Source organism: Eptatretus burgeri, chromosome 1 (assembly GCF_056783735.1).
Source record: "Eptatretus burgeri isolate ZD-2024b chromosome 1, Ebu_testis_v1, whole genome shotgun sequence".
Taxonomy (NCBI): domain Eukaryota; kingdom Metazoa; phylum Chordata; class Myxini; order Myxiniformes; family Myxinidae; genus Eptatretus; species Eptatretus burgeri.
In genome coordinates, this window is record NC_140961.1 from 98,204,700 (window position 1) to 98,326,217 (window position 121,518).

A 121,518-nucleotide genomic window follows, 5' to 3' on the forward strand; every position below is an offset into this window, starting at 1 on the left:
CCCAACCTTATAAAAATCCCAAAATCCAGTCTCGCTGCTCACCTCCAATCCTTTTTGTTCATGTTTTTCCTCCACTTGTTGAACTTCCTCCCCAAGTCTGTTCAATTCCAATTGTGCTCCCCAGGCTTTAAAGTTAGCAGTACACCATCACCTTGGATTTTCTCCAATTCCACCTATGATCTTCTCTCTCCTTATTAACCATCCCCGAACTCACCCAGCTTCTTTCCAGGTTGATACCTTTCCTTCCCTCTTCTCTCTCTCTCTCCTACTCCTATTCATCTCCTTGTTGCATCCCTTGTTATCTCACTGCCCTCCTGTCAGTGCATTGCCTTCCACCCTCTTATCACCTCTCCTTACACAAAAGAGTCATGCTTTGTAATCTTTACTGTCCTTGAACCCAAGCATATGTCTGCCTTCTAGCATATGCTTTTTAGGGATTTTTTTTGATGGTTCTTTTTCTTCTTCTTGTATTTTTCTGGAGCTTCAACTCGGTACCACACTCATTATTCGACTGACTTCAGTCAAAAGAATGCTAGTTATCAGTAATGTTTGAGACGTGTTTTGGTTTACTCAAAGTTGAACAAATATACGTTTCATATATTCTTCAATGATTTAGAACATTAGGAAGGGGAAAAAAGGGACATGGCTGCAAGACCGGTGTCACGTTAAATGCTGAATTACAGGTCTACACGTTTCAGAAAACAAGGATCGCAACGATTAACAGCATTAAACTTAAAGCAAAACTAGAAACCTTGGCACCAATTAGCATGTTATTTTGATGAGATGATAAACACCAGCAGCTTCACTGTATCAGCGCAAGCAGCTGGGGACAAGCTGATGCCGGATATTATTTTTCGAAGCAGATATGCCATGAGCTTAGGAAATGCTTGAAAATTGCTTCTCATTTGTTCTTCACACCAGCAGTCCATCAGACTTGCATTTTTACTTCTGACAATGAAACAACAGGTACCCACAGGTGGTATGACCTCTCTATTTATTGCGCTGCTGCCATGACATTGTGATACTGACAATATCGAAGCCTCTACGGTCGACACAGACAAGCGAGGCGATGTTTACGCCATTCTGCCATCTGTAATGTTGGTGCACCTCGGTGAGAAGTAATGGAATGCATTGAACGGCTGAATATTTTCCTTCATCTTTCAATTAGATATCCTATTATATGGAAACATTTGCTACTTTGGCAACATTGAAAGAAATGGCATGCTTTACATTTCCTTCAGAAGAACTTTGTCCTCTTCCTATTGCTATTCTTATCACCCTCTGACTTGTGGAGTTTGGCACACACCACCACCATTCTCATTATGCCGCAGGACTAATTGCACCGATGCCATCGATGTGGTATGTTTCATCAATAAATGGCTCAATTGTCACATTTCACTTTGCTGAGGTGCAGATCCATGGTGAATGGTGATTTATTAAAAGCGGTGCAGTTGGTTTTTTTGTGGGCCCAGCAACGTGCTGCGACAATGCTGTACAGCGTCATTGAGAATGGGTGATAAAAGTAAAATCAGCTCTTGTATGTAAATGCAAAAATATTCTTCTATTTTTTTAAAAAAAAAAAAGTTTTTAATACAGACGTACTTGCCCAAGAAAGATGTGGATGACAGAGGATGAGGGGGCATTGCAGTGAAATGGAACACATGGGGGGATATGCAGAATTGGAAAGCAAATACAAATTTAGTTTGAGCAGAAAGTGGTGCAAAATACATTAAAGTGGTGTTCAACAAGAATGTAAAAGAGCATTGGGATCAATATTAGTTGCTCTGGACCACTACTGAGGTTGGACATCGTTGTGAGAACAAGTCCAGCGATACACTCTCTTTGATAGTAACACGATGCATACATACATACATCATAAAAAGTATTTCAAGAAACATATTGAGAATGCCACAAAACATAAAGACAACGTTAGTGGTAGAGCACAACTTGGCGCAGATAAGAAGTGTTCATTGGGTGGAGGAAAAGCAACATATACATTTTGGAAAAGGGACCAAACAGAGGAGACTCCTGGAGTAGTTATTGTTTGGAATTTGCCGTTTCCTCTTGTGAGATGTGATTGAACTGTTGAAGGATGGGATGGAAGATGGAGCGAGGCCCAAAACTCATCTGAGTTAAACACAACTTTCATCGTTTGCAATAGCCAGTAATGAAATCGCGTTCCAGCAATCTGAATTCAAGTGGTGAAGACCAAAGTCCTACTGCCTGAAATATTAAATAAATAAATAACGAACGCATTTACATTTTTCAAGTTGATGGTTGTCGGTTCTTTAACTCTCTTCAAAATGCAGTACTATGCAAAAATTTGGGTTATTCCAATGGGATCCCTACTTTAGGGTAAATTAATCAAATTAGCAGTGACAGACAAGTCGTATGTGTTTATTATTGTAAATTAACAGCCTTTATAAATGCACGTCAAACAAACTACTAAAGTTAACTCGAAGGGCACTCCGTAGAGTGCATACCTCCAACAGGCTGATTGGTTTACGTTTTGTATCCCACTGACGGGCCGGATCTGGATTCAGACCTGAACGAAAATTTAATGGGCTTGTTCTTGTCACCTAACTAACTCATCCACCAACTTTCATCCGAAATTGTCCAAAACTTTTTGAGTTATTGTGCTATATATCGTTTTAGCCTTATCACTCAATGGTGAAGAATCACTTTTAAATAATTCTTGGATCCGGATTCAGATCTTCACCAAAATCGAATCTATTCTTCCACGTTGCATAAAAAAGCAGCCCACCAAGTTTTGTCCAAATCCACCTAAACTTTTTGAGATATCGTGCTATATATCGATTTAGCCTCATCACTCAATGGTGAAGAATCACTTTTTAAAAATTCTCTGATCTGGATTCAGATCTTCACCAGAATCGAATCAATTATTACTCATTGTATACCCAACCTGCTCACCAAGTTTTGTCTGAACCCATCCACAACTTTTTTTGAGAAATCCTAAGTGTCGTTTTTGGCCCTATCTCTCAATTGGGTGAAGAATCACTTAGAAAATTCTCAGATCCAGATCTTCACCAAAATCGAATCAATTCTTCCATGTTACAAAAAGCAGCCCACCAAGTTTTGTCCAAATCCGCTACAACTTTTTGAGATATTTTGCTATATGTCATTTTTGACATGATCTGTCAATGGTGAAAAATCACTTTAAAAATTCTGGGATCCAAATCCAGATCTTCACCAAAATCGAATCATTTCGTCCTGTCACATACCCAAGCCCAACAAAATTCCGTCTGAATCCGTCCACAACTTTTTTTAGATATCCTGTTCACCAACAAACAGATGGGTGAAAACAACCACAATCCACCTTTGGTAGTGGAGATGTTTCATTACTTGGCAAAAAATATATAATTTTTGACAAGTATGTTGATCACCTCCGTTCGTTTGTGTGTTTGTAACTTGGCAAAATAAAAAATTTTGACAAGTATGTTTATCGCCTGTGTTTTAGTTAGGGAATTTTAGCAAATTGTATTGACCATCTGTGAAAAAATTGCTTACCAAAAAATTTCTTCACTAACGTATTCATCTAGGTGTCTACTAACACCTATCAATTAGTGCAAACCCAAATCCTTGTGGAAAATTCTGGGGAGGCAATCAAAGTTCGGGTGCTCAGAAGGCCTGCGCGAAAAAAATCGGAAAATTAACTTTTGCCAATATTGACTTGTGGGATGTCTAACTGGAGGTTTTTTGGGAAGGCTGTATTGATTCCAACCATTATTTTTGAGAAAAAAAACACTCCTTGATCATATAAAATGTTTTTAATTGACATTTTTGACAGAACTGTGCTCAATGGAAATGTTGCTTCATCAGCTTTTACAACCTTATTCATCAAACTCCCCAGTATCTTCCTCACTCCTCTTGTCATCTAGCTGATTTATGTTCAGGCAAGAGTTACCATGACAGATACTGCAAGCAGAAATACACTTGACTCCTTGCTTTTTACAGCAGCACCTGAGTGAGCTGCAGTCCCCCACACAGTTGCAGCTGGCAAACGTCAGGAGGTAGTCTGGTGCAATGGGGTCTGTAGAAGGGACTGGTGCATATCCTTGCTCAATGAGTTGCCATCCATAGTCCCAGGCATCCAACGATGGGCTTTGCATCATCAGCCAGTCTCTAGTCTGGAGGTAAGCTCGGAGAGAGTGCTGTGCTGCAGCTCCTTTTGTCGGGGGGAGTTTCTCAGGTTTTATGCTCCCAGTAGCAGCTTACTTGCTGAAGATGTCGAATCTCAAGTCTTCCAAGTCTTTGGAGGATTTCCCATGGAACATGAGCATGAAAAGATCACAGCCTGCTTTAATGATATCACCTTTCTCAGCTCGGATGTCCATAAACACGTCCATTGGCCTCTCTGCTTCATCAGTCTTGCAGAGCTTGCTTAGCAAAGTTGGTTTGCTAAACCCAAAAATTGCAGACACTGTATCGCAGCCAGAGAAGCTGTGCAAGAAGATGAGATATCTCTGGGAGGGCCTCCCGGATCTTTCCGACATCGTAAGATGTTTCTTTGACTGTCGTGAGGAAGATCGGATGGTCTGCAACATGATGAATCAGCATAAGCAGGACATCTGTGTCCTCAGCCCTCACTTCGACAGGGGACTCTCTTGCCTCATCTCAAGCTGCGTGGACGATGGAGGTGTCGGCATCATCAGAGCATTGCTGTACACTGATTCCATCCCTACTAAATGTCTCAGCAAGGAGCAGAACGAGCTGGGCTTTGTTGTTCTTGTTATCGAGGAACTTTTCTTTTGCAATGATGATTTTGAGATTCAGACGAATCTGAATGTCACAGCATGCATTCTTTGTTCGTCTCAAGTGGTCATGGTCCTTGGTGGAGCTGCCATATCCGTCAAAGACCACCGTTATCCGGAGGCGATGGCTCCCCATGGACTTCACAAACCGGAGGTAGCTCTCGGCAACATCCTTCCAAGTAATGTTAGCCTCCCACTTGACATTGTGCAGGAGCCACCCACCATCAACCACAAGGCTTGTGCAGGGGGGTTGTTCGACAGGTGCCACACATGCCTTCAGGGACCTTGCTGGGGCAGCCTTGTCTGGCTTTCGCAACTTTTGATTTTTGTCAAACAGAGACATCGGTTTTGGCATCAACTCAAAGCGCAGAGCTTCTTTGGTCTTGACTTCACGCTCACTGATGACAATGAGGCGGTTGAATAGCTTCAGTGAAGGCCTTGTCACACCTTGACGATTTAGCCAGCAGATGCCGACGTATGAAAAATTTGTCAAACGCTGGCACACATCGAATACGTTATGGGTAAGTTTTGTATACGTTAAGAGCACGCTGGCATACGTCGTAGTACGCTGAGCTCCTCGACAAAATTTTAACATGCTTGAAATTTTTAACGTATGACTCACACGTTCCGCATACGCTTGGCCATAAGTTGTCGGCACGTTAAGCGATCGTTGACACACGTCGACACACGTTACTCATAAGTCGAAACACATCGAGGTAATGTTTAGCGTCAGTGTTCCAGGCTCCATGGTTTTTTTTATTTATTTTTTTTCTTCGGTATGACGATGATGTTGACACTTCGATTTATAGTGCGGTTATAATATAATATAATTAATAGGCTGCCGCTCAACGATTTAAATCATAACCACACGAGAAATCGAAGTGTCAACATCACCGTCATACCGAAAAAAAACAAAAAAAAACATGGAGTCTGGAACACTGACGGGTTCCTCCTGTGTGAACCCCATTTTTATATACCAATTCCCCTATGGCCTAAACGCTGCCAATACGCCATTATACGGTAGCTGTAAGTTAGTAACACGTTCAGTAAGTTCTGTGGTCGTCCGGAAGACGTCAAATACATTGACAAACGTCAATATGCGTTGCAAATAAGTTTCGGGTGCACTAAACATTACCTCGACGTGTTTCGACTTATGAGTAACTTACAAGTAGTGTGTTTCAACAATCGCATAACATGCCTACAACTTATGGCCAGCCTATGCGGAACGTGTGAGTCATACGCTGACATACGTCGAAAAAGTTTGACCATGCTTAAAATTTGTCGACGTACTTGGCGTACTACGACGTATGCCAGCGTGCTCTTAACGTATACAAAACTTACTCATAACGTATTCGACGTGTGCCAGCGTATTCGGCAAATTTTTCATACGTCGGCATACGCTGGCTAAAACGTCAAGGTGTGACAGCGGCTTGACACTTCGATGTCTAGTGCGGTTATGATTTGAATCGTCGAGCCGCAGCCTATTAATAGGCTACGCCACGTGATCGTCGGCGATACGCTGCCATGCGCTATGCATAAGTTAGACTATCGTTGGGCATAGGTTGTGAATGCCGACAACACGCTCAGCATTCGTTAGTATAAGTTATCTACATGTTCTCGAAATGTTCTGTGTACGTTGCTAATACGTTATGCACACGTCCAACTCGTTATGAATACGTCCAAAACTGAAAAAAAACATCAATAGTTCAGCGTACACCAGCGTTTTACATACATTTTGATACCTTGCCATACGCTGGCTAAAACGTCAAGGTGTGACAGGGCCTTGAGTCAATGACCAGATTCTCGCCATTGACTTTGGGTCCAGATCTGAGGCTTGCAAGTGATTTGACCTTGTGTTTGGTTACCATTGCATCCACAACAGTTTTCCCATCCATCTTAGCCTTAGTCCACTCTACGTTGAATATATTCAACTTCTATTGAGTCCGGTACACAACAATTTTATAGCTAAAAGCTCTTAGCTAACGTCAGATAACACAGAGAATTCTACTGTGCATGAGCACAAGTATAACCAACAACATAGCAGTGGTTTCAAAAATGTTGTGTGCTGGTTTCAGCACAATTTGAACAATCTGAATCAATTGAGCCAAATTACCGCAAAACACAGTCTGAGATATCTAAAAATGTATCATATCAATATTTTATGGCCAGGGATTCATTTTTCTTCAAATCTAATGGTTGGAATCAATTCAGCACCCCAAAAAACCCCTAGTTAGACATCCCACAAGTCAATATTGGCAAAAGTTAATTTTTCCGATTTTTTTCGCGCAGGCCCTCTGAGCACCCGAACTTTGATTGGCTCCCCAGAATTTTCCACAAGGATTTGGGTTTGCACTAATTGATAGGTGTTAGTAGACACCGAGATGAATACGTTAGTGAAGAAATTTTTTGGTAAGAAATTTTTCACAGATGATCAATACAATTTGCTAAAATTCCCTAAGTATTTGTGTTTGTGTGTTTGTATGTTTATCTGTCCGCTTGCCTCCAGCCGAAACCGCTCAACTAATCGTCCCGAAATCTCCAGAGATTGTCACCAACCCCGCGACGGTCCCGCATTGAAGTTTCGTAAAATTCAGTCGACAGAAAAGGTCTATATAGGCCAATTTGAGCCAAATTTTCTAAAGTCCTCAAATTTCATTCGATTGACTTGAAATTTGAACAGGATTTGCAAATCAGGTCATTTAATTCAACCACCTATTACTTTTGAGGTTATCATAGGTCAAAAGGTCAGCATATGCCATAAGGTCAACCCAAATTAGGCCAAATTTTAAAATTGTTACTAAAATTGTCAATTTTCATCCGATTGTCTTGAAATTTGAAGACCATTTGCATATCAGGTGGCTGAATTCAACTTCCAATTAATTTTGAGATCAACTTAGGTCAGAGAGATCTCTCTCTCTCTCTCTCTCTCTCTCTCTCTCTCTCTCTCTCTCTCTCTCTCTCTCTCTCTCTCTCTCTCTCTCTCTCTCTCTCTCTCTCTCTCTCCCTCTCTCTCTCTCTCTCTCTCTCTCTCTCCCAATTTGTGCCAAATTTTCATCCGATTCACTTGAAATTTGAAGACATTTGCATATGAGGTCGCTGAACTCGACCACATTAATTTTGAGAAAAGAGACCAAAAGGTCAACATAGGCCGAATTTCTGAAATTCCCAATTTTCATCCGATTGACTTCAAATATTGACTTCAAAATGCAAAGAGCATTTGCACATCAGGTCACTGAATTCAACCACCTACTAATTTTGAGGTAAACATAGGCCAAAAGGTCAACGTAAGCAAAATTTCTAAAATCCTCAATTTTAATCCAATTAACTTGAAATTTGAAGAGCATTTGCATTTCAGGTCACTGAATTCAACCACCAACTAATTTTGAGGTAAACGTAGACTAAAAGGTCTACATAGGCCAATTTGTGCCAAATTTTCAAAACTCCCTAATTTTCATCGGATTCACTTGAAATTTGAAGACTATTTGCATATGAGGTCACTGAACTCAACCACATTAATTTTGAGAATGGAGACCAAAAGGTCAACATAGGCGAAATTTCTGAAATCCCCAATTTTCATCCAATTGACTTTAAATTTGAAGAGAATTTGCACATCAGGTCACTGAATTCAACCACCTACTAATTTTGAGGTAAACATAGGCCAAAAAGTCAACATAGACCAAAAGGTCAACGTAAGCAAAATTTCTAAAATCCTCAATTTTAATCCAATTAACTTGAAATTTGAAGACTTTGCATATGAGATCACTGAACTCAACCACATGTTCATTTTGAGAACAGAGACCAAAAGGTCAACATAGACCAAAAGGTCCCCCCTGGCCAAATTTCTAAAATCTGCAATTTTAATCTGATTAACTTGAAATTTGAAGAGCATTGGCATATCAGGTCACTGAATTCAACCAGTCAATTATTTTTGAGGTCAACATGGACCAAAAGGTCAACATAGGCCAAAGGTCAACTACGAAGGTGGTATTTCTAAAATCCTTAATTTTCATCCGATTGACTTGAAATTTGAAAAGGATTTACATTTCAGGTCACTGAATTCAACCAGCCAATTATTTTTGTGGTCAACATCAACTTAAAGGTTAACATAGGCCAAATGCCAAAATCCTCAATTTTAATCCAATGAACTTGAAAGTTAAAGACCATTTGCACATCAGGTCACTGAATTCAACCCCCTATTAATTTTGAGGTGAACATAGGCCAAAAGGCTCATTTGGGCCAAATTTTCTAATCCTCAATTTTCAACCACCTATTAATTTTGAGGTGAACATAGGCCAAAAGTTCAAAATAGGCCAAAAGATTTTGTTTCAGATCCAGCCTATCAGTGGGATATAAAACTTGAACTGTTCCACCTGGCAGAAGTAAGCGCTCTTCCGAGAGCCATTCTACTTTGTGCTGTTTTGCCAAGTGTCGCTCTATGAGTGATTTTTCATTTGTTTGTTTATCTCTCCGCTCGCCTCCAGCCCAAACCGCTCAACCGATCGTTCTGAAATTTTTGGTGATTAATGTCACTGACCCTACGACAGTCACACATTGAAGTTTCATAAAATTCGGTTGACCAAAAAGGTCCACTTAGTCAAATCGGCCAGTTTGAGCCAAATTTTCTAAAATCCTCAAATTTCATCCAATTTATTTGAAATTTGAACAGGTTTTGAATATCAGGTCAATGAATTCAACCACCTATTACTTTTGATATTAACCGAGCTCAAAAGGTCAACATAGGCCGTCAGGTCAGCCCAACAGGCCAAATTTTTCAATTGTTTCTAAAATTGTAAATTTTCATCCAATTGATTTGAAATTTAAAGACCATCTGCATATCACGTTGCTAAATTCAACTACCGATTAATTTTGAGATCAACATTGGCCAAAAGGCCAATTTGGACTAAATTTTCTAAAATCCTTAATTTTCATCTGATTGACTTGAAATTTGAAGACCCTTTGCCTATCAGGTTGCTGAACAAGACCACTGATTAATTTTGAGGTCAACATCGGCCGAATTTCTAAAATCCTCAATTTTAATCCAATTAACTTGAAATTTGAAGAGCATTTGCATATCAGGTCACTGAATTCAACCACCCATTCGTTTTTAATTCGTACACTTAGGTAAAAAAAAAAGGCCAATTTTGGCCAAATTTTCTAATACCCTCAATTTTCATCCGGTTGACTTGAAATTTGAAAAGGATTTACATATTAGGTCACTGAATTCAACCACCTATTATTTTTGAGGTCAACTTAGGCCAAAACTTCAAATTAGGCTGAATTTCTAAAATCCTCAATTTTAATCCGATTATCTTGAAATTTGAAGACAATTTGCATGTCAGGTCACTGAATTCAACCACCAAATATTTTTGAGGTCAATATTGGCCAAAAGGTCAACATAAGCCAAAATGTCATGGGTCACATTTGTAAAAGTCAATTTTCCCTCCGTGCTTTGCCACAATGTAATGTTTATTAGCCTCCGCCATCAAAGATGGACGGAGGTTACTGTTTTCACCCCTGTCTGTTTGTTTGTTTGTGAACAGTGTTACGGAAAAACTCCTCGACGGATTTCGACGAAACTTGGTGGGGGGATTAGGTATGGTCCAAGGATCATGCCATTAGATTTTGGACTTGGTCCAAAATCCAATATGGCCGCTATGGCGGCCATTTTGAAAAAATATTTGAATTTTTGTTTTTGCATTTCTACATGTTTTAAGTGATTTCCAACCCCCCCAAAAAAAATTTGTGAGAGAAAAAAAAAAATTTTGCACCTTTTTTTTTTCAAAAGAATTTTTGATTTTTTTGGGGGGGGCATTTCTACATGCGTGTCGATCTAGTTGAGTTTATTCAATCGTGGTTCAGTGGAGTCTGATCCGTTTTGACCTACAATGAATAGGACATCAGGTTCGCTTAAGTGACCCAGCAGTATTGGCGGCGGAGGTTTTGCACTCTACCGAGTGCTCCCCCTCTAGTTTCCGAATGTGAAGATATTTTGTTCTCTCTCTTTTTTCTGTCTTTCTTTTTCTCTTTTCTTTCTTTTTTTTTTTTTTTTTTTTTTTTTTTCTCTCTCTCTCTCTCTCTCTCTCTCTCTCTCTCTCTCTCTCTCTCTCTCTCTCTCTCTCTCTCTCTCTCTCTCTCTCTCTCTCTCTCTCTCTCTCTCTCTCTCTCTTGTTCTCTCTCAACGCATAATCCTTCAAAACATACCAGACATGTGCAATTGTTGCTTTGATGTTTTCAACTTTTTCTCATGATTCGATGCATTATCAGTGAATAATTAATCTATTTCTCTGCTCTTTGTAAATAATCTTGAAATTTGTATCTTTCCACATGCTGAGCATGCCACCATCTGTGGCTTCTCCATCATTGAGGTTTTGCCATCAGCTTAAGGAAAACGGACGCTTGCCCGTTCTGCAAACAGAGGAGGAGGAGGACATTGGGACCATACACCGTGCAGAGCGTTGGTGCTGCTTAAGCAGTCTCCTTGGCTATTGGGCACAATCCTGGACACAGGATAGCAGCAAGCTGGCATTCATTTTGCCGACCTCGGAAGGATGACAGGCCGAGTTAACCCCACCTGGTATTAATTCAACAGCCGAGTGGGATTTGAACTCAGGACCCGAGGATCCAAGGCCCACCATCCTGCAAACAGAGGAAGCAGAAAACTATGATTTTAGTGATACAGTATCCTTTTCCACAATTCTTCTCAGTGACGGTTTCTTTTTTATCCTCATGGCGTTATAAAGTGAGACATGCAACTCAAGTTACTCTTCGATGTATTTTTTTTTGGGGGGGGGGAGGTGGGGGGAGTTCTGGTGTACGTCCCTATTTTGTGTGCTTGAGCACTTGTAAAAAAATGCACGAAATGACATCTCTACAATAAAATCACGGAATCGTGCTATTAGTCTGGTGGAGCAATAGATTAATTAGATGATGCCTTGGACCATTGTGCACTCTTTTCGACAAAATAAAAAAAAAATCAGCAACAACTTCACTGCAATAGATAATGGATTTGCAGTTCAGAAAAGTTTTATTCATTTCTGAATGTTTAACCATGGGTCATGCATATGCGACCCATGGTTATTGAGGAAGGAAACCCAATCAGGAGATCTGCTGTGCAGCATGTAATGTGCCATTTCTCACCTGAAGTGAGCGACCATGGAAATTCACATTCACATCTTGTCTCTCACTGAATCTGCATGCACATGACATTGACCATTCTTGTCCAAGTCAGTTGGAAATGAGTCGATATCATTTCATGTCAAATGAGTGAAAGGAGGGATGACTTGAACTACTGTTGTTTCCCAGTATGATGCTCATTGTTGTGTCATTTCTAACACACTATCCCATAAACTCCCAGGAACTATGTTCCAAGAACCCTCTGAAGGATGTTGGAACGAAATTCCCAGGAGCTTATGGGATACTGCATCATCAGTCTGTCTGTATTTTTTCATTTGTATTAAGGTGTATATAACTAAATATGTGGTCTCGGAATGTGGGATCACCCGATATTCCTCAGACCACAGCTGATGATGGGAGGAAAAGCATGAGCTAAACTTCCTGGGTCAGATTGCGGTGGCGTAGTGGTGCTGAGGTGTCTTCCACCAGACGGTGGTCAACTTGGGTTAAACTGAGGCAGTCCCTTTGGGTGGGTGCCTGGAATGTCCCATCCTTCAGAGAGGATGAGCACCTGTCCCTGTTAGCATCTGAGCTCAAGCGTTTGAACATTAGTATTGCAGCACTGAAGTTCAGAGACTGGATAGGGGCGAGTTCATGGCGGGTGGTTACACCTACTATTGGTCTGGTCGCTCTGATTGTTACCATGCACAAGGAGTTGCTGTAGCTGTGTCCAAGAAGCTGACGCCAATGATAATTGAAGTAACACCGGTCATATATGCTCCGGCTGAGACAAGTGATCTCACTGTGAGGGACACATCCTATGCCGCGTAAGGGCTCCAATTAAATGGTTGAGGAACGGCTCGCTTCACACACGATTAGCAATTACCGAACCGTCATACTAAACATACACCTCCTGGAGATGCCGAAAATGTCAAATGTGTCCAAATTGGACAAATTAACACTTCTTTAGCAGTTGGAACTGCTGCGAAGTTCAATTCTGGAGCTTAAATTTTGTAGCTTGGTTTAGTTTAAGAGATCCTCGAGGTTATGGCATGTGCGGAAATGAACTAAGGCCACGAACGCTGGTGTCTCCGGGCATTTATAAGCATTGCAATGTATCCAGCAATTCAAAAGTATTGATAATGAGTGAGGAGAGTGGGAAAAAAACTTTATTGTTAAGAAATCGTTACAGTCTGTTTCAAGTCAAGGCATGGTTGAGCAGGCCAAAAAAACATGGTGGCTTCAGACCCCAGTGAGGTAACCCAGGAAATTCCTTAAGATCCGAGAGAGTGAGGTGGCTGAGGATGCACCTGATAAAGGATACAATTAAATAAGACCATTAATTATCTTCAAAAGGGGTGTTTTAATAAACCCCCTACACTCAATTTTCACTCCTGTACTTCTTTGGAGTTTCCTTAGAATTGTTGCGGGGTCAGGTGAGAAGACCACTAGGTGAGGAAAGCGACGTCGATTACCACCAGACTCCCCGGAATTGTAGGCCGTCGCTCACGGATAATTTCGTGACTCGGCGGGTCGCTTAACCGACCGTGGATGCCAATAACTCAACCGCATGACAGGGTCCTCCTGCCTATGGAATCGGGTTACCTAATTAACCACCGGGGAACCACGCCCTCGGTACACCTTGGCGGACCCAGATCACTCTACCGGATCGGATCACCTTGCTGGATTGAATGCAGCCGAGCGACACTGCCAAGGACGTACCGGCTAGAAGGAATGGACCATTGGGAATAAAGACCCGGCTAAACCTGGATTCGAACCATGCTGGACCAATGAGGGAAAAGACAAAGGCGAGCTGGGAACATTTCTACAACAATTATTTATTTACAATAAGCGAGGCAAAGCATGTGGCACAACAAAGGTTTATTGGGTGTGTAACGCAGGGAAAGAGGAGAGAGGTGTGTGGTGCAGCAATTCTACAAGCAACTTCCAAAGCAGACACTGCAGACTTGACGCGAGATTAATAAAGCAACAATCACAACAATAAAAGATCTTGTACAGGCTTACTTAACAGACAGGCACCAACACTCTCAGACACACACTCAGACAAAGTAAACCCAATTGTGAAAGCGACTTTTGCAGCCAGGGAGGGAGGGAGTTGAGGTTACAGTTTCTCAGTACCTGAGCGTTTCGGGGGAGGGATGCTCCGTGGTGCGGCACCCGACAATGGTTGAGTTGTTCGGCCACAACCGTACATGTGGAGATCGTGTCTGCAGGAGGGGCTCGAGTGGAGAAGAGCGGAGTTCAAAGGGGGAGGGGGGGTTTCAGTTTCAGTTTTCAGCCAGACTCCGGTATGGTCCGCCCACGCCGCGCATGCCTGGCTTTTGGCAGGTAGATGTGGTGCGGCTACAGCGTTTGTCCAGCCGAACGTCAGGATTTTGCCTCTGAAAACGAGAGTCCGGGTAGATGGTGGTACGCTGTGGCCAGCGAAACGAGGGTAGCAAGCGAGATGAAGGCACCATGGATCGTAAAAGGAGGGAATAAAATAAAAGGGGAAAATGATTTAATAACCTAACTAATATGCCATCGCAACACACTCCCTCGTCTTCCCACGAGACAAAAGGAAGGGACCTAACTACACGTATATTAATGGAATAACTGACTCAGGACAACTGTATGTTGTATGCATACGGTTCCGAGAACCGTAACAGTTTGCATGCAAAGTTTGAATAGAAGCCACTAGGTCTCATGGTTTTGGAATTATGGAGGACACACAGACACTGACACACTCCTTCTTCTTGCAAATGGCAGCCTGGCTGCTGGGTAGTTATCATTTTGTTGGTGTACAACTATGCCACTGATGCTGTGCCCCTATACCAATATATTGATAATCATTTTGCCAACCTTGGCAGGATGACAGGCTGAGTCAACCCCTGCTGGTGTGAATTCAGTGACCAACAGGGCTCAAACTCAGAACCCTAAGATCCCAAGCCCAGCCACCCTAACCATAAAGCCAATACCAGGCTTACTGACCCACACTGACATTTATTGGTATAGATATCTAATGATGAACACAAAGTAAGGTGTGTGTGTGTGTGTGTGTGTGTGTGTGTGTGTGTGTGTGTGTGTGTGTGTGTGTGTGTGTGTGTGTGTGTGTGTGTGTGTGTGTGTGTGTGTGTGTGTGTGTGTGTGTGTGTGTGTGTGTGTAGCAGTAAAGAAACTTCGAGAATGAGACTGTTGGGATGACAGTGGTAAGGACACCAATGTGTGAAGTGTGATGAAAAAGAACATGTAAAATGTTGGTGAACGTTGCGATATGAACAAGAAAAATTACCCCCATGTGGGGGTGACGGTCATCTCAATAATACCACAAGTTCTCAATGTTCAGTTATGACCAAAGACTACTGCACAGCTCGAACTGCACAGTTTGGTTAAAGATGACTCGGCATTTTGGCGTGCACGCACGGAATTATGTTTTGAAAATAAATGCCGACGTTTACATTTCGGGTTTTGAAACTTTTGCACCTTCGGTGGAAAATGTATAAATATACAAGGTCAGTTGCTATGCAATGACACCATTCACTAACTTTTACCATGCCCAGTAGAGAATATATAGCCTCCTGAAGGTAGGGCAGTTTTTGCAAACTTTGAAGTCATGTGACGCGAAAACGAAATTCGAAAATCCGGCCCGACCAAATTTAGACATTGTCCCATACATTCATATGCTACAATCAAATTCAAGATCGCTTGAGAAATGGCGGAGGAGATAGAATTTGAAAATCGTCATTTTCGCAACTTCAAAGGCCTCGTGACCTTGACCTTGACCTTCGGTGACCTTGAAAGTCATACCATCGTGTACGTCTCATCGACCTCTATCAGGATCACTAATGACCAGATCTCCCGCTTCAACCTCATTGTGAATGGACGGACGGACGGATCGAAGGACATCGACACCCATATTATTAGGTCATGCTCGAAGAGTTGACCTAAAAAGAGCAATCAGAGATTGCAAACCCTCACCAGCACTTCTTTTGAGTGGTGTATTTTTATAGGTTTTCAGGTAAATCCAATATGGTTGCCAAACCATATGACCTATGATGTCATATGTGTGACTTTTGTTCCTCATGGGTAGGTGGTCATATGTGCAAAGTTTCGCCTCGATCTTTTCAGCCATTTCAGAGATTTTTGAAGGTTAAAAAAAAATGGCTGCCAAATCATGTGGTCAATGATGTCACAAAATTTTTTGTGTACCATTTTATCCCTAAGTGACCCTCAAAAATTTTTATGCTGATTGGATGTCGCATTCTGCATATGCAATTATGACATCACGAAGGCAAGCACCTATGTGTCATAAAAAATACCACACTCATTCCCCATGAGGAGTGCTTGCTATGTGCCACTTGTACAACCATGGCTTGAGGAACACTTGTGTGAAGTTTCCCCTCGATTTGTTCAGCCATTCTGGAGAAAAGTTTTGTAGTTTTTTTGGGTAAATCCAATATGGCTGCCAAAGCATGTGACCAATGACATCATATGTGTGAACCTTTTGTTCCTCATGGACAGGCGGTCATATGTGTAAAGTTTCACCTCGATCTGCTCGGCACTTCAGAGAAGATTTTTGAAGGTTTAAAAAAAAAAAAAAAAAATTGGGCTGCCGAATCACGTGACTGATGTTGTCATGATGATGTCATGATTTTTCTGTGGACCATTTTATCCCTCGATGACCCTCAACTTTTCATACTGATCGGATGAGGCGTTCTACATATGCAATTATGTCACGATGAGGGCACCTATGATGAGATAAAAATCACTCAATCTCCATGAGGAGTACTTGCGGTCTGCCAAGTTTCAAATTTTCCCTAGGTGCGGTTTCAGTTTGAGATCCAAAGTTTTTCTGTTTTTCCAATATGTCTGCCACACCACATCACCTATGATGTCATAATTATCATTCAAACATTCTACATGAGTCGTTGAACCAATGGTGAAAATTTTGTCTCCATCTGACAAGCGGTTGCGAAGTAAAACATGAAAGTTCTGTGCGGACAAACAAACAGACAGACAGACAAATGAAAAGTCACTCGTAGAGTGACAACTTGGCAAAACAGCACAAAGTAGAACAGCACTCGGTTGAGCGCATACCTCTGCCAGGTGGAATAATTCACGTTTTGTATCCCACTGATGAGCTGGATCTGAACCAAAATCCAATCCGCTTGTTCTTGTCACCTATGCAACTCATCCACCTTGTTTTGTCACAACTCGTCCACAACTTTTTGATAGTGATATATTTAGTTTTTGGCCTGATCCAACAGCCTGTGATGACCTTTTGACCTCAAAACTAATTGGTAGTTGAATTCAGTCACGTGACATGAAAATACTCTTCAAATTTCAAGCCAATCAGATGAAAATTGAGGATTTTAGAAGGACCACCTTAGTTGTTGACCTTTGGCCTGTTTTTTGGTCTATGTTGACCTTAAAAAATAATTGGCTGGTTGAATTCAGTGACCTGAAATATAAATCGTCAAATTTCAAGTCAATCAGATGAAAATTGAGGAATTTTGAAATCTCACCGAAGTTGTTGAACTTTTGACCTCAAAAACAATAGGCTTCTTCCTTATGACAAACTCTCCCACCTGGTGAAGTTTCATGAAGATTGGTTTAAAATTGTGACCTGTAGGCGACAAACAGACAGGCAGACAGAATAACAAAATTGAGTTACCAATCTATCTATATGTTGTTGTGGGCCGGGGTTCGGTGGCGATAAACGACCACCAGGTGGAGCAGTGGAGTCGTCTCCCACCGAACACCCGGAATTTAGGTCGTGACTCTCGAACAACTCCGGAAGGTCACGGGTCACTTAGGGGACCGTGGTCGCCAATATTTTGATGGCGTGGGGAAGGGTTAATTGCCTAATTTCAATATACCGAAATAGCCACGTCGTCCAACTACCGGGGAAACCACACCCTCGGCCGACTTTGTCTGAATCGAGTTGCAATTACCGACTCGGATCCGGCGTAACCGAGCGAAAGTTACCAAAGCCGCACCGGACCAAATGGACAATTTACCGGCCCAAACGGCCTCACTAATTCTCAAATCCGAACCATGCTGGGTCAATCAAAGAAAGGACAGAAACGAACTGAAACATTTAACAGGGGGGTTTATTTATAATGGGGTAGAGGAGCACACGAAGAGCAGAGTTATCAGGAATAAAAGGCAGGCAATGTACAATGAGCAAAGAAAAAGCACTTAACAATTCTACTTCCAGGACGGTGCCGCACGCACACATGCACGCACGCTCGCGCGCACGCACGCACACACACACGCACGCACGCACGCACACACACACACACGCACGCACGCACGCACACACACACACGTAAACACACACACGTAAACACACACACACACACGCACGCATGCACGCACACACACACACACACACACACACACACGTAAACACACACACGCGCGCACGAAATGGACCTCGTGGGACTATTTTCGGCCTTTCAGCACAGAGGGAAGGCGAGCTGAGGGCAGGGGCCTAGCCGGGTACCTGTCCCGCCTCATGCGGTCACACCGACCTGAGCCACTGGTGGGACTCGAACCCACGACCCGAAGTCCACGGCCCACGAACGAAACCACTCAACCACGACCACCACTGTCTCAGACTGCTCCAACCACCACACACGACCGTCTGCCACGATGACAGACTTCTCAGAATCGCCACGATCCTCCAATCTGCCATAGCCACGATCACCCGGTCGGCCCAAAAACTGATCCTCACAACCATTCTACTCCTCTTTAGGTGGGAGGGGCCTCTTCTCCTCGCCACTCCCCTCCTGATTGGCTGGGGGGTTGTCGGACAACGCGTGGCCGCCGTTGATTGGACGAGCTCACGGTGAGCAGAGGGAACCTCACCCCCTGTACGTGACACGATGCACGTGGGCGATGGCGTTGTTGTTGTAGTTGGTGAGGTAGAGGATGTAGTTGTTGAAGATGTGAAAAAAACTAACTGGAAAACAACTCATAGCACACACACGAAATTTCCATTCGACAGAAGGAAGGATTCTAACTATTAACACATATTTGTCGAAATAACTGAACTACGGGGACTCTGGCTGCTTGTGTGCACAAGGTTTCCAAATCCATAACAATATTACTAAAACTCTCATCTTGTATGTATGTATGTATGTTCCTGAAATACAGCCAAAACGGAACACGATAGCGCAAACATTTTCAGCCCTCCTTATTCACCATTCTCCTGCGATGTGCAGTATCAAATTTTGTTCAAATCGGGCAACGAAAAGTTATCAAAAAATAAATTCCCCATTCAGTCAAGTACTCTTCGGGAGTATTCGATCAATGCAAACAACCTCAGCGGTATAGTTTGCAGCAGCTACCATTTTATTAATTTTTCTGAAATGATTTTTTTTATCAACTGCTGTCACAACTGGTTCACGGGTTATTTAGTATGTATGTATATATATATATATATATATATATATATATATATATATATATATATATATATATATAAAAATAATTAGTGGTTGAATTCAGTGACCTGCTATGCAAATCGTCTTCAAATTTCAAGTCAACGGGATGAAAATTGAGGATTTTAGAAATCCAACCTTTGTTGTTGACCTTGGGCCTATGTTGACCTTTTGGTCGATGTTGACCTCAAAAATACTTGGCTAGTTGAATTCAGTGACCTGATATATAAATCCTCTTCAAATTTCAAGTCAATCGGATAAAAATTGAGGATTTTAGAAATACAACCTCAGATGTTGACCTTTGGCCTATGTTGACCTTTTGGTCCACGTTGACCTCAAAAATACTTGGTAGTTGAAAATGAGCAATAGCAAGGTGGGGAATGTTCCACCCTGACTCAGCCAGATGAGTCTGTTACGGCCATTAGGCAGCCAACAAAACCATGAGTGTGTTCACTCCATGATAGGGAGGGAATGCGAGCTTTGTCAATCATTTCATGGATGAAGGAATGGTGACCTGATCTTGCCCTGGAGAAGAAAGCTAATGTGAACCTATTTTGGGGGAAACCCCCCAGTAGACCCCTGAGACCTCGATTTTATTCAACGGCATGAACAAACTTTGGTTCTTCACGGGTGATGAAGGTTGTGGTCAAGTTTCATCGGAATCACGTGTGTTGTTCCTGAGAAGAAAGGGAATACCGATTTTGGGGGGCAACCCCCTACAGACGCTCTTTGGTCCAGACACGGTGATTTTGAAACCCAAATCTCTTTGGCCCGTCAGAAATTTTAATCCAATTCGTGTCCAGATTGAGAAAAACAAAATGGCAGTTTCAGTGTGGGACCTCCACCAAGGGGGTGACTCTGCTCGAAGATGGACATTTAGATTGAAGTTTCAGTGTGGGACCTCCACCAAGGGGGTGACCCTACTTGAAGGTGGACATTTCGATTGAATCCGCCGTCTCGTTTCCTTGACTTTCCTGAAGAGACCAGGTAATCCTCTGCAGGCTCAGACATTGTGGTCGAATCTCTCATCGATATGGGATCGGGTGTCACTGTCCCGACTCCTTCGAGCGATGTTCGCCCTGAGGTGAAGATTGCAACACCCGTTCAAACAATAGCCGTGTGAATGAGGTTCCCACATCACGCCTTTTCCCTCAGGGATCGCGATCGGTTAATTAATGGACGGCCGATCGGATATATTATTCCCTCGAACCATAAACACCCTCAACTCTGCAAAACGGTGTTAAAATGCGGTAAATAAACGGGTCGAACTACATCAGGTCTGCCGGAAGCCGATGGCTTCCTTTTCTGCCGACATGTTTGGGAAAGTGGCGTATGTAGAGCCGGCCCAAATTTTAACGAAGAAGAAGAAGAAGAACAAGAAGAAGAAGAAGAAGAAGAAGAAGAAGAAGAAGAAGAAGAAGAAGAAGAAGAAGAAGAAGAAGAAGAAGAAGAAGAAGAAGAAGAAGAAGAAGAAGAAGAAGAAGAAGAAGAAGAGAAGAAGAAGAAGAAGAAGAAGAAGAAGAAGAAAAAAAAGAATCGATCAGTGTTTATTTTCTCTGTGCCGTGTCGAGGTGCAGTATTCCTCTCACTGTGGGTAATTTCTGGTCGTCCGTTTCCTGATTGTTTTCATCACTTGTGCATAAACATAATTATATCTGTTCGATTTCACAGACTTTCCACAATTATAACCAATCTGGAGTCGATTTGTGCGTGCGGCGTTTTATAATTTTTAAGCGTTTCTGCTTCCGGGTGGTGTATTGTGTTTGGGGTTGGTGTGTTTTGTTCCGGGTTGTTGGTGTATTATGTTCCGGGTTGTTGGTGTATTGTGTTCCGGGTGGTGTATTGTGTTCCGGGTGGTGTATTGTGTTCCGGGTGGTGTATTGTGTTCGGGGTTGGTGTGTTTTGTTCCGGGTTGTGTATTGTGTTGTGTTCCGGGTGGTGTATTGTGTTTCGGGTTGTTGGTGTATTGTGTTCCGGGTGGTGTATTGTGTTCCGGGTGGTGTATTGGGTTCGGGGTTGGTGTGTTTTGTTCCGGGTTGTGTATTGTGTTGTGTTCCGGGTTGTTGGTGTATTGTGTTCCGGGTGGTGTATTATGTTCCGGGTTGTTGGTGTATTGTGTTCCGGGTGGTGTATTTTAACCCCGTGGTGGAGGTGTTGTTATGTTCGTGTACCGTGTGAAGATTTTGTGAAGCATTTCAAAGCTGCTGTCCCGGAATCCCGCGCGCTCCTGTGGCGCCATGTCTCTGCGGCCTTCTAGTCCGAGCTTGGTGGAGAACGTTGTGGACCAACTGAAATCTCAGGGAATGTTTGATCAGTTCCGCCGAGACTGTCTCGCCGATGTGGACACTCGGGTAAGCCATGTTACCATTCTGATGATTATTCTGCTGTCGATTCAACCCTCCGTGCCTCGAGAACACTCTCCGTGACAACCCTCTGGGATTCTGAGCGGGACTTTGTCCGTTTCAGTCCAAGGATGTCTCCTCTAACCAGACGTGTTGATATTCGTATCAGTTTATCATCGACAAAAGATTTATTTAATTTGAACTTGAATCAAAAGACAAACCTGTCGTCACTTTTCTCTGTCAGGTCAGGTGAGGTCAGGTCAGGTGAGGTCAGCTCTATATAGGCCACGTACCTACTAACTGTCAGGACAGGTGAGATGAGATCTGTGACTTGCCGCAGGTACCATGTTAACCTGTACTAACCTGTTCCACGGTCGGGTTGTCGGCGACTAAACCGTTTCCCCCACCAGGTTTCTTGGTGAGGAGGGTGTTTGGATGTGGACACCCAGCAACGGGATTGGAGCAAACACTTCAGGACCCCCAATCTCTGATGACGGGAGGGGAACCACGGGGTAACATCCCTGGGTCAGATTGCGGGAGAGTGTGTCGGAGTGGTGCTGAGGTGTCGTCCACCAGACGGCGGTCTCCTTGGGTTAACCTGAGGCGGTCCCTTCGGGTGGGTGCCTGGAATGTCCTATCCCTAAGAGAGGATGATCACCTGTCTCTGTTATCATCTGAGCTCAAGCGTTTGGACATCGGGATTGCAGCACTCTGAGGTTCGGAGACCGGATTGCGGTGAGATAATGGTGGGTGGTTACACCTACTATTGGTCTGGTCGCTCTGATGGTTACCATACCCAAGGAGCTGCTGTGGCTGTGTCAAATAAGCTGACACCAATGATAATTGAGGAAACACCAATCAACAAGTGTTTTTATGAGACTAAGGATTCGTCACTCCTTGGGTGTCATTACCCTGCTGTCTGAATATGCTCTGACTGAGGCGAGTGACCTCACCATGAAGGACACATTCTACGCCACACTCGAGTCTGTGGTTGATCAGTGCCCCAGACGAGATACACTTCTAGTCTTGGGGGATTTCAATGCATCGACTGGAACTGATAGGGATGGTTATGAGGTGTGTGTTGGTCCCCATGGGTCAGGAACTATGAACCAGAATAGCACTAAGTTCCTTGACTTTGCAAGAAGTCATGGACTTAGGGTGGCTGGTTCATGGTTTCAGCGCCCACAAGCTCATCGCTGTACTTAGTATTCCAACGCTGGCAGTGTGGCAAAGGAGGTTGACCAAGTCCTCGTTGATGGTCACTGGAGGATGATCCAGAACTGCTGGGTCTACCAGAGTACTCAGTTCCTCAATACTGACCACAGGCTTGTTGTAACAACTCTGAAGTTGCACCTTAAATCCAGGAGAATGGCACCATCCCAGCCTTGGCTGGATGTCGGCAAGCTCAAGGATGAGAGAGTAGCTGAGGAGTTTGCGAACGGACTGAGTAGAGATTTGGGGGGTCCTGAACAGTTGTGAAGTGCCTTCAAGACCACCGTCCTCGATGTTGCCGTTGGCCAGAGTCGCAGGGCCAGGCTGAATGGCAGAGCTGAGCTATTCAGGTAGTTGAGGCGTAAAACTGTACGTGCATTCAGGGTGGACAAGGAGGCCAATGTGCGAGGAATCTGTGAGGGTGTAGAGCATCACCTGTGGTCAAGTGATTCTTGTCCTGGTTTACAGGGGAATTCACACATTGCATTCCTCCAAGCCCATCCCTTGGTGTGCTGCAGTTAGAGCAGAGGGTGGTAGGCTTTTGACAGAGGAGTCGAAGATGAAGGCCCGCTGGGCCAGTTACTTTGAGCGGCTTTACCAGGCTGATCCACCAGCTGTCAAGTTGTATGTCATGGGTGTTACTATCCCTATTGCTAACCCTCCAATCAACTGTGGTCCACCTTCTTTTGTGGAAACACAGACTGTGGTGAAGAGAGATGCAGATGTGAGTTTCAGCAGGGGCTGCTTGCAGCCTATGTTGATCTCTGTAAAGTGTTTGATTCAGTGAATCGGGATGTCCTCTGGAGGATTCTTGGTTTTCGTGGGGTGCCACCAAAACTGATCGCGCAGAGAGGAGTGACATAATATTTTTTACTGTCTGCCTGTATGGTAATCCGAACTCTACTCTGGTGCTGAGAGTGCTGTGAAGTGTGGTGGTACCATCTCTGACTTATTTCCAGTTGTTACTGGAGTTCGTCAGGGGTGTGTACTGGCCCCCACACTTTTCAGCACTTGTATGGATTCGATTCTGGGGAGTATGTCAGAGAGATCAAGTTGCGGTGCATTGTTTGGGAATGTCAAGATCTCTGACCTTGATTTCGCAGATGATGCAGTCATCTTTGTGGAGACTCTAGATATCCTTTTGGGGGTCCTTGAGGTGCTGAATGAGGAGTCGGAGCCGCTAGGATTACGGGTTTCCTGGGGAAAAAAAAATCCAGGCTTTTGATGACATCTTGGATGCTGCTATCCCATCTGTACCTGTTTGTGGTGAGGATGTTGAGGTCACGGAGAGATTCACTTACCTTGGCAGTGATATTCATGTCTCTGCTGGCTGTGAACCAGAGGTCACTCGACGTCTGGGTCGGGCCTGGGGAGTCATGGATTCACTGGATCATGGGGTGTGGCCCTGCCGGTACCTGTGCGGGAGGACGAAAGTCCGAGTCTTCAGGTCCTTGGTGCTTCAAGTCTTGCTCTATGGATGTGAGACTTGGACTCTGACCATGGGTTTCAGACGGAGACTTAATTCCTTCGGTACCAGGTCTCAATTCTCAATTCAGAGAATCTTTGGCTATCGCTGGTCGGACTTTGTGTCCAATAAGCGGTTGCTGAGAGAGACTCGGATGAGATTTGTTACCTGCATAGTCCATGAGCGTCAGCTGTGGCTATATGGATATGTGGCTCGTTTTCCTGACGCTGATCCTGCTCACCAGATTCTCTCAGGGAGGGAGCCTCGTGAGTGGAGTAGGACAATGGGCCGACCACTTGCCTCGTGGTTGCAGCAGGTTTTTCGGCATCTGAAGGAGATGGGGATGGGCCAGACATCTGCCCAGGGGATGGCCAGACGGAGGCCCCTCCAGTTCCGGCGGAAAGTGGATGCAGCAACGCGCTGCTCCGCCGCATGCTCCCATACCTGGCCTGACCTGACCTCACCTGACTTTTCTCTCAATTTGTACTGATGATGCATACGCAGAGAGGAGTGACATAATATTTTTTTACTGTCTGCCTGTGTGGTAATCAAACAAAATAAAATGTCGTTCCAAACAGGAAACGTACCGTTTTTGAGGACGTTATAAAGGACACAAACGGGCACGAATAACTGGTATAACGTGTTGGGGTGGTGTCGTAGTAGACACTAGGTAAACATGATAAACTCTGGAATTAAATTTATTTGTTTGACTTATACAATATTAATTTTATTTAAATTGATTTATATAATTGAACACTGTGGAACACAAATCACCTTCTTTTCACTTTCAAACCCTTTACGTTTGGCAATGTTTGGACGCGTTAAATTGGGTGGTGTATAAGTCTGCTTCATTCGTGCTAAACTTCTGGAAGTTTTTTTTTTTTAATCTATCTTTAAAATCTATATTTTAATTTATTTAAATTAAAGTAAATACTTGAACACTGCGTGGGGTAACGTGTTCTTTGAACCTGACGTGGATTTTTTTAAACCCACCTTGTTGTGATCGTTGTCCTCCTGAAGGATTCTAACTGGCCGATTGTGGAATCCTATTTGACTTCAGACAGAGTTTAACGTTTGTCCGATTTGATTATAAAATCCTACAAAAAAAAAACCCTATCGACACTGATAAAACTGATGTCCACACAAGTCCTTCCTTGTGAAACAATTTATTTCCTAATTATACACCATACACTTCTCACCCTTGTACAATGAACTTAAAAATCCCCATTTGATTGCAATATTATTTGGTTCTATTTCATTTATTCTTACTTTAGTTAACAGTTAGACCAACCCGATTCAATTCACTTCTGCATTACATCAGAGAGTTTTATTCTAACTTGGTACTTGGTCAGTTCCAAGGAGTACAAGCCACTGAGAAACTATACTTCCTCACGTGCTCGTACTCCAAACTTTTAGATTTCAAAGCATTTTATACTTCCATGAGAGAGAGGTTGGGGGATATTCACCCAGACTGTAGACGTGTCCTTTAGACAAAAAGCCACTTCGTACATTTTCTAAGCTAAGGTTCATTTATCAGCTTGGTCACTCTGCTCCAGAACAACACATTTCTTATCATTTAGGGCAAAAGTCTTTTGGCCAGAAATGACAGCCAATTCAATTTGCAGCATAGAAGTTACATTTCTGAAACTCCATTTGTTGCAATTTAAAATACATTAATATAAATTTTTCCCCCACAAACCCTTTAGTTGTTTTTTTTTTTTTTAACCTCCACCACCGAAGGTGAAGGAGGTTATGTTTTCACCCTTTTCTGTCTGTCTGTGTTTGTTTGTTTTTGTGCAGGATATCTCAAAAAGTTGTGGACGGATTCAGATGAAACTTGGTGGACAGGTTGGGTGTGTGAGACAAGGACGAATTGATTTGATTTTGGTGCAGATCTGGATACGAGGATTATTTAATTGTGAAAGTGATTTTTCACCATTGAGCGATACGGCCAAAAACGATATAGTACTGTATTGTATGATATTTCAAAAATGTGTTTGGCCTGATATGGCCTCGGGATCAGGCATTATGTGACGGAGGTATGTGCTCTACCGTGTATCCTTCTAGTCTAGAATGTATTGTGCCCGAAGGAGTATGTTTGGAGTGAGATTCTCTGATGGACAATGGCCCGAATTGGTCAACAGGTTTCTCAAACTTGTGTCTGGGAAGATTTTTCGACACGAATGATAGGGTGCTTCCACGACCAACACCGACTTAAAAACTTGTTAAGTGGGAAGCTGAAGGTTTCGGCAGCTTCGACGACATCATCTTTAACTGCCATTAAGTAAACATCTCTCTGATATATTATTGTCAGTATCCCTAAACATTCAAATAGTATTTAAGAATTACAAGAATTAATTGCTTCAGTCAACTGCAGGTTTGTTTGGTTTTGTCGTGTTTTTTTCTGATTGTGCAGATGAGGAAATATGTTGCGGGATACCACTGAATCATGAAGGCTTTGCAGATATCCGCCGTGATCGTAATTTGATATTTGATATTCCATACTCTTTACAGAGCATTGGTTCTGCCGAAACAGTTTGTTGGCTGGGGTTATCCTGGCTAGTTTTCCATTGTCTTCCCAGTGCTGTTTGTCTATTCTTTATCCTTTAAATGCTGAGTATCAAGCAAGGACGCAGCACGTACCATTCATTTAAAAAATGATTTTTTTTTTTTTTTTTTTTAAAGTCTAGTCCGCCTTCAGACGGGATTTGAACCACCGACCTCCCAGACTCACAGCGGGTATTCCAACCATGATCATAAAGTGGTTTACAAACAAATACTTTTGCCCGTATTGTCCAACAAGACTCATGGCCAACCGCTTTTGTTTGGTTTAACCCGCTGTCTCGTTTCCTTGGTTTTCCCCGAAGACACCAGGAAATCCTCTACAGTATGGTTCATACTCATGAAATCTGGTTCATACTCGGACATTGTGATCTAAACTTTCTATATAAGATAGCTTGTCATCCTACCGAGTCCTACGAGCGGTGTAATGTACCTGAGTATTTGAACACCTGTTTATACAATGCCTTCTGAGTGAGGGACCTCGATCATGCCTTTTCCTTATCGGCTGATTTGAGGGGGCGGGGGGGGGGGGAAGAAAAATACATGAAATGTGTTTAGCGTAGGGTTCTCCATCAAAGACTGCAGTCCATGTACACCTGCTGAAGAATGTAATCTCAGGATCTCTATTTTAACGGGCCCTATTATTCCCACCTTGCATGGTTGACTGGCGAATATTTTTAGTAAGATCAGGAGCTACAGCCAGATGTTATGTGAAGGAGCAACACTGACAGGAGTGAGGAATGAGGAGGAAGTACAACCACTCCTTCGTTTACTGCGCGGAGAAATCCTGTATGCTATGCGTGTGAGTATGAGGGTTGATTTATTTTTCAGTGATTATAATCGGATAAAATGAAAAGCTAAAACACAAAGCTGAAGGATGATGCACACTCTATTTTTTAAAAAAATATTTATTTATTTATTTATTGTCCCCCACACCTCCAACGAGTTCGGAAATGGGGGACATTAAAATGAGCTTCATTTGACCGACCGACCAATCGTCTGTCCATGTACTTTTGTGTACGCAATACATTGTTTCACTCTATAATGTTGAAATATTTTAATGGGCTTGATGTGTGATTCATTGGCATTCGATTTAAAATGCAACTTGCATATATGTAACTGATATTAACAAATTATCCATCAAATGAATGTATACATGTCCCCTTTCTATGAATAACTTGTTGATGCAAGCAAATGTTTATCGTTTTGTTTTATCAGCCGGCATACCAGAATCTGCGTCAACGAGTCGAGAACTTTGTATCCAATCACCTGGCTAGCATCACCTGGAGCCCAAACCTCAGCAAGAACCAGCTGCGCAACCAGCTACGGCAAACAATCATCCAGTTCGTCTGATGTTTTTATCTTTTGTTTCTTTAAAACTCTTGTTTTGCTAACTGGGAATGTACAGGTTATGGACAAAAAAAAGTTGGGAACACCTGGGTAAACAAGGGACACCAGGCACCGGCTTCCACACAGTTGTGGCCCATGTGGTAATGAAGCATATAACATCCTAGCATGCGAAGGGTCATGTATAAAAATGCTGCACAGGCCTGGTTGCCTGTAATTATGGCGAGCATGGCTGCAAGAAGAGATTCCACCCCCCTACCCCATCCACAGAGCACATATGGTCGCCCATTGGTTTGTTGAGCATGACACTGATGGTATGCCTATGTCATGACCTTCTCAGTCACCAGACCTTTACGGGATATTCTGATTTACGGGTGCGGCTTATTACCATACTAGATGGGACTATCCTTACAATGCACATGCACATGTAGTGAGTGATGCACAACAGGTTAATTAACACTGATTAAACATTACTGTATAACTGTCGGGGCAACAAGGTGTGACTTACCCTCAGTTTCTGACACTTCAGTCCTTTTTCGTTTTTTTTTTTCCATTGAATTACAAAAATCTCGAATCTTGAGGGGATTGCGTCAGCTTTCAATGGCTTCAATTTTGGTTTTTTTGTGAAAGTCAATTATTCGATAACGGTGTATCTACGTATAAAGCGTATGTAGGCCACATGTAAACACAAGTCCGGAAGCAAAAGTGTTCTGAAGAAGACGTAGCCGGTCACGTGACGTGTGACGTAATCCCATCGCCATTTTTGGGGAGCAGGGGCAATAGAAGGTAAAAAGATCCCCAAAAACACAAATCTTCATTTCAAGATATTTATTCATGAAACCAAACATTAATTTCTGATTCTGTGCACCTTTTAAAATGCCACTGAACATTTATTGATCATGAGTGGATAGCCTGCCATGTGAGATAAAACGTTGCTTGGCTTATGAGGGTCATCCCAAAAATTATTTGCAAATCAAATTGAGCATGCATGTTATTTGTGATGTGTGTATGCAAATGTAAAGAAGAAAAGATAAGGTAGGAAAAGTGTGTGTATATATATATATATATATATATATATATATATATATATATATATATATATATATATATATATATATATATCTATATATACAGTCAAAGCTCGTTACTATGCCACCCGTCGGGACCGAGCAAAAGTGGCATAGTAACGAGATTTTGTAAAAACGGCCTTATTTTCTCAAGTTACCCATCTGTAGTTAATCTTTAGACAAAATTGATTCCAGCAAGTAAAAGGCACGACTGTTGTATAAGCTAAGCGAACGGAGAACATACACACATTAACAGAGTTCACACACTAACATATGGCATGGCGAGAAATTCACGACACACAAAGCTTTCAAGAATCGTCGGCTGGCGCATCTTCTTTCGGCGGATCTCGTGCATCTCGTTGTCTAGCCGATCGCACGCCTGCATCACACCGGGCTTCCCGCTTCTCTGCTGCATGAACTTCCGGACGGTGCTACAAGCACGCTGGGCTTCCTCGAACGGAACGATTTCCTCCTCGACAGTTACCTCGTCATCTTCGCTTTCCACCGGCTCCTCACTGCACAGAATCTCCTCCGCAATCTCCTCCAGCATGAAATACCCGCCAGTCGCGAGGCGCTCGTCGGCTTCGAGAAAGTCAGACAGCTCGATCTCCTCGTTCTCGTGCATCTTTTCCTCGGCAGGCAGAGCTTCCCAGATGTCGGGCAGCTCCGCATCCTGTGGCTCAGTTTGGATCTCCTCTTCGATGAATTTGGCCTTCGCGAAACAGTTCCTGATCGTCGACTTGCCGACCTGCTCCCAAGCACGCCGGGCGACGTGTAGAGCGTCGAGCAACGTGAACTTGAACTCCTTTCCCTCGTCTATGGCCTCAAGCCGGCGGCATAGCAGGAGCTTCTTGTAGTGGCGCTTGAGGTTCTCTATGATTCCCTGATCCATTGGTTGCCAATTGGCTGTCGTGTTCGGTGGGAAGAAGACCAGTTGGATGTTGTTCAGCTCGAGCTCGGGAGGGTGGCCAGAGAAGTTATCGAGACAGACCAGCACTCTGCGTCCCTGCTGGCCGAGTCGTCCGTACCACGCACGCAACATCTCCTCGAAAAGCTCCGCCGTCATCCACGCCTTCGAGTTCGCCTTGTACTTGACCGGGATCTCTTTGTTCTTGAAGGCACGGGGTTTCTTGGAATTGCCAATCACCAGAAGAGGGAACTTCTCGCTGCCGCTCATGTTTGCCCCAACCAGAAGAGTGATCCTTTGCTTGCTTTTCTTTCCTCCAGTACATCGCTCTCCCCTGAAAGCCATGGTCTTGTTCGGAAGCAGCTGCCAGAAGAGTCCAGTCTCGTCCAGGTTGAAGACGTCGTCTGCAGAGAACTGCCCGAGTAAGGGCCGGAGAACCTGTTGTTGCCACTCAAGAAGGGATTGCGAATCCACCGCTCCAGCTTCGCCCTGCACTGTCTTGAACGTGATTCCGTGGCGCTTCTTGAAATTGCCCAACCAACCGTCGCTCGCCATGAAGTCTGGGATGTGCATCAGCTCGGCCAGTTTCATCGCCTTCTCCTTGATCAGATCGCCGCTGACAGGCACATTCTGTCCTCTTGATTGCTTCAGCCACATGAGCACTCCCTCATCAAGCTTCGGGTCGTGAGCCTGCGTCAACTTCATGCGCTTCGATGGAAATCCAGCTTTGATTGCAGCCTCGATTGCATTCTTCTTGCTGAGAATGCCCTTCACGGTGGTTCTCTTAACTTCGATGCCCCATTTCTTGCTAATCTCCCTGGCCAACTTGGACTGATTCGGCTCCTTCTTCGCGGCATCGATGATCTCCTTCTCCTTCAGCGTAAAGTCGGTTCGCTTGCGTTTGAGCTGACATTATGGGCTGAATTTGAAAAAAAATGTCACTGTTGTACGTGTGCCTGCGTGTCTGTGTGTGTGCTCACGCTTTTTTGTGTCTCGTTGTGCGTGTTGTGATTGGCTTGTTGTGGCTGGCATCGGGGAGAAGAATCGCGTGTTTTGACACAGTCTGACTATGCGCGTACGTATTGAGTTATGTTGTGCGCAGCTGGACTGTAGTTCGTCGCTTCGCCTTTGGACGTGAGTGTGATAATCGAGCACTGTGCAATACAGACTTTTTCACGACTCGTGCCTTTTAACAGTCACACAGTAGTGGCATGGTAGCGAGAGTAGGGGGTGGCATAGTAAATTTATTTTGTATTGAATTTTGTCAGGACCGAGCAAAAGTGGTATAATAGCGAGAGTGGCATAGAAGCGAGGTGGCATAGTAACGAGCTTTGACTGTGTGTATGTATATATATATATATATATATATATATATATATATATATATATATATATATATATATATATATATATATATATATATATATATATATATATATATATATATATATATATATATATATAGTTACGAATTCGTGCCCGCCGGCGTGCGAACTGCCGTTTTCCACTAATCGTAGCAGCTCGCCCACCGGACGGACAATTCAGTCGTGACCTTTCGGTGCAACGCCGGAACCCTGTCACGGGTGGGTCTTCAACCCCACCACGGCCTAGCCAATTTTCTACCCGCGCGGATAGCTAACTGGGAGACCGTACCTCTGCGCAGGTCGGCTTGGGACACGAACTGCTTAAGCGGTCCATTCCGTTCTGCAGTGATAACCGAGCGGGTATTATCGCCGGATCCGATTCTATTTAACAGGTGTTTAAAACCCAGCTATTTATTCCACGATGCAAGATGGCATTTCCAATAGGGTGAAAGGAGGACGCGACAAATGGGGTACATTCACACAAAGCACATTTATTATAATGAAACGCATATACAATGATGCAATGGAACAATCATGCATGTATACAGAAGAGCATACACGGGACGGGGATAGAGACACGAGCAAGGCAAACAAAAGCAAGGGAAAGCACTACGACTGAATATTCTTATTATTTCACAGCCACTTAACAGGTTTACTTATCGACACAGCGCCACATCATTCACACAAAAGAAGAGAAAAGACCACCACCACAGACAGGGGGGTCAGACTGGGCCCGTGGGCCTTTATGGCGTGGGACTTGGCTGACCGAATGGGTCCCACGAGACCGATGCTGGTTACCTGCACCCTCGTGGTGCGACGGTCGGCGAGCTCTCTCCGGCACTCTCCTCTCGTGCGCGCCTCGACCCTGGACCACCGCACACAACCCTCACGACTTGGCACCCAGAGGGAAGGCACCCGGATCTCGAACACCACGGAGCAGCAGTGATCCCCAATGCCACGAAGAGACGAAGCTCCCCCGAAGAGACAATACGACTCGACGACCAACAACCAACCCCCGAACCTGGCGTCTCTTGCGCCCTTTTATTCCCCAGGTTCCAACGCCTGACTCCTCCCCGTTTTCGGCCCCGCCCCCTTCCAGCTCCTGCGGGAAGCGTTTAGAAAAGGAGCGTGCCCTCTCGTCCCCCTCCCCGCGCGCCACCCGGGTGGGGGGGGCGAGAGAAATCATTCTTGGCTCGGGTCCAAGGAAATCATTCCCCCAAAAAGAGGCCCCTCCTTTACATGACCTATGACCTTTGACCCACATCGCACTTTCCCTACACCAAAGAGCGGGAAAACAGGCGGGAAAATCCGCGCACCATCGGAACTCCTCTGGTTTCCTTCGCGTTGCGCTGGCTTTCGCAGATGCTATTCGTTGGTGCGTGGGATTGTGGTGTGGTTGCTTGTAGTTGTGGTGTGGCTGGTGGTTGGCGTTGTGGTTGCGAAGGTGGTTAGGTGATTGATGGGGTGGAGAAGGTGTGGGATGATGTTGGTGGTTGGGGGTAAAATGGTGAGGATGGCGTGGTTTGTTGAGAGGCGCGTGTGGTTGTGGTGGAGGGGTTGTGGTGGAGGTTGCTGTGAAGTGGTTGTTGAGAGCGACGTTGGTGGTGGTGGTTCGGTTGTGGTTGATGGTTGAGGTGATCGTGGTTGTTGTGATGGTGGCGTGGTTGGTGTTGTGGTTAAGGTGGTTGTTGAGATGTGGTTGGTCCAAAATAACGATAGAAAAAGAAAAACACTCCCTCAAAGGATCACAGCCCTGTGACACGAATAATACCCATTAAACAACTGTGGGGAAATCTAACTGAACACAGACTTATCGATCTAACTGAACTACGGACCTTTATGGTGTTCTGCGAATTTCCACAGCCGTAACAATATATATATATATATATATATATATATATATATATATATATATATATATATATATATATATATATATATATATATATATATATATATATATATATATAATTTTTTTTCAACATTTAAAACTTCCATTTTTGTTTCATACATGACTGTAGCTGTGACAAATAATTATCTTACCATAGTTGTCACCACATGTCTTTGCAAATGGGGATGTGAATCTTTTTTTTTTTAAATTCTCTCCCCCCCCCCCCCCCTCTATCGCCCCCATCCCCAACTGACCATGTAGCAATGAATTAAACACTTCATTCATGGTCAAAGGAAAAAGTCTGCGAACCTTAGTTATGGAGACAGGATTGTTTTCCTAAAGTACTGGAAAAATGAGCTGCAGCTCATGTTTGAGCACAAATTCCTTTCACTTATGATGTTTAAGTACGAATCATTTTTTTTTTCTTTCTTTTAGGCCTTCTCGATGGTAGATTGATTATTCCATGCAAGAAGAGCATAATTTTTTTGTTGTTGTTTTTTTTGTTGAATGCTTTCATCGGTGAAATATTGGATGCTACTTTTGTAGTTTCAGCAACCTGGTTTTGTTTCATTCTGACAATTGTTTTGATGTTTTTATTTATTTATGGTCATGAAAGAGCCTGCAGCAAGCAGCATGTACATATAAAAACCCGTAATTGACAATGGGGTCATCAGGATATTTCCTCCCCCTCCGTTTCATTTCAGTTTAACCTCTTTTCTATCTCTATTATCCAACTCCCCCACACCCCACCCCCTCCTTTTTTTCCCCTTCCATCCCTCTTCCCCACATCCTACTCCTTCAAAGTGTTCTTGTAATAAACTTATAAATAGGGCTTGAAATAGTTGGTTTGTCTGAAGGTGTTCCAGGAGAACATTTTTGGAAAGTTTGGACTTTAAATTTGTTTTTGTTCTACAAAATTGATTGTCATGGAATAATGAGGTTACAGAGGGTAAAAAGGCAACATGGTAACAGGACTACAGTTAAATCTAACAAGTGAGGGAATGAACACGGGAAAAAGGAGAAGAGAAGAGAAAAGGAAAGGAAATGCAAGTAAGAGGGTTAAGTTTTGAAGGGTTGATGGGATGAGAGACTAATGTGGTTTGGGATGGGGGATGAAATGAGATGATGCACTTCGCCATGAAGGGAAGAGTGTCATTGAATCTTCTCCCGAAGGCAATTCTAGAAAAGGATGGAAGTGGGCATAAAGTCTCGATTTTTACAGTCAAACAATGAGAGGGTTACTGAAGTTACACAAAAGTCCTGCATCTAGAAGGTGCTGGAGAGGGTCGGAGGTCAGACACTAAAGGGAGCGAGACTGATAGAGGCAGTTTGAAAAGAAAAAAAGAAAAAGAGTTGTTAATGGGGCCTAAGGGTTGTTGCACAAATCCTGCACAGGTTCGGACAGCACAGTACTTGACTACATACAAATATAGCTGGTGGCCTTGTAAAAAGGACCATGACTTCCCAGGGCACTCTGGGTATCAGTGATGTTGCTTTTCTCCTGCAGTTTTTTTTGTATGCAAATCTCGGAGTGTGGAAGAGCTAGAAAACAGAACTGAACAGTGAGAAATGGGGAAACGGCAGGGTAGAGGACCACTAAGGATGAATGAGGGAGTTGGGGGGGAGCAGGATAAGAGTGTGAGGATGACTTTAAGGCTGCAATGCCATGCCTGGTTATTGTAGAGCTAACACCCATGCAATGCCATGGTTACAGTTGAAGTTCCCAAATATGGGGAACATAGTTTGGATGTACAATGGATTTTGAATTTTTTTTGTTGTTGTTCTCTCTATCTTCGGTGTGACTTTTCTCTTGTTTTGTTTTTTTATTCTGCACACTTGTTTTTTTTTGTTCCCTCACTCCTAGGTCGGGAGTTCTGGATGTTGGTGTCGACCGAATCGTCCAGCAGGTGGTGATTCCAAAGATAAACTGCATTTTTCGGCCTCAAGTTGAAAAAGTTGTGCAAGATTTTCTCGGATTGACTCAACCAACTAGACGCAGTGACTTCCCTCCTGAATGGAAAGGCAATGGAATGGAACAGCAGCTCGACGTTTCCATGACTGTGGCATCTAATTTAGGAGCTGAGTGTGATGAGCTGCAAGGAGCAGACAATGGGGTCGCGTCATTACGCACGGAGATCCATGGTGCGTGCAGTTTGTGAATGTTTTTGCGCAGGATTGCCAATTTTCATAGCTGTCTCTCCAGTTACTGTGGATCAGTTTGCTTATCGCAAGAGCTAATTGCTCATTGTTTTGACCACGTTTCTTTTTTTTTGTGTGTGTAGTGCATGCTATTGTCATGTGATTATGGATCTTCAAACTTGATTTGTTCGTTTTCATTTTATTTTATCAGCAAAACTACCACACAGTAATCATCAGTTTTGTTTGGTCATTCCATGGCTTGCACTTTATCTTGATGATGTATAATGTAGTTTTGTCATAAATTATGTTGATGAAAATGGCTTGAAATGAGTGAAGTGAAATTTTTTTTTATGCATCAAATAAACCATACTATGCAATTGTGTAAGCTTTTAAAAAAAAAAAAATTTTTTAATTTCTTTATTTTTCCCCTTCTGTAACATGCTCATAATTTTTGAGGGCTTTGCTTCTACCATAATTTATATTAACAAACTATTTTTGCTTCAAATACACTCCAGTTTGCCAAATGATGCAGCTCTGCTACTTGACGCCATTTCTTCTTTTTTAGTTGTAGCTTTTTGAAGTTATATCAAGACGAGTACATTACATATGAAAACTAGGAAATTACATTTTAAAAAATAATAATAATCATTCCAGCAAATGACTGGCTTTATCGTAGAGGAGCTGGGTGAGTAACTTGTTTTACTTTATTACACAACTCAACTGGACAGTTATTGTATTAATATGCCAGAATATTTGTCCTAAATAAGGTATTTAGTGATTATAGCTTTCATTACAAACAATAATAAATACCTTTTTTGTTATTTTTTTCAGGAAATACAAGTACAATGGATGATACAACTTCTATAACGGAGTATACCACTGGTGAAGTGCAGGGTAATCCACTGGCTGATAATTTAAGCCATGAAACTCTACTTCAAGCAGATGAAGGAAAAGTAATTGAGATTGGGAAGGAGAGGCGTGGTGGAACTTCTGGTTTTTTAGCACTGACACCTTTGAGGCTCGGTAGTGAATCGAGCAGAGAGGTGTCTGCTATCGCAGCAGTGGTTACTGAAGATGAAGAGAGTAGACAGAATAATGCATTGGAGAAGATGACTAGGATGAGTCCCAGTTCTGTTTTGGCTTCTGGAACATTAGTCGCTGATGATGGTATGAACACAGTGCTGACTGTTCCCCTCGAAGGTGAGAAGGTAGGGAGTGGCAAATGGAGAGTACCTGGATCTGGTACTTGCTCCACGGCTCCAGTGGAAGTTCGTAAAAGTGACATAGCCAAAGGGCATGCAATTGAGGAACATCACCAATATAGCAAAAATGCAGCAGAGAGTGGTCAAGTCAACATTTCAGCTCTCAGTTCGAAGGCTTCGTTTGGAGGAAAGCGGGACCGATCATCTAGCTTTCAACTTTCTTGCCCTCAACTTGCAGGAAAAAAATCTGAATGTAGTCGGACAGGGTCCCATGAGAGAGGTGTGGAGCAAATGCTTGCAACAACTTCTATGAAAAGTTTCATGGAGCCTGGGTATGGAAATGGCTCAACAGAAAAGGGAATAATTAGCTCAGATGGTGCAGAAGCTAACGAACGTTTTGTTGAAGAGCTTCCTGTAAAGAATGCTGATTTGCGAGAAGTGAGAGACAATGAAAAGGGTTCCTCAACATGTGATACAGCATTTACTGGCACGACAAGTAGGAGTGGAGATTTGAAACACGTCTCCAGTTTGCCGAAAGTTAAATCGTTTGCTGGAAGTGCAAGCCAAAGAAGGAAGGATAAAAAAGCAAAGGACAAAGTGAAGGAGAGAGAACGAAAAGGCATGGATAGAAAGCATCTAACATGGATCGAGGAAAGGAAATTGAGAGAGACATTAGGATCAAGCAAAGAAAATGTTGATAAGGATGGAACTGAGGACAAAATACAGCATATAGAAACGAATTCAAGGTGTGATGAAGAAAGCAATCAAGCACTGATAAAGATTAAGGAGATGGCAAAGGAAAATCTCAAAATGGGTAGGTATTTCAGCATGCATTGTACTATTTTAGTCTTGCTCCAAATACCAATGATCACATGACCAAAATTTATTTGCACTTCCTCACACTCCATCACTTTCTATAATACCAATTTTGGTAAAATATACATTATGAAAGTTTATCCCACTCACCGACTCATTGCAGAAGTCATATACCATAGGTTGATCTCACATAATACTGGTGTGTGTGTGTGTGTCTGTGTGTGTGTCCTAATAAAAGTTATAACTAATATCTGATCCAATGTACAGTCGACTTGTCAGTCCACAGAGACAGAGGTACGACAAGCTTCGATGTGAGTTGTCATGGTGGGTGTGCAATAAAAGCTGACGGGATGTTGGCATTATTGGACAAATTGTGAAAGACTTGGCTCATTGAATTCCATCACAGCAATAGTTTGGCAATTTGATATACTTTGGCCCACTTTACCTGTTAGCTCCATGTCTGTGTTTTAACACATCAAACAGTTTATTGAATTGCTTTAAAATGACACCATGTTTCAAACCAAGTCACTTTTCATTGACTGCGGCTTGCATAAGTTATATCAGTATTTGTTTTTGGAGGTTTTTTATTTTATTTCTTGATAGGCATGCCATAAATTGAACTTCAAGAGCAGATGATTTTTAAATCAGTAACCAACTCTCCAGCAGTTGATAGCATTAGATGTTTATATGTACAGTATAATGATTGGACCGACAACATTTTTGGCATTTTCATGAGAAGCAACAATATGAGTTGGCCAGGCAGAGTGGTGCAGAGGAAACACATTTACCGTCGAGTTATGTGTTTGTCTCGAGCTGTCTAGTTGTGGGTTTGGTCCCCAGCCCAACTATGAACTGTCTGATTGGTGCTTTGCAAGCAGGTAGGTGTGCCTTCTCTCAAATGTCTGTTAAGCTGGGTAGGTGTCACTTCTGCTCGCATTAACTGCTGGAAGTTAAAGATCCCACGGTGTTTTTTTTTTGATGAAGAGGAAGTGAGATATTGCTGACAGGCAAAATTCTGTCCTAACTTCCAGAGGGCACTGCATCAGCTTCACGCCAAAGTAATGCAAAATCGCAGCCATGTATTGCACGTGAGAGAAGGAGAGGTAAATTGACAAGATAAATTACACAGCAATAACAACCTCAAGGTGTTTAACAATAAAATAGGAGAACATGTGGCAAGGATAAGAATCTGGATTATGAAAGTAAGAAAGGATATAGCTTGTTCCTCTTTCTTCTTATTTTCTTTTGCTTTATGACTGATTCAAAATCTTACTTTTATTGTGTCATCATTGTAATGGGTTTTCTTTCCATAAATTGTGAAAAATGCTGTCCAACACCACAAAGTCTTATCAAACAAAAGTACAATTTCTTTTTTTCTTATCAAATCTCCTTTCATATTGTCCCTTCTCTTGTTCTGCCGGTGTTTGTAGCCTATGTGCTGCAAGACTCAGATTTTGATGGTTTGAGTGACATCGCTGTGAGTTCTGTGCACACAAGTGATCTCTCATCCTTTGAAGACATGACCAGTACAAGTGAAGATGAATCTACCATTCGGTCTGCATCAAGCAAAGGAAGTGATGGTAATCTTGTCATTGTAAATGCTATTCATATAGTACATTTGAGATTGATTGACATCTTCCTATTGTATTTGATGAGTTGGGTCAGTCGGTGACAGCATTTGGAGACATTTTTTGTGATTGTGATGTGATTCATAGCATATTGTGCATTGGAATGCCTTTTATTTTATTTCATTTATATTTTTAAACTCAAGTTTTAACACCATAAGAATGTTTTTAAACCTCAATGAAAAACATTGGGGAAAAAAGAATAATTTGGTATTATTTTGGCAAAACCACATACCAATGCTATGCAATGAGTCAGATATCACGTTATTATCTTGCCAAAACGAAGATTTTGCAAGATATGTTAGTCAGCTTGTATGTTTTTTTTTTTTTGTTTGTTTGTTTGTTTGTCTGTAATCACGTATAAAGAATTCTGCAGAGCACAGTTATCATTGGAAATTTTTGTAACTTCGCATTTCAGAGGCCTATAGAGGTCACTTTCAGTGCACAAAATTTTGAAGGTCAAAGGTCAAGGTCACTTTGTCGCAAATCAGGGGAGTCGACGAAACCCTTATTTTTTGATCGGATAGTCTTCAAACTTCATGGGAATATAGTTCATGGTCTGGCGCTCAGCTGATTAATTTTTGGTGGCGATTGGCCTTGACCTTCATGGTTAGTGCCTCAGGTCAAACATATTTGACCCCAAGGTCAAATTTTCAAGTTTTAGGAACCATATCGTGTAGTACCTCAAATTGAACACCTCGATGAGTGCTTTCTAGATATGTCAAGCTTGAGACATTATGATGTCATTTGGTGACGTTATGAGGCAAAAGCATATTTTTCATGGTTACTCTGCAGAACGATTCTCATCGGAATCTCTCGTAGGCAGATATTCCTCAAGGAGTCGCTCCTGGTGGATAGCAACTCTGTTCACCTCAGTGTGACCTTAAAGAAGTCACACGTGGTCACCTTTTGGCAAGATACGGGTCACCCTGCGGGTGACATTGGTTTATATTAACTGTTGTGTAGTTTACTGAATCTAAGGAGATCCTGGCTGAATTGGTATAAATATACTGTATTATTGGTAACCTACTGATAGTTACATTTAGCAGATGTGCCAGACTACTGAACAGATATATATATATATATATATATATATATATATATATATATATATATACATACACATATATATATATATACATATATATATATAATATGCCTGGTGTTGGCGCAGTGGTTAGGGCAGCGGCTTGGGATCCAAAAGGTCCTGAGTTCAAGCCCCGTTGGGCCACTGAATGAATACACCAGGGGGGTTGACTCAGCCTGTCATCCTTCCGAGGTCGGCGAAATGAGTACCAGTATACTGGGCCGGTGTATACCCCGGTTAAAATAGGTGTACCATATCCCTGTGTCGTAAGAGGCGACCAGGGTTGCTTCAGGAAGGGCATCCGGCGTAAAACATTTGCCAAATCACAATGCGGATCATACGGACGATCCGCTGTGGCGACCCCTAACGGGAGCAGCCGAAAGAAGAAGATGTGTGTATATATATATATGTATATATATATATATATATATATATATATATATATATATATATATATATATATATATATATATATATATATATATATATTGGCCTCAAAATTGGTCTTATGTTAAACTAGGAAGTTGTCCGTGTCCGCACAGGTTTCTAAATGTGGTCAGGATGGAGACAGCAAAAAGGCAAATGGCATCTTCTGTCATCGAGCCGGCAAGCTGGGAAATTTCTAAAATCGTCATTTTCATCCGATTGACTTGAAATTTGAACAGGATTTGAATATTGCATCACTGAATTGGGAAACTAACTGTTTTTGAGGTCAAAGGTCAAGTCAAGGTCAAAGTTCTAAAATCATCAATTTTTATCTGAAAAATTGTCAATTTACATCCTATTAACTTGAGAGTTGAACAGGATTTGCACAGTCCATCACAGAATTGGGAAAGCAACTTTTTTTTGAGGTATATGTATGTAATATATATATATATATATATATATATATATATATATATATATATATATATATATATATATATATATATATATATATATATATATATATATATATCTTCTTCTTATTCTTCTTCTTTCGGCTGCTCCCGTTAGGGGTCGCCACAGCGGATCATCCGTATGATCCGCATAGTGATTTGGCACATGTTTTACACCGGATGCCCATCCTGACGCAACCCTAGTCGCCTCTTACGACACAGGGATATGGTACACCTGTTTTAACCGGGGCATACACCAGCCCAGTACACTGGTACTCATTTCGCCGACCGCGGAAGAATGACAGGCTGAGTCGACCCCCTGGTGTATTAATTCAGTGGCCCAACGGGGCTTGAACTCAGGACCTTTTGGATCCAAAGCCGCTGCCCTAACCACTGTGCCAACACCAGATATATATATATATATATATATATATATATATATATATATATATATATATATATATATATATATATATATATATATATATATATATATATATATATATATATATATATATATATATATATATATATATATATATATATATATATATATATATGTGTTCACTATTGATGCCTTTATATTTCAGTCTTGCAGTCATGTTTTTTTTATGTGTTAAGACTAGACAACAAGCAGATTGTTCCAAAATGGCTTTTTATTTTTTCCTGCACATTTTTGTAGTGGTAAGTTTTCATCCTTTGGTCTGATATATCAACATGTTGAAGGAGTATATTGGTCTTTTAATAACCTATTCCAAACATTCTGTACCATGTATATTTCGTTCACCTTCCTATTTGTTGTGTAGGATTTGACAATCTGTTGTCACTTTACATTTGGTCATTTTTCCTTTTACTTTTCCTTTCTGTTATCCCTACTTTTTTTTTTCCTTTTGCCTCGTCCACAAAAGACAGAGGAGACTCGAAGGCAGATACTAGCAAGATGGTGAGAGCGCCCTATGTACACAAGCCTTTCCTTTATTCCAAGTACTACAGTGACTCTGACGATGAGGAAACCGTAGAGAAACGGAGGCAGAGAATTGCAAGTGCCATTTTTATACACTTTTGTTGTGTTCATTGTCACTATTGATAACACAGCACATGGATTGTATAGTTTTCTGATGAAGGCACAGTGTTGCTGAAACGATGAGCCTGAACCTTGTCTTTGTGATAAATGTTGCCTCTTCAAAAAAACAAACAAACAACCATTTACTCATATTCTAAGTTGATGTTTATGAAATGCTCAGATGCCTAATAATTAATTGTTTTAAATGTTTGAATTTAATTTTTCCTGAAAATAGTTTAGTTTTCGTCTCTCATATGCAGCTTCTGGTTGCGAATTTGCATCATTGCTCATTAGTACAGCTGTTGCAGTGCCCCCTGTAAGTAAGAACAGGAATTTCTGGAATATAGCTAGGTTGATGACAATACCTCACTCGCTCTTCATTGAAAGACACCCTGGGATCTTTAACGTCTATCAGCTACCCAGTAGCTGGGTCACCAGTTTAACGTCCAACCGAGGGATGGCACACTTTGTGACGCAATGCCCTGCATGTAAAGGATCAATCCGATTGTTTATAGTCAGCCCAAGGATCAAACCCCTCCTGACAGCTCAAAAGTAAATGCACTTCCCCAATGGCATCTTGTCAAGACATTGTTATTCGATAACTCTTTTTTAGAAAAAAATTCTGCTCCGTAGTGTCTAAGGATCTTTGGGGAGGTTTTCCATATTATTTATATCAGAAAATAACTTTAGGAGGCATCATTGTACTTTTACATGAATTGTAAGGAAGTTTGTTGACAATGGACAAGTCCATACAGCATGATGCACTGTACTTGTATTGGAATGCCTTACAGGTCAACTCATCATTTTACTGCTTTAAGGGTTTCTAGGATATAAATTATAACAGACATATGGATCTTCATCAACAGTATTTCTTCTATGTTTTTTTTCCTTTTTAAAATTTATTTGTTTCATGTGCTACAGGCTAAAGAGAAGGAAGAGCGTCTCCTGAAAAGGCAGCGCAATAGGGAAAAGCTGGATGATAAGTTGAAACACAGCACCACACAAGAAAGGATTGAAAAATCCACCAACATTGAAATGGGTATGTACATACAGAAACTGTGGAACTGTGACATAATTTTCAAGCATTTCTTCTACTGTCTCTGAATTGCAATTTTATCATAATTAATTTTTCAAAATTTTTATAATGTGCCCAAGCCACTATGTGTGGAATACCGTATCAATGGTCCCACTGCCTTGTTTAATACCTTAAACGATGTCACCTCGTCCCGGAACGTTTCACCATCTTAGCATGGAACTTCGTAACTCAGCTTGACTGACGATACTGTGACGACGTGTGTGTGTGTGTGTGTGTGTGTGTGTGCGTGCGTGCGCACAAACAGTTTCTTATCTTGTGGTACAGGTGCATCTGTAGATGAGCTTCAGATCGGTGTGATGCAGGCACCCAGTGTAAAGGAAACCCTGAAGGAACAGAAAGCCTTGGAGAAAAAAATGGCCTACAGACAGAAATACAAAGAGAAGAGGAGGTACCTTTCATCAGACAACCAAATGTTTTTGAGTTGTTTTTTTTTTTTTTGTTTTATTAAGAAAAATCCACCACCTAATTGTTCCCCGTTTTGTTGCAAAGAATTGTAGAAGAGTCGACTTCACAGTCAGAGGGTCAGAGAAGGAAAAGTGAACATTTGGAAAGTGCTGATCATGTCAAAACAGAAGTAAGAACATTTATTGTACTTTTTTTTGTTTTCCTTGATGTACTTTACTTGTACCAACTATATCTGTGCATTGCATCATGAGTGTATCGAATTCAAAGCATCATTCTGGTGTAAAGTTGTTTGCTTGTTTTTATAAAATTTTATTTTTGTTGTGAAGTTCACGGTTTTTTTTGGGGGGGGGTGGTTGGAGGCATGATCTTTGATACCCATGAATCAGGGTGGCCCTCAAAATAATCATCCTTTGCCAACCAGCAAAAAAAATGATAAACTCATTATTTTCTGTGCTACCTTGAACCTTCATCATGTATTACAGAGACAAAAATGGATAAATTTTTGATACCCTAGCTTCATTGTCCTTTTCTCTCAGCTCCCCTCTCCTCTCCTTTTATTGTGTTTCACAATTTTCTTTCTCAATTTACACCCACCTAAATGGCTATACTTTTTATTTTTTTATTTTCCTTGAAGTGTGAGTCAATAATATTGTGACCGTTATGAAACCAGCCCCTGGGTGAACGAGCATCCATGATATGTAGGAGTTCCCTCGTCAGTTATATCGCCCAGACAGGCCCCCACCCATTATCTAGAAGGGAGTGTGACAAATGGGTTGTGCAGGCTATAGTAGGTCGGCTTTCTTTTCAACTATATCCCTTCTGTCCTTCCTTTATTTCTGCTTTATATCCTCTTTTATACATGTCTCACATATGATGGTTGCCATTTCATGCACACACAGCACAATTCAGCTTTCTCTCTCTTTCCCAAATTATCACATTAACACTCTTCACGTATATATCGGGTGCAACCCACTCTTCATAAGTTTCTTTTCTTTATTTTATTAGCCTTCTCATACGGCACCACACAAAACCCACATTATAAGATACTGCACCACAAACAACCTCAAATCCAGACGACAAGGGGAAGAACAACGTCTCCGTTTGTTTTCAAACCATTTGAGTGGGAAAGACCGCTGTGTAGAAAAACCCGTTGGACAAGAAGTAGCATTGAATCGGGGGAGGACCTTAACTCGAGGATGATTGACGGCCTAAAGAGGCATTACCTGGCGAACGCACCAATGGGAACGTGTTGTCGTGGGACAAAGAGCAAGCCCCGACCTTTGCTCCTGTGAACTCTGACTCCAACCCCCCCAGTCTCTGCCCAATTCAAGCTGCTTAAAGGTGAAATGCCAGACCGTTCGCTGCTGTTGGATCGTGCTGGGAACGCCGGAACAACCTGCCTGCCTGTTAGTGCTGTTGGAACGTGATGGGGACCTGAGTAAGAAGATACCTGCCTGTTCATGCTGATGAGAAGTTGTCTCCCAGAAGTAATCGCATTGGAGCTGCTCCAAGACTGAGCCAAGTAGCGCTGTGCAGGCGGCGCTGTGACCAGGCGAGCATGAGGCAGAGGCGCAAGAGTGGACAAGCTGTGAGGTCCCCAGTGTTGGCCGAGGAAGATAGCGGCATGCTGACATGCACTATTGGTCTCTTGCTGTCCCCAAAAGAACCCCTATTCGTGTACCCAAACTCAAGAGAATCACGATTCTAAAAGAGCTATCAATGATTTGCCTCTTGCCCCTTCCGGGCGAGGCTTTACATGCACACCTCACATTTTTCCTCTTTAAGCATACATCGCACATATCGCATCTACACCTTTTTGCTTTTCCTCGTTCCTTACTTGTTTCAGGATTGGCACACATCCGTTGACGTGCGCCATGGTGAGTCAAAGGCTGAACCTACGTCTTGCTCTGCCTCTTTCTTCTGTTATTCCTCTCTAAGTTTCCACAGTGCGATCCTGCTGGCACCATGTGTATAAAACCGGTTAAGATAAGATTGTATAAATAATACAGTCCCTGGCCATTAGACCTGTTGGAATATTGAGGTGGATGAGCTTTCTCACCGGATCCTGTTAGGGCATGCTTAAAGGAAGGGAAACATCTTGGGTAGACTTCTGGCATCCTGGGCCTAAAGGCACTGTCACACGTTGACGATTTAGCCAACAATGGCATCGTATAAAAATGTATGTAAAACATTGGTGTACGCTGAAATTTTGATGTTTTTTTTTTTTAAGTTTAGGTCGTATTCATAACGTGTTGGTCGTATGCATAACATATTAGTAACGGGCACAGAACGTTTCGTTGTCTTATAGATAACTTATACCAACGAATGCTGAGCGTGTTGTCGGCGTTCACAACTTATGCCCAACGATAGTTTAACTTAGGCATAGCGCGCTGCACGTATCGCCGACGATCACGTGGCGTAGCCTGTTAAAAACCTGCCGCACGCCGATTTAAATCATAACTGCCTGAGAATTGGAAGTGTCAACATTGCAGTCACACCTTGACGATTTAGCCAGCGTATGCCGACCTATGAAAAATGTGTCTAAAACGCTGGCACACGTCGAATACGGTATGGGTAAGTTGTGTATACGTTAAGAGCACGCTGAAAAATGATGAAGTACGCTGTCATATTTCGTGGTACGTTTAGTACGTCGTGAAATTTCAAGCATGCTGAAAATTTTACGACGTACTCGCCGTATGGCTCAAACTTTCCCACTACGCTGGGAATAAGTTGTAGGCACGATATGCGATCGTTGACACAAGTTCCTTGTAAGTTACTCTTAAGTCGAAACACGTCGAGGTAATGTTTAGCATACCCGAAACTTATTTTCTCCGTCAAGGCACATTTTCTTTTTTTCTCCTTGGCTCCGTGAAGGCACGTGACGAAATATCTGAAGTTGTTGTTGTTTTTTTATTATTATTATTTTTTAGTCTATCACGAATTTTAAAATATATTCGGACATTTGCTTTTAAGTTTCGACGTCGACATGACAATATCCTCAAACAGAAAATATTCACAGAGGAGGATCTAAGAATAAGACATGAGCAATCAGACGTGACGTAACGGCACGTGACGAAATATCGGAAGTTATTGTTTTTTTTTTGTTTTTTTTTAAACGCTGCCAATACGCCATTATGCGGTAGCTGTAAATTAGAAACACGTTCTGTGGTCGTGCTGAAGACGTCAATCAAATACGTCTACATAAGTAGGGTGAGTATACTGATTCTGGCTCACTTTTCCCCATGTAAGTGAATGGGGGATTTTCAGTGATTCATATTTTTTTCCCTAAAAAATAAACCCCCTTTTTAGCCCAAGGTATATTTATTTGTCTCCCCATTTAACCTAGCGGCAATCTATTCAAATAACCAATGCAACAAGATAAAGATTTGTTCAAGTAGTAAAGTAGTAATGTGATTTGTTAAAGGTGATTCTGAAGAAATATCTGAAACATGTAAGCCTTGGGACACTCTTTTTCAAATAACCAATGCATATTGTTTAGCTCACTCATTGAACCTATAAAGATTTGTTCATTCTCAAATTCCTTCAATAGTTTAATTTTCTTTGCACAATAATCCCCATCTAAAATATTTAAAAACAAAAGATTTGAATCTTTATGAAACTTTATGAAACTTCTCTTAATGATCTCATCTGACCACCTCCTGAGTTGCATATCATTTTGAGATTGTAGTAAATTATTTTTCCATTGTTCAGTTGATAACCATCAAATTTTTCAGTCCATTCAAGGATATTTATGATTTTCTTGACATCCTCGAACTTACTAGTTTTTAAATTGATTCGCTAATTTGTTTTATTTACCTTTTAGTTATTTTTTCAATAAGACTTATTTGATATTTTTCACATTCATTATGTTTTCCATTTATACACCAAGACTGAGATTTTCTCCACTCTTTAGTTTCATTAATACTTGGTTCGATCATTTATATATTGTGAAAAACGCGGCGGTAGCCCTTAAAAACCCAAACCCATCTTCTCATCGTTAAAACTTGTATCCATATGGAACAAAATCTATTCTATTCACTCTATCATACAATATCCATATGGAACACAATCTATTCCATTATCTAAAATAAATCTCTTATCATCAAAGGCTCCTAATGCCTTTTTGTTTACTTCTTCACTATATATTCTTATGTTTATAACTTCTTATTGTATTCATTTTCCTATATTCTTCTTTCTTATTCATCAAACAAATATAATAATTTCTAAAAGATATTGATTTCTTTATTACATATTTCTTTATTCCCTTTAACCTTTTATCAATCTGATCACCATACTTATAAGCATATGCCTTTGCTCTCAATCCAATAAACTCACGCATTACTTTTCCACACAACTCATCCTTAAACTTACCAATAACCTTTTCATTCTTTTTTGAAAAAAATTCGCTCTTCTTACTAAAATTACTTGTATCATATACTCCAATATTTTTCTTCATATCTTTATAAACATCATCAGTTTTTACATCATCTCAAACAAACATCATCTAGAATAAAACTATCAGTGTCCATATACAACAATGAAACATTTTCACCATACTCTTTCTTTAAGTCGTTATACAAATAATCATACATCAATGTCTTTAATAAATCAAGAACTGCTGTTCCAATATAAATTGGTTTATCCATTACAATACTTTCCTTTTTCAAATTAATAGCAGAAAAGTTCTCTGAAAAAACCTCTTCTCTCTCAAAACTTGGTTTATTTATCAATCTCGAAGCTTCTTTCCAAGATGTTGCGAATCTAATGTTTTGCCTGTTTCTAACATTTTCCATAGTCTTTCCAAATACAGCATTATTCATTAATTTATAAAAGTTCCCTTCAAATTTTACTTTTGTATTTGTATTGAATTTAATATACTTTTCCATCCAAGGACTTTGTTTAAATTTTAAAACTCTATGAATTTACCGACTCTCAACCCAGCAGATAAATATTGTCTCAAGTTCCTTTGATGCAAAACATATCCCTCTTTATCATAGAATGTTGCTAATAACTTTTCTGTTGATTTTCCTTTAATATTAAAACTTTTATGATTATCACTTAACCATTCTTTCTTTGGGGTTTCTTTCTCGCATGCAAAAGGAAGGTCTTTATGCTTATTACGAAGATCACTCGGGTACCTCAAATCAACTTCAAAATAATAACCTTATTCTTCCTCATTCAATTCCTCTTGAGAAGAAATAACAATATTCATCAAAGCCTTTTCATAATCCTTTTCTTCCACCCACTCTAATTTACCATAAGGCAGAGATTGAGACATTGCCCATCCATTCAAATTATTAGCATCAAAATACATCAAATAATTACTACTTTTTCACTCTCATAATTTGGAATATATTTATTATTTGCTTTAGCATATCTTTTTGAACATACCTGTGATATTCCACCTCTCTTAGACTTCTCAATCATCAAAAGCATATCCACATCACTGATTAAATCTATATCTTATTTTGTCATTTTCAACATTGCACTCCAAGCTAAACCAGGAGCTGTGAAATAGTGGGCAGGATCTAATCCATAACAATTTTTATTATAACAGAGTGATCTAAAAGCTTCAATCACATCAGCTTACAAGAAAACATCTGTTTTTAGATACAAATCATGATATTGTCCAAGGTTCTTTTTCTTAAATATCTTCCAAATTTCTTGTGCGTGTTTATATTCCTTATCACTTATCTCTTCTTCATAAAGGTTATTATAGAAACTTTATTTTGAAGGAAGTTGTGTTTCTTTAAAACTCATAAATGAATCCATATAATCATAAGGATAAATTCCCTTACTTGAAAGAATTTTCTCTTTACTTTGAATTTCATTCCTTGTTTGAATTTCCTCTCGAGTTAGAATTCCCTCTTTAATCAGAATTTCATCTATAATCATAATTTCCTCTTTAGTTAGAATTTCATTCATTGTTCGAATTTTCTTTATAATTAGAATTTCATCTTCAGTTAGAATTTCTTCATTAATTAGAATTTCCTCTTTTGGAAAGAATGAATTAAGATTTGGAAAAGACCCCGTGGTGTTCTTATAAACTTGTAAGAATCTAGAAACCTAATACGAGTTATAGGTTTTGTGAATATCATTTTTGTAAATGAAATATACTTTTGACTTGTGTTTGTTATGGCAGAAATATTCCCTGGTGTTTTTGAATGTTCATTTATAAATAGATGTGTATAATAGTTGGCGCTATTGTGAAGAAAGACTGGAATAAAAGAAGGTAATTTATAATTAAGATTACAACAGGAATGAGCGGGACCTCTATATTTACCAGAAAGATGACAATGATCACTAACTTTAGACTCCTCAATTTCCTCCTCACAAATATGACAGATATTGTTCTTTCTAAATTCTAATTTTTCTTCTTTGATTAATTTCATCGGTTCATTTGTTTCTTTCATTAATTTAGTTCGTCTTATACAATCCTTTTCTAATCGTTTTACAAACTCTTTTGAAGCTTTTTTTCCAGTATAATGTTCAAGTTTATTATATTTTTCTCCGACAGATGATTTGATATAATAACAGAAACCACAAGGAATATCTTTTTGATATTTATTTGTATATGATTCTTTTGGATTAGGAGAAGCAGGATTTATCTTTTTAAGGATACACTCAAAATCAGCGTATATCACAAATGGGTGCATGATAGATTTATTATAATCTTCAAAAGAAATCTTTTCACCAGGTTTAGGCATTGTAATTACAGCTGATTTATGATTACTGCAATATTTTGAATGTTGTTCTAATCATTCTTTTGTATGAAATGAATTAAGACATTGCTTACAAGGATATATTTTGTTTGCTGTTCTGAATACCTGAGAAGAGATTAATCTTGATAAATTATTGATATATGTGTAATGTGAATTCTTTCCAACACTAAAATATAAGAGATCAATGTGTGTTTCTTCATTTTTATAGTTGTTTGAAATTTTTAATATTTGAACTTTGTTTGTGTCCGTTAATCCATACACAGTAATTGAAAGATTATTCTTTTTCTCAAATTTAGGAATATCTGTTCGTGGCATTGGGAATTTAAAATCTTTTATGTCCAAGGTATTCTCATATTTCATATATTGTTTTACTCTTTCTGAATTGCATTTTGGTGGATGTAAGTGAGCAAGAACAGACCAGAGAAAACATTTATTATCATTGTTCTTTATATTAACAACTGCCTTCTTTAGTTTTATTTCTTTTGGTCATTCAATATAAGAAGAAGCTTAAAGAGGGTTTGATTTTAGAATGTGTATATCTAAAAAGATGATTTTTTTAAATATTGAATCCACTTCCTACCACTGTATTATCAACATCCTCCTCTTGTCTTCATAGTTCTTCATAAACCCCACTATTCAAAAAATCTTGAAATTATGTTATAAAATGAAGATCTATTCTCATAGAAGGAGTTTGTTCTTCATCTTGTCTTTTCATATTGATTTTCACTCCCATATAAAACTTTAAAGTTTTCATTTCTTTTAATGTCTTTTTAATAACTTTTTCAACATCAGGTTTCACTATTTCAATTGATTCAGCTATTGATGATGGACCGGGTTCTCCAAATTGAAAAATCCTTATTTTTATATGCCCTTTAAATGCCCTATCAGTGTTTTCAATATAATAGTCTCCCTTTACTTAAAACTCATTTTTTTTGTGATTGAAGATGTCTATTGTAACTACTCTTCAAAACATCCTTTGAGCAGATATCACAATGTTTTCTTTCCAACTCAAGAGGAGATATTTGATGAAATAGATTAAATGTGTTTGTTGGTTCGGAGGTGTTTTCTATAATGTTTATATTCGTGATTACAAACATCGCAGTACGTTGTCTTCACCATATTTTTATAATAAAACTTTGCTTAAACTAAAATTTTCCTGATGAAAATTTCGTTTATTTTACAGGTGAATCTGTGCTTAAAACCATTTTATCCTCCAACTTTTTCACTTAATAAATACAATGTTTCAAGACACAAAAGACAAGTTTCAATCAATCTTCATTTGTTAAAGATACTGAGAAATATGTCAAGGATGTAAAATTGAACAAAGATAAATATAACAACTATTGGATAAAAACAATTATGGCGAATAATATGAGTTCTTCAATTTCCTTCAGTGGAAGGGCTTTTGGTATACCTGGAAGAACATCAATTAAGGTATCTCTAACAAAAGTTTCTCCTCTCCTTCTGGCAATATATTCAAAACTAGAAAAAGCAATGAAACAACAAAAAGTATCAAAAAATAAAAACTTTATCGATAGAAGCATTAGAAAGAAAAGATAAGACCATCTGTAATATGCAAGGAGAAATTTGTATTTTTTTCAACAACCCGAAAGATGTAAATCCTGATGAAATAAAGGATGTTAATATATCAGGTGAAATGACATTTCGTTCAATTGTAGTTAAGGATCATTTTAAAATTACCTTTAAGAAAAAAATGTTGTCGTTGAATCTGGTAATGAAAAAAAGTATATAGATATCGATGGTAATGTTATTAAATACGAGTCAATATGCAACTGAAAGTATAGATGAATTTCAGTTTAAGTAAAGTTTTACTTTATAAATATGCTAGACTTCCCTGATTCTCCATATGACAAATTTGAGAATTGTCCTGCGTGTGAAAGACGGGGATTAAACACAAAGTCAAAAGCCTATAAACAATGTATATTCTGTGATTATCTTCTTATTAATGACAATAAAAAATATAAAAAGGAAAATAATTCTTTTAGATTAACACCGTAAATGAATTACTTTACAAGATTGATTAGAGAAATGAATGTAAAGTATGAAGGTGATAACACACCTTTCCTTACAAGGGAAGAAACTGAACGTATTAGAGAAATGTTCAAAGGATTGTTGTTATATATTATTCATGGATGTGATTTTCAGGGAAATGTCAACACTAGATATTGCATAAATAAAATAAAGGATTATCTTGAAATTAAATCTGAACTTCGGATAAAATATAGAGTTTCTAAAAAAGCCAATAATAAATTAAATAACCTGTTTTCCAAATATATAAATGAATGATTTTTTACCCATTTGGGAAAAGAAGATAAAATTTAACAACCATAAAAATCTCCCAAATTCATCAAGATGCCTCATAGTTGGTTCAAGTGGATGTGGAAAAACCTGCTTACTTTTAAAGATGCTCCTGACTGCCAACTTTTTAGATTATGATAATTTAATAATTTTCACAAAGTCGAGTTTTCAACCAGAGTATCAACGACTCTCACAAGGTTTTAATGCTGGTCTTCAAAAAGAAGATATCATCGGTTTATTTAAACTTCAAAAAAACCTAAATGATTATAACATTGAAGATGTAATACAACTATTTTGTGATACACAGAGATGTAAAAAGAAATCAAAACCGATAACTTGTATTCTTAGTGATAATACGGATGATATACCATCTCCCCAAGATTTGGATAAATCTAAAAAGAACCTCGTTATCTTTGATGATTGTGTTAATGAGAGAAACAAAACGGTAATGGACAGCTACTACACAAGAGGGAGACATTCTTCTTGTAATTGTATTTATCTTAGTCAATCGTACTTTCAACTTCCTCGTCGTTCCATCAGAAGCAATGCTAATACTTTTATTTTATTCAAGTTAAATTCAATAGATATAAACAATTTTTGGAGAGACAATTGTTCTACATTATGTAGTAAAAAGGAATTTGGGGATTACATGAAACACACGACTGAAAAAATATAAATATATTGTTGTGAAACGAGATGAGATATTAAATGATATTTTTCAATAAATAAATGGATGCGAAAGAAAGAGCAAGAAGATTTAGGGAACATCAAGAGTTGGTTTCAAAAGTTGTAAAACAACAGGAAGACATAAAGAAGAAACGCAGACAAAAACTAACGGGTGAAGAAGCATTTGAAAGAAAACAAGAGAAATTTTTGAAACCACTTTTAAAAACTTCACAAGAAAAAATTATAGATGTTTCCACAGTTCCCACAATAAAATATACTCCGAGAAAGCTACAAATGCTAAAAGATTTCAGTCAAATGACGGAGGAAGAATTAGAGCATATAGGAGAATTAGAATATGAAGAATTATTTCAACAACTGGAAGAGATGAATCGACCCCTGATTATATTGTGAATGCTCTTCAAAACAATGAATATTCAGCGGATTCAAAAACCAAAGCAGGACTCATTCCAACAGAACAACCACCAATATTTCATCTTGTTCAAGAAAAGGTATTGATATTTAATGATGAATTAAGGTTCTTGAGTTCTGCTCAACCTCCTGTCAAACTAACTCGAGATTAATGTTTCTTCTCACAAAAGATGGAAGACAAGGTTCAACTGTGAGGGATGAATTAAAGTATATTGATAAACCATTGGATATGAAAAATAATGATGATAAAGTATATATTGATCTGCTGAACTCTGTTGATTATAGGGTTATTCTTTCTGGTAAAAGTAGGAAGAATGAGAAGGAGAAACACATTATTCAGTCTTTAAGTATCCTTGGTTCAGGTGTTAGTTTTCTTCAAAATGACCCATCACAATTAGTTAATAGACTTATTGTTGTTAGGCAGTAAGAAGGCTGCAAATAACAATTGTTTTAATGAAGCATCAGCCATTTTAGACCAGTTGATGAACATGAAAATAATTAATAAATATCAATATGAAGACATTTTATCTCATTAAATAAGATGAGAAGCACAATCCTTCATTTCAATTTCACAACAAGCGACCACACATCTTCATTCCCATACCCACTACAACTTGACACAACAAAAGAATATGAGGCATCTTTATTGTCCATGGAAACTTATAATACCTTATTTAATATAAGTGATAAAAATGACAAGTTTAGTTATAATCCGAGAAGTGGATACAAAATGATAACAGTCTCACCCGGAGCATATGACATTTCTCAAATATCTTCCGAAATTGCTCGTCTTTTGAAAGAACAGGGTGATGAACCAAAAAATATTGTTATAGATATTCAAAAACGTACTTCAAAATCATACCCAACACGAGTTGGGAAAATATAAAATAATTACAGCGTTGGGATGTTCCTTTCCCCATACTACAAGAGCGAAGGTATGTATCTTGGTGGAGGATACTATAAACCTAAGAGACAAAGGGGTGTCAGACATCAATTTAGAGGAGATGGGATAATTGATATTCTAATGGGTATCGGTTCAACTATTCTTAAACAAAAAGACCTAATTGGTTCAACTGCTTCTGCTGTGGGAAATGGAGCAGGTGCTATGAAGAGTATAAAAGATGCCCAAAAGGAATCTCATAAATTACAAGCAATAAAATAAATTAAAAAAGGCAAAACTCAGTTGTCTCCCCAACAACGACAGAAAATAATTTGAATACTTGGATCAGGGTTTCAAAAGTTTCAACATCTTTTTTCCAAAATAAATACAAGTATGGAAGCAATTGATAGTATCTATGATTTGGATGATACTATTATCATCTCAAACTTCACGAAAAAAGAAGATTGCTTCAAGGTAAATGCAATAACTGGAAAAGACTGGAATGCAAATGGTCCAAAAAGTTTTGAAATAAATAATCAACAAACCTATTTGAATCTATCCAAAAGTTTCTTGTTGTGTAAATTTAAATTCACTAAGGCTTGGAATAACACAAACGCTACACTCATAAATGGTTTCTTCTGAAAAATGTTTGATAGTGTTCGTTTGTACATTGGAACACAAGAAGTTGAAGCGGTTGATTATGTCTCTGCTGTATCTGAAATGATGAAATTTACACTGTATACATTCACTGATAGAATGGGAAAGGGGGCTGTCGAAGGTTTTATTCCTGATATGTCAACGGGAACAACCACAGACCCTGGATATACTCAAAGGAAAGGAACGTATACTGATGATACAAAAGCAGTTAATAGTTTTACTGTGGCAGTTCCTCTTAAAGGTATATTTGGATTTTGTGATCATGATAAAGTTCTGTATGGTCTTAAAATTAGATTTCAACTACAAAGGAATGTTAATGAAAATAGATTACTTTTTGGTGAGCAGAATAAATTTGTAATTGATGAAATGAGTTGGTATATTCGTGAATATACTCCTAATCTTAAAACAGAAGAGATGTTGAACAGAAGACTTAACTCAAAGAAACCACTCAGTGTATCATATCTCAAAAGAAGATGTCAACACGTTAAACTAAACCAAACCACTTACACGTGGAATGTGGGTGTTCTGGAAGGAAAGCCACGATATCTGTGGATCATTTTTAAAAAGCCAGATGGTGATACTGTGACTGGTAAGAATAATGCATTGAGTGATGATGCTAAGGTGAAACAACTTCGCGTTTCTCGAGATGGAACATTTTACCCACGAGATGGATTGGAAATTAATTGGGAAAAAAATGATTTTGCTGAAGCATACAAGTCTTACCAAAAGGTGTGCGAAAGTAATGGAAATAAAGAACCTATTTTGAATAGGACAGCATTTAAAAGTTTGTATACAATCTATGCGTTTGATCTGAGTGCTCAAAAGGAAACTATAAAGTCTAATCGAGTGGATACTTCCCTATACATTGAAAGAGAAGAGAGTGAAGAAGTTGATGCATATTGTTTGCTTTTGGAAGAAACATAATTACAGATTAATACAGATAATGGTGTTATGATTAGTCTCACATAATTTTTTTCTTAAATAAATGAGTAGCTAAGTACCAACTGGGGTATATGTTAATCAAATCAATCTTCATAAACTATCATCTTGTGTTCAAAATCAAAAGCTTTGTACGATTTACGTTAATACAATTTAGAGAAAAGGAGCAGAAAGAATTGATGTTTTGCTCACAAGAGAACAGGTTAAAATCTTGAATGATACTGGCTCACTTAAAATTAAAATGACAAAACCAATGTTGAAAAAATATTCAATAAGAGAGACGAGTGGAGGATTTCTCACATTTCTAATTCCTTTATTTGCTGGTTTAAGTATGGTTGGAGCAGTGAGGGGTGGTATTTCAACAGCGGTGAAAACTGCCAACGAAAGGAAGGCTCAACTCCGGGATCAAAAAGAATTGGAAAGACATAACAAAGAGTTGGAGAAACAAATTAGTGGAAGTGGTGTAATTGTAGATTTTGCTGAAAAACTTGAAGGTCTGCCGGATAAAGTGAGATTGTTCGTTGGAGATATGCTTTCTTCCATCACACAAGCAGGTGTAAAATTAACTAAAAGGTGTAATGGATTATATCTTTCTAATAAATAAATGAGCATTGATGTGTGGTTTAAAGAATTTGGAAAGAATACAAAATCAAATTTACAACTTGTCAAATATTGAAAGAAATTAAAAATTCATAATGTGGTTATTTGTATGAGAGATGAATTAACAAACGTGCCTAAACATACACTTAAGGACCGTGCTCGCCAATTCTCTGACGGCGTGGGGTAGGGTTAAAGCGAAATTTCAACATACCTCAGTACCCACGTCGTCGAATTACCGGGGAGGTCACACCCTCGACGGACCTCGGGCGGAACGGGCCATTTACCAAGCCCGAACCGGGTGTAAACCGAGCAGAGATTACCAAGGTCCGTCGGTCCAAATGAACAATTACGGCACGACGGCCTCCTTACTTCCCAATATGCACCGTGCTAAACCAATGAAAGAAAGTGACAGACAATGAACTGGTACATTGAACAATTGGGGTTTATTTATAATGGGGCAGGGGAGCACAAAAAGAGCAGAGTTAAACGTACTATCAAGAAAGAATGCAAGTAATGTACAATGCACTTAAACAATTGCTACTTATAGACTAGGCCCACAGACACACACACACACACACACACACACCCAAAAGAAAGGGTGGCCGCGGCCTTTATTTGGCCCTTCAGCTCGGGAGGGAAGGCGTGCTGAGGGCAAGAGTCTGCACTTGCACCTGTCCGCCTCGTGCGGTCTGGTCGAACTGGCTCGGCGGGACTCGAACCCACCGCCTCAATGCAGCACCAAGCACCAGGGACGAGGGATAGAGCGACGGACGCCAGCCAGCAAGAAGGCGGACGAGGCTAGAGACAACGAGGCGACAGGTGATCAAGGCCGAAAAAGCTTCCAGACAGATCAGACGACACCAGGCAAGGTAGACCCAGACGGAATCATCGCCCCGACCGTTATTAGTTCCTCTCGTGAGGTGGGATGGACTTCTTCCCTGGCCACTCGCCTCCTGATTGGATGGTTGTGTCGTGCGATTCGCTGGCTGTCCCTCATTGGACAGGCCCATGGTAGGCGGGGAAACAGCTCCGCCTACCTCCTCACCTAAGGCCACTTGCATAATGGTGACGGTGGAGCGAGGCGATCGTGCCACTGTTGTTGTGAAAAAAAAAACCCTGAATAAAAAATAACTCGCAGCGCACACACGAAATTCCCATTCGACACAAGGGAGGGATTCTAACTATAACCACATACTTATCAAAATAACTGAACTTCGGGACTGCTGTCTGTTTGTGTGCAAATGGCTGCCAGATCCGTAACAATATTACATTAGCAAAATGATATGCAGGAGACAATGTTTTTACGGCACCGGCATCATTTTGTGCTGCACTTCTTGCAAAGACAGATAAAAGTCACATCTTCACGTAGTTCACTAATGCAAGGATCTGGCATGGGATAAGGATGCAGTCGTCAGCACTCACTGATGATCCATCCAAAATCTGTTGGAGCTAGTGGTGACTCCATATTTATCACTGAAACACACGTGTACACCATGTTTAATGATCGATGTGAGTGACCTCGTAGTGAAGAACTTGTACAAGGTAGGTTTGGCAAGTTTGGTTCGCTAGCTTGTGTGATAATTTCAACATGAAGTTTATCAAGTGTCTTGCGCTTTGTACCTGGTTTGAGAACTTTGGCCAAGTATTTGGCGCGCGATTTGCTGGCCGTCCCTCATTGGACAGGCCCATGGTAGGCGGGGCAACTCCTTCCCTTCTGGGTAGAGTCCTGACCTGAGGCGATTGTAGCTCCGCCTACCTCCTCACCTAAGGCCACGTGAGTAATGGTGACGGTGGAGCGAGGCGATGGTGCCACTGTTGAAGAAGTAATCTCCTTGCATGGCACTCCTCTGCAAGCTCAAAGGATTGTGCACTGGGTCAAAGATGTCGACCGAAGTTCTGTAGATATTTTTCTGGGTGTGCTTTAAGTGATGACCCATTGGTTCCTATTTTACTTGTCACGTCAGACACAGTAAGAAAATGAGTGGCAAGAATGACTTCACTGACATGACCAATGTCTTTGGCCAGAGTATGAATAGGGATGATGTCTTTTGCTGACTTTCTCATCCAGAATTCAGTAAGACCATTTTCATGAAGAAACTTGTAGAAATGAATAAGCAGCACAAACACATCTGTGTCATTAAAAAGTATGATTTGCGCCTCATTCTTCACATTTTCCACTCAGTTAAACAAGGATCACAGCGTGCAGTCGGCTTCTTCAATAGGTGTCTGAAGTATGTCCTCGACTGTGCTCATACTACTGCCTTTTACAGCAACTACAGGGATCGGTCCACTTCAACTCTTGAATCATGAGTTGTGCATCTTCTGTCTTCCTGTTTTGCATTGTATCGACTAAATCACTTACTTGTGTCGTTAATGCAGCCTCATCTTCCATGGCGCTTAAAAATGCTTTCCATTTCAGTCTCTCTACAACTTCTGCTCGCATGAACATTCCTTACACTGACTTTACATAGTTGCTACCTTTCAGGACACTTTGTGTCACTTTCGGACCAAACACATGGTTTTCAATTTGGATATTTTCTAACCCACAACCGACAATATACTTTCCAATGCATGCAAGGACTATTTTAGTTAAATGGAAGGATCCCATAACAAGCACAATGTTGGGAAATTCATTGGAGGCTATTTGAATTTCAGCTGCAATATGGTAAACGCCTTCATCACATGTGACTGGTAGATGCACAAGTAGGCTTTGAAAATTTTTCATAAATGAATACACACTGTCATAAGCCGTAACTGGGTATGGCAGTATTGGCAGAAAGCCAACATGTTGTCGAGGAGCATTAGCTTTTGAGATTATGGCATGAATGCCAGACCATATCATTCATTGTACTTTGGTTGTTTAAACCACTCACAGATTGTTCCATACTTGTCACTATCTCCTCCTTAATCTCCTTGCATGATAAACTGAAAGCCTTTTCGGTGACTATGAAGTCTGGTGGGATGGTCACAGGCGTCGATGGTTTGTGATAATCTCTGAGCTGTTGACAAGGAAGAAGGGCAGTATATTATATCTTAGTCATAAAATATATATTAGTCATATTAAATATATATTAGTCATAAAAAAGTACCAATGCAGACCCTGGCCAGAAGACATGTAGGAATTTTGAGGTGGGCGAGTTTTTAGCACATGCATATGATACCTTATCTTGGTTTTCATCATTTTTCTCCACGGTTACAGCTCTGCCAAATGCCGATTTTTTTTTTTAATTATTATTTATTTATTTATTTTTGGTGGGGGGGTAAAACTCAAAGGGCCGAAGAGGAGGGTAAAACTCGTCTCATTTTACAGGAAATTTCATAATCAATCCAAAGAACATGTCACATTTGGCACAGCTGAAACCAAAAGTAGAGAAAGATGATGAAACCCGAAAGTGGGTACTTTACGCATATGACCAAAACAATATGGCGTCATGAAAAAACTTTGGCCCAGGATACCAGATGTCTACCCAAGATTTTTCCCTTCCTTTAAGCATGCCCTAACAGGATCCAGGGAGAAACCTCATCCACCTCAGAATTCCTACAGGTCATATGGCCTGTTGGCGTGAGTAGTTGCTTTGCAACCCAACGGGCTGTGGACTTATCCGTGGCGTGGTGGCCTGCAAGGCCAGAGGTCGATAAGAGTCTGAGAAGTCCCCCTCATGTTGAATCCCGAACACTAACCCCTGGCTTCTCCTTTGACGCCTGTGCCATTGATTGCTTTGCTTACCGTATGCACTTCTTGCATTGTTTACATCATATTCAAGTTAGTTTGCTGTGAAGGTTGATATTGGGCTGCGTTGAGTTGCCCATGTGCCTTCAGAACGAGGTTTTTCTTGGAGGCCACCCGATAACTTCAACCTTCAACAGAAAAACGTCACTCACCAGGTTGCTCCTTCTGCGTGTTTTGGATGAAGCCAGCACTGGTGTCTGGGAAGTGGGAGTGGTGGAAAGCCTCGTAGATTTTTGCCACCATTTATTTCCCTTCAAGAGTATGTGGTGGTGGCCATTTCAAGGAAGGTCAGAGTGAGAGGAGTTCTGAGGTGAGATCACTGTTGGCCCGACAAGGCGAGTCAGCTGAGTACCTATTGGACCTCATCATCGATTACCATAACATAGCAGTACAACAGCTTTACATTGCTGCACTTGCCTATTTCTTTGTCTATTTCTTGCATGTTTTTTCTCCTTTCTTTCTTTCTTTTCTTACAGGAGCGAGGCTCGTGGAAGAGCAAGGTCGAACTGACAGTGGGACAAACAATAAGGGAATTAATGAACAGGAAAAGAAGAGAGGAAAGAGAGGCATAAACTAGCAAGTAAAATGCTTGAGTTGGGAAAGGTCAATAGGGGTAATAAAGATCGCGAGTCAAAATTGTGGTGAGCACATAAAATTGGCGATGACAAGACATGGTGGTAAACGACTTGCTTGCAGCCCTGGAGGGAAGAGTGAGACAGAACAGCTTCTGGAAGCTCATTCCGTTGATGGGAGAAGTGCGGAATAAAAGAGTTGAGTGCAGTCGGCCTGGGTGTTGGAAGTTTAACCAGGAGGGGTTACTGGAAGAAGGCATGCATCCTGAAGGTGCTGGGGAGGGTCGGAGGACTGAGAAAGAAGAGGGAGCAATATTGAAACTTGACGGAAGAAAATAGGGAGACCACTGACCTACCTGTGATTTGAGAGCAACAGACATTGTGCTTGGATCTCAACATGGTAGATTTCAATAGTTTTGAGAACTTTAGATTCCACAGAATTCAGGAGAGACCGATGTGATGCTTGGGTGCCAGCCCATAAGGGAAAGCAGTACTCTATGGAGCTCCTGTGAGGAGCTATGATTTTCCAAGAAGACTTGGATCGACGGAGGATGCCAGTGCGTCTGTGGCTGGCTTTGGAGGCGAGCTTTGCTATATGCTCAGCCCAGGAAAGGTCATGGCTGATGGTGATGCCTGGAAGTTCAAGAGACTGAACCTCATACAGTGGATTAACAAGGCTTCTGAACATGCGTATTGCATGCCTTTTTAATGTTTTTTTTTCCATTGTAGATTATGTATTTGTTTTTGCATTCTTGCAAATTGTGTTTTTGTCTTTTGATTAATTTTTATTTAAAGTGCATTTAGACATTTTATGAAATTCTTAAATGCTATACAAGATTAAAATTATTACTATGAATATTATTAATCTGGATTTTTTTTGGTGTTTATTATCAAACATAGGGATGTATCTCAAAGCACTGTGTTTATCCTCAATGTTTTATTTCAGAAAAACACCAAAAGAAGCCGTTTGGAGGAACCGCCAACATCATCTGACACCAAGAAGGAAGCTCAACCCGAGCCAATAAAGCACAAAGAGAGAAATATCAAGAAGTCAAAGTGCTTTTCTTATCCACCTTACACATCCTGCTCATCATCAACTGAAGAAAAATCTGACATAACAGTGAAAAAAGGAGGACATGCTCAAGTTAAGAACAGGCAAAAGTCTTCTCTAGAACCTTGTACGACATCATCTCTAGTTGGTAAACATGAGGAGACAAGGGTGAAGGTGGAGAAAGTTGTAAAGAAAAGGAGTGATAAGGAGAGGAAAATGCAATCCTCCAAGTCTGAAAGTAGTGCATCAGTGAGTTCTGATCAGAAGTATAAAAGTCGCAAAAGATCTATAAACCAAAAGGAAGGCAATTATGAAACAAAGGGTCTTGTATCCTGCTCAAGCCAGAAGGAGTGCCACACAGAATCCAAAAAGGAAACGAGCAGGGATAATGATAAGAAAGATATCACCAAAGGAAGGAAAATCGAAGAACACCTGAAGAAAGAAACTCCAGAAAGAGATATAATAAGGGATTCTGGTAAAAGAGATGAAGGAGAAGATAAGAGAACATTCAAGAAAAATGAAAGCAGTCGTGATATACCTGCTGCATGTGCTGGCCAGCTCTCTTTGAAAGACGAAAAGGTTATCACCAAATTTGCTAAGAAACAATCAGAAACCATGCGAAAATCAGATTCATCATATGATGCTGAAGAAGTGGTTTCCACCAAATTGGGAGAGTTAAAGCAGATAGCGACTGACTTTACCAGATACCCAAAGGAGATTTCTAAGAAACACAACTCAGGACATCTTCAGCAAGAAAGCAAAGAGCAGAGACATAAAGATAGTGGGAATGGCACTCAAAATGAGACTAAAACAGACAGTGAGGATGACATAGATGCTGCAGATGTCCTGAGCATCACCAAAGGAGAAGAAACAGCATGTAGAAAGATATGTGAAAAAATGGCCGTCGATGAGTCTCATCCCGTTGCACCTGATGATCTTTCAAATATTTATCGTGTGCTGCCTAACTCATGTAGCATTACTGAGAGTACTGAAGAAAGTAATATTTTCCTCACCAGGGAAAGTGATAATGCATTTTCTGTTTTTGAGAAATGCCAAGAAGAGCCCAGCTCTCAAGCTTCTGAAAACAAATGTGATTTTAAATTCACCGAGACAGATAGCTGCCATTCTTGTGTTGGTGCTCATGTTGAAAAAATCAAACATGCTTCATTGTCCTCGAAAAATATTGAATATCCAAGTACCGATGGTGAGAAACAAGTTGATACTAAACGTATTGAGGTGGGAGATGAAAGGAGAGACTTTGTTAATCCAAAGGAAATGAGTCACCATTTGGAAGAACCAAATCCCAGGACATGTCAGCTGAAGACCGCTAATGATGAGAATGTGAAACCAGAAGGTAAAGAATGTCAGGTTTTATATGAAACCAGCTCCTTTAGTGATAAGCAAGAGAGAACTCAGTTGTGTAAGCTTGATTCTTCAAAATCAAATGTCACTGTAAAATCAACAGGTGAAAATGATGGTGTCTCTCTTCTCACAAGTAAACCCTGTAATGACATTGATAAAGTGGAAAATGAAATAGATTCAGTTGTTTTAACAAAGTTGGATAAAGAATTTTCTCATCATGTAAATCCACAACAACAAGAAATTCCACTATCTTCTTCTCAAGCTAGAATGAAAACCATTGAAGAATCTCCAGATACAGAAGGAAGTGATTCTTCACTGAATCCGGATACAAGTGTAGCGACTACTGCTTTATCAGAAAGTTATCGAGGTATTTCAGATGATGAAAAGCAGTTGCTTTCTTTGCAAATGCCTGGCATAGCAGACGCTACTTCCAAAAAACCTTGCCTAAAAAGAGAGGTCGTTAAAGAAGCTAAGCAGTTTGTGTCAGGTGCTTTGGATTCAATCGAAAAGAAGGTGGATAAATCATTTTTAAAAGACCATAATGTTTCAGAAGTAATGTCAACTGCTTTTTCTGCAGTAACTGAGATCAAAGAGGAATATTTTGTTCCCAATGAAAAAAGAAGTACACAAGAATTTTTGAATGACACCAAATGCATTCCTGCTGTTTCCAAAGAAATTGGTCAAAAAAGTGCATCCAAAGGGAGCATTGTTTCACCTATGGATGTACCTGCTGAGGAACCTGGATGTCCACATATCCAGGCTCAGAAAGATGTTGATGAACCTGATGGACCAGCTGCAGGTAAAAATATATGTACACTCGCGGAGTATGCTTACACATTGTAAGCTTACACAAATGGATTGAACTGTATTTCCCCATTGTCTCGGGTCGCTCACCGACATTTGATTTTTCATTTATTTATATTTTCATATATGGATGCTGTCCAACAGTTTTGTTATATATATATATATATATATATATATATATATATATATATATATATATATATATATATATATATATGTGTAAATATTTTCCTGGTGTATCAGCTTTAATGTCCGTCAGCACACAAAATTACCGTGCTTCCCCACTGTCTCGGGTCGTTCACCTGTGGTTTGTTTTTTTTGTCATTTATATTTTCGTTTACAGATGTTTTCCGACGGTTCTGTGATTTTTTTTTTCCTGGTGTATCAGCTTCGATGTCCATCGGCACGCAAAATTTCAACACGCTACATCACACGGAAGGTTCCGATCTTTTATATCAGTCAGTGAGCCAGTGGTTAGAATGAGCTTTATATATTCAATATATCTACCTGTATGTATATATGTATGTATGTGTAAATATATGTATGTGTATGTGTAACAATATATGTATGTGTAAATTTATATACATACATACATACATACATACATACATACATACATACAGGTAGTGGACAAAAAAAATGTGACCGCCAATGTAAAGTCACTTTGGGCTACCATGTATGGCCCATATGCGCCGTGGCATAGAGTTCACCAGCGTCAGGAATTCTGCCAGAGGGATGCGGCACCATTCTTCCACGAGAAAGTCAATCAACTCACACCTGTTTGATGGAGTTTGAAAATGCTGTTTCAGGCATCATTCCAGAATATCCCATAAATGCTCGTTTGGGTTCAGATATGGTGACTGAGAAGGCCACGGCATTTGGATAACATCAGTGTCATGCCAATCAAACCAATGGGTGGCCACTCGTGCTCTTTGGATGGGGGCATTGTCATCCTGGAAGACACCTCTCCCAGCAGGAAAGAAATGCTGTAACATGGGGTGAAGATGATCACTCAGTACCATTAAGTAGTGATTGGCATTGACCTTGCCTTCTTAGGGAGTGACTACACCCAAACCATGCCAGGAAAATGTGCCCACAACATTACAGAATCATCAGAATCATTGATGTTGGAACCAAACACTCAGGGTTGTTTAGTTCTTTAAGTTGGTGCCACACGTGTACTCATCCATTTGTCGAGAACATGGTGAAGAATGAATCATCTGACCATATTGTATTTCTCCACTGCTCGTAGTTCATTGCATGTGCTCTTTGCACCACTGGACTCGCAAATGTGCATTGCCAGGTGTGATGAGCGGTTTGTGCACTGCAACCATACTTTAACTATGGTATCCCGCTCTGTGGATTTCTTGGTGAACCGTTTTTGATGAAACTGGCTGCTCGTGCCCCAGGTTGAAATTTACAGTCTTTTGATCTGCAGTTGCTCGCCTGCTTTGCCTTGCACTTCAAATTAAAACATTGGCTATTACAATCCTGGAGTATGTGTTTCTGTCCACTATTGCCTCTTGCTGATGATGTCTTTCCCGCTGATTATTAAATGCATTCAATATGATTGCCACCTTCATTTTTGTGTTTAATGTATTATTTTGTTAAAAAAAAATTGTGATATGCATTTAATACGATTGCCACTTTCAACTTGCAGTCATGCATTTGTCATTGAAAATATTGTTGAATGCTTTTAATCTCTTTGTCCCATTGCAATTTTCATTTTCACTCCAGCCACAAATTCAGAAGCAGATGCCAGTGATGTGGAAAACAATGGTCAATGGATGAGTACTCAAGAAAGAAATGAGGTACACTTTGTCAAGTTGTCAAACTCCATTTTATCTGTTCATCAATTTCGCAGCTGGGTTAAGGTAACTATCACTGACTCCAAGACTTTGGCAAATATTACTGATATTCACAGTCGAGCTCACATATTTGTACTGGACATAATGACTAACATTTATGGTGCCATTATGTCCAGAAGAATTTGAATTGTTTTTTGACTATTGAGGAAAAAGGGCATGTTAAACTCGACAAAGGATTCAATATTTATTACCTCTGCCACCGAAGGTGGACGTAGGTTATGTTTTCACCCCATCTGTCTGTCTGTGAGCAGGATATCTCAAAACGTTGTGGACATATTCGGAGGAAACTTGGTGGATAGGTTGGGTGTGCGACAAGGATGGGTTGGGGATGTGGCAAGGACCAATTGATTCGATTTTGGTGAATATCCAGATCCGAGAATTTCTTCCGTGAATATTCACCATTATTGATAGTTAAGGCCAAAAACAATATATAGTAGGACATCTCAAAAAGTTGTGGACGAATTTAGACAAAACTTGGTGGACAGGTTGGGTGTGTGACAAGGACAAATTCCTTAAAGTTTGGTGAAGATCTGGATCCGAATACGAGAATTCTTTTTAATTTTCAGTCATTCATCATAAATGGGAGGTAAGGTCAAAATCGATTTTCTGTTTAGCACAATATTTCAAAACGTTTTTGATGGGTTATGACAAAACTAGGATGATGAGTTGGGTAGGTAACGAGAACAAGCTGATTAGATTTTCGTTCAGGTACGGATGCAGTTCAGGTACCTCAAACCCACTATGCTAATTTTGGAGAAATTTGCATCAACGCCAGCCAACCTTGAAAGTGGTTCCATAGATTGAGAAGTGAGGAACAAATGAGTTGAGGTCTGCAGTCAGCCTGGATTACAGCACTTGTTGCTAAGGCCTAAGTCACATTTGGCACGGCGGCCGTAGGGTCTACAAAATCTATGGCCACCAGCAATTATAGGGTGGCTGCAGTATTTCCATGGTGACACAATGTAGCAGTCACATATGTTTTTATTTTTCGGGGAGCCGCACGGCGTATTTATAAATTGTGGAGACCGAAAATGTGGGGGTGCCGTACGGTCTTTGATTTGATGTCGCACAGTGACTTAGGGCGTCCCTGCGGCGGCCATAGAATTTTCAAGGCAGACGCAATGTAGCCTCAAGGTGCCCACAAGGCGACCGCAGGGGGGCCCTAAGGCGAACGTGCGGCCAGACGGACGGTAACGAGTGGGTATATATACCAGTTCTTTTTTTACTGAAATAAAAATATAACAGTTTGGAATATACCAGTATATATAACTGAATATACTATAACTATTATATATATATATATATATATATATATATATATATATATATATATATATATATATATATAAATATATATATATATATATATATAACTGAATATACCAGTTCGGAGTATAGGCAAACACCTATACTTCGATCTCCAGCGGTAGCGCACGGTCGACGCAGACTGCCACGGAGGCCATACGTAGGACGCACGGCGGGCGTAGAGGAACCGTGCGTCGACCCTGCGTTGCCCGCAGGTAGTCACACAGACCGCAAGGCCACCGTACGTTGAACACAGGGACGCCTTAGGACTACCCTACGGCGACCGTGGAAATAGTGCGGCCGCCGTAATTTTTTGGGGGTTGGCAAAATTCATTTTTCATTGATAAGAGCCTCCGGCAGTCGCACAAATAGCGCAAGCCCACCGTACGCCCTACGTACAGTCGACGTGGAACACATCTACGTCAGAGCTTGGCTTGTCGAATTGCTACGGCCAACGTAGAAATGAAAAAAGTTATAACTCCGCGCTATAATTCCACGGCGACCCCTACGGCCTGTAAAAGATAGCCATATGGCGTAGGGCCACCCTGAGGCCACCTCAGAAACTCTGCGGCCGCCGCACGTTTCTGTAAATTCAGGGGGGGGTACGGCCACCGTATCCTAACCGTAGAGCAAATGTGACTTAGGCTTAAGGTAGTAGGATGGGACAGAGAGTGTTGAGAGTTTTAGAAGAACAGCTGATCTTGTGCCAGCATGAGCTGAAAAAATAATTCCAGCAAATGATGAACTGATCTTCAGTAGGATGCTTGTTTGTAATTTGTATTTCTAATTTGGTTTACTATTTGTATTTCAGCAAACTTTTAGTGAGGAGGCAAAGACTACAGGAGTCAAACTCCAGGAGGGGCTAACACAGCATGGAGTGAACCAGCAAAAGAAATACTCTGAGTCTGGTATGCAAGAGGCTTAAAGAGCCATTCAGAGTCATATCTGTTGTGCAATCTTTTACAATGGCAAATGTGATGCATCTCATTTTCTAAAGTGGTCAGATTCAGTTTAACCTCCAACCTTGTATATAGGCAGCCAATTTTGTGAGAAAATGTAAATAGTGTCAAATATCACAAGTCCTGTCAAACATGCTTTGTATTGTTATGCTGGTGTAAAGTGTTGTCATGTTTTATTACCCTTGCCAATGGAGATGGTATTGCATTTGGGTCCATTTGACTGTCTTTGTTTGTTTGTTTATCCGCACAGAACTTTAGTGTTTTTCACCACAACCGCTTGGCGGATTGAGGTGAAATTTTCCCCATAGGAGCAACTACTCATGCAGAATGTTTAAATGATAATTATGATGTCATAGGTCTTGTGGTGTGGCAGCCATGTTGGAAAAACCAAAAAGCTTTGGACCTCGACAAAAACTCTGTAACCGCACAAAGGAAATAATTGAAACTTGGCACATGGCAAGTACTCCTCATGGGGAAGAAGTGTGATTGTTTTTTTTTTTTAATGATGTCATAGGTGCTGTCATTATGATGTCATAATTGCATATGTAGAACGCTACATCCGATCAGTATGAAAATTCTTGAGGGTCATCTAGGGATAAAATGGTCCACAGAAAAAAAATTCAATTTATTTTAATCCCATTCTAAATTCACTTAAATAATAATAAAAAACAGTCATGGGTCAGGGTCAGGTGTCCAATCAAAGCGGGGTTGCATCAAAGCAGGATGTCTTGGTACCCGGTCATCACTGCCCGCAATTATAAAGTGGCAGTTCTAATTATGTCTATTATTAATTACGTAACACACCAGTACACAAACGCCACACAAACTACACGAACACCACACAAAACAAGTCCTGGCGAGGGTCTGTCATCTCTGATTGCTCTTTATCTTGTTTCAGATTATGGATTTGATACTCCAGAGTTAAACATTTCGACTGACGTCCCTACCAGCCAGGATGAATATCAGATAAGGTTTGATCATCTATAATAATTTCTTTCTTTTTCTGAATGTTTTGGAGAATTATGTTTGAATCCTCTTGTATACTTGCTACGTGGAAAAAAAGACTATGGTGAGAAAATACACTTAAATGTGCACTATAAAGTACCAATAATCTCATTTTACCTCCTACATGCTGTTATGTTAATTTTGCCAAAATGATGCTTTCATTATTGCTGATGTGATTAATAGATGGTGATTGTGGATTAGACAAAATACAGTTAATTTATAAACCTTTCATTTCTCTTGGCCAGACCGAGTGCAAGGCAATCCATGAGAAAGGGGGCTGTAGACGCGAAAGATGTGCCGGTGAAAGCAGGCCAGGTGCTCGATTCCTCCCACACAGCTGTGCCTACTGACTGCTGCATGCACCAGATTGCTTCTTTTCAATTTGCAACAAGTAAAAACAGTCGTCTTACTTTTGGACTTCATCATGGTTCATTGTCAACACAAAGTGGAAAAGGACAGGTGGCAATAGATTCAGCACAACAACTGCCAGTGTCCACAGCCAGTCATCTTGACAAGCAATTAATTTCTCTTCAATCAGTCACCCAGTATTGCACGAGGAAACGATCATGCTTGAGTAAAGTTGATGAAACGGAGCCGGTTTGTAAATCGAATTGTTCATCTGCTGAATCCCAAGATGCATTGGAGTTGAAAGAAAATTACAGTAGCTCTGAGATGGTGGCATCATCTGCCGGGCCTGATTGCTCTGAACAGCTGAAGTTACAGGCAAGGAGTGACATTCAGAGTGAGGTCACCTGTAGTATTGATGTGATTAATGATGAGTCACTTGACAATGGGGTCCAAAAGTACCCCAGCTTGAATAAACCAGTGGATGAAGAGAAAAGGAAAACGTTGTCCATTGTACCAGACGATCACGAAATGCTTCCATTCACAGTATCAGCAACTGTTGAAAAAACTGAGGGCCATTCTGAGGATAAAAGTGAGTTTGGATCTGGAACCTTGTTAAAACCATTTGATGAGTCCCAGGAACAAGCTTTGGCACCTGTGGGTGATATTAATCTCACAGAAATCACCAATTTGGCACACGTTGCTGATACAGACAAATATGACGTTCCTGAGAATGAACATAAATTTCAACCAGTTGCATCATCAACTGGTGAACAATCCAAAAAAGTAATTTCTTCTCAAACAGAGGTTGCCAATGGTGAACTAGAGTGCAGAGCAAGAATGGGTTTCCCGAACCAGTCTTCGGATGTTGCCCAGGTTGAACATGAATTGTCAGATTCCAGGCGGATAACAAACCCAGAGTCTCGCAACACCAAAGAAGTTGACGATGATGGGGTGACACATTTGGATAAAGATCTCGCCTCAGTCTCTCCAATGCCATATACACACACAGAGTCTGGGCAGAAAATTGCTGATGACGTGAGCTTTCCTCTTGAGGTTATGCCAGTGAAGAGACACACCAGGTCTTCACAGGAAACAACACCTGTGATTCCCTGCACTCTGAGAAGCAAGCAAAGGCGAATGTCATGTCCTGCTCCCTCCGATGCTGCTGCTTCAGGACGACAGACACGCTCTGCATCCATTAAAGCCAATGAATTGGCAAAGACAGCGAGAGAAACACGTTCTACCACAGCCAGCAGCCTTGACAGGTTTGATGATGATGATGATGATGGTTGATGTTTGGCTTCCAAGCCAGTATGACTGGAAGCCTATTGTTTCTTGCTGGTGTTATTACTATTATTGTTGTTGTTGTTATTGAAATTTCCTTTTTGAATTGAAAAGTCCTATCGTTAATCTTCTGATTTTTATCATTATTATGGTTGTCATTATGATGATTCCAACCAATTTTGTATTGTCTGTAGTGTGAAAACAGCTAATGGTACAGTTACACAACATAGTGCATAGATAATGGTGTGAAGTTCACCATAATGTCTTAATTTTTGTCTCTGACTTTTAGTGGCTAACCTTGACCTTTTATGGAATTTTGTGTCCATATAATGAATACGATATGTGTGCTACATCAATAGATGTTCACCTGATGATCCCAACAGTGTTCACTTTCAACATGTCCTTTTATGTTTCATCTGTATTCCAGGATTTGGTGAATTTATTGTCATCTGTCGAGTAGAAATGATAGCTACAGTTTTGATATTTGTTGGGTCGTTTATGATGATCTAAACTCTAAAGCTTATACTGACCGTCTTCATTTTTGATCTTGACCTTGAGTTACCTTTATTTCAACTACCTTTATAATTGTAACAATTTTATCCCAAACCTTTGGCGTCAGCACCAAACCTCTTAACCCATCATAAAGATACTTGGTTTATGCGCACCTTTGGACATCTGACGTGAGAAGCTCGTTTGAGGTTTAGCTCTGTAGCTTACATTCAAAAATACTTCACGATGGTCAATTTGTCATTAATACAATAATCTTGTTGTCATTACTATTATTCCACCATATTTTGTGATTCGTTTTTCTCAAGAGACCACGCTACACTGTCACTGATAAGCCAAATAGTCCTGCAGCACCGGCACTCGGGCCAGAATAATAACATTTGTCATCATAGTATTCAGCTATGGCCCCGGGGTTGTGGAGTTCATGAAAACGTCTGATGACAAGCTGAAAGGTAATGACCATTTGCATATGCTGCCACTTTCCAAAATGGCCACCATTCATTAATGCAAATGCCTTAACTCACAAAGTCAAGCACATAGGACAACAATTTTGTTGTTTAACCCTGTGTGTTATGGGTCAAGGAGTTCAATAGAAATGTGAAAAAAATGTCAAATAAATAGTTATTCATGTTCCATCATGGTATATGGCAATGTGGTGGCCAAATATAACACACCAACTGCCCTTACCATGCTGAAGAACTACAGTTTGATTATACAAGTTACTTCAACAGGAACTATTCTTGTTTTTTTTCAGATATGTAAAGAATAGAGAATCCAGAACTATTGTTTGAGATGGTTGTAGAATTTTATGTATTGGCATCTAAAATATTTCGATTGTTAATATTTGGCAGTGGAAATGTGTATTTTGTTTGAAATCATTCAATGAAAAGTCTCCTGGTTTTTCTCCTGATCTGACAAGAATCCAGTCTCTGTTCACCACCAGAAACGAGCAGCAATTTTGAACGCCGAAGTTTCGTTCCAGTATCACAGAAATTGTCGAAATAACATGCACCAGTTCATCAGATCTCAAAATTATTGAGTAAACGTCAGCAAATTGAAGAAACCCCACACAAGTGGTGACAGAACTGGTGCCCGCCTTATAAGATCTCAAATTTTCAGTTCCATTTTTGACTGGAAAAAGAACTGCTTTTTGTGTGGTTCAGTCTGTAACCACAAGCATAGGTCTATGTCGTCAATGATCCAGTCTGCCATCAGTAGTAAAATCTATAGCAGTGACATGCACACAAAGGTCCTGGAAGCAGCTGAAAAATTTAGTGACCAGGAGATGCTGGCTCGGCTTAGTGGCATTCACAATGATGACCTTGTTGCCATTGAAGCCTGATGTCACCTATCCAAAAACTGCCATCTTAAGTATACCAGGTGAGAATATCAGTCAGATAGATGGATATGATGTCATAATTTTGATGAACATGCAGTCATACAGATGCTAGCACTTCCTCCCTAAGTCGTCCAAGATCACATTTCAGGAAATGGCTGAACAATTTTGCCGCCATACAATTATAGATACTTCCACACGGGCCCGCAGGTCATATCCCGATTCACGTGATCTTTGACAGGTATATATATATATATATATATATATATATATATATATATATATATATATATATATATATATATATATATATATATATATATATATGCACTCCCAGTCAAGTTTTAGAACACCCACATTTTTCCAGTTTTTACTGAAATTTAAGCAGTTTAATGTTTCAATGTACTCTGAAATGAAAGCAGACAACAAATAAGCAATTGCACATAAAAAAATAAATAATGGAATCGTTTTGTTGAACAAAATTTAATCTAAATTTTTGACTCATCAAAGTAACCACCTTTTGCAGATATAACAGCCGAACATACTCGTGGCATTCTTTCTGCAATGGAAATCTAATATTGTTCGGAAAGTTCTTCCCAACACTGTTGCAGAGGTTCCCACAAATGTGTTGCACTTGTAGGTTACTTTGCTTTCACCCTTCTGTCCAGTTCATCCCAAACCAGCTTGATGGGGTTTAAGTCTGGAGACTGTGCTGGCCATTCCATTATTTGAAGCCTACCGTCTTGTTCTTTTCTTCTAAGGTAGTTCTGACATAGCCTGGAGGTATGTTTTGGGTCGTTATCTTGCTGTAGGATGAACCGCTGACCAACTAGGCATAGACCAGTGGGTATTGCATGGAGCTGAAAAATGCTGTGGTAGCCCTTTTGGTTCAGGATGCCAGTCACTCTGTGCAAGTCACCGACTCTGGATCCAGCAAAAGAGCCCCAGATCATCACGCTTCCTCCTCCATGTCTGACAGTTGGTGTCACACACTGAGGAACCATCATTTTGCCTACTCGACGGCGTACAAAAACCCTGCGTGATGAACCGAAGATTTCAAATTTTGATTCATCGGTCCATAAGACCTCCTTCCAGTTTTCAGTGGTCCACTGACGGTGCTTCATGGCCCAGGCAAGCCTCTTTTTCTTATTTTGCAATCTTAGCAATGGCTTTCTTACTGCCACTCGACCTGTCAAACCTGCAGCTCGAAGTCTTCTCTTCACAGTTTAAACTGAGACTTCCTTACTTCGACCAGTGTTAAGCTGTGCTTGAAGCTGCTGTCCTGTGAGCCGCCTATCCTGCAAGCTGTTGACTCTCAGAAACTTGTTCTCTGATTGTGTTGTGGCTTTGGGTCTGCCAGACCTCTTCCTGTCAGAGTTTCCTCCAGTTTCCAAGTGCCTTTTGATGGTGTATGAAACTGTACTCACTGACACCTTGGCTTCTTTGCAATTTCTCCAAAGGAAAGACCTCCACTTTTAAGGGTTATAATGGTCTGTCTGTCTTCCTTTGTTAATTGTCTTTTTCTCACCATTATGATTGCAATATACTACTTCCTGCAGTGCAATATTATCCAAGTAATGCTTCAGAGGGTGCAGCAACACAGTCTGTTCCAACACTGCTTTTATACAGACAGGGGGTTTGTAACTAATCAACAAACGTTGGGGACACCTGTAAGAATTGTTTGCATCAACTTTCATGGCTTAATTTACTTCCATTGTTGCAGAACAGCTGCAGTTGCTAACCCCTGAAAAGGGCCTTTTTTAATAACTCTGAAATTTACATTATTTTTCAGTTTTTGGTAACCAAAACTTTTATTTTTAACCTCTGGCAGTTTACCACTTTGCTTTGTTCCATTTCAGGTTATTCACTGGACTTGAACTGCTTAAATTTCAATAAAAACTGGAAAATGGGGGTGTTCTTAAACTTTTGACCGGTAGTGTATGCACGTATAAAGAATCAAACCAGAGTAAAACGGGGAGGAAGTGATGGTGGCATTGTTTACCACATTCAGCCAGAAATTTTCATACTTCCAAACTGGAAACATTTCCTTTTAAAATAAAAGTAGAGAACAAGACAAATGTAGCTCGATTCTACACAACGTACATGGTAGGAAATGCAGGCTCATTATTGAGTGACAAGCAGACACTGTAGGTCAGTAGTGGGCAGGGGAACAAGGCTATGAAGATCATGAATGGGGATCAGTATGGAAATTGAGGGATTAGCATCAAATCACGAAGAGGCAAACACCATGATCGTTGTACATACCAAAGCTGCTGCAGAAAAGGGAGCAGAGCAATATTGTGGTAGGCAGTCCTGACACTGATGTCCTTGTGCTGCTTTTACATCACCACACTACTGTTGGCTCGAGGGAGATATTTATTCTCACCGGTAGAGAGGGGAAGCATGCCAATCTCATGAGGTATATCCCAATCCACAAAATATATGAGAAGTTGGAAAAGAAACAGCACGACATCATGTTACCCGTTTACTGTCTAATCTGTTGACACTGAGCTCCCTACATGGGCAGGGGAAGCGAATGGTGTACCGTATGATGATGTAGAAAGATGAAATATTCCATGCTTCATACAATTTGGGGAAAAGTTTGACATTGCAAAAGAAGAAAAGGTTGTGGTTGTTATCTTTGGAATTCACATGTTTGGAATTCATGTGAGGAAGACAGCAGTGACATCATCGGGAATGGTGGAATGGGAGTGACTGTTGGTTTTGTCGGTTGTGAGAGGTGGTCAGAGAGACAGAGTCAGGTGTAAAGGCCATGCTGTGATTACTTGTTACCTGTGCCACCGAAGGTGAAGGAGGTTATGTTTTCACCCCTCTCTGTCTGTTTGTCTGTCTGTCTGTGCAGGACATCTCAAAAAGTTGTGGACGGATCTGGATGAAATTTCGTGGACAGGTTCGGTGTGTGACAAGGACGAACTGATTAGATTTTGGTAAAGATCTGGATCCGGATCCGACTACTATAATTTTTTTATGTGATTCTTCACCATTGAGAGATAGGGCCAAAAACGATATATCGCACGATATTTCAAAAATGTATTGGGCCCGATATATTCTCGTGGATCAGGCATTGTGTGGCGGAGATATGCGCTAAACCGAGTGCCCTTCTAGTCAAAGCTGTTAATTAACCATTGGCATTTACAAGCAGTGTCTTGTGTCATTCATGCGCATAACAGTGGCTACAAAATTTGTTGGGGCTTTGTGTGGCAAAGCAGATTGCGAGTCATTGAATTCTCTCAGGTGTAAGAAAGCAAGTCAGAAAGTACCTCCAAAGAAGCTACCTCCAACAGAAGAGAACTTCATTTTGCACCTTCAACAGTGTATCGATCAGCTTCCAACATCGCAAGAAGTTGTCATTAGCATGCAAGAGTTATTGGATCATATTGAGTTTGGTTACGAGAAGACCCCAGATGGGACATTGATCATGCCAAAGTTGATGAACCAGCCTGCTGTTGCCCAGAGCTGTTCAATGATGTCATGTGCTGTTGTCGAACAAACTCCTGTGATACCCAGTGCACTTGTCTCAAGACCGAACAACCCTGCAAGGTCGTTTATCCAATTGATGCATTAGATAGATTGCTCTGCTGCATGTGAAAATCCTCCGACAAATACAGTGCTCCATGACAGTGATTACCACAGTGAATCGGCCGATTAGTAGTTTGAGTGTTCTAAATGAACTGCAGTGTGTGTTAAACAGTGTGTGAATAATCATATTGTGAATAGTTCGATATGTTCTCGCTCTCCCACAATTCTTGACTTTGTGGAATTTATTTTATTTTATAAAAGCTGAACGAATCGTTATGAAACTTCAGATATATCATTGATGAACCAGGGCACTCAAGTTTGTGAGGATGTCTCTCTGTAATATAATGGCCAGCACAGGCCAATCAAAATTGGCCCATTTTTCGAAATTCAGAAGACTATAGATTTTGATGGGGAATAAAAACTGGTATATAATTGGTTGCAGGCAATAGAGGTTATGATTTAAACACTTGTGAACATATCCTGTGAATCCTTCCTTTGCAACCAATATAGGTCCAGAGTGACTGAGGTGCTAATGGAAATTTTGACAAGCAAATTGTATTTTTACAACATTGTAGTTATGGCATTTTCAAAAATGCCAAATTTGGATATGGCTTTTGGTTCCAAATCGAGGTGTTATTGCTTGGAAGCCTTGATAGTTGCCAGCACCTCTGGTTGTTGTTACCTAACATGTTGCAGGTCTACAAGGGCTCCGCATTTCTGATGTTGTTGGGGTCAGTTTTTGAAATGTGCACCCATTGGTCAGACAGCTGCCAGACCCAACCCATATTTGTCGCTTGACTGCACCCACTATGACACCCAGCCAAAATTATATGGCCACCATCTTGGTTTTCTGGTGTGGGCCTAAGATACCAGGCCTGTAGGCCTCTGCTGATTATATACTGCTGGGGTTTGTTGCATCAGATTTCCATTGGCTTTGTTTGTGTCGAGTGTAAATCGTGATTAGGGACCCCGAAAAATGTAATCGTATGTCGAATAATAGTAAGGTTTAATCAAGCCCGTGAGAACGCGCGGAACATCAGAATGTGCGGAACATCAAAACGCACGGTACATAAGAAAGCACGGGAGTCGGGCGTTACGTTGCATCAGATTTCCATAGGCTTTGTTTGTGTCGAGTGTAAATCACGATGAGGGACCCCAAAAAGTCTCATCATATGTCGAATCGTATTGATGTTTAATCAAGCCCGTCAGAGCGCATGGCAGTCTTGATTACTAAAAAAATAGCATTACATAATTTTTGAACAGCCTCATGTTGGGGTTAAGCAATCCGTGACCGTGTCATCAATCGGCTCATTCTGATATCACCGTGGCAGAGGCTGACATGGATAAGAGGTGTCGAGTTAATTTTTTAATAGTGCTTTAAATGTGTTTCCCAATTGCGCGAATCATCTTTTAATTGTGTTTTTAAATGCGCGTTTCTCAATTGGCCCATTACCGGATTGTGTCACTGGTTGTGACCAGAGTGCATTCTTGTTATTTCCTGGAAAGCAAAGAAACACTTGACCCTCTTGTTTGAAGCATTTGAATAAAGAGAAGTAAATCCAACAGTCTCGTAATTAGTCCATGAGCCAGACATCAAAAATGAAGTGTTGACTACCAACCAAATTGAGGGACGAAAAGCCACTATGCTTTTGAGTTACCTTGATGTCTGTAGAGTATGGAATCATGTGATGGAAGCTTCTCATGCCCAGCTGAATGTTATTTTGGCGGCCATCTTTAAAAATGGCCACCACTTTTCAATGACCTTGATATATGTCAGTAAATTGGCCATATCTCCGCAATGGCTTAACATAAACACATGATGTCACATTCATATGATTCAGTATAAAATTCTGCATCTTTTGGTTTGTATTTTGTTCAGTAATGTTAATTACTTTTTTATTTATGAACACAAATGTTGTGAAAAAGTCACGTTTTTTATCATTTTTTCCACATTTTTTCACCTATAATCACTATATATATATATATATATATATATATATATATATATATATATATATATATATATATATATATATATATATATATATATATATATATATATATATATCAAAGTTGACTTATTTCAGGGTATTTATGCATGACTTGGTTATTAAACATTAATATTAGTGATATAGAGTCCTAATTATACCATTGTTTCACTTTATATAACTAAGAATTGAATCAAATATAATGGCCAATTGCAGTGTTAGTCATTACATTTGTCCAATAATATCAGTGTAATTTCTGTTCAAGATGTAACTTATATAGGTAAGCATTTCTTACACCTTTTTGGATATGTTCACAGGGTCAATGATGATACCTTTACATTTTCCCCTGCTAAACAGGTCTATATAAAAATATGAACAAGCTACTACTTTTGCAGTATCAGCTGTTTTATATTTTGATTATGTTTCACCACATATTGTACATCTGAATAACATGACATAGACTGTATCATCGTTCATAGAAAGTAAGAATAATTCTCATTGATTTTTATCAGTTATTAACCTCCGCCATCGAAGATGGATGGAGGTTACTGTTTTCACCCCTTTCTGTTTGTTTAACCTCCGCCATCGAAGATGGATGGAGGTTACTGTTTTCACCCCTTTCTGTTTGTTTAACCTCCGCCATCGAAGATGGATGGAGGTTACTGTTTTCACCCCTTTCTGTTTGTTTAACCTCCGCCATCGAAGATGGATGGAGGTTACTGTTTTCACCCCTTTCTGTTTGTTTAACCTCCGCCATCGAAGATGGATGGAGGTTACTGTTTTCACCCCTTTCTGTTTGTTTAACCTCCGCCATCGAAGATGGATGGAGGTTACTGTTTTCACCCCTTTCTGTTTGTTTGTTTGTTTATTTGCTTGTGAACAGTATTACGGAAAAACTCGACCGATTTTGATGAAACTTGGTGGGGGGGGGGTTAGGTATGGTCCAATGATCATGCCATTAAATTTTGGACTTGGTCCCCCCCCCAAAAAAAAATTTAGAGAATTTTTTTTTTTTTGCATTTCCTCATGTTTTAAGTGATTTCCAACCCATCCCCCAAAAAATTACCCCCCCCAAAAAAGGGGGAATTTTTTTTTTTGCATTTCCACATGTTTTAAGTGATTTCCAACCCCCCCCCAAAAAAAATTGTTACCCCCTCCCCCAAAAAGAGAAATTTTTTTGCATTTCTACATGTTTTAAATGATTTCCAACCCCCCCCCCCAAAAAAAAATTTAGAGAAAAAAATTGAGATTTTTTTTTTTTGCATTTCTACATGTTTTAAGTGATTTCCCACCCACCCCCAAAAAATCCCCCCCCCCCCAAAAAAAGGGGGATTTTTTTTTTGCATTTCTATATGTTTTAAGTGATTTCCAACCCCCACAAAAAATTGTTACCCCCCCAAAATTAGAGAATTTTTTTTGCATTTCTACATGTTTTAAGTGATTTCCAACCCCCAAAAAAATTTACCCCCCAAAAAAAATGAGAGAAATTTTTTTTTGCATTTCTACATGTTTTAAGTGATTTCCAACCCCCCCAAAAAAATTGTTACCCCCCCCCCCAAAAAAGGAAAAAAAAATTTTTTTTTTTGCATTTCTACATGTTTTAAGTGATTTCCAACCCCCCCCCCCAAAAAAAAATTTAGAGAAAAAAAATTTAGAAAAAAAAATTTTTTTTTTTTGCATTTCTACATGTTTTAAGTGATTTCCAACCCCCTCCCCCAAAAAATAGTTAGAGAAAAAAATGTTTGTTTTTTTTGCATTTCTACATCTTTTAAGTGATTTCCAACCCCCCCCCCCAAAAAAAATTGTTAGAGAAAAAAAATTTTTGCAACTTTTTTTTCAACAAAATTTCGATTTCTTTTATTTGCATTTCTACATGTTTTAAGTGATTTCCAACCCCCCCCCCCCCCAAAAAAAAAAGTTGGACAAAAGAACTATAACTGTCAGCACTGTTGACATTATATTTAATGAATAAGATATAAGGTTCACTTGAGTGACCCAGCAGTATTGGCGGCGGAGGTTTTGCACTCTCCCGAGTGCAAAACCCCTCTAGTTTTTTTGCTCCCCCTCTAGTTAACCTCCGCCATCGAAGATAGATGGAGGTTACTGTTTTCACCCCTTTCTGTTTGTTTGTTTGTTTTTGAACAGTATTACGGAAAAACTCCTCGACGGATTTTGACGAAACTTGGTGGGGTGGGGGGTTAGGTCTGGTCCAATGATCATGCCATTAGATTTTGGAATTGGTCCAAAATCCAATATGGCCGCTATGACGGCCAATTTGAAAAAATATTTGAATTTTTTTTTTTTTTGCATTTCCACATGTTTTAAGTGGTTTCCAACCCCCCCCACCCCCAAAAAAAAATTGTTAGAGAAAAAAAATTTGCGACTTTTTTTCAACAAAATTTCGATTTCTTTTTTTTTGCATTTCTCCATGTTTTAAGTGATTTCCAACCCCCCCCCCAAAAAAAAAATTGTTAGAGAAAATAATTTTGCAAACTTTTTTCAACAAAATTTCGATTTATTTTTTTTTTTTGCATTTCTACATGTTATCAGTGATTTCCAACAAAAAAACATGCCAAAATTATAATTGCGGCTGATTTTAGGACTTCAGGTGCATATACCCACGTAAAATTAATTTCTGTCTCAAGGAATCTAGTTATGAAGAATGAATTGAGTATGTAAAAGTTAAAAGCAAAAGGGAAAGTTGCAAACTATAACTCTGTGAGCACTGTTGACGTCAAATTGAATGAATAGGATATCAGGTTCACTTCAGTGACCTAGCAGTATTGGCGGCGGAGGTTTTGCACTCTTCCGAGTGCTCCCCCTCTAGTTTTCTTGCATGAAATTAGTTTATTATAGGAATGCTAAACAGCATATTGCCAGAATAGAAAGTACATGTATATGAGATTGCTATTAATCATTGTCTTCACTGTCACACATATCTGCTGCATCCTGGTAGTGGTCATCACTGTCTTCATCAACCATGTGAGGACATTCCATAAGCTTACATGCTGCTGTACACTTTATTCCATTCAACATGCATGTGCATTCTGATGGTCGGCATGCTCGAGTGCATCTGCATGAAATTAGGTCTATGACCATTTCAAGTGCTGGTGAAGTGGTCATCCAGTTACTTACTACTTATCATGTCCACAAAACAGCAGTTACAGTACACATGGCTAGATGTGGTTCAGCCAAAGCTGAGCACATTGCTGACCCTTATAATTAAACTCTGCCAAATCCGATGCTGTGCAGGGCTGTTACAGCAGGGGGCATGTCAGGAGATGCTGTATGGTTTGTGGTTCAGTGCCACAGTTACACACAGCATCCCTGTCATTTAAGTATCCCCATTTGGAGAGAGTGACTTTTGTTCGTCCAACACCAGATCTTAGTCTGTTCAGGCATTTCCACATTGCATAGCTTGAATCTGCTCCAGGGGGGAGTGCCTCACTCACATTTAGCTCCATTGTTGTTGTTAATGGAAGGTTGCTCAGTCTTTCTTCCCATTGAATAACTCTTTCCCTGCTTGTGCTTGATGTTTCAAGGGGGGTGACATACCTTAGGAAGCTCTTTCTAGACTTCAGACGGCTTTGGGCTGGCATATGGCCAAAGATAGGATGTCTTTCATCTGTAGCCTGTTGTTGACGCTCTTTCTTACTTGCTGCACTTCGTCATATCTCTGGTGGGGCTATGCCTGCCAGGATATACAGACGGTCCGCAGGTGTTGGTTTAAGGCAGCCTGTAATGAGGCGGCAGCGAACATTGAGAACGGGATCTAGCTTATTTGCATGTGTAGCTCGTTCCCATACAGGGCAGGCATATTCAGCCGTTGAGTAGCAAAGAGCTAGTGCAGTTGACTTCAATGTCTGTGGGCTAGCACCCCAAGTTGAGCCAGTGAGCTTACTGATGATGTTGTTCCTCACACTCACTTTGCACTTGGTCTTCTCAATGTCAGTCTTAAAAGAGAGACATCTATCTTGGGTTACCCCTAGGTAGATTGGGTATTCACAGTGTTCAAGAGGGATTCCTGACCAGTCGACCTGCAGTTGGCGCTTAGCTTCGCGATTCCGCAGGTGGAAGGCACACACCTGTGTCTTGGATGGATTTGCACGGAGGTGGTTCTCTTCATAGTAGGATGTTAACTCTGCAAGAGCATTGGAAAGTCTCTCTTCAACAACTTTGAAATCGGCATCTTGTGCACCTATGCCAAGGTCGTCTGCATAGATGAAACGGCGGGTGTCTACACTGTTTGGTTGGTCATTGGTGTAGATGCTAAAGAGGAGTGGTGCGAGCACACTCCCCTGTGGGAGGCCATTCTTGAGTCCTCGCCATCTGCTTTTCTTACCTCCTAGTTCAACAAAGAAGTGTCTGTTCTCGAGCATGCTTTCAATCAACTCTGTCAGGCGAGTGTCTTTTCTGGTCTGCAGGATCTTGCTAAGAAGACGTCTGTGGTTGACTGTGGCATAGGCAGCTGAGAGGTCAACAAACACTACACCAGTTACCATCCCTTCCTCATAACCATCTTCGATGTACTGGGTAAGGTTGAGTACTTGGCTAGTTGTGGACTTGCTTGTTCAGGGATGAGGTGTCCATCGACAGCAGGACCAATTTTGTTAAGGATCAGGCATTCGAAAAGCTTAAAGGTGTGACTCAGGAGTGAGATTGGTCGGAAATTCTTATGAGCGGATGGGTCTTTCCCAGGTTTCAGCAGTGCTATAATGTGGGCTTTCTTCCAGATCTTAGGGAGCTTGTGTGTTACTATGCATTCGTTAAAGAGCTGTAGAAGCCACTTCTTTGCCTCATGACCAAAGTGCTTAATCTGCTCAGTTGCAATCTTATCCAGCCCTGTTGCCTTTCCCGGTTTGGGGGTAGAGATTCCTGCTTCCAGCTCTCCCATAGTAAGTGGTCTTGTGAAACCAGGGTCTTCACCGTATTTCTTACGGTTTAGCTTGGTCTTCTCTCTCTTTCCACTCTTTACATTCTTTAGCAATTGGTTGGCCACTTGATTTGCAGTGGTTTTTGGGTGCTGATAAACTGCTTTAGGATTGCCACGTAGCTTGTGAATTAGTGACCATGCTGTCTTGCTGTTTTTGACATGTCGGTAGACTCAATAAGAGCATTCCAGGTCTTACGTCACTCTTGGGCAATGTTTTCCATCACCTTTTCACCTTGGGCTGTTGTATCTTCGGAGAAAGGGTCTACTTCAAACATGCTGATATATAGTCATCATAGAGTCCTGCACATTCCATTGAAAGTCCAGGTATATATTCAACTCTACAGCCTTGTGGGATATGTTTCCGGGTAGTTTTCAGTACCAGATTAGCAAACAGGTCGTAGTTCTTGCTTATTGGTCTTATATATTTGATCTTATCTTCCAGCTCGTTGATAAACTTTTTCCAGTCTGCTTTCTTGTAGTTAAAGCGCCTTTTAAAGGGGATGGTGGTTGGGACTACAGCTGCATTGACTTGGATCCCAATGGGACGGTGTTGACTTGATGGGATGGGGTCGAGCACAATCTTCTTACACAGTCCAGCGATGTTGCTTGTAGCCATGGCAAGATCTGGGTTGTAGCCACGTTTCCAGCGAGCACTGTGGAGCGAGTGTGGTAGCTTCGGGTCATGGATAAAACTGAGTTGGTTGGTATCCATCCAGTCCTCTACTGCTTCTCCATCCTTGTTCATTTCAGAGTACCCCCAATGGGTGCTGTGGCTATTGAAATCACCAATAATGATCTGTGGTTTGCTGTGTACTTGGGAGGCTGGTTGAGGGAACATAAAGTCTACAGGTGGTGGTTTGTAGACAGATGTTACTACTACACTGCTTAACTCAGCTGATAAGACTTCGATGTCATGGTCTTCTGACATAGATGTTGCTTCTATAACTAAGCCTGCTTTCACAAATACAGCACTGCCATACTGTCGGTGGGGTCGCTCGATGGCCAGGGCCATACCAGGTATGGTGGGGTGGTTGTTTTCACTCCCTCTGTGCGTCTCTTGCAAGCAGAGAACATCGCACTGCTGCTTGCTGCACAACTTGGCTAAGATGTTTTGTTTAGCAGATGAAAACCCTTCGATGTTCACAGATATGACTGTCAATGCCGGTCCTAAAAAGGTCCCTCGTTTTTGACATCGACCTCTGCCTCTATCTCCAGGCATGATGTTTATTGTTCAGCAACTTGTGGCTTGTAGCTTGTAGCGTAGCTTGCAGCTGTTGCTTGTGGTCGTGATAGGATTAGCAGTATCTTCTTGATACTCCCAGGGCCGTGACGATGACACTCCTATCTTGACCCCGGGTCATCATCCAGTTGATCATAAGAGATCCTTCCTGACATTTGGCCCATCCATGACCCTCTGTAGGATCTGGAATGGCAGGGGAATTGTCTAAGCTCCTCCTCCATATTGCAGCCTGGTCGTTTGCCCGGCGAGTGTGTTGCAGGAGAGTATTTTCACATGGTGGCAGCTGGGTAAAGTCAATTTCCCCATCTGTGGCATCGGAAAAATGTCATACCTCAGTTCATTTACTTCATGCACTTTGGAATTTCTGCTCTACAGTTAGCAAGTGAACTCTTGAATGGTATTAACCACTTCTGAAGACAAATCCCATTGGCTTCCTCGTGAAGTAAATGCATCCCTGTACTTCTCATTTTGGGTGATGAGTTTCAGTCCTTTCAACTTTCCCTGTCCTGCCAGTACACTCACTGTGTCACAGCCAGTCCAAGGGTGAAGTCCCAACAGTGCAGTGCGCACTTCAACTCCAAGTGCAGTGGCTAATCGTGAGATGTTGACAAGCCTAAGACGAGTTTTGTTTCCACGCCTTATAAACATTTCACTGTTGATTTACCTGCATAGACCAAGAGCAATGATGAACACATCTGTGTCATCTGCTATTATGAGTAATGCAGGATAACTCACTGAAGCATGCTTGGCATGTAATAAGAGCCGAGTGTCTGCCTCCTCTTGGTCTGACTTAAGAGCTTCTATCTCCTCATGGCTCTCTTGGGTGAACTTGATACATTTTTCACCACATGTGACAAACATTGTTTTGTTGCTAAGTTGTTGTCTTCGCTTGGGATCTTTCCAGCTGTCCACTAGAAACTGTATCAGGTGGTTCTTACTCTCCGCACAGGCCAATAACCTTCTCCAGTTTTTATATCATCTCAGTAGAGATGACCTAATAATAACAGTCTCGAAGTCTGTCCGCCCGTCCACAATCAAACCGAGTGGAGACAAATAACCAAAAGTGGAATGGATAGAGGTCGATGCGACATGCACAACGATATAACTTTCAAGGTCGTCCAAGGTCGAGGTCAACGTCACGAGGCTGTCAAAGTTGCGAAAATCGTCGATTTCAAATCGTATCTCCTCCCTCATTTATCAAAAGAGATCAAATGTTATTAGTGATTCAGATACTATGGACTATTATCGAGAACAACACAAGCCGTTTTTGTGAAATTTGCTCTCGTTCCGATTTTATAGCCCTTCAAACTTCGCTCTGATTTCCCGTATGGGCCGTTCATAAAGTACATACAAAAATAAAAGTATTAAATTAAGAACCGGAACTCTCCGAGACAAATATTACATTTGAAGCTATTGTCAGATTTAACTAAAACAATGGAACACATGTTTATATGCACACTTGCTTTCATTTATGACATTAACATTGTCTTGAATGTCAATTTGTACTTTTATTTTCATCGATGATGTGCTGTGATATTAAAAGAAAAAGGTAAATTACACTGCGAGGGTAAAATAAAAGAAAAAGGAAAATTACGTGAGTCATTGTCATGACTTACAAACATCGGTTCATAGGGAACTGCTGGCTTTGCAAGCGATTAGCGATGTATGAGGGGGGTGGGTGGGTGGTCACTAGCCTGCATACAGAGGGGGTGGGTGGTTTTGAAACCTGGAAGTAGAGTGTACGTACTTTATGAACTGCCCCTATTCCAGTCTGGCACAGAGTTACTTTCGACCTCTGGCAGAGATGACCGGCACTCCCGCTCGGGGGTATTTTTTATTTTATGTCCGGGTCGTATCTGACTAAAGGTTATTCCTTCCTGTGAACACGTTGACACGTTCAGCAGATTTGATTGAGTGGTCTCTGTACACATCAAACACTACATCAATTCTACTACTTCCATGGCGTGGTATGGAGTATCTGTGCTAAAACACGATCAGACAGCTCAGCAAAGGTGTGATTCTCTCCATGCATCTTCTGAATGAGCCCCATTGCATCAATCAGTGTAGCATTTGGTTGAGGAAGTTCTTCAGTGGCTGATACTTTTGTTTCCAGATGCTTTGCGATGACAGCTTTATTGGTTTTCTTCACTGTACCATCACAATTTGTAAGTGCCCATGGCAGAGGACCAAGAGGGTGACACAAAACTTTGCACATATATAGTTTTCTGTTCTGGACAATAAGGATCATGTTGCCAAACAATCTCCTATCAGCTCTCAAGATAACTTCTTTAGTTGATCCTTTCACTGGCTTCTTATTCATTGAAGAAAACGTTTTCAGCCTAAGTTTTTTTCAGTGTGTCATAGAACCCTTCACCCTTCTCAAGTCTCTGCACCCTGAAATTCTGGAAGGCTTCTTCTCCTTTCTCCCGTGCCTTGAAAATGTCATTGGATATTTCAGGAGTGGCCACTGCTCCAGTGGACAGGTTAATGAGATCTGATGGATCCTGATGAAAAGGATTTGACCAACTGTTCTCCAACAGATCAACCATTGATGTAACATCAGACTCATCTCGCTTGATTCGTGAATGCTGTAAATCTGTATGACTAAGTCCTGCACATTTAGCAGATACATGTTCACGCAGTTGCCTCAATGCCATAGTTCGATGTTCAGCTGTAAGATAATACCTGGCAACAGTTCCTGGTTTCAGGCTGAAGCCACATGTTCCTCCTGCAGTCTGGGTGTCCTTATTGACAGTCTTTTCAGTTGTTTGATCCACTGCTATTCGACCAAATGGATTGAAGCTGCTTCGCTGAACTGAAAATCCACCCCCAACAACGTGAGCATACAACTCTGGGCTTGTCTTCTGAAGTTGGCACATCTGGGCATAGTAGACTGGAAGATACCTTGCATAATTGGTTTTGTCCATTGCAAAACACCATGGAATCATTTTTTCTGATACATGCAAGATGTAGTTGCCAGTCACCTTCTCTGTTGGCACGAAGAAGCCCAAGCAAAATTTCGATCATTTCCATAAATGTCATCCAAAAATGCTGCCAATGGGCCTTTGTCAGTTTTCAGAACCTTTAAGTAAGCACTGAATTTCTGCAAAATTCTGTTGCGTGATTCATCCTTAACTGCAGCATCATAAGTTGCTGCATATGTGTCATTACATAGCTTGTGGACTGCCTGGATGGTATGATTCAACTTTTCAAGATCTTCAACATGATTCTCTTCAAGCCAGTGTACAATGCTTCTCCATATTAACGTCATCATTTTTTTTTTTTTTTTTTTTTTTTTTTTTTTTTTTTGTATACCTTGGTCGAGGCTCGTATGAGAGCTAACACACAACTCACAGCAAGGAGGCATGAGACAAGAGGGGCGGGAGTGGAAGGGACAAAACATTGGGGAACAGACACAGGTGAACTGTGGAAGGGAGAGGGATGGGGATGGGACGGGGAACATGGCGAGGGGAAGATGGACATTAAAGGGACTTTCAGGAAGGAAAGCTGGAGAATTGAAGGAAGTGGGCTTGGGTGGATTATCGGGGTAGAAAAGATCGAGGATTTGGATGGGGGAAGATAAGAGGTGGTGGTGAACAGCTGTTTTGAAAGCCTGAAGGGAAGAATGGGAAAGAATAGAGTGAGGAAGTTTATTCCAAAGGCGGGAAAAAGAGGAATGAAAGAGTGAAGATGAGCAGTGATTCGTGATTTTGGTAGTTTTACCAGAAGGGGGTTGTTGGCGGACCTTGAGCGCCCTGTGGAAATGTGGTTGGGACAAATCGCAGAGAGAGCAGGGGGGCAAGGCTGGAGAGGAGTCGGTAGAAGACAGAAAGACCACCGACCAACCTGCGGTGATTGAGTGAGAGGCCCAAAGACTCAGCTTCATTGCGGGAGATGCCAATGATCTTAAAAGCCCTGGTTTCGACAGCGTGAAGTCGAGAAAGGTGGGAGGCAGGAGCACCAGCCCAGAGGGGAGAGCAGTACTCCATCAGGCTACGGACAAAAGCTTTGTAAGTGGTCAGGAGCTCAAGAGGGCCGAGGAAGGACTTTGCACGACGGAGGATTCCCAGTCGGCGACTGGCTTTTGAGGCAAGGTTGGAAATGTGACTTTCCCAGGAAAGGTCATGGCAGATAGTGAGACCCAGAAGCTTGAAAGAAAAGACTTCTTCCAGAGGATTGTTGAGAAAGTGGATGGGGGTTTTGTAAACGGTCCTTTCGAAGAGACATAGTGAGAGTGTGAGATTTGTCTGGATTGAAAGACATGTTCCACGTGTTGGACCAGTTTGTGATTTTATCCAGATCTGCAGTGAGCGAAGAAGCTGCTGCTTGCCGGTCTGAGGGATGACAGATGGTACGGCAGAGGGTTGAGTCATCGGCAAAGAGAAATAGAGGATTTTCCAGAGAGTCCGAGAGATCATTGATGAAAACCAGAAAAGAACAGGGCCCAGAACGCTACCTTGAGGAACTCCAGCCTGCACAGGAAGAGGGGATGAAAGAACTCCATTTAGGGCCACACGTTGACTGCGACAGGAGAGGAAGTCTGCGAGCCATGAGTGGAGATGGCCTTGAATACCATGGGCAGAGAGTTTGGTGAGTAGGGCAGGGTGCCAGACTGTGTCAAAAGCACGTGATATGTCCAGGGATACGGCTCGGATTTCCTGTCTGGCATTGAGGACCTCCATCCATTGATGGGAGAGCAGTAGCAGCATATCTAGGGTAGAGTGACCTGGTCTGAAACCAAATTGATGATTGGAAATCAAGCCATTGGAGAAGAGGAAGGATTTCATGTCTGAAGCGATGATGGATTCCATAACCTTGCTGATGATTGGGAGAAGGCTGATTGGTCTATAGTTACAGGGATCTGTTTTTGCACCTTTTTTATGCAGGGCAGTGATGTTAGCAGATTTCCAAGCAGATGGCAGATGACCTTGGGAAAATGAGAGGGTGAATAGAACAGAGAGAGGGTGAGCAAGAGCAGAAGAGCAGGCTTTGAGGACACGTGAGCAGGCTTTGATCATTGCTTCATAGGTGAGTTTGTGGAAACGCACTGCCCGGTTGTACTGCTTTCCTTCAAGGACTTTATTTATAGATCCTTCAGCAATGACTCCTGCTTCCACAGCCAGGTCACGTAGCCCAGCATCTCCAAAGAGCTTGCCAATTATGGACAGAAAGTTGCACATCACATGAAAATTTCTGAGCATCAGAACAATGCTTCCATATTTACCTGGATATTTCCAAGCCACTTCTGTTGCTTTGGCATATAGAGCTTGATCCATTACTACTGCTATGTTTTGGAGATGAAGCGACTTTTGGATATTTAGTGACTGATACATAATTTCTTGAACAGTTGCCATTTCTGTAGCTGGGGCATTTATAGTTGGTAGGTAACCCACAGTGTCTTGTGAAATTACAATATCTCTTCTGGTTTGTATATTAAATCCAGTCCATGAAGCGATCGTCTGATTGTCAGTCTCTTGTTCCCGTGCTATCATCCGAAGGTGATTCTTTTGTGAAGCTTTCAATGCTGCATTATTTTCAGGAAGTTCAGTCACTGGTAGTGATGGTGGTCCTTCTCGTTTTCCAGAGATATAATGAGGAAGCTGTCTCTCATTTGGATAGATTGATCTCCTTTTTTCTTTCTTGTTTACTGTCATAACTGCTTTTTGTGGCTGACATGATGATGATGTTGGCTGAATGATTATGCCATTCATACGATGAGAAGTTCCAGCTCCACTCAGTACTTCCTCCTGTCTATCTATGTTGTCAAATGACAGTTCAGTTGGGATGAAAGAATGTATATTGGAAGGAAGAGGGAAATGATCATCTTCTGCACTCTTTAGCTTTTCAATACATAGTGCAGTTTCAATTTCCTCTAAGGTGGAGTAAGAAGATGCATGTCCCAGCCGGTTCATGAATTTGATCAGTTCCACATTTCCTGTCAGTCTTTATAACCCATGGAATCAAAATATAATTTGAGGTGATTAGTTTGCCTGCTGATACAGCTGTGACAATGTCTTGGGCAATCTTACCATTAAGTAAGATATTCAGCAACTGCACAAGACAATCAGGGAAGGATATGTATGTGATGTTAAGTACCCGAGGTTCAGGGGGCCAAGGCTGCTCTTTGATTCCACATTTTACTTGTTCACTTAAAAGCTGGGCTACTTGAGTTATCATAGATTTTAGATCTTGCTGCTTCACAAGAATGTCATATTCTTCCTTTAACTGAACATAGTCACCTGCAATGGAGTCTACTGTCAAGTTGTCTGGCCATATATATATATATATATATATATATATATATATATATATATATATATATATATATATATATATATATATATATATATATATATATATATATATATATATATATATATATATATATATATACTCTGTGGGCAACTGTGAAGAAATGCAAAGAATCTCCAAACTCTGCATAGAGATTGCGTCGCATGTGATTTTTGGTTGGCTCTGTATCTTCAAACCCATTACTTTCCATGAAGCATACAACTTTGGCAGTGAGATCAGACAGTGCAACAATACGAGGGTTTAAGAAGACATCGGTACGGATATATTCACACACCTTGTTGAATGCAGCCCTCTCCTATTTTTGGTAAGGATTGTCTGCACCACTGCATTCAGAAGAGATTCTTTCAGTTTGTCCCCTTGTATAATTCCTGTAACATGTTTTGTGATAATGTGCTTCAGCAGCAACAATATCTCAAGCAGTAATAGATAAAATTCTGTCATCCTGAAGTTCAGTTGCAATATCACGAATGGTTTTGTCAGCCCTTAGCTCAACTGCTGGCTTCAATGGTTCCCGGCTATTAGTTCCTTTAATGTATTTGCTCTTGCTTTGGCAAAAGATGCATATCTTATCGTATACTCTTTATTGTGTACTTGATGCTTGCCTTGTTGAATGTCTAGACATTAAAGAGTCTTGTTCATTTATGTACTCTTGTTTCTTCACAATTAAAAGTTTATTTTTATGGGTGAAATTGGATCTGCAATCCCTGTGATATTTAATATTAGAAAAGTTGGTTTCACTGTTTTCAGCAGTATGGATAATTGGCTGAAAATGTTGAATCTCAGCAGCTTGGCACAGGGTTTTCCATGATTCTTCATCTCTGGGGGATGATAAATCATAAAGTGGAGATTTTTCCCCCACATATAATGCATGTACCGCTCTCTGTCTTCAAACGTTTCGGCTCAACTTCATCTTCTGCCATGCTGATATGGTAAGTGGCAACAGGTTTCTGAAATATTAAAAAATAAATCAGTTCCAGAAGCTGCAATGATGTGTTTTATCAACAATGCTATGTTATTTTAGAGGGCCTTACAGGGGTTTTAGCTTGGATCCCAAATATTTTTTAAAACAGGACACATATGACAATATTTGGATGAAACAGCAGTTTTAACAATGATAATGAAATATATTTTTTTGTTTATATCTGGTAATATCATAAATACCACAATCATTTGAAATAGCACAAATCATGTGGCCTGTATATACATGTATTTCTGCAAATTTAGTACACGGTTTTATTTACTTAACTCATGGTTGGCACTTTTGGCTCCCAACAATAGTGCACTAAAGGGGTTGTACTGTGTAATACTTACATTTCAGCTGTTAGCTCGTCTTGAAACATCTCACACCCCGTTTGGCTGCATCACTTCTGTGACCTAAATTCTGTTAGTTGGCTACATGCTGTCATCATTTCTATTTTTAGCACAGCTTCACTGAGGGACTATCTCAAAGGTTACAGTGATGAGGGGACCAGAACAAATATAATATTATTTTGATTACTTTAATACATTTATCTATGAATTAAATATGAAAGCAGCCTAATCCATGGGTTAACATATTGAAAATAAAATTGACCCTATAAAACTGTTAAGAAAAGTATTAAAAATGCAAAATAATATGAAAAAATCATTGATCAAAACAATGAATTTAATTGAAAGTAAGTCAAAATATTAGAAAAACCCTACTGAATAGTTTTAATGAATTATATAGGTCCCCTGAACTGAGATTACAATGTCAGTGATAATACTGGACAAAAAGACAACTCATGCGAGATTTGACTGTTGTGTATATGTTTCAATTCCTTGCTATATGATTTGAAAGAGTGCTATGATTAGGACTTTATATCACTAATATTAATGTCAAATAACCAAATCATGCATAAATACCTTGAAATAAGTAAACTTTGATATTTATGGTGATTTTAGGTGAACAAATATGGAAAAAAAGTTACAAAACGCCACTTTTTTCACAACATTTGTGTTCATAAATAAAAAAGTAATTAACATTACCGAACAAAATACACACCAAAAGATGCAGAATTTAAAACTGAATCATATGAATGTGACATCGTGTGTTTATGTTAAGCCATTGTGGAGATATGGCCAATTTACTGACATATATCAAGGTCATTGAAAAGTGGCGGCCATTTTTTAAGATGGCCGCCAAAATACCATTTAGCTGGGCATGAGAAGCGTCCAACACACAATTCCATACTCTACAGACATCAAGGTAACGGAAAAGCATAGTGGCTTTTAGTCCCTCAATTTGGTAGTCAAATCTGGTCTGGCTCATGGACTAAATCTGAAAAGAAGAGCCCATTGGCTCAAAGTTGATGTCCTTGCAGATTAATTGTACTTTGAAGTCCTTCATCGTAGGTCTCTCGTGAAAATTTAATTCCCTTTTATTGACTTTATTAACTCCGCTACCGAAGGTGAACGGAGGTTATGTTTTCACCCCTGTTTGATTGTGAGCAGGATATCTCATGAACAGTTGTGGATGGATTAGGACAAAATTTGGTGGACAGGTTGAGTGTGTGACGAGGACTAATTCATTTGATTTTGGTGAAGATCCGAATCTGGATTCGAGAATTTTTTGTGATTTTTTTCAACAATGAGAGATGGGGCCCAAACCGTTATCTAGCACAATATCTCAAAAAGTTGCGGACAGATTCGGATGAAACTTGGTGGACATGTTGGTTGCGTAACAAGGAAGAGTTGATTTGATTTTGATGAAGATGTGGATAAGAATCAGATAGATTTTTTTTTCATTTTTTTTAAAAGTGATTCTTACCATAGAAAGATAGGACCAAAAACTATATATGGCATGACATTTCAAAAACTTGTGGACGAGTTATAACAAAACTCGGTGGATGAGTTGGTTAGGTGACAAGAAAAAGCCGATAAGATTTTGGTTCTGGTCCGGATCCAGATCCGGCCTATCAGTGGGAAACAAAACGTAAACTGTTCAGCGTGGTCGAGGTAAGCGCTCTTCCGAGTACCGTTCGAGTTGGAGCATGCTAGAGTATGCAAAGACTGGGAGCAGGATGGCCATCTCAATGCGAATTTGTTTCTTGATCAGCAAGTTTCCCTGAATTCTCTGGTCGATGTAAGTTGTATTTCCAATTAATCTGAGGGCAGCATTTAAAAAAAAAAAGACCGTGTGCAACCATCTCCCCAAAATGAACTGAAAGCTTGGGCAGCGAGAATCGCCACCATGTTTCTCATGCTTTTGAAACCTCTCGCGAAACAACTAACCTTTTGTGATTTTTATTGTGCATACCCCTTTATTGCTTGTTTGTTTATTTACCTTTGGTCTTCGGCTAAAGTTGGAGCTTGTAAGTCATTATTAGACATCAGTATAGTTCTTAATGAATTAAATGGAGATATTACATGCAGCATATGAGATGTAAACCTGGGTTCAGGTGGGACCACCAGAATGGCCAAAATTATATTCCTTTGTCTTTTTCATCAAAATCATTGACCTCCTACTTTTGTGACCTCCAAGTGTTCTCTCTTTTTTGGCATGTTTTTCTGACAGTTCTCTACTTTAGAATAACAGGGAAATTGCCTCACAGAATCTGACCGATTAACAATAACCTTATCAAGTCACATCCGAATCATTACATGATGTGCAACTTCTAGATCAGCCCTGAACCCACTAATTCCATGCCGTCACAGACTAAAATACTCGCCATCATTGGCCAATTAAAATGGAAGCTTCACATTGACTAAAATAATTAAAAAAGAAAACTTGTAGCCGATGTATCTTATATTGGAGCATGGTGATAGCAATAACAGGCAAATAATTTAGCATTAGGGTACCATTGCCTGAATGATAAACTGTTGGAAGCTTGCTTTAAAATTACAGATTACTGGCATGAGGTTAGTCATCCTGCTTCCAGTGTATCCCCAGCTGTGGTGTTATTGTATAATCTGTCTGCCTGTGCACCATACTCTATACAGAGAGTCATTTAAATCCTGGATGGGTCGCCTCTCCAACACAGGATACTCGACTGAGTGTGAAAAATTTGGAATTTTTACTTGGGTGCTGGCGATAACTCGTCTGCTCTTCACAAAATGACACTGTGTGATCTTTAATGTCCATCAAATAGTGCTGGCAGACGGGATGCCCAGTTTAACATCCATCCGAGGGGTGGCACACATTGATGCCTCACCCTGCCTGTGAAATAACAAGGTGACAATTTATAGTTGTCGAGATTTGAACCCAGGCTAGACAGCTTAGAGGTGAGTGTGTATACCTCTATAATCTAGATTGTAGACTATCCTGTTTACCTTTGTATAATCCAAAAACAAAATTTTGAATTTCGTTTCTCGTTAAGTCTGTTTCTGCCGTAGTTCAGTTTCACTTCTTATTACAGCCGAGCTCTTCAAATAACCATCAAATTTGTGCGATCAAAGTTATTGTACACAAATCCACACGTCCTTTAGGACCCATAATCAATCGTGAGGGGATCACTTCATGAGTCACTCTTTCCCATTTGTAGGTCGCACTGCGGTAATCTAACATGTACTCAAACATTTGATTCGGTTGTGTTTTTGCATAATTTGCAATTTTGTAATCTCCACAGATGTTGAACATATGTCCCAACTACATTTGCTTGTTTGATTTGAAATGAATTTTCTACTTCAATAAAAGGAATATTATTAACACAGCACAACGCATATTGTGTAATCTTTTAAACTGATAAAGCATTAACTTTCTTCTTTTAATGAGGCTTACAAGGAAGGTAAATTCAAATTTCAAAAACTGCTATCTACTTGATTCACTTTACGTCCAATTGTGAAAATATGCTCATAGAGCAGTAAATAGGATTTGGTCAATTCCTCAGAAATACCAATGTATTCTAATTTAGGACCTCTGGTAGCTTGTACATGTAACTGCGTTTGAGTTTGGGGAGTAACTGCTCGAGTCTGTCCGGGTTCTTCCTGACATCCTTGTTCTTTGATCCTTTCACACTTCTTTCTACCTTTTTCACAGTTCTCTTTATTCATTCTAATTCTTGCTTTTCCTTCTCTTTCATCTCTTTTACTCTCTATTCCTCTCTATCGTTATCGATCTCCCGAGGAAGTGAATTCTTGCAGAAATTTTTCTGCAAGTCTCACTTGGCTGTGCCTCGATGGGTTTGAGGGTTGTGGAGAAGCAGCTGCAACCCGAATCCTGGCTAGGTTCCTCCTGATGACTCCATCTTTGCTCTTTACTTCTCTGGGTTGCTTCTTGGTCTTCCGTTTGATTAACTTTGGCCAGGGGGAAAAAAAAAATGAAAATTATAAAACTATGCAAGTTGTATTTACAGTTTAATGAAGATTTGACTTGACCAGGCTGTTGGTGCACTGCAGGTCTTCCTCATCACGGTCCAATTCTGTTCTGTTCAATGTAATTTGAAGTCAGTAAAAATGTACGCCAGTCAATTTTACTATTTCATTTCTCCATCTGATCATTGGTCTACTTATGGTTCTTCCAGGGCCTTCTCTAGGTTGCCAGTTGGTAATTCTTGTTGTCCATCGGTTATCCTTTTTAAAAAAAAAAAATTGAAATTGTTTTTTTTTTTTTGCTGCATGTCCAGCTGAGTTCGATTTCAGGTTTTTGATTGTGACCAGATTGTCAAGTAATTTTGTTTTTCTCTCTAATCCGTTCATTTCTCCCTTTTGGTTTTGATTCCCCCGCCAACCTTCAATGATGATGTTGCCAAAACCCCTCGGCATGACATCACAACCTGTTTCATGGTATTTTTCCTTACGTAAGGACGTGAAGAAAGAAAAAAAATAATCTGTTGATGATCGGATCTCGTAATTCATCGCTGCTTATCGACTAGTTAGTTGGGTTATACTTGGCCTTTTCACAACTTTTTTTTGTTCTTGTTTTCTAATTTTAGGGCAACCACACGTTCAGGTTCAAGTGTTAAGCACAGCAAGGAACGAACCCCTTCAAGAAGTGGTGCAGAGACCAGGGGTCTTAAACGCACAGCTGAAAGCCAGGAAAGCTCGGGCCGAAGGTCTGGCCGTGTCTCTATACCCCCGCCCAAAAAGAGGCGGCGATGATTATGAGGAAGTATTGTAAAGTTTTCTGGATATTTTAAATGCACATAAAATTTTATCAAAAACTTTATAGTAAACTTTGGTTCGAAAGCTTTATTAAATTGACTTCCTGTTTCATGATTTCAAATTGCATTCGTATTGAAAAAATAGTCTCCCTGTTTGTTTATAATATACGGCCCATGCTACGTATAGAATTTTGTTTTCCGATGTGACTTTGTTTTGAGTCTCAGTCACAACATTGTAGATGTCAAAGGAACTTGCTGTTCTTTACTGATAACATTTACACCTTTTGTTGCCAACTGAATATCAGCACAGTGGTCTGTCTGGGTTTCATGCTCAAGTCATGACCTTGTTTCTTTCATCTCTGTCAAGAATTACAAAAGACAAGACATTGGCAAGTTGTAAACCCACCTGTTATATCACCGTAGCATTTGGGGAAGTACCACCAACATAGCATAATATTAACTGAAGACAGGAAATGTTGAATAAAACCAAAAAACATAGTTATTATTGGGTCTTTAATGCCATTTGTAATTTCCGTAGAGCGTGGGCTTGGTAGAATGGATTGAAATAACCCGTGGGGAAGAAGGTCGTGAAATTTAACATAGCTTCGGATTTTTCTTGAACCAAAAAACCCAATTTATTTCTTGATTACCTTCTGATTATCAAAAACATGAAAATCTATTTTAATATGTTATCCATAAGGTTTATTGGAACATTATTACACTGATTTGTTTGATTTTTGGGAGTTTTTTTTTATTATTTTATTTTATCAAACATGGTATACATCCAAATTTGTAAAATGCTTTGATGAATTTAAAAGACCAAGTGTTTTTTTTTTAATGTTGTTCAGGGAATTTCCATCATAAAATTATTTTCTTTCATCAAATAATGAGCTATATTTTAATTATTGACCACTCCACCCCACATCCCCCGACGATGCATATTGCAACCCCAAATGCAGCCATCTTAAAAACTGCAAGAACTTTTTATTTTTGAATGACTTTCAGTGAAATTTAATTTTTTTTTTAATTGAATGGCAAAGTGGAACGAGGAAGTGTTTGTAACAGGGAAAAGAGATGCTATTGCTGGACTTGTATTTTACGAGGTGTGTTCAAAAAGTATCCAACCTTAATTTTTTGTGCGTAAACAAATGAAGCTTGGGAGGCGTGGTTTGGTGCACGTATGTAGGCGATCCTAATCCGTATGCGTGAATATTTTCCTGCCTGCAGAAGCTGTCAGTCGCTGACAGACCGCCAATGAGTGAGGAAGTGTAAGTGAGCGCAGTCGGATTTTCGTTTTTGACAAAATGACGGATCACTGTGGTCTCATCGCCAGTGATCACTGTGTTGAAGAAGTTGGGATCGCTGTTCACAGTCTCCAGCATGTCCTGTGCGATTTCCAAACGGAGTTGCTTCTGCTCGATCGTTAGCAGCTTTGGCACGAACTTCGCTGAGATTCTCCTTAAGCCCAAATCCTCAGTCACAATGGAATGAACGGATCCAATGCTGACGCCCGCCTCGTCTGCAAGTTCTCTGATCGTGATTCGACGATCCTGCATCAGCAGGGTCCTCACTTGGTCAATGACGATCTCATTTTGGGATGTTGAGGGCCTACCAGAACGTGCTTCACTTTCCACTGATGTGCGACCATCTTTGAAGCAGTTGTACCACTCTTTTATCTGTGTGGTGCCCATTGCTTCGTTCCCGGAGGCCTGTTGAATCTTGCAGATCGTTTCCACTTGGGAATCACCAAGCTTTACACAAAATTTGATGCAGTAGCGTTGTTCAAGTTTTTCCGTCATTTTGTCAAAAACGAAAATCCGACGGCGCTCACTTACACTTCCTCACTCATCGGCGGTCTGTCGGCGACTGACAGCTTCTGCAGGCGGGGAAATATTCACGCATACGGATTAGGATCGCCTACATGCGTGCACCAAACCACGCCTCCCTAGCTTCATTTGTTTACGCACGAAAAATTAAGGTTGGATACTTTTTGAACACACCTCGTATTTTCCAAATCAAAAACAGGACTTGCGAGAGAGCATGGTATTTAGTGGTGGTGTTTCCCCATTGACACATATGAGCCACAAATGTCAATCACCAAAAGGATTTTTGTGCTTTCATGATGAAATAACCAATTTATTTTTCACATCACTTTACTCCGTACCTCCCCATCACCGAGATTCGCGCAGGAGCTCAGATATAATAGCATATTAGATGCAGTAAAAAGGATACCAGCAGACTTATACATCAGTTATAAGGACACCTGGAGACACAGGGCAACTCCGTACACTGTATTGGATTGGAATCTGAAATCCCAGCATTATGAAAAATGTGAAACTCAAATGCTTTGACAGTGATCAGTCTTGGACATGTAATTCTTTGAGATCCAAAGCACTGAGCAAAATAGGATGACAGGGTCTCCTGGTACAAAAATAAAAATAACATGTCAAAAATGTAGCCCATGCATGGCAAATGTTTTTTTGTTTGGTTTTTTTCTGTACATTTGCTCATTGGGACACTAATGACCAAAGTACTGTCATCAATCTTGGGGATTTAATGTCAATGCCATGTGATGGAGCGCAGACAGCCAGCCAGTGAAACGTGATGACTCTGCCATCTAAAATACAGCTGCTTCTTAATTTACTCCACATTAGAAATAAATGGGTAACTGCATTTTAGTGTGAAAGTTGATAGAAAGGCAAAATGAGCACAACAAAAACTCATCCAATCCGGAATTAACCATCATTGCTAAACCCCACTCGGCCATTTGAAAAATATTTTATTTTACTTCTCCCCAAACTCTGATATTGCAATTGATTTATGTAAGAAAATGCTAAACATTACAGAAGGTGGCTTTACAATGCATTCATATCCAAAGCTCATGCTTGTTTTGTTGGTGTATCACTTTTGTACTTTATTTTACACTTTATATTATACTGTTTAATATTGAGAATTTTAATTTAAATGCTTTTTATACTGACTGTTCCTTAAGTCATTTCTGCATATATTTGTATAAAAGGTTTCTGTCTCATAAAGAATTGTTCATTTGTTTTTTATGTGGCTAGTGGAGGGGGCTACAAAATATTTTGCACTCACACAAACAAATACAGAAGACAACACTGGACTTAACTTCAAACACAGCTGCTGGACTTAAGGGAAGTGAAGTTACTGACCCCAGCATTTGGGGTAAAAGTGACGATGCGATCTTTATGACATATTTTCTTCCCACACTCATCAGGGTTATTCAGATGGAATTTCCTCCTCCCCATAGATGCCAAGATATGCAATTTGTCCATACTCCATCTTTTATGCTGAGCTTAAAGGAAACAGCACGTACCATTTTTCGCCTGGTGTGACTCGCCAGGCATGGAATCGAAGCTCCAACCTCCCATGTTCAGAACAGACACGAACCAACATTCCACCGTTGCTTGTAATAAAGTTAAATAGGTAAGAAAGGAAAGGTAAACTGCAAGGGCAATTTTACAATTCATGCGTGCAAAAAAAAATCCTCACTTCACAAGTGATGAGAAACCATGCAACACTTAGTCTCGTCCACTGAAGTAACGGGCATACTTTGCGAGAAGCTGTAGTCACAATTTCATGTGCAAGACATTGGGTTGGAATTGAGAATGGAAAGAAGAAGAAGGGGGACAGGTGTGCATTGTGTTCCCACAGGTTAAATTGGCTATCTCTGGGAAGGATGCTCAATAACTCCGATGGACACAAATGTCCCGCTCACTGTGGAACTGATCACATTAACGGCCAAGCAACTTAGCCCTTACAATTATAATCATTAAATTACCCTACACAATCAACCTTGCACCACAGAATAAAAGACTGAGCCAGTCCAGTTAGACCAAAAAATACAAGTAATCTTTTTTTTTTAATGCAAAAGAATGTAGAGATGGTATGCCAAAAAGTTTGTAAACAAAGTAAGGATTGTCAATAGATTATGTGAAACCATCCTGACCGCTGAACCATGGTTGCTGCCCGATATTGTGCATCGTACACACACAATGGTGTCGACACAAACGCCTCGTCTCACCCCTCTCCTCACTCAAGTCTGTCGGCGATTACAGGGCCTCGATCTTGAGGGAGAAAGGCGTTTGCCCTGGAAAGGAAACGGATATGGACGAGACCAAAACACAAACGCTCGCTGGTAACTGGAGGTGTAGGTGCATGCAGCTTTGAGGCCTACGTGCTATTGAGATGTTTTGTGGCCGGTAGACCACATGAAGCTTGGATGTCGGGGATGAGAGCTTGGAGAGTGAGGAAGGTGACTTGACCCAAGAGGAGACTCGATTAGACGTGGCTTTGTGGCCAGCAGATCGGGACGATGTCCTACGAATGGTCATGTCTCAAACGGACTGCCTGGAGCCCTGGGTGATTTTTGTGCTGCAATGCTGGTGGTGGATGTCGCTGGTTTTGTGGGCCATGGAGGCAAGAGGGAGGTAAGCCCTGAGTGATATGATGTTTTTTTCAGCCTGATACAACTGTCAAATGACCTGCTCTGAAAATCCCAAAGGGAGAAATCCTTACCGGAGAGCTGGGGAATGGTGTGGGTGGGGTGACTGAGAAAGGCGAATCCTGGATTGGAAAAAAAAGAATCTCGAATAAAGGGACACAGACCCCTTACAGGTAAAGCCTCGAGTCTGTGCAGTTGTACCAAGCATCTGGAATGTGTGCTGTGGAGTAAAATGTCTGCACCTCTTGCAGTAGGAAGGAAGATAATCTCACAGAGAGACAGGGATAGGCACCAAGTCGAGAAGCTGAAAGGTGCTTCCTGTTTTGGAAAAAATAAAAAATGAAGCTCCAGAAAAGAAGCTTAAATAAAGAAAGCTGGAGTGCAGAGAAGGAAATCGTCCTCCACCGTAAAGTCTATTCTATGCATGACCAGTAGCAGATGTGTGGCAGGGGAACAAGATTTATGGACGAGCTGAAGAAAACAAAATTCGCCATCACAACTGATACAGTTCCATTTTATGAATGTGAAAGAATAGCATCAACAATCAAGATACAATGCCTTCAGAAAGTAGTCACACTCCTTGACTTTTTCACATTTTGTTGTGTTACAGTCTGAATTTAAAATGGATTAAATTTAAATTTATTATCACCGATCAACACAAAATACCCCTTAATGAGCCACCTCCTATATGGATGTTAAAAAAACTCACATCAGAACAGCTGTACACAAAAAGGCACAACAAAGTATTCTTCTATTAATTTACAATTGGCCACTGGCTTTGACACCAATATAAATTTTTATTATGGACCCTAGACAACAAAAAGCTACATGTATTGAACAAACAGTTTCAAATGGAGCACCTTGCCACCATTAGAACATTTAAATTGCATCAGATGTGGCAATCATTGCAAATGGTTGCATCCATCTCGATGACGGAAGACCCTATTTGCATTTTTGCCTCCTTCATCCCGACCCTGTTTCAAATCCAATGCAGGTATGGACAACTTACTAGTGTAGAGTAATTAATTTGAATTTGCAGATCTGCAAAAAATTCAATATCTCAGTTCCAGAAAATTCATGGAAACAACTTTCGAAAGCGACAATTAAAAACAAGGACGTAACACTCACGTACGACCTGATGAGCCCATCGAGCATCACCTGATGATTCCTTAGAAAACAAAGAATTGCAACTGGATATAGTACTTAGGTACAAACAAAAGACGCATTTCTAATTGAGGGGTCGTTCCCCAGTGATTTTGGCCTAAACGACAGAAATCAAGAAAATGTCCAAATAACAGGATCTAAAAAAATGAAGTAAACAGATCTTCGAAGGTTAAGAGCCCTGGAATTGTACTTGTGATAATTGGAGCAACGAGAATGATAAAGAACCTTTCATAGATCTTAAAAACCATCCCTGGGAATATTTCCACAAACTACAGTGCCGACAGAAAGTCAACTCCCCCTTTCAAAATTTTCACCTTTTGTTGCCTTGTAGCCTGGAATGAAATTCCATTAAATCAGACTTTTTTCCACCTGTCTTTACACATCGTAACCCACAACTTCCAAGTGAAAAATAAATTATACAAATTTCAGTAAATTAATTAAAAATACAAAACTAGAATATCTTGGTTGGATAAGTGTCCACCCCCACTTATAATACAATTATAAATTAGCTTACGTGTAACCAATTACCTTCAAACTCACACACCAAGTTAATTGGCCTCTACCTGTGTTTAATTGCAGTGATTCTGAATATTTCAAAATAAAATCAGCTGTTCCCGTGGGGTTCCTCTGCTGGGTAGTGCATTTCCCAGCAAAGACTCAACCATGAGCACCAAGGAGCTTTCAGAAGACCTCCGGGATAAAGTGGTGAAAAGGCACAGATCAGGGAATGGGTATGAAAATATTTCAAAGGCTTTGAATATCTTTTTGAGCACAGTCAAGACAATCATTAACAAGTGGAAGGTGTATGGAACCACCAAGACTGCCGAGATCAGGCTGTCTCTCCAAACTGGATGACCAAGCAAGGAGGAGATTGATCAGAAAATTCATCAAGAGGCAAATGGCAACTTTGAAAGAACTACAGTACATGCCTTTATGGCAAAGACTGGTCATTTTGTGTATGTGACAGCAATATCTGAAGCACTCCACAAGTCTGGCCTCCATGGGAGGGTGGCAAGAAGGAAACCATTACTCAAAAAGCCCACCTTGAGTCCCATTTAAGGTATGCAAAAAAACCACTTCGGAGATTCTGAAGCCATGTGGCAAAAAATTTTGTGGTCTGTAGATATAAAGATGGAACTTGTTGGCCTAAATGCAAAACGTTACGTTTGGCACAAACCCAACACAGCACATCACCCAAAGAACAACATCCCTACTGTGAAGCATGGTGGTGGCTGCATCATGTTATGGGGATGTTTCTCATCAGCAGGGACTGGGACACTTGTCAGGATGGAAGGGAAAAAGGACGGAGCAAAATGCTGAAAAATCCTAGAGGAAAACCTGTTGCCCTCTGCAAGAAAGCTGAAAGTGGGACGGAAGTTCACCTTTCAGCATGACAACGACCTGAAGCACACAGCCAAAGCTCCATTGGAGTGGCTAAGGAACAAAAAGATAAATGTCCTTGAGTGTCCCAGTCAGAGCCCCGACCTAAATCCAATCGAAAATCTGTGGCATCTATTGAATATTGCTGTCTATCAACACTATCCACACAACTTGACTGAACTTGAACAGTTTTGTGCAGAAGAAATGGCAAATATTGCCCAATCAAGGTGTGCAAAGTTGGTCGAGACCTATCCCAACAGACTCACAGCTCCAATTGCTGTCAAAGGTGCTTCCACCAAGTATTAACTGAGAGGGGTGGACACTTATCCAACCAAGATATTCTCGTTTTGTATTTTTAATTAATTTTCTGAAATTTGTGGAATTTGTTTTTCACTTAGAAGTTGTGAGTTACGATGTTCAAATAAAGGTGGAAAAAGTCTGATTTAATGAAATTTAATTCCAGGTTATAAGGCAATAAAAGGTGAACATTTTGAAAAGGTGGGTGTAGACTTTCTATAGGCACGATCCTGAAAAGAGCTCTCGGAACAAAACTTTGAGAACAAAAAAAGATTCACAATTTGGTCCATGAATCATGATCCCTTTCTGAAATGGAGGTGGATACTTTGAGAGAAGGGAGGACACCGTTCCGTTTTCTGAAACCTGCATGTGGAGATAACCAATGATGTGAGGATAAGCACACATCATCTAGTGTTTGTGGCAATTGCGATTTGTGAACCTAAATCGAGAGAGTTGTTTCGTGTCACTTGCAGGTACAAGTATTATTCAAAGAAAGATGTGGGGATGGTTTCGACATGATCATTTGTTGTGACCATTCCTACCTTGTTTACATACTTTTTGGCATACCACCCTGACATCCTTTTACAGTTATTTTTTATTGCTTATTATTACTTGTTTCTGTGTTTTAAAAAAACGTATTTCAGTGTTGGAGAATTCTATTTTAATTGCACGATGAATTCATTATCTTGTTGATTATGAATGAAATCATTGCTCAGTTTTTATCGTAGGTACCGGTACCATTTGTGTTGCGAGGTGAATGTGATTTTAAATTTTGGGTTGTGGACAAAAAAGGTTTGGGAACCACTGCCTTATATGATAGGGTTTGTTTGTATAATTGGTGCCCCCAATTTTTAATGGTACCACAGTGTTTAGGAGTACTAAACCACCATTTTGAATTATTTTTTCTTTCCTGCACTCCCAATTTCCAAACTGTATCAATTCCCGAGCTGTATCTCTGAGCCGGCTGGGACTTTCAGAATGAAATTTTGTTTAATATTGTGAATCGATAGTATGTGGGACTGACAAAAATATTTTGACCATGACCTAATTTTATTGTCATCACCACATTATATACATTTTTCACCATAATTGATTTCATTGACTAAAGTTTGTCTGATGAGAAAAAAAGAAATTTGCACTCCAGATAGCTTAGAGCAAGTCACATTTACGTTTAATTTACACGAGACCCCTCCAGGTGAAAGGTCATGGTTTTACACCCATAGGAGTACTAAACCACCACTGAGGTTCCTCTCCATTTTTTTTTACCAATGTACGAGGACTGTAGCAATGAAATTTTGCCTCAATAATCGGAATGAAATGTATGTAGGGTTGACATTTTATTTGACCTTGACATAATTTAAGGTCATGACCCAATTTTGACATTTTCACCAAAACCCAACTAAGGTTTGTCATAATAGGCATAATAGTTGATGTTATGGGAAGCTGGGGAGGGTGTCTTTCGGGATATGATGCACTATGGTTACCTGTCCTTAGTTTTCCAAAGGACCTCCCTGGAGATGACATTTTGGGTTCGTGTCTTGTTGCTGAATAGTCCTTATGAGGAATTATTGTCCACTTTGATAGATATATAGGAGTAACCTCTTGCACGTGAAAATGCAACATATAGTTGGCCGTGGGAGAACACGGGGCTGGGAGGTATATTCCGAGTTTGTCAAATGTTTGGCCCTGGGATTTGTTTATGGTCATCGAGTATGCGAGTCTGACTGGAAATTGTGTCCTCTGCAGTGTGAATGGGAGGTTGGCGTCTGATGGGGCAAGTTTAACTCGCGGGATGAGGACTGTTTGTGTGACATGGCTTCCTGTGAGGATTTCGGCATCTGGTACGTGCTCATGGAGGTGTCTAATGTATAGTCTTGTGCCATTGCACAGTCCTTTGGTAATGTCTAGGTTGCGTAATAGCATGATTATTGCACCTGGTTTTAAAAGGAGGCGATGCGGTGGCATGCCGGTTGGGGTGATAGAGTGACGGAATTCCATGGGGGTTGTTGTTGGCTTCATTTTCATCATGTGAGATGGCCTTGTCTGCACTGGTGTAGGTTTTTGGCAGACCTAGGAGTTTTTTTTATGACTTTGTCATTCAGCATCAATGTTGTCTCATTGAGTGGTGTCAGAATCAGTGTTGGACAGTGCCTGAGGATCGGTTACATTTGTGAACACAGCATCCACTATGCTGTCTTGTTCGGTGACGATGTTGCACTGGGGTGGGATTTCGATGGATGATGGTGGTGCATTGGTCAGCTGACTGTGGAGTTCGCCGTTGCCTAATTGTAGGAGCCATTGTGCGTAGTGTTATTGATTTTCATGAATCCTCATATTTTTTTGTCCGCTTCACAATCTTGAAATGTGGCCATCGTGCGGAACGTTTGAGGCAGTTTTCAATAATGACAGTTTGTGATGGTTTTGGGACAACAGGTAACACTTGGCGAAAGTCTCCTCCCATGAGGAATACTTTTCCTCTGAATGGGGCATTTATGCCAGTGATGTCTTGTAACATTCTGTCGATTGCTTGGAGAGCATTTGCTGGGACCAAGGAGGCTTCATCAACAATGAAGAGAGAGACTGATCGGAGGTAATGAGCATGCTTTGATACTGGAGAAATGTTGCAGGTGCTGGTGTCTAGGACTGGCACAGGAAGTTTGAAAATATTGTGGACAGTTCTTCCTCCAGAGAGAAATGTGGTGGCAATTCCTGTCCATGCAGATGATGCAACTTGGATGGATTTACTCCGGCAACAGGTGATGAGTGTGTTTTACACTGTTGTCTTGCCACTCCTGCCTGTACCATCTAAGATGTAACATCGACTGGATGGTGTATGGTGTCGAGAAAGTGAATCCAGATCTTGTAGCACTTGGTCAACTAAGGTGCGTTGGTCTTCGTTGAGGCGCATTAACTGGGTTTGGGCTTTTTCAGTTTCTGCTGCAATATCGATGCTGAGGGGAGATGTTCAATATCGAGTGGGTTAACATGTGGTAGTCCTAATGCTGAGAAACTTGTACCATTTTGTTGCAGAGATCTGTTGATGTCTTGAAGGGATAATTGTGTCGCTATGTGGGTGGAATATTGGCGATGGGTGTAATCTTCAATCATGGCATTCTGGTGTTTTTCCCAAAGTTGCTGGGGGTTGGTTGGGTAACAATATATACAAATGGTGGTGAAAAGGGATCGCAGTTGTTGCGGCATTTGGAGGAGAGTTTCTTCAAAGAGAGCTTTATCCCATTCGGTGTCGTCAATCAGGACGTGTCTACGTATACATGGTTCTTTGAATGTGTCAGAGACTTGGCCGTCAACTGTTTGCAGGTCTTCAAATGAGGTTGGGCCAGGCACGTGGAGCAGGAGGAGACGGAGACAGTATTGTTCCATGTGTTTGGGGCTGACGGAATACATGCGGCCTATAGTGGTTTCAGCGCCTCGTTGTCTTGGTCGCCATTCTTGTGTGGATTTGTTGAAGACGTAGTGGTTTGGCAATTGATGATAACAGAGGTCAGTGGGTTGCTGTATGTTGAGTTTGAAGAATGCTGTTAGCATTGTGTCCTTGTTGGTGGAGGCTTCTGCTGCAGCAATGTGGTTTCCTGGGGGTGAAGTAAACTGGTTGCTGGCTGGGTAGATGGAGGGTGAGCCTGATGATGGCATGAGATTGGTGGTGCATTTTGTATTCAGCCATTCTCCAATAAGCCTCTGGTGCGCTGATGTATCTGGCATCAATGAAGGCGGCAACTTCGTCGTGATTGAGCTGATTAGTTTCTGTGACCTGGATGTTGGCACAATCGTGGCCTTTGTAAACATACTTAAATAAGTATTTTACACTCTTGATTGTAGTGCAGGCCTCGAGGTTGATATGGGCTTGGTATTTCTGGGATAAGTAAGTGTTGTACGGTACAATCCATCGGTTGTCTACTTGGTGTCGGCCGATGGTGATTGTGCGACCGTTATCTGACCTCTTATACAGTGGGTAGCCATCAGTTGCCAGTGCAGTTGTTTCCCAGAACTCCTTAGGATAGTCCTTTGTGCATTTGTCGTCTCGCATACATGGTGCGTGTTTATTGAGGAGTCCACATGGACCGTGAACCATGGTTGTCTTGATGACTTGGAACAACTCGGGATGTTGTGTTGGATCAGGTATTCTGCTGATATAATGCTGTCGATGTCAGCTGGCTCTATTAATTTTCTATTGTCTGCCAAAATGATGAGTCGATGACAATGTGGGAGACCACGTTTTTGGAACTCTATCTCATAGATATGGGCGACCAGTTTGCCGAGTACATGTTTTTTTCTTATGTCCATCATGAGTTCATGTAGGTGCTGTTGAAACACTCTGGCAACAATGTCTGGTCGATCTTGCGCTTGTTGGCCAGGGAGGAGGGCTTTTTGCACATCTTGGCATTTGGGATTGCATGTAAAAGTGAGGAATAAGTCTGGTTTTCCGAATTTAGCACCAATGGCCATGGCATCCTGGTAGTTTTGTTGCATAGCGCGTGGTGAACCCTGAAAGGAAGACGGGAGTACAACAATTTTGCCGGGTTGGAGATTTTGTGTTTCAGTCTGAGCGTTTATGTGGTCCATGAGTCCTTGATAAAGTTCATCACGTAGGTCATTCTGTTTTGTTCGTATATACTGCAATTTGCCGGCTTCGACACAAATATATGCATCAACAACATACTGTTGGAAAAGCTTTCCACCGTAGAAAATTGGGGAGAACGACTCTCGAACTGACAGGCGGTGGGCATAGTACTGCAGGCAAGTAATGTTGTGTCTTTTTTCTGACCTGTGCTGTTCATCATGTTGCATGTTGTGCTGCCAGCCTAATTCTCCAAATGGGTAGAAGATGGGGTAAACCATGGGGTTTACCTGTTCGACGACAGGTAACAAATATGCTGGGATGGTTGACCTTTGGGATGCACAACAATATCTCTGTTATGTGGAGGTGCGCCATCTGGTGATGAAAAGACAACTGCTACCTCATCTTGCCTTGGATCATTATATCGCCGCTGGTCACCACCTCTCAAGATGTGCATTGTCACAACAGGTTGTGGTGTTCCATTCTGATCAGCTATGCGCCGTTGTTCAGCTTCGACTTGTTGCATTTGTTTGTAGGCTGCTGCATACGGGTTGGTTCGTTGTAGGACATTTTGAAGGAGTGACATGACATCTGGAAGACATTGTTGATTGGCAGGTTGTTGCATCCTGGCCTGTAGAGCTTTGCTTGCTTCTAAAATGTACAGTTGGCTATAGCATGGTGTGGTGCCTTGAGGAGGGTGAAGTGAGCCAGACCTGTGGTACACTTGGCCATGAAGTCTGAATGCATATGGGCCATGGCCTGGTGGGGACATAATGTTGGCGCCAAATGATGCGAATGCCATGGAACTATTATAGCTGCGGATGTTGGCTCTAAACTTTTGAGTTGTTGGTTTATCTGTTGTGAAAAGGTCTTTGAGTTCTGGTGCCAATGGTGGCAATTTAACTTTGCCTTTGTGGCAACAATTGTGGTTTTCCTTTTGAAACAGAAGTGAATTACAGAGTGAACATTTCGTTGTCAATGTTCCAATGGAGAATGGATCGACCTGCAGTGGGAATCGTCGGGCAAGGAACTGCACCATGTGTGCTGCAGCATGTTCTGTGCTGGAATTTGGTTGAACATTTTGCTGGGGGACTTGTCCTGATGTATCATTATCAGCATTCTGCGACAGATGATGGTGGGTCATGTATGTTGCACGGGCTGCCAACCTGCTTTCCCGCTCTTCCTCCGTTTCTTGGTGTTGCTGATCATGTATCCTTTGTAGATTGGCTCTTTGTTGTGAAGGGGTCTTTGCCCCTGTGATGGTCCTTCAACGTCTAGGCATGGTGCATCAATGCTGTTGGGGGAGGAACGGACAGTGTCAAGAGATGGGTGGGTATTGTGTTGGTGGACCATTTGCTACCAGCAGAATTCAGTCAGGTAATTTGATTTGTGATGGGGGAAAGAAGTCTACTGGTAAGAATATGTGACCCACCACAGCAAATTCAGTCGTGTGGCACACATCAACAATTTGTATAAAAAGAAAGAGGTAGAAATTGTTGTTGCCGATTGGCTTGGCAATGAGGAGGTATATTATTCTGAGATGGCATCTGAAAAGTGAATTATATGTACATTACATTTCGTAAAAAATGGGGTTGAAATTGTAGTAGCCAAGGTATTAAAACTCTCCAATTAACTGTCTTTGGTAGAAATGTTTGTTATTTGAGGCAAAACAGGTGTTTCATTCAGTTTCAGTTTGTGGTGTCTGGGATAAGGGGTAAAATTTCCCAAATGAGTGGTTTTGTCACTGTGTTCAAGCTGGCAGTATAATGTACGATGTAGTGTTTATTTCAGTGCTTCGTCATGCTTTAGAGATTATTGGAATAGAATAAGCAGGTGAAAGTGAACTCTTGCTCTGTGTATAGTTTGGCTGGAGTGGATGGAACCTTACCTTGAACTTAGGTGTGAATCAATGAAGTGCAGAAGAGGGTACTGTTTATGTTATGGAGCTGAAAAATAAGGGAAATTATTAAATGTCAATGTATACTGTTAGATGGCATGGGTTTGGCAATATTGGTCAATAATTCCTCCGCGTAGTTCTAGTCAATAAACCGAAAATGCTGGTTCACTCCAGTCGAGTCGAGTTGTACTGTACTGTATTTTTCAAAGCAAGGAAAGTAGGCCTACTTTGAAGATCAAGATGCGTGGCTCGATCCATGCAAAATGCACATGGCACCATAATGCTTCGATCCTCATGGTTGTTTGGTGTTGACATGACATAATACATATGATATAGGCCGAGCCCGAGACTGAACAGGAACAGTGGAGGGTGACCGAGAATCAGAATGCAAATTTCAATGAACGGCACTTTTTGGCGCACATCCGACGATCGAACACCGCTTGGACGCTTTAATTTGAAGATCACACACGCAAGACACAACACAGGTAACGATGGCGGTTGATATTGCAATTAATGTAATGAACGGCAGTTGTTTGGGTGCATCCGGCAATCGAACACCTCTTTAATTTGAACAGTTAACACGCACACATTCAAGGTACAGAATCTATTGTCGGACACCGCGCTTTAGAAGAACAAAGAAAAGAAGAGAATCCGGGCAATGAAGGGATGACGTCATACCCATTCCCTGGTTCCCCCAACCTTCAGATTACAGCCTTTGATGTTATCTGGACGTAGGCCTATTGCAACTTATTTTCAGGTGTTTTTAATATGTACGTTGGATTTCAGACACAAATTGACAGTCAAAGACGGCGTGTTCAGTCTGGGAAGTACGTTGGATTTCAGACACAAATTGACACTCTAAGACGGCGTGTTCAGTCGGGGAAGTACGTTGGATTTCAGACACAAATTGACAGTCGAAGAGAGCATGTTCAGTCCGGAAAGTACGTTGGATTTCAGACAAATTGACATTCTCAGAGGGCGTGTTCAGTCCGGGAAGTACGTCGGATTTCAGACACAAATTGACATTCTAAGAGGGCGTGTTCAGTCCGGGAAGTACGTCGGATTTCAGACACAAATTGACAGTCTAAGAGGGCGTGTTCAGTCTGGGAAGTACGTTGGATTTCAGACAAATTGACAGTCTAAGAGGGCGTGTTCAGTCCGGGAAGTACATTGGATTTCAGACACAAATTGACAGTCTAAGAGGGCGTGTTCAGTCCGGGAAGTACGTCGGATTTCAGACACAAATTGACAGTCTAAGATGGCTTGTCAGTCTGGGAAGTACGTTGGATTTCAGACAAATTGACAGTCTAAGAGGGCGTGTTCAGTCCGGGAAGTACGTCGGATTTCAGATACAAATTGACAGTCTAAGATGGCGTGTTCAGTCTGGGAAGTACGTCGGATTTCAGACACAAATTGACAGTCTAAGAGGGCGTGTTCAGTCCGGGAAGTACGTCGGATTTCAGATACAAATTGACAGTCTAAGAGGGTGTGTTCAGTCCGGGAAGTACGTCGGATTTCAGATACAAATTGACAGTCTAAGTGGGTGTGTTCAGTACGGGAAGTACGTCGGATTTCAGATACAAATTGACAGTCTAAGAGGGTGTGTTCAGTACGGGAAGTACGTCGGATTTCAGATACAAATTGACAGTCTAAGAGGGCGTGTTCAGTCCGGGAAGTACGTCGGATTACAGACACAAATTGACACTCTAAGAGGGTGTGTTCAGTACGGGAAGTACGTCGGATTTCAGATACAAATTGACAGTCTAAGAGGGCGTGTTTAGTCTGGGAAGGTGCCAATCGGGGTACATCATGTTGGCAGAGCTGGCGCTCATCGTTCCCCTCCTTCCACGCTGATTTTTAAAACATGACAACCATTGCTGATGTTCTGAGCCATACTATTTATTACCAGTTGTGTTTATGTTCAGTGTTTGAAGCAATGAGTACTCCCTTACTCGAGTTCATATTTTTTGGATAGATGGCAGCGATGGCGACAGAACGAGAATAAATGTGGCCATCGATGGGTTGAAAATCTTGTTGAAGCCACGTTGTCATCCAATTCCAGCTTAGACATTTAGTGCATCGTCTTCATCATATTAAGAAACCCCAGTGAATGGGAAATGAGCACATTCCTGCCAGCGGTTTCAGAGGAGAAACGTCAAATTACGCGCAGACGTTAACAGAAAGAAATTTTTTTTTTCATAAATCTTTACTTTATATACAATGTTTCTTGTTACATTTTTTGTGTCAAATTCACCTTCTGAGGTAGTCAGCATGTGCAGTATTTGGTTTTACATTGCAGACGCTGTTTTCTCAGAGTGGCATTACGCCTCTCGGCGGTGACGGTCTGTCGACGACAGACGTAATGACGTCAGCGAATGACCGATGATGTCATGACGGAATTACGCCTCTCACCGGTGACGTCACGCATCGCCATGCAAACGAATGTAAAAATTCGAAAATCGCCCACAATTTCAAAACCTGTCCGTGTGGCGCGATCTCACATAGCCCATGCTGTTCAGTAGACCACAGAGCACCCACATGCCGAAAGTGGCGACAATCCGTCCGGCAGTTTTGGAGGAGAAACGTCAAATTACGCGCAGACGTTAACAGAAATAATATATAGGTTGTATATAATCCAATTGAAATAAAAGTTTTTAAAGGCTGGAGGGGGAAAAAAAAAAGAAAAACATTGAATCGTAAGTTTACCATCATGCATTTACATCACCTTATTTAACACGTTACATTTGTTATCTTGTGCCTGTTCGTTCCTTTAAAATGTCCCTAAAAACTAAGCTTCCTGTTTGGAATGATTTTCAGTTTTGTTTGATTGCCAGGCAGGATGAAGCAAAAAAAACAATACATTGTTTTTCAATCATATAAATAGACTGACAGACAGAGTGAGCCAACACAGGATTTTTGAAATGATGTATGAATGCTTCTGCAACCTTTCGCAGGTGCGCTGTAAGTCCAGGTCAGTTAGTATAAAAATTGTGACCTGCCGGATTAAGGCATGACATTTGGCACAAATGTCACAGTCATGTACAATCATTTTATTGAGGAAGGAGGGGGAGTGGGGGATTCCCAGACTGAGTGACTTTTAGTTTGCCAAAAATCCAAGATGGCCTCCTAAAACACAAATGTGTATTTTGGCTTGCATTCTTTTTCTTCTTCTTTGGCCTCTATCTCAAGAGACAATGGATAAGCACCATGAGGTCACCTGTTGATGGAACAGCAACGGCTGTGACTAGAGAGCCCAATTCTCGAATGGCAGTCTTTGTTACAGATATTGCAGATAATTGTTACAGATAGTTGTGTTCCGCTTCTCTTCACTTCTCGAGTCCCTGTTTGACTGTGCACCACCAGCTGGCATAATCGTTGGCAAATGGCTCCCACGTCTCCAGATCAGTGTCGCATGCCTTCATATCACGTTTGCAGACATCATTGTAGCGGAGCACTGGGTGGCCTTTGGGCCTTATGCCTGTGGCAATCTCGCTGTACAGTATGTCCTTTGGGATTCTACTGTTGTCTATATGACACACACGGCCAAGCCATTGTAAACAACGCTGGCTCAGTTTGGCAGACATGCTCAGGATATTGGCTTGCTCAAGGATGTCGGTGTTAAGGATGTGGTCTTGCCATATAATATCAAGAATACGCCTGAGGCAATGGAGATGAACTGCATTAAGTCTGCTCTATGGCAGCAAGACGTGGACCATGTACGCTATCCAAGAGCACAAAGTGCTGAGAACACATGCCTGATGCACTCGAACCTTGGTGTTCTTTGTGAGTGCATCATTTTGCTAATCTGGACATAGCTTCTTACATATGGCAGCTTGGCTGCTGGGTAGCTATCATTTTGTTGGGGAACAACTATGCTGCTGATGCTGTGCCCCTCTACCAGTACACTGGTACTCATTTCATCGACCTCAGAAGGATGACAGGCTGAGTCAACCACACCTGGTGTTCATTTAGTGGAAAACAGGGTTCAAACTCAGGACGCAAAGATCCCAAGCCAGCCACCCTAACCACGAAACCAAAACCAGGCTTACCATGGCAGCTGATGCCTTCTCAATGCATTTGTTTATTTCAGTGTTGATAGGTTGCTGGTGATGCTTCATCCTAGACAGGTGAACTCTTGGACCACTTCCAAGGAATGACTATCAATGTTGGTGCTAACATCCTTCCCCAAGAAGCTTGTCTTTGAGAGTGATGGTCAGGCCAAATTCTTTGCATGCAGTTGCAAACCTATCAATGAGTCTTTCTAGACACTCCTCACTGTGGGATGTTAGGGCAGCATCATTGGCAGAGTAGTTCTCCAATGAGGACCTTACGAACCTTAATCTTTGCTTTGAGTCGAGCCAGGTTGAACAGCTTGACATCCAACCTTGTGTGAAGGAAGACTCCCTCTTCTGAGGACCCAAAAGCATGAGAAAACTGGGAGAAAAATATCCCAAATAATGTGGGTGCAAGTACGCAGCCCTAGTTCACGCCGCTCAAGATGGGGAAAGACATCTGAAGCGGCACCCCACACTGCACCCTGCCTATCATGTTGTCATTTCATGAGGAGATGCTCAGTAGTTTTGGGGGGCACCCAATCTTTTCCACAAGTTGAAAGAGGATATAAAAAGGAATAAGGAACTTTATTTGGCTTGTGTTGGAGCTAAAATATCAGACGAAGTTACAAAATATGTTTGGGGAATGACAACCCCATATATTTGCATTACAAGAGCACCACATTGATACATATATATATATATATATATATATATATATATATATATATATATATATATATATATATATATATATATTGTTACGAATTTGCCGCCCGCCCAGCGTGCGGACAGCCGCTTTAGCCAATGGTGGCAGTCTCGCCCACCGAACGGACAATTCAGTCGCGACTTTCCGGAACAATGCCGGAAACCAGTCACGGGTGTGCTCCAAGCGCACACCACAGCCTAGTCAACACTCTACCCGCACGCGACAGGGTCAATCGCCGAATTATCGATATACCTAAGTATTCGCACGAGCAGACCACCGAGAGACTGTACCTCAGCGAGGTCTGCTTGGACACGAACTGCTTAAGCGGTTCGTTCCGTTCTGGGATAACCAAGCGGTGAATTATCGCGAGACCTTGCTGGACCCAATTATTTTATCGGCTATTAAAAAGCCCGCTAAATTCTGAGAGGAATACGGCAGTTCAATGGGGGAAGAGGACACAACGAACGGGTTAACATTTAAACACGCACATTTATTCACACACTGATGCAGTCAGGTAAGGCCCGGTCCACACCTTGACGTTTTAGCCAACGTATGCCGATTTTTGAATTTTTTTTCTAAAACGCTGGCACACGTGGAATACGTTATAGGTAAGTTTTGATAACATTGAGAGCACGCTGAAAAACACTGCCATACGTCGTTGTACGTTGGCTTTAAACGTTGTACTTTTTGGTTGTCCTCCAATTTTTTCATGCTTGAAATTTCACGACGTATGCCGGCGTATGACTCACACCTTCCGCTACGCTGGCCACAAGTTATATGCACGGTCTGCGATCGTTGACAGACGTCAACACATGCTACTTGTAAGTTAATCATAAGTTGAGACACGCCGAGGTAATGTTTAGCGTACCCGAAACTTATTTCTAACCTATGATTAACGTGTTGTTGGCACGTTACGCGATCGTTGCCACACATCGACAGACGTTACTTTTAAGTTACTCAAAGGCTGAAAGACGTCGGTATAATGGATCGTCCTTGCGTCAGCGTCCACGGCCACGGCCAGGACACTTATTTGCAGCATTCTTCAAACTTTTCTTCGGCATGACGAGGATGTTCACACTTCGATGTCGAGCTTGGCTATGATTCCAATTGTCCATCGGCAGCGTCTATTTAAAATAGTCGAGTTTGAGCGTTTTAACACGTTCAGAAGAAACGTTTCAAATTTCAAAACCCCAGCGTCAAAAAACAAAGGCGAGTGACAGCAATTTAAATCGTTCATTGTAAACAATGAAAATAGTTGAGTGGTACCGTTTAAAAGTCGTTGAGTGTAAAAAAAATCCAGTTGTTGAGCGCAAGCGTCGACTTTCAATGGTGGAGATGCAGCCATTTAAATCGTTGAGTTTATCATTTAAATCGTTAAATCGTTAAACGCAAGGACGATCCATCATAACCCACACCCTCCCCCTCACACTCACCTACTACTGCCAACATGAACAAACTAATACTAATACTGATACTGATACTAATACTAATACTAATACTGATACTGATACTAATACTAATACTAATACTGATACTGATACTGATACTAATACTAATACTGATACTGATACTGTTACTGTTACTGTTACTGCTGACATGGACATCGACTCAAAAAGGACACAAACACTGTTGGGTTCCCTTTTATGAACACCGTTTTTATATACCAATTCCCAAAACCGCTGGGAACACGTCTTTATATGGCAGTTGTAAGCTTGAAACACGTTAATTTATTTATTTTTTGTCGACTGGAAGACGTCATTAGAATACGTCTACATACGTCGATGTGTGTTGGGACTACGTAAAGAATTGGTTCAAAGCACGTCAAACATAAGTTAGAAATAAGTTTCGCGTAAAAAAGACATTACCGCGACGTGTTTCGACTTATGAGTAGCTTATAAGTAGCGTTTGTGGACGTGTGTAAGCGTCCACATATCGTGTGTAAAACTTATCCCCATCGCATGCGGAACGTGTGTCATACGCAGAGTACGTCGTAAAATTTTGAACATGTTTAAAATTTCTTGACGTACTCTACTTACTACAACGTATGATAGCGTACTTTAGCGTTCTACTCACGTATACCAAACTTACTCATACCGTATTTGACGTGCCCCAACGTTTTAGACACATTTTTCTTAGGTCGGCATACGCTGGCAAGATCGCCAAGGTGTGACCGCGATTTTGACCCTTCCCTTTCTACGGCAGTTATGATTCGAATCGTTGTTCGTCAGCTTTTTAATAGGCTACGTCACGACATCGTCGGCGATGCGTGCAACGCGCTATGCCTAAGTTAGACTATCGTTGGGCATCGGTTGTGTAGGCCGACAACAGGTTCAGCATTCGTTGGTATGTTATCTATAACACAACGAAACGTTCTGTGTCCGTTACCAATGCGTTATACATAAGACCAAGTCGCTATGAATACGTCCGAATCTTTAAAAAAAAAACATCAAAAGTTCAACGTAAGCCAGCGTTTTGGATACATTTTAATACGTTGCCATCGCTGGCTAAAGCGTCAAGGTGTGACCGGGCCTGTATGCAAAACACTAACATGCATGTATACAGGAAAGCAATGGAATTGGCGGGAAGGGACAAGACGCGAGCAAGACAAAGCACTACAACCGTCTTATTTATTATTCACAAGCACTTACAGTTCTACTTGCGGACATGGCGCAACAACATTCACACAAATAAACAAGGAAAGACCTCCTCAAAGACAAGGGGGTCAGACTGAGCCCGTAGGCCTTTATAACTTGGAGCTTGGTGGACCGGAATTCCACGAGACCGTTGCAGGTCACCTCCACCCTCGTGGTTCCTCGATGGGGCGAGCCGCGACGCTCCTTCCCCACAGCAGCTAGCGTAACCGCGGTTGAGCCCAGGCCTTGCCAAGCGGCCGGGTGATTCGGGCCTTAGCCGGCGATGCGTTGAGGAACGAACGGGCCTTGATGCTCTTTCAAAGTTGATTCTCTTTGTAAGAACCCGTCCGTTCCTCAGTGATGCTCGGACTGTCCCGAAGCCCGATCACCTCAGACCGTTTGGCGCTGGCTGGCAAGCTCTCTCCGGCTCTCTCCCCATGAACGCCCAGGTCTGCGCGGCACAGCAGGCTCAGCCACGCTCTCCGTCTCACGTGTCCTCCGCTCTCCTGGACTTCGACCCTGCCTGTGTTCTCCCGACTCCAGACTTCACTGACCGACTCTCAACTGACTGAACTGGCGCTCTGCGCGGCCTTTTATAGGGCTCGAGAGACGAGATCTGACCTCCGCTCTTCGACCTTCGACCCCCACAGGCCCCGCCCCCTTTTTCTCCTGTGATCCGAATTCCGAGGCGAAGCTTCCACAGAGCGGACGTGCGCGAGATCACCATCGCTGGCGCCAACAAAGAAACCCACGCGTCTGTTTGCAGCGACGCTGTTCACTGGGAACTCGCCGTGGCTAGCGCAAAGATGGCGGCGTTTGCGGAGATGAAAGGTGAGGTGATGTTATTCGGGTGGGGGAGATGCGGTTTAAGAGATGGTGTGGAGAGGGTGGTTGGTGGTTGACGTGGTGGGTGGCGTGGAGAAGGTGGTTGGCATTGTGGTGTGGTGGAGAAGGTGGTTGGTGGGTGGCGTGGTGGAGAAGGTGGTTGGTGGGTGGCATGGTGGTTGGTTCAAAATAACGATAATAAAGGAAAACGGCTAACTCAAAGATCACAGCCCGGGTGACACGAATAATCCCCATTAAACAACGGTGGGGAAATCTAACTGAACACGGACTTATCGGCATAACTGCACGAAGGACCTATATGGTGTTCTGCGAATTTCCACAGCCGTAACAATATATGTATATATCAAAAGTTTTCATCTTTCATTCTTGAGCTGGGCTGAAATGTTCATCAGAGCATGAATAATACGATTTGCTGGTCATGGAACACTGACATTGCACTCTTTCAATTTAAAGTTTCCAAAGTGCAGCAAGTGACAATCCAATATGACGGCCAAAATACAATCAAAGTGCAGGTGTTCATTTTCATATTGGGATTTATGTACATGTACATTGTGAAATGATATTAACATCAATAAATACTTGTATTCGTGAGGATTAATTAATACTATTTAATTATGAGGGTCGAATCTTAAATACAATTCCAAGCAAATCAAGTCACATTATACATCATGTACTTCTTTCTATGATAGCCTCGTTTACCTACCTTACGTAACTGCCTAATGCTGTAATTCTACGCACAGTGCTTGCACGTCAGAAGACTTAGCAATTAAATGTCAGGTGCCAATCACAAATTTATTGTTCAGTTTCCACTACACTGAGATAGGGCTGTCCACTCCAATCGGTTGTTCTTGCAGACACACTTCCGTGTACACAGAGGCCCAGTCTTACATCCACAGTTGATCACTTCCCTGCAGTTTTTTTTGGCTTTCTGGGAGTGTCATCTATACTGGCTCCCAGCTGTCATCAGATTTTATGTAGCCAAAGGCTTCTGGCCTCGGTGCATTTTGCTGGCTCTTCAAGCTCACTAAAACCAGATGCTGGCTTCATAGATACATCGGTTAGTGTGTTGGTGGAAGGTTTTCCATCAAATGAACTCTTTTTCCCATGAGAAAAGAGCTCTTGTCTCAGGTCATTTACTTGCACTCTTAAGCAAGTCATAATAGCCCTTGCCTTGGGGTTGAACAGAATCAGTTGGCAAATGGTCAAACGCGCTTGAGTTTGCTCTGGTCCGATCCTTGGTCTGTACAGTTGCATAAATACCAAATATTTGAGGCTATTTGGTACCGAGCTCTCCTGACAATCAGAGGAAAAGGTTCCAGGAAAATTAAAACCACTCACCATTAGACATCTCATGAGAAAAAATAATAAGACGTGTGGGACATCGAAAGGGCTTCATCTTGAATCATGCGGTTCCATGGCTTCCTTCAGCATTCACTGCATCCCCTTGTTAAAAACAAGGAGTGCGTTCCTTCCATCCGATTCCTGACACTCCTTCAATAAGTGAGCAAGGAGTTTATTTTTCAGACTGCACTTGTTGATAACCTTGTTCAATCCCAGGATGGCAAGTCGCTCTTCATACAGCTTATGTATCTAAGAGAGCTTGAATTTGTATATTTCATCTTCAACACAGAAGACTAGTTCTGCGAATACTCGAGAATCCAGCATGGTTTCATGATCATCAGCTGACTGGGTCTGCAACTTTTGCTCCATACTTCTGAAGCGATTTTTGTAGACTGTCAAAACATCCGTTATGCTATTTGGCATGAAATGGCTACAAAATCACCACCTGCAATCCGTGATAACAGTTCTGTGTCTTGTCCTTTGACAACCATTTCCCACAAACTCGCATCCAACGGTCGCGTTGAACAATTTGCAGCAATCCTTGAGTTTCCAAACAGAAAATACTTGTTGAACAGGCTCCGAGTGACCAGCGTTTAGACTTTTTCTCCTGCTTGTGGTTGACCTCGTCGTTTGTTTTTGTGTCACGTTCTAGTCCTTTCTCGTTTCGAGCTGGCAAATTTTAGGTGACACATTTTGTGCCACTTAGCATTATTCTTCAGAAAGTCAGCGGCACTTCCACGACCTCGGACATCGAAATCGACTGGCAGTGCATCAAGTTCCTTCCGAGGACTTCATATTCTTGATGAAATATTCATAGTTGTTCAGGGCTTCCTTGGGAGTTTTATTCCCAGGGCATTTCAGGTCATCGTCGGTCTTCCCACAAATGATGCAACACTACCAGTCCATTATCTACAAACAAACAAGGAAAATGTTGTTGGGGTT

General features: G+C 41.0%; 2 protein-coding genes and 2 pseudogenes across 3 annotated transcripts; 1 reads left to right on the plus strand and 3 right to left on the minus strand.

Moving 5' to 3' along the window:
- Positions 1-21,094: 21,094 nt before the first annotated feature.
- On the plus strand, positions 21,095-100,254 carry LOC147035023 (uncharacterized). 2 transcript variants are annotated; one of them, XM_085892615.1, is made up of 15 exons: positions 21,095-21,684; positions 28,133-28,257; positions 35,355-35,632; positions 36,461-37,645; positions 39,078-39,227; positions 42,146-42,276; positions 43,222-43,339; positions 43,661-43,784; positions 43,886-43,970; positions 62,262-64,527; positions 66,270-66,343; positions 68,517-68,613; positions 69,563-69,635; positions 69,915-71,282; positions 97,049-100,254. In XM_085892615.1, the coding sequence occupies exons 1-15, from the start codon at positions 21,571-21,573 to the stop codon at positions 97,212-97,214; spliced, it is 6,354 nt and encodes a 2,117-aa protein (XP_085748741.1). In that variant the 5' UTR covers positions 21,095-21,570; the 3' UTR covers positions 97,215-100,254. The 2 variants fall into 2 exon arrangements, with proteins under 2 accessions (XP_085748741.1, XP_085748751.1); XM_085892625.1 differs by lacking the exon at positions 21,095-21,684 and adding an exon at positions 27,549-27,716.
- On the minus strand, positions 84,901-87,093 carry LOC147035024 (uncharacterized; annotated as a pseudogene).
- Positions 91,246-92,077, minus strand: LOC147035025 (uncharacterized; annotated as a pseudogene).
- A 6,383-nt stretch (positions 100,255-106,637) lies between the features above and the next one.
- LOC147035026 (uncharacterized) lies at positions 106,638-110,242 on the minus strand. The gene is given in 5 exon segments (XM_085861608.1): positions 106,638-106,804; positions 107,325-107,473; positions 108,161-108,665; positions 108,668-109,428; positions 109,509-110,242. Coding segments are annotated over 5 exon segments (2,316 nt in total).
- Between the last annotated feature and the right edge of the window lie 11,276 nt (positions 110,243-121,518).

Excerpts from the sequence above, each read along its gene's own strand:
- LOC147035023 (XM_085892615.1), top strand. The coding sequence starts at position 21,571 with ATGTCTCTGCGGCCTTCTAGTCCGAGCTTGGTGGAGAACGTTGTGGAC. Across the intron at positions 39,228-42,145 it reads ATCAAGCAAAGGAAGTGATG|ACAGAGGAGACTCGAAGGCA; the intron begins GTAATCTTGTCA and ends CGTCCACAAAAG. Across the intron at positions 68,614-69,562 it reads AAAGAAATACTCTGAGTCTG|ATTATGGATTTGATACTCCA; the intron begins GTATGCAAGAGG and ends ATCTTGTTTCAG.